General features: G+C 39.6%; 5 protein-coding genes across 9 annotated transcripts; all 5 read right to left on the bottom strand.

Moving 5' to 3' along the window:
• Positions 1 to 12118: 12118 nt before the first annotated feature.
• ceacam19lz.L (carcinoembryonic antigen-related cell adhesion molecule 19 like gene Z L homeolog) lies at positions 12119 to 28461 on the bottom strand. 2 transcript variants are annotated; one of them, XM_018226323.2, is made up of 4 exons: positions 28334 to 28461; positions 20616 to 20966; positions 17561 to 17682; positions 12119 to 13650 (listed from the first exon to the last, which is right to left on the bottom strand). In XM_018226323.2, the coding sequence occupies exons 1-4, from the start codon at positions 28401 to 28403 to the stop codon at positions 13642 to 13644; spliced, it is 552 nt and encodes a 183-aa protein (XP_018081812.1). In that variant the 5' UTR covers positions 28404 to 28461; the 3' UTR covers positions 12119 to 13641. The 2 variants fall into 2 exon arrangements, with proteins under 2 accessions (XP_018081812.1, XP_041425518.1); XM_041569584.1 differs by lacking the exon at positions 28334 to 28461 and adding an exon at positions 27544 to 27719.
• Positions 28462 to 33609: 5148 nt separating this feature from the next.
• ceacam19ly.L (carcinoembryonic antigen-related cell adhesion molecule 19 like gene Y L homeolog) lies at positions 33610 to 46135 on the bottom strand. The gene is made up of 7 exons (XM_018226708.2): positions 45920 to 46135; positions 42745 to 43098; positions 41700 to 41966; positions 40772 to 40912; positions 39755 to 39816; positions 36328 to 36360; positions 33610 to 34297 (listed from the first exon to the last, which is right to left on the bottom strand). The coding sequence occupies exons 1-7, from the start codon at positions 45939 to 45941 to the stop codon at positions 34247 to 34249; spliced, it is 930 nt and encodes a 309-aa protein (XP_018082197.1). The 5' UTR covers positions 45942 to 46135; the 3' UTR covers positions 33610 to 34246.
• Positions 46136 to 50975: 4840 nt separating this feature from the next.
• Positions 50976 to 65625, bottom strand: ceacam19lx.L (carcinoembryonic antigen-related cell adhesion molecule 19 like gene X L homeolog). 3 transcript variants are annotated; one of them, XM_041569582.1, is made up of 8 exons: positions 65225 to 65622; positions 63897 to 64241; positions 60396 to 60668; positions 57003 to 57128; positions 55009 to 55097; positions 53148 to 53180; positions 52611 to 52640; positions 50976 to 51199 (listed from the first exon to the last, which is right to left on the bottom strand). In XM_041569582.1, exons 1-8 carry the CDS (start codon positions 65283 to 65285, stop codon positions 51134 to 51136), a joined length of 1023 nt encoding a protein of 340 aa, XP_041425516.1. In that variant the 5' UTR covers positions 65286 to 65622; the 3' UTR covers positions 50976 to 51133. The 3 variants fall into 3 exon arrangements, with proteins under 3 accessions (XP_041425516.1, XP_018081809.1, XP_041425517.1); XM_018226320.2 differs by having other exon boundaries at positions 57033 to 57128; positions 65225 to 65619; XM_041569583.1 differs by lacking the exon at positions 63897 to 64241 and having other exon boundaries at positions 65225 to 65625.
• An 8050-nt stretch (positions 65626 to 73675) lies between these two features.
• ceacam19lw.L (carcinoembryonic antigen-related cell adhesion molecule 19 like gene W L homeolog) lies at positions 73676 to 79445 on the bottom strand. Of its 2 annotated transcripts, none has more exons than XM_018226318.2 (7): positions 79340 to 79445; positions 78470 to 78820; positions 77587 to 77865; positions 75899 to 75994; positions 75056 to 75144; positions 74353 to 74388; positions 73676 to 73953 (listed from the first exon to the last, which is right to left on the bottom strand). In XM_018226318.2, the coding sequence occupies exons 1-7, from the start codon at positions 79398 to 79400 to the stop codon at positions 73897 to 73899; spliced, it is 969 nt and encodes a 322-aa protein (XP_018081807.1). In that variant the 5' UTR covers positions 79401 to 79445; the 3' UTR covers positions 73676 to 73896. The 2 variants fall into 2 exon arrangements, with proteins under 2 accessions (XP_018081807.1, XP_018081808.1); XM_018226319.2 differs by having other exon boundaries at positions 74353 to 74385.
• A 12505-nt stretch (positions 79446 to 91950) lies between these two features.
• Positions 91951 to 106189, bottom strand: ceacam19lv.L (carcinoembryonic antigen-related cell adhesion molecule 19 like geneV L homeolog). The gene is made up of 6 exons (XM_041569581.1): positions 106026 to 106189; positions 103417 to 103764; positions 100311 to 100571; positions 97546 to 97692; positions 94035 to 94096; positions 91951 to 92127 (listed from the first exon to the last, which is right to left on the bottom strand). Exons 1-6 carry the CDS (start codon positions 106045 to 106047, stop codon positions 92068 to 92070), a joined length of 900 nt encoding a protein of 299 aa, XP_041425515.1. The 5' UTR covers positions 106048 to 106189; the 3' UTR covers positions 91951 to 92067.
• Positions 106190 to 121896: the final 15707 nt, after the last annotated feature.

Here is a 121896-nt window from a genome sequence, read left to right as displayed (position 1 = left end):
TATCTCTAGGTATAGGCTACTAGCAAACATGGGATTGTTACAGCTTTGTCTATATATGTGGATCTACCCAATAGACAGTTATCAGCCAGGCCATATAGTTCTTATGTTAGAATTCCAGGAATAGAACAGGTGAGGAAACAATAAACAGTCAATAGTTTAAACATAAGTAAGTAAATGCCATCAAAGTGAGTAATAGTAGATACCTGTAATACCTGTAGAAGATTTAGTGACCACTTAAGACAACTCAAATATAAATCAATAAAAACAATAAAATCTGACTATGGGGACAACTAAGATGAGGACCATATCAAAGGGCTGATGTGGTCCTTGCTAAATGGAATTTTTAAACCAACTCTCTGTGCCCCATACTAGGGATGTGTGTGGGTTGTTCCAAAACCAGCAAGACTCACACAGGATTTGTGGCTATAAAACCGGAAGCCAGACGTGCACATTGGGGGGTGGGGAGAGAAGGTAGGAGAGCTCGACCCATAAATGGGGGTGCAAGGTTGGCCTTACCTGTGGGTAAAGCCGCGGGTCCTGGGCCGGCCCGCACATCACTACTGCCTACAACTTTACTCTGCTTCTCTCTGACAGCCTCTATTTATAGGTGCATACCTCCTCTGTGATGTCAAAGATGGGGCCGGTCAGATGTGGGTCTATAAATATAGTTGCCTTGACACTTTGGCTTGGGAGCGTGTTGGCGACTGGGTCTGGAAGGGTTTTTATCAGGCTGTGTATGGCCAGCTTTAGACAGTGTCTGCTGTCAAGAGTGTAAAACCCCAATGTTTTTTGAAAAAGGTGTGAAACCACATAAGGTCTGATGATAATAATATTCCTCAAAAACTGAAAACACCTTAAGAAATACTGATAACACCTTAAAAAATACAAGAGTTATGACATTTCTAATTACAGAAACAATACTATTTATTGCATATAAGGAATATCACTTCATGTTGATACGGTCAAGAAATTAAACAGAAACATTAGCACAAGGGGCCACCTACTTGTCACAATCAGGTTAGCTGAAGTTCTTGCCTGTACTTGAACTGTGTAGGTATTACTGTATTTTTCCTTGCGGTTTGTGATCAGTACGGAGCCAATGTGGAAGTCCAATGGCATCAGAAAAGTTTTTGGGTCCAAGAGTTGTGGGAGGTTTAAGACCTGCTATATTGTTCATTATTTGGTTTGAAGCACTTGGACTATTTCCTAGATACCAGGAAAAGCTGTTTAAATTCCTGTCTATTCCTGTGACACTGAGAGTGACGTTCTTGGCGGTCAAGGCACATTGTGGGATCAACTCAAAGGTAAAGCTGCTGGCTGCAACCATGAACAGAGAGAGGACAGAAATATCTAGGGGCACATTTACAAAGCTCGAGTGAAGGATTCGAATTAAAAAAACTTCGAATTTCGAAGTGTTTTTTTGGCTACTTCGACCATCGAATGGGCTACTTCGACCTTCGACTACTACTTCGACTTCGAATCAAACGATTCGAACTAAAAATCGTTCGACTATTCGACCATTCGATAATCGAAGTACTGTCTCTTTAAGAAAAACTTTGACCCCCTACTTCGGCAGCTAAAAGCTACCGAAGTCAATGTTAGCCTATGGGGAAGGTCCCCATAGGCTTGCCAGCGTTTTTTTGATCGAAGGATATTCCTTCGATCGTTGTATTAAAATCCTTCGAATCGTTCGATTCGAAGGATTTAATCGTTCGATCGAAAGAATAAGCCTTCGATCGTTCGATCGTAGGATTAGCGCTAAATCGTTTGTTTCAGCCCATTCAATACACCTTAGCAACCAATCCGCAGTTAGCATTAGTCTAATACTCTAGTTCAGGGGTCCCCAACCTTTTTTACTTGTGAGCCACATTTAAATGTAAAAAAAAGTTGGGGAGCAACACAAGCATGAAAAAGTCCATGGGGATGTCAAATATGGGATGTGATTGGCTATTTGGTAGCCCCTATATGGACTGGTAGCCTACATGATTGGTAGTACATCTGGTTTTCCTGCAACCAAAATTTGCCTCCAAGCCTGGAATTCAAAAATAAGCTCCTGCTTTGAGGCCACTGGGAGCAACATCCAAGGGGTTGGTGAGCAACATGTTACTCATGAGCTACTGGTTGGGGATCACTGCTCTAGTTGAATAATGCAAGCAAACATCTTATTGGTTCCAATAGGTTACTGGACTGTATGGCTTTGTTTAGCATTTTTGGCACCCAAGTGTTTTTGCCCATATACATACACGAGGAGTAATATGATTTTTGTATGTTTTATAACTTTATGAATATCTGTTCTTTGTCACTGTCTCAGACTGGTCTGAAATGAGGCAGATCTAAGTTTCCTATTTTTTGGTAAATTTTTGAAAATAGTCATTACGTGATCATTATAGGCCCTCATCTTAATTGATTCCGCTTTGCCCCACTGGACATTAAATGGTTACGGGCAAATGTAATAAAAGTCGGTAACTTAAAAACTATTTGCAATGCGAAAAGTTATGCCTTTACGCAAACAAATTTTGCTTTGTATGAATTTAATAAAGCTTTAGCGAACCCAGGAAACTGTTTAGCAACCACTTCCGACAGTGGAAGACCATTTGCGAATTTTATCGTTTGCGCCAATGCGAAGTAAATGTAATAAAACTTCTTACTGAAAAAGTCGTAATGTTTGATCCAAAAGATTACGACACCTTCAAGCACTTCTTCAGAGTGCGCAATTAAAATTCGCAATGCATTTACACTTTAAGGAACATTAATTACATTGCGAGATGTGGATTTATACTTTTATTGGTGCAAATTGTTTTTCTCTTTGTGACTTTAATTACATCAGCCCCTTGGTCTTCATCACCACCTCCTAGGTCATTCAGCTCAATAGGGCAAGGGGGTCAATGTTGCCTTTAGTCTGCCCTATGGGTGAGGGGGGTAATGAAAGAAGTTTTTGTTGAGACTTTTATATTTATAATAGTGGCTTAAAGTAATACTTTGATAAAAGTTTTTGATAAAAGTTTTGTATAATGCCTTTTTGTAAGAAAGAACTGTTGAACTCTAAGGAGCAATTTTATCAAGGGTCGAAGTGAATTCGAGGGAATTTTCAAAGTAAAAAAATTTGAATTTTTTTTGGATACTTCGACCATCGAATAGGATACTACGACTTTGACTCGAAATAAAATAGTTTGAATATTCGACCATTCGATAATCGAAGTACTGTCTCTTTAAAAAAACTTCGATTTCAATAATTCGCCAAATTAAACCTGCCAAAGTGCTATGTTAGCCTATGGGGACCTTCTAGAGCATTTTTCTACGTTTTTTGAAGTTGAAGAAAAATCGTTCGATCAATGGATGAACGATTTTACTTCGACCGCAAATGGCCAAATTCGATGTGAAAAAACTTCGACTTCAATATTCGAAGTTGAAGTATTCCAATTCGATGGTCGAATTTCGAAGCTTTTTCTACTTCGAAATTCGACCCTTGATAAATCTGCCCCTAAAAATTCAATTATAGTTTGACATAGTGCCTTGAAGTCAATTACATAATGGGGCTCATTAATAAACTTCACACAGAGCAGAATAATTCACAGTTTTATTTACACTGCAAATGTCCATACAGGCTTTTTAAACATGGTTTAGTTGCAAATTGTGAATATTTATGCACAAACGTTTGAGTTATGCCAGAACTTTGGTGGTGGAGAAAATATTGGCAAAACAGTTTTTGCAAATTGCGAATTTAGATCACTGTCAATGCTATTTCCGCGCACAACGACCTCGCACAGTTGTAAACACCCATCTCATTTGCAAATATTTTTTTGCAATACAATTGCACAAAAAACGGAAGATGGACACAACAGTACAATATTTCAGTGTTCAAGAAAAAACGGACAATACAACCGTGCTGCTCGAACTTTATAAATGACCCTCAATGTGAAACTTCATAATGAGTTTATGACTTCTAAAAGTTCTTATAGAAACTTTCTTTATTATGAGAGTAGAGGCAGGATATGTACTTGAATACTAATAGCATTGATAAGAGAAGCTCTTGAGGTCCGCCTTCTGGTGTGTTCATTGGAAACCTGGCCAGTTCCTGACGAGTGCATCAAAAGAAAGTCATTTTGTTGTAGTGGGTTCCAAGCGGTTTTGATAATGATATAAGCTCATTGTTTATTAGACCATATAAAAATGGAGAGTCCCATTCTGTTGGCTGAGATCTCTTCTTTGGAGCAAACGTGTGTGCTGCCCAGGGTCCTTGTCCCGTTTGATTCCTCTCTGTTGACTGTATTGGGATATCCCAGTCGCTTGGTGCAGATGATGATGCTCATTTCATTGACTCAAGCAGTGATGTATTCTTAATTATCTTACTCACTTTATTTGTAGGGAAGTTTTGTACTAGGTGTGGTTTGTAAATAACTTCTGGTTAAAACAGAGGGCATAGCATCACCTTCTCAGGTAATAGTAGGCCCTAACATGGTCAAAGTCCAGCAAAGTGCTGTTGAATTGTAAGCTCTTGTAAACAGATGACATGATTGGTCATATGGATTACCAGCCCTTATGCTTATCACATGTCCCCAAAACCTTATAAATATGCCCCATGCTTTGATTGATTTTTTACTCTAATGTTTATACTGATAAATGAGTGCACTTATTTACACGTTGATACATTATATAAGAAAGATGGCTTTACTCCCATACACAGGATAATGGGCTTCTGGTTTTGATATCTACACTCTGTATTGGCATTTTAAGCTATAACATGCTTATACATACCAACATTTTTCTCTGCTTATTTAAAAATTAAATATAAACTAAAATTCCTGTTTATATGTGCTACCTATTCTTGTAGTTACTTAAACTATGATTAAGCAGTGCACATGAACTCTGGTTGCTTTTAACAGGCCCTCATTCCATGTTGGGTTCATACTAATTAGGGATGAACCGAATCAAGGATTCGGTTCGGGATTCGGCCAGGATTCGGCCTTTTTCAGCAGGATTCGGAATCCTTCTGCGCGGCCGAACCGAATCCTAATTTGCATATGCAAATTAGGGTCAGGAAGGAAATCGCGTGACTTTTTGTCACAAAACAAGGAAGTAAAAAATTTTTCCCCTTCCAACCCCTAATTTGCATATGCAAATTAGGATTTGGATTCAGTTCGGTATTCGGGCAAATCTTTCGCGAAGGATTCGGGGGTTTGGCCAAATCTGGATCCGGTGCATCCCTAATACTAATGCTATCAGACACAGATTTATTTATATAGTGAATAAAGTACCCCCTCTTGTAAAATATAAGGATGTTAAATGTTACCGAGGAGTTTCATGACCATATAAAAACACGAGGCCGAAGGCCGATTGTTTTTATACAGGTCATGGAACTCCGAGGTAACTTCTAATATCCTCATATTTTGCAACTGGGGGTACTTTATTTATTATAATACACAAGTTTCAGTGAGTCATGTGACCGAAATGACATCAGAACTCACCGTTTATAACTGATGACATCAGAACTCACTGTTTATAAGGATATCATTTACAAAATATTCATAGCTTTTGTGTATTATAAGAGGTTAAACACAGAGCTCATTCTAGTTCACCAGAAGGGGACTCCACAGCATTCAATGCCTTTATATAGAAATTTCAAGGGCATGTTTATCAAATGTTGAAAATAAAATTGACCCTTCTTTAAATTGTCACATATAAATCTTATACTGTAGCGTTCACCTCTGGCCACATAGACACAGTATTACGAGAAAAATGTATTTTACAGTATTTGACATTTACGCAATGAGATTGCGATTTTCTCAATGAATTGCATCCCAGTTCTATGAGCAAATCTCAAATTAAATTATAAGATAAGCTTTTCTCATTAAATTGAAACTGGCCCTAAGTTTGTACATCTTCTCATTTTTTATGGAAGGAAGGAAGGACTCGATTATAAAAGGGGGCTTATCTGTGCACTAGTAATTCAATTATTTATCTTGCAAGGACCAAATATGAGGAACTGCAATTTCCTCTGTTTGGCCTAAAGGGGTGGTTCACCTTTAAGTTAACTTTTAGAATTTTATTCAATTCAATTGATCTTTATTTTTTTTAATTTTGGAATTTGCCATTTTATTCTGACTCTTTTCAGCTTTTAAATGGGGGTCACTGACCTCATCTAAAAATAAGTGCTCTGTAAGGCTACACGTTTATTTATATTGTTACTTTTTATTACTCATCTTTCTGCAATGCAGACCCTCAGACATAAGTGACATATACAACCCCAGGTCCCGAGCATTCTGGATAACAGGTCCCAAACCTCTATTCTATTGCAAACCAACTGGGTATAGTCTCTGGACAAATGGGAATATATCTGCAACTTAAAACTGAACACATATAAGGGGTCACATAAGACCCTGGACACAAAATTGCACCTTTGTGCTCATTCTGTAAACACTCTCTGTATAGGCTATAGTCTGTACAGATAGAACATACATTTTTCTGACATAGCATGGTGTACAGAGCCCACAACAATATTAATTTCAGTGGGAACAGTGGCATTAATGCTCAATGTAAATGAGGCTTCATTTGCCCTCCTTATAATCTTCGTTGAAAAGTGTTTTAATCTCACATTGCAAAAACCATTACCTGATCCCATATGCACTATATTAATCATTCCTCTGTATCAATTCAAGATGTCTACATTTTTATAAGACACCTAGATGTAAATTGTTCCATGTATATTCATGAATTTATTCTCAGGCAGGAGGATTGATCCAGAACCTGTCGCTTTTCATACCTTAAAGGGGAACTATCGCAAAAATGAAAATTTAATATAAGCTTCATCAGACTAAAATAAGAAGCTTTCTAAATACAATCAATTAAAAATTCTGTACTGTTTCTGAAATAACCAAGTTTATCTACACTATCCCTCTTTCATCATCTGTTTCTCTTCATTCTGTTTATATGCAGCAGTTGGGTGTCTGATATTCATTGTCAGTTAGATCCAATATATCTTATAGGGGGGACCCTTCCTAGCAGATGAGTTAGAGCTCAATCAAATAACTGATCCCAGTACAAACAAAATCTAACAAAATAACTGCATTTTGCCCAAATTCTGCATGTAGAGAGACATGATGTCTGGTGATTTTAATAGAGTGAGCTCTAATACATCTTCTAGGCAAAATGAGTCCCCCTATAAAATGCATTGGATCTAACTGTCAATGATTATCTGACGCCCAACAGAAAAAACAGATGCTGAGAGAGGAATAAGAAAAACGTGATTATTTCAGAAACGGTACAGAATTCTTCATTGATTACATTTAGAAATTTTCTTATTTCAGTATGATGAAGCTTATATTAAACTTTAATTCTACCAGAAAATCATGTAAACATTAAATAAACCCAATAGGCTGGTTTTGCTTCCAATAAGGATTCATTTTATTATTACAGAGAAAAAGAAAATAATTTTTAGAAATTTAAATTATTTGGATAAAATGGAGTCTATGAGAGATAGCCATTCAGTAATGGGGAGCCTTCTGGGATTCTGTATAACTGAACCCATACCTGTCTATGTCAGTTAATACACTCATGGGTTCCAAAGAACCTGTTTATTAAAAATATGCTAACTCATAGGGGCAAATTTACTTATGGTCGAATATCGAGGGTCAATTAACCCTCGATATTCGACTGCCGAATTTAAATCCTTCGACTTTGAATATCGAAGTCGAAGGATTTACCGCCAATAGTTCGATCGAACAAAAAATCGTTCGACCGATCGATTAAATCCTTCGAATCGTTCGATTCGAAGGATTTTAATCCATCGATCAAACGATTTTTCATCTACCTAAAAATTGTTCCAAAGCCTATGGGGACCTTCCCCATAGGCTAACATTGACTTCGGTAGGTTTTAGGTGGCGAACTAGGGGGTCGAAGTTTCTTTTAAAGAGAAAGTACTTTGACTATCGAATGGTCGAATGATTTTTAGTGCGAATCATTCGATTCGAAGTCGAAGGTCGAAGTAGCCGATTCGATGGTCGAAGTAGCCAAAAAAACCATTTGAAATTCGAAGTTTTTTTTATTCTATTCCTTCACTCAAACTAAGTAAATGGGCCCCATAGACTCAACTAGCAGTTAGGCAGTTTATATACAGACTTAAAAGGTTAAACTTGATATACATGTATTTTTTTTTTTTCAACCTAACTTACTATGCTTCTTATATCCCCTTTTTAAAATCAGTTATTGCCTGGGACATATGGGCTGCTAAATAAATACCCAGGCATCCCCTGATGTTCCTTGTATCTGTTGTTTTAAGCCTATAACCCGTGTATAATTGTTATACCCCTGGCCCCTGTGTTGCTAAATTGATAATAATTGTGGAGAGATTACTTCCAGTGGTGGCCTCTAATATACATCACTATAGACCCTGCTTTTTGGTGAGGCCTCTACCAAGTACCTCTAAGATTGGTTCAAGATTCTTCAAATTGTATTGTTGAGATTGAGGCAGTTTAATCCAAGTTTATTCATTACTGAATCTAACATAGAGATTTACTTCCTAAAATAAATGAAAACACTGGATATAATCAAGCAGAAAAGTTCTACTATGGAAAATCATTTATCAAAGATTATTGTTCTACTATTGCACCAGTACACACATATGGATTAGTGACCTTGATGCCAGTTGCATGGAATTTGTACAAACAACAGGAACTGCATGAATAAATTCTTGGACTTCTGAACTTTGAAATTCAGGCCGGAGCCAACATTTGTACATCAACACACACATCAAAAGTCTTTTTGCTTAAGTGTACTTTGTACAGGGTGCTGAATCATGCACACGTGTGACTACTGAAACTATGAAAGCCAGGGGCTGCCACTACCCTAAATGTAGAGGTAATTCCAGGATTCTCCCCATTGAATTGGGTCAATTAAATACGCAAGGGACTGTACATGTCCAGTTTGGATTAGGAAATCTGGCCAATATAATCACACTGCCAGAGCTTTTGGACTTGAGCGAAGTATACCCCGTGCAAGTTAAAGGAGAAGGAAACCTAGTCGGCGCAAAAACCCTCCCCCCCCTCCCGTGTGTTGCCCACCCTCCCTCCTCCCCCCTGGCCTACCCGTCCCGCTGGGCAAATGCCCTTAACTTGTTACTTACCCTTCTGCGCAGGTCCAGTCTACGGAGTTCACCGACGCCATCTTCTTCCACGCAATCTTCTTCCTGCTTTGAACGGCGTTTTGGCGTATGCGCAGTAGGAGCATTTCGCCGGTACGGATCTACTGCGCTTGCGCCGGTCAAAGCAGGAAGAAGATCGCTTGGAAGAAGATGGCGTTGGTGAACTCCGTAGACTGGACCTGCGCAGAAGGGTAAGTAACAAGTTAAGGGCATTTGCCCAGCGGAGGGAGGGTGAGCAACACACGGGAGAGGCCGACTAGGTTTCCTTCTCCTTTGATGAACTCATGCTGGGTTTTGAGCCCAATAACCTCATTAATCTCCATTATTTTCCACTGGGCAGAATAGTTCAGCAGTGGGGGGGAAAAAAACCATGATTGACAAGGTTATGAGGACTGAAACCCATCTTGAGTTCATTAACTCACACGGGATTTCCTTAAAGATCGCTTGGACTCAGGCAGGAGCCCCGATGCCATCCCCCGCTTCTAACTTCTAGCGTTGAAGCGGGAGGAGGAGGGGCTGCATCGCTAGTGCAGTGAACGCTATTGTTTTAAAAAACTGAAATTCGGCTCTTAAAGTTACCAGAGGCGGCTTTTTGCCGCCCCTGTTAACTAGCCGCTTTGTGCCGCCTGAGGCTAGATTCTCTCCTTGCCTCAAGGCCGGAGCGGCCCTGCTTGGACCCAAAAGCTTGAGTGATCTTAAATAAGCCCAGTGTGCACAGAGATTTGTTTCTTATTTACCTGTTCTGATGTTGACCACTATGGAAGATAACACCTATATACCATATTGCAGAGCAAGACATATTTATGGTATAAGTTTTATCTTCCATAGTGGCAATGGGCCCTCTCACTATTCCTATTCTTGTGAAGCCCCAAGGCCTGACTCCTAAATAAAACAGCAAAAGAAGTTTAAGCAAAAAGGGTTCTGTATACCTGTAACCTTTTTATGAGCTAAGGGGATCCAGCTTGAAAGCCAGTTAGGTTGATATTTGGGGTGAGGGATTTGTGCCCTGGGTAGCCCTGGAACTATAGCAAAAGTGACTGGTATATCAATGTTTCTATATATTTGTAACCTTGTTATGAGCTACAGGGGCCCTGCCAAATGTTTCACCCGAATATACAGTATAATAATGAAAGCTCTACAGCAAATACACCACTGTTTGCTGAATTAAATTTAGCAAACACATGCACTAACGTGCTGATCCTGTCCTTGGTTTAATACCTTATCGCTTTAATTCATTTGATTGCCCTTTTCTAAACATTACAAAGCTTTGATTAAACATCAAAGAAGCCAGACATTCTGAAAGATGATTACTGGCAAGATAATAGGCAGATTCTAAAAGAACAATTCACTGTAGTAACAGGGTATATATTGCATAATGCACCCCTCCATGAACATATAAAAACATCAGCAGTGCTTTTATATTGGACATGGAACTACGAGAGCATTGTGCACTTGGAGTTTGCAAAGGCAGTTGCACAGTGGGTGCAATATTTTTGTCTTATTTTGGTGGAAAATTATAAATAAATATTAATCTTACACCATATTAGAGTATTATTTTAATATTCGCTTGTGCTTGGGCAGTTTTTAATCATGTGGATGCAGTTGCCTCTATAGGGATTTACAACTGAAAGTGGCGTGTGCAAGGTGCACCATTCATCAGAAGAATCAGGACGGACACAAGTTGCAGCCATGACTATGGGCATTCACATTCATCCAGGTCATGATATACAGTATCAAGTAGAGTGAAGTCTAAAGCAACTGGACTTAAAAGTGTTTCACTACTTATCTGAGTGGCTTCTTCAGTTCAGTGGTAGGGAGTTCCCCTGTATTTAAACCCTTAAAGGTAGTAAAGTAACAAATCACAATGGTTCCAACTTATTCAGTTTGTGTTGGCTGAAACTCACAGATGTGTGAAAGCGTATCTAGTCACAATGGTACCATGATCCTCATAGAGTCAGGTGTTCATTTCTCATTTTTCAATGTGCATGACTGGAAGTGCAGCCAAATGGAAGCACAGGTACATGGCTGGATGCAAGTACCTTGCCGAATTGTGTAAATATAGACTCTCTATTGTGTCTGGTTTGGAGCAACCACGGTTGTTGGTGCTATCATTAATGACCCCTTATGTCTTTAACTTATAAACTGTGTGTTCTGATGTCAGAAGATGGCATCTTTATAGGGAAAAATATACCCCAATTGTAGTTTGTAATAATATTACAATTCACTAAGCAGTTCCTCAGACCATGGAACTTCTGAAATCCTCAAATTTTACAACAGGGTGTACTTATTATCTGTTATAATACACAAGTTTCATGTGACTCAAATAATCACTACACACCGTTTATAACTGATATCACAAAGCACTATTTATAAGGAAATATTTTATAGGACTTATAGCTTTTGTGTATTATATGTTCTATACTGTAGATGGGGGGTCCCCAACCTTTTTTTTACCCGTGAGACACATTCAAATGTTAAAATAGTTGGCGAGCAACAAAAGCATGCAATAGTTCCAAGGGTGCCAAAATGGGCTGCCACTGGCTACAGTATATATGTGGACTGGCAGCCTACAGGAGGCTTTGTTTGGAAGTACCTCTGGTTTTTATTCAACAAGAACTTGCCTCCAAGCCAAAAATAAGCACCTGCTTGAGGTCACAGAGAGCAAAATCCAAGGTGTTGGTGAGCATCATGTTTGCCCAGGGGCCACTGCTGTAGATCATAATGTTATATACTGTTTAATGCAGTAGTCTTTCAAAACGTTGGGATTTACTTGGCCTTTATTACTGGTAGCTCCAATAGCACCCCCCATGGCACATCAGAGAACACCAAAGCAAACTGCTCTACAAGCAGGTCTTTCAGTGTGCATAGGAACTGGAAGGACCATTTTTGGATCAGTAAACATAAAAAATGGCAGCTTGCAAGCTGGAACAGCCATTTGTATATGGAAGGCTTAGGCATAGAAAAGACACAACATATCAAATATTTTCTGATAAAAAGGCTTTGTTCTGGAGAATTAACTCTTCATGCAACAATATAAACCTGCTTTATAAAACAAACATTCAAACATGGTTATAATAAAAATAAAGCTTTGAGATGAAAGCCACCCTTCTTCCACACAATCTCGTTGTCACAACTGTCAATTTAAGTGCAAATCCTATGTTTCAGCAGCTTTAAGGTTACATATAAAGTCTGATATTTACATTGTCATGACAGAAGGCTCCGAAGGCACAACATACCATAATTATAAGTTGGGTTAAAGGCAAGATGTAAATGCTTAGTAAATTATATAGGCAGGAGGCCTATTCATCCATGCATTTGTATTTATAGTTAACAGGAGCATAATAGGCACAATAAATAGCACCATCATTACTGGTCTTTACTATATCATAAATAACATTTTTTACAGAAATAAGAATTTTTGAAAGAAGACATGGTCAGAGATTAAATATCCTGGAGGTCTACTAACCATCCAGTCTGAGTTGGAATTCAACAAAGGTCAATAAAAATCAATATTTATCAGCTAGAGGAATTTGATATTCCATGCCCCCAAAAAAACAAGTGGTCTTAGAAGTTGAGTCCCATGCAAAGCAAAGGACAATGTGGTCTAATGCATTTAATAGATATCAGTCAACAAATGCACTAATTTCCCAGTTTGTCAATCAGAAAAAGATTGACTTATCTGAACTCATACTGATTTGAATCCATTTCAACTGGACTGGTTATATGGCATAATGAACTGGACTATTTTTTAAAATCTCTGGTCCAAAACAGATTTTATTCGCCTACCCAAATGTTAGTACAAGGATATTAATATTAGGGTGGAATGTAGGAAGAGGAAGTAGGAATTTTCCCAAAGTTCAATGGACAACCCTTAGTTTTAACTCTTTTCCTATTAACTGTAGTCCTCAAAAATATCCATGGTTTTTAAATTGGCCAATTTCATTTAAGTAAAAAGGGGAAGGGGACTAAAACCCAAACTGCCTTGAAATAAACATGACAATTGCACTTGTCATAAGTGGAAGGCATGGCACATCATCCTGCTTAGAATATCATCCTGTTTTCAAACACAAAACAAACCCAAGTGCCCCTGGAAATTATTTTTGGTTACAATGACTCTCTGTTCTAGGAAGTCATATCATAGACATGTTCTTGTTGACTGCAAACAATAAATAATAATAATTCTATAGGCTGCCTTTGGATATAGAGGTAGCTCGCCTAGTTCATGCAGGTCTTGAATGAATTGGCTGCTTATCTCACAAGACTTGCCTTTATATTCTATAGGTTGTTGTAGCATCTGTTTCTGTGAAAGCCATTCACGCCACTACTGACCACTACTGATTGTTATCCACAGTGAGATCTTTTCTCTCCCCAGCGGCTCTCATCAATTACAAGTTTTTTTTAAACCTCGAATTAACTGACAAAACTTTGGATCCATTAATAATATGGGTTAACACTGGTGTTCATTGAAAGGTGCAATTTTGGCTCTTCTAAGACTCATCTTCTTATTAAACGTTCTGCAAAACAGAAATACAAAATTAGTCAATAAATACTTATGCTATTTAACAGAAAAGTCTAATAACCCCCAAAATGGAGAATCTTTATGTACATATAAATGCACTATATGGCCAAAAGAATATGGACACTTGCCTGTTCAATATCTCATTCCAAAAACCAAGGGTTTTAACCTGAAGTTGGTCCTTTCTTCCAGGTCGGCGATAAAGTGCTTGACTAGTGATGGGCGAATTTATTTGGCAGGCGCAAATTCGCAGTGAATTCCTGCAATTCGCCGCCGGTGAATAAATTTGTGAAACGCCGTGAAAATTCGCAGGCGTCAAAAAAATGGATGCCGGCGTCCGGTTTTTTGGGACGCCAGCGTCAAAAATGGATCGCGAATTTCACAGGAAATTTGCAGAAGTTTCAGCGAAATGCCCCAAATTCGCCCATCACTATGCCTGACAATTCCTGCCCCTTCACAATAGTTGGAATCACCAGATACAACACATTACATACAGCGATCCTGGAAAATTGCTCAAAAGTGTGCAAAAAGGAAGAATTTAAGTGATAACCTGGAATAATTGCATGCAATATTTGTTTTATATGAGCAATTTCAACTAGCGTGAAAGGGCAGGTATTTTTGGAAATTCATCTCTCGCGAGAGAGATCTGCCATGAATCCCACCTGTGTTTCAGCGCTTAAATGTTGGATTATTGTTGCTACATCTTGCTTCCATTTATACATAAAAGGTTGACACCAATGTTGGGGATCAGGCCTGGCTCACATTGGCATTCCAAGCTATCCCAAGGGTGTTCAGTTGGGTTAGGCCTCAAGTTCTTCCACTGCTATCTCTGCAAACAACTTCTGTATAGAACTTGCATGGGGTTATTATCCTACTGAAATAGGATAGCTTTGCCCTCTTCAGCTGCTTCTTTTCTATAGGATTAAAGGGGACCAGTCACCCAAAAAAATATTCAAAATCCAATTTTATCACATTAGTCAAGCAAAATGAACTTTAATTACACTATATAAATTATTTGAATCTTGTTTCCTTCAGTCTGGGAATTCATAATTATAGCAAGCAGGCTGAAGCCATTTTGTGGACACTGTTATTAAGACAAGCCTTGTGTCATCTCAGAATCTTGTTTGTGCACTAGAATGGGGGCCTGATTTCCATCCCTATACCCTGGCTACACTGGGTAGAAAACAGGGGGAATGTGGAGAGTGCACATTCAGAAGTTCTGAATGTAAAGTAAAAGTAATTGTCTGTCCCACCTATATGCCCAAGGCATAGAGGAGGGGCAGACAATATTTGATTGACAGTTGATATTTTTAAAAGAGATTACATCAGCTATGAATGCTTTAATAAAAAATAGAAATTAGATTTCATATTTAATTTGAAAAGGACTTTTATTATACAGCTTTTTTTGTCTGGGTGACAGGTCCATTTTAAGGCCAGGAATTTGACTCATTGGCCATAACAAAACATTACATTTCTTCTGCTTTAGCCATTCTTTGGTAGATTAACTTGTGTGTGTAGGACTGTTGCCTTGCTGCATCATCCACTTTCCCTTTGGCTTTAGATACTGTGACACTTTCCGGAAGAATTTGCTGGTGCAATGCAGAATTAATAGTTTCCCTTTGCAGCCCTTCCATGCACACTATTGTTATTCAGTGGTCTGTGTTATTCAGACATTCGCCAATGCAAGAAAGGTCTAGTTCCATAGACACTGGCCTGGGATTCTTTGAGACATCTCCAAAAATGACACACCTTGCTCTTTGTAATAAAGGGATGAACCTTAATTAACATTAATAATTGTATTAAATAACATTAATAAAACATATTAATACATTTTCACGCCTGAGTTTGGAGGCAGAGCGAAAAGCTGCAGCACAAGTAGGTTGGTTGTGTTTTCTAGCAATCAAAAGAGAGACAATTGAGCTTGAACTGCAGGCAGTTAAAGATCAACATTTTTGTATTTATATGTTTTGTCTTGTCTTCAATGTAAAATAGACTTAAAAACAGGAGACTGTTGATTATTCTTGACAAAAATAATAGAAAGTTGATAGAGTTGATAAAACAAATCTTAAATGCTAAGAACTCTTGCTGTCTTGATCTTATTAACAGTTGACCAGCTGGTTGTCACCAAAAACTCGATTTTATTTATATGTTTAAGACCATTACACCTGATGCATTCTGTGCACAGCTGCACAATCAAAGGCATAATAGGGTAAAAAGGATACAAAGTTATAAAAAGAATATGACATTTACGACTTAAGTCCACACCCCCAAAATTTAACAGATTTACTCACCTCTACACAGTGTATAGCATATGGATACCTTTGTGATGTAAATGTAATCATCAAAATAATTGATACAGTTTATATAACGTAACAGATTTTTAGTATTGGATATGGTTGGGCCTACGAGTAGAGGGTGAAGACATTTTTAGCAGTAAAGCGAGGACCAACTTCATATTTAAGGGCATGGAAAGCCTGACCGTGCTCTTTTTAAAGAGGAGGAGGAGTGCTGTAGTTGAGGTAAGAGATTAGAGTCACTTGTGGGATGCCCAACACCCCCAGTGACTAGGCTTTCCTTGTCTTTTAACATCCCTGGTTTTGGAATGTTTGAACTAGTGAAAGAGTCAAAGAAACTGCAGGGATAATTCCTAAGCCCACAACCATTCCCAGTTGACACTGTTATTGGGTGTTAAGACTGCCTTATCGCCTTTAGTTCCTGCAGTAGTGGGATCTTTGTAAAAAAATTATCAATAGTGTATAGAACAGGAGTTTTGTGAGGTTCAGCCCTAAATCTAAGGGTTGGGAAGGGTTGAGCCAACAAGGTACTCCTAGGGGTATATTTATCAAAGAGTGAAGTTATTAGTGAAGTTCCTCCACTAGAGTGAAATTCCGCCACTTCCCATTCATTTCTATGGGGTTTTTAAAGGCGTATTTATCAAAGGGTGAAATTTCACTTTCACCCATTGATAATTACGCCTTTCAAAATCCCATAGAAATGAATGGAGAGCTGCGGATTTTCACTCTAGTGGCGGAACTTCACTCTTTGATAAATTTACCCCCTAGTGTTTACTGGGCTCACTTTAAAAGTGTTTTTTTACTGCTCTGCCCATTCTCCACCCCTCCTCTGACATCACCACCCATACTCCCTCAGCTGACTTTACTGCCCATATATTCAAGGTGATAGGTTGTGTACAGTTTCTAAAACTGCCCAAAAAGGATATCTAGTATAAGTAAAACTTGCTGAGTAGTCATTGAAGACGTTTCACTACTCATCCGGGCATCTTCTCAGTTCAACTGGTGTTGGAAGTCCTCAGCATATAAACTCTTCCACTAATCCAATCACAAAGGCAATTGTAACTCTTCAGAGAGGTGACATTTGAAATTCACAGAGGTGTGATTATGTGGGGTTATTGTGATACACAAGAAGGAGCCCCACTTAGGCCCTTTGTCAGCACCGTCAATTCAGAGACTTACAGCATCGCAAAATTCTTGGCTAACATCTTAGTCCGGTTGGTAAGCAATACAGTGCATCATATCCAGAATGCCAAAGAGTTTGTAACCAACTCTTTGGGTGAGATGCTCGGATGAGTAGTGAAACATCTTCAATGAGTACTCAGCAAGTCCAGTTGTTTTAGAATTACTTATACTAGATATACCATGACCTGGATGAATGAAGATCTTTATAGTCATATTACTTAAAAAGGATTGAGCCATGTTGAACAATAAAGGGGACTGTTATACAACTGGGATTGTTACACAGCTTTATCCTTCATTAGGCGTGTTTCCTTTTATCTGCTTCTACCAAATTATCAAGCAGAATTTCATATTTATTTAGTACTAAAACTCAAGTCATGATTTGTCCTTTAACTTTCTTGCCACGTTACAGATTGTAGCAATTACCATACTTACTTCTCTGTTGTTCAAATATTTGCATACAAAGTAAATCAGGCCAGCGATTAGTCCGACCCCAGAAACAGCTCCAATAACAATGCCGGCAATTTCACCAGGAGAAAGGCCAGATTCACATTTTGCTATCAAGAGAATGGAAATCACTGCAATTAATATATTACTTACACAGGAAGTTGGAATGTCCTGAAAAGGCTGAATGACACATATACTCTGAACAAATGATGGACCAGGGAGTGGCAAAAAAAAGTCAGTGGCACCGCTATGAATTGTAGGTTCTACACACTGATATAAGATAATGTGTTTTGCCAGATGCTGAGGTTAAATCTGTGGGTGATCAAATATTTTTTTTGTCTCTAAGGGACACACCCAGGGTGTGTTTTGGTTTATAGGTTAACAGCCTATCCAACTTAGTATTAAAGAAGCAATCTAGACCACAGCCCTGGGTGTCCTGGCTTCTGCCACTAGTGGTATCTCTAGGGTCTACTTAGTACGGTAATTCAGTTGAGATAGTAGAATTCTTTTGGTATACCTCCATCCTTTTATTTTTTCATTTCTTAAAGAATGTTTTAAATAATATTACGTTGTAATAACCAATCATGTTTTAGCACAAAAATGCCAAATCAAATGGGAACTGCAGGTAATAAAAAGGAGTTGCAGCTCCTCTTTACTCCCTCATCTACTGATGCATGATACTTTGGCTAAAATCATAGTCAGATTACATTTTTTAGTGTGGTCATACTGACTGCAATCCAACAAGATCTGATGGTTGAGAATCATGGACGATTCTGGACAAACTACCTGACCAAATCTGGGTATGGGAGGCTAGTTTTGACTTGAAGTTTTTAACCTTGACTAAGTGTAAGGTCACACGTGGCGTTTATAAAACGTACAGCCGAGCGGAAATACGCACAAAATAAAGCCCTATTGAAAATAATGGAGTTCGCACTATAGCAATTCCAATGCGGCACTTGCGAGCAAACATCCGCCAAAGGAAGATAGTATATACTTTTTTTTAGCAGAAACGCCATATTATTGAACTCTATGTGATACACTGCGTATTTTCAACATGGTGGCCAACTCTCAGGAGATGGATTTTGCATTTACGTATTTACGGCATCGCATGCAGGTGACGTATTGACAAGTAGTACGGATACAGTCTTCATGTAAATTGTTTTCCACTGGCTTTTTTCACAAAAGTTTAAAATTCTTCGGAGTGGAATTGTGGAGAACGAGAAAAAACACACATGTGTGGTTTCATTGGCGTATTTACGCTTGATCGCTCGTTTTTAAAGCCGCAGCGTAAAAACGCCACGTGTGACCTTGCCATAACCTGTAACTAACTGACAGACGAGGGTTGGACTGCCCTTGTTGTTAGAATCTAGGTATGCATCTGGTTTACCAATCCAGGGGCAAGGAATGATGTAATTGAGGGCATGATCAACCAAACAGTAATGGAACTTACCTTAAAGGATAAGTAAACCTTTAAAATATTTAAAATTGATGAGAGTGCTATTCTAAGCACTTTTGCAATGTACATTATTTTTTATTATTTCAAGATATTAAAAAGCTCCATGTACTGTTAACATCAGTGCATTTTGTTCCAACAGCGTCACCTGCTGGTCATTTTCCGACCAGTCTGACCACCAAGTAGTCAAGGAAATTGTCAGGAGAAAGAAAGAGTCTGGTCTGATGTTTTTCTGGTTAGAAAAGATTTCTTTCCTAACCAGAAAAACATCAGACCAGACTCTTTCTTTCTCCTGACAATTTCCTTGACTAATTGGTGGTCAGACTGGTAAGAAAATGGGCAGCAGGTGACGCTGTTGTAACAAAATTCATTCATGTTAACAGTACATGAATCTTTTAATATCATGGAATAAAAATAAATAAATATTGAATGTACACTGCAAAAGTGCTTAGAATAGCAGCCTCATCAATTTTACATTCATTCATTTTTAAGGTTTACCTATCCTTTAACCAGAATAACTCCCTAGGTTTTCTCATACTCAGTCCTACAACGTACCACAAAACTATAAAAGCAAGAATAAAAGTCAAGAAACCAATCAGCAGTTATCATTGGTTGCATTGGATGTTTGACATGGGCCACCTTTGTCCCTGTTGTTACATTTCCCATAATTGTTCTTACTTCTTCCCAGTGCGGGTTATTTCATTTCATTTGAGTCATACCATGGTAATGACATGAAAATGGTAAGTTCGATGAAGAGCATCAGAGATCAGGTCATGGCTCAGGACAAATTTATGCAGGCGTATAGTTATTTCAGATTTGAACGGCTTAACAAATTGTGTCTCACAGCTAAGTTGGAGTGACTTTGTGAAGATTCTCCTTCATCACAAACCCATGTGATATATTTACTCCAACGCTAGCCATACACATGGATAGCCTCTTGTTTGGCGAAGTTCTCATATGGCCTATTTAGCCACCTCAATGCTGACCTAAATCGAACAGATACTACAGGAGTACAGGGACTATACAACCTGCCAGACAGATACAGTAATGCCTACTGCATATATATATATATATATATATATATATATATATATATATATATATATATATATATATATATATATATATATATATATATAGATATATATATATATATAGATATATATAATGGTGTGAAGGATCAGCACTCTCCCATTAGTTTAGTGAATTAAGTGTTGTTTTATTGAATACACAACATTAGATCCGACGTTTCGGTCCCACTTGGGGACCTTTTTCAAGGATCCTTGAAAAAGGTCCCCAAGCGGGACCGACACGTCGGATCTAATGTTGTGTATTCAATAAAACAACACTTCATTCACTAAACTAATGGGAGAGTGCTGATCCTTCACACCATTATCTACAATATTGATCGTGCACCCCTGCTCTAACAAGAAAAGAGTGCGGACACCAGCAACCATTTTATATATATATATATATATATATATATATATATATATATATATATATATATATATATATATATATATATATATATATATATATATATATGTTTATACAATCAAGAAAATAATTAAGAAAGGGACTACTTACGTTTCACAGACAGATTTATGGAAGCTTGGTTCGCTGTATCTGACTGTACCTGGACTGTGTAATTATTACTGTATTGGTCCTTGAGGTTGGTAATCAGTAAGGAGCCGTTTGGAAGCCCAATGGCATCAGAAAAGTTTTTAGGTCCAAGAGTGGTGGGAGGTGTAAGACCTACAACATAGTTAATTATCTGGTCTGAAGCACTTGGATTATTTCCTAGATACCAGGAAAAGCTGTTTAATTTCCCGTTTATTCCTCTGACACTGAAAGTGACGTTCTTGCCGATCAAGGCACACTGTGGGACCAAGTCAATGGTAAGGCTGCTGGCTGTAACCATGAAAAGGGAGAGGAGAACTGGAAGAGAAAGAGAGAAATAATAAGTGGACTAGAGAGGACACTGTCCTCCTATATACTGGTATAACCGCTAGTCAGCCTAAAATTAAAGGGCATGTAAAGTCTAAAATAGAATAAGGCTAGAAATGCTGTATTTTATATACTAAATATAAACATGAACTTACTGCACCACAAGCCTAATCAAACAAATTATTTATGCTTTCAAAGTTAGCTACAGGGGGTCACCATCTTGTAACTTTGTTAAACATCTTTGCAAGACTAAGACTGTGCACATGCTCAGTGTGGTCTGGGCTGCTTAGGGATCGTCATAAACAAAGCTGCTTGAGTTCTGCATGGCTGGGAAGTAAGGCGGGGGCTCCCCCTGCTGTTCATAAGTATGATTGTTTACCTGCTCAGCAGTTAGGGACCATCTGACAATTCCTATACACAGCAGTAAATGAAGGGACAATTTCACTGCATACAGTCATTTTTCTTAAAAAAAAAAAGTACACGTTTTTTAATTAAAGTATATTGGAGATAGGTTTATTTTTCATTAAAGAAAGTAAAAATGGGATTTTATTTTTTTGGCTTTACATGCCCTTTAAGGTTGTCCTTGTTATGTAAGTAAATGTGTGAATATTTGCTTTAAGGAGAAGGAAAGGGTAAAACTAAGTAAGCCTTATCAGAAAGGTCCATAGAAATACACCAGTAAACCCTCAAAGTAATGCTGCTCTGAGTCCTCTGTCAAATTGTATACACATGGGCTTCTGTATCAGATTTCCTGTTTTTAGCTAAAACTTCCTTGCCCCGGGCGTGAGCATGCTCAGTTTAATCCTCTCTTCTCTGCTGTAATCTGAGCCCAGAGCTATAAGTGAGCAGGGAGAGACTCACGCAGGAAGTGATGTCACACCAAGCTAATACTGCAGCTGCCATCCTAAACAAAAAGAGAGCTTTTTACTCAGGTATGGTAAAACATTCTACAGAATAAATATAGCATTCTAGCTTACACTAATGCAGCTAATCTATTGGCAATAAAATGTCTCAGTGGCTTTCCTTTAAATATATAGCTTTGTTCAGAATTTTTTGCCATCCAATATAGATTATCAGAAGCAATATGAATATAGTAATTATTTGTCTCCAGTTATCTTTACAAATGAAGTGTAAATTCCAATTTTTTTTGCCAACTCAAGGTCTACGCATCACCACCTCCCAGGATTAAATGATCCCTAAGGACCCAAACAATTTTATTTTCTACAGAGTAGAGCAAGGGGGCAGGGTTGGGGTGTCTGTTGAAAGCCTTCTTCTTTCTTTATACAGGTATGGGACCTGTTATCCAGAATGCTTGGGACATGGGGTTTTAGGGGTTACGGATCTTTCTGTAATTTGGATCTTCATACCTTAAAGCAGAATTCAACCACCAATATAATAAAACCCACTACAGTACATAATCCCCCCTTCCTGCTCCATCCCGCATAGGTGGTAACTCCATTAATTGCGCCATATCTAGTAATTACCCCTCGTTGCAGAGTAAGCGCAGAGGAGCTCCCGGGCGCCATCTTCACCAATTCGTTGATCTTCGGGTCTTCGTCCAGATCTTCGGCTGTTTCCATCGCTATCAACGCATGCGCAGTTGTCCAGAACAGGAAGATTGCTTCAACTGTGCATGCGCCGATACGCTGCTTATTGTCCGAAGATCAACGAAGCGTTGAAGATGGAGCTCGTGAGCTCCGCTGCGCTTATTCTGCAACGAGGGGTATTTACTGGATAAGGGGCAATTCATGGAATTATCACGTGTGCTGGCAGAAGCAGGGAGGGGGGACTATGTAGGGTAGGGGGTAGTGGGTTTTATTATATGGGGGTTGAATTCTCCTTTAAGTCTACTTGAAAATCATATAAACATTAAATAAACCCAATAGGCTGGTTTTGCTTCAATAAGGATTAATTATATCTTATTTTGGTTCAAGTACAAGGTGCTGTTTTATTATTACAGAGAAAAAGGAATTATTTTTAAAAAATTTGGATTATTTGGATAAAATGGAGTTTATGGAGATGGCCATTCCTCAATTCGGAGCTTTCTGGATAACGGGTTTCCGGATAACGGATCCCATACCTGTACTCACCCAATGACAAGAAAAAGGGTGCCAAAGCCTCACCATCTTAGGTGCAGTAGGCCTAAAAGGCTCACACATGTTCAAAATGCAGCAAAATGCTGTTAGATATTAAGCTTTTAGGATCATCTTTATATTACACCCCTTATGATATATAATTGTAAAGCACTGCAGAGTTTTATGGCACTATATAAATACAACATGATGAAAAGTTATGTTGTATATTTGTTTACATATTTAGATATTTTTGCTTTTTAAACAGAAAGTAAATTCTACCTGCTGATTGTTCTTCTTATTACATGCCCCACAGCAATAACTGAGTATTCACTTTAATGGTTATCCTGATACCGGTATGGGATCTGTTGTCCGGAAACCTGTCATCCAGAAAGCTCCAAATTACGAGGTGACAATCTCCCATAGATTCCATTATAATCAAACAATTAAATTTTAAAAAGTAATTCCCCTTTTCTCTGTCATAATAAAACAGAACCTTGTACTTGATTCCAACTAAGATACTGTATTAATTATCATTGGAGGGAAAACACGTCTATTGGAGTTATTTAAAGTTTACATTTATTTAAGTAGACTTAAGGTATGGTGATCCAAATCACAGAAAACAAACCTTATCCGGAGAACCACAGGTCCCAAGCATTCTGCATAATATGTCTCATACCTGTACACAAATAGATTAATAGTGTTTACATTGAAACACAAGGAAATGCCAGTGACCCAGTAATACTACCTAATATGACCTTAGCAAGTTACATCTTGTTTTGGGAAAACCCATGTTGTAATATTTTTTATACAGTTGGTCTTCAAGAAGTAAGTAGGTTGTTAATGCCATGAATTTGCCAGAATGACTCAAAAACTGACTTGTGTACCTATCTAGATTGTGTATTATAGCTGTTTTATTCTTTGTTGACCCCCTTTTCAGAACTTCTGTACATATATTGTTTTTGTTGTTTTGAACTGACTTCAATTATGAGAGCACCAATATGGCGTCTAACCAGCCCATTAGGGGTTGGCTTATACTCAGTGAGGTCGTATTGAAAGCCACCAATAGTGGTGATTCATGTTGCCTCATATGTGAAACCTAAGTATCCACAATGCTAATTGGTTCTCTCTCTTTTAAATATGCTGTGGGAAATGGGATTACTTAGCCTATGATTAAGGGGCAGATTTACATATGGTCGAATATCGAGGGTTAATTAACCCTCGATATTCAACTGCCAAATGTAAATCCTTCGACTTCGAATATCGAAGTTGAAGGATTTACCGCAAATAGTAGGATCGAACGAAAAAGTATTTTAATCCATCGATCGAACGATTTTTCTTCGACCAAAAAATTGCTAGGAAGCCTATGGGGACCTTCCACATAGGCTAATATTGCACCTTGGTAGGTGTTAGGTGGCGGTAGGGGGTCGAAGTTTTTTTTAAAGAGACAGTACTTCGATTATCGAATGGTCGAATAGTCGAACGATTTTTAGTTTGAATCGTTCAATTCAAGTTGAAGTCGAAGGTCGAAGTAGCCAATTCGATGGTCGAAGCAGCAAAAAAAAAAACATTCGAAATTCTACGTTTTTTTATTCTATTCCTTCACTCGAACTAAGTAAATGGGCCCCCAAGTGTCTGAATAATACAAAATGGGCAAGGCTGTATCCGTGTGTACTGAAATAAACTACTTATCATTGGACAAGTCTGCCTGGAAGACTGGTCTTTTGGGTAGGACTACACGGTGCGATCCGACGTGCTGCGCAAAAACGCAGGCATCAAATCGCATCCGACGGAAATAAGGTAAGTGATGATGGTGTCACATCGTTTGATCTGACACGACTGTCGATTTGGCGCCTGCGTTATTGCGCAGAGCGTCGGATCGCACCGAAAACGCCTGTGTAATCCTACCCTTAGAAGTGCCTGCTCCTTTTTCTCTATACGGTTTCCGCTCCCTCAGCTGAAGGTTCAGGGCAGTGCACCGGACCTGTTCTCACAATTGGTGAGTTTTACTGTTTTGTGAGACCTGAGAACTATCAATATAACTGCTATCAACCAGTGTTTTATTATTTAATTTAATCTGCTAGATGCCCCCAAGTGAGCCTAAATGCTGCTGCAGTACCTGTACAGTAATTCAGTAAGTCTTTGTGTACTCAACGGGGCCTATTTATCATGCTGTGTAAAAAGAGTAGTGAAGCATTACCGGTGATGTGGCTCAGAGCAACCAGTCAGCAATTAGATTTCAACAGATAACAAACAGAAGCAAAGATCTGAATAAAGGGGATCTTATAAAACAGCGGCCATTTAGGTCCCCCCTAAAAGTACGGAGGAGTTGGGAATTAGTATAAAAAACTGTGTACAGCTTTAGGTTAAATTATTGACAGGAACTGCAGGCAAAGGCAGGCAAAGCCAAAGATTAACAGGTTGTACCAGATCTCATGGAAACTTAATTTAGTTCCAGTAGATACTGAATAAAGCCATAAACCAGGATGCTGAATGAATGTTTATGTTTGAACTTTAGTTTTCCCTGCTCCCTATTTCCCTATTGGCTCAGTGCCAGTTGTCAGGGTTTTTATTGTCTCTTTGTGATTTGTTGTTGTTTCTATGCCAGTTTGTTGCTAAATCACTTATCCAGTCAAAGTCTCCCATGCCAGCTGGTTGCTATGCCTACTGCCCAGCCACTCATTTTGTGCCAATACTTCAGTCGCATTTCATCTAAGTCACCCAAAGTGCAGAGCCCACGTAGTGACCCCCAGAGAAGCACACAGTATCGTCATAATCATCATGATAAACTGATTTATATACCTCCAGCATTTTATTTTATTCTTGTCCGTGTTTAAGGACTTCCATGCCACCCTTACAGAGCCAGATAGCCACCACTATGGGGGGGAGGACAGGATTGCTGTCAGGGGCCCAATCAACAAGGGTGACCAGGACAATCACAGAAGAGGAAAGGTAGATGGGGCTTGGGTAGGTTTGGGTGCAGCCACTATTTTTGGATTTGGACAAACCCCCGAACCCTTCACGAAAGATTTAGACGAATTGACCAAAATACCAAATAATAATTTGAATATGCAAATTAGGGGTCAGAAGGGGAACACATTTTTTACTTCCTTTTGTGAGAAAATGTCACACGATTTCCCTCCCTGCCCCTAATTTGCATATGCAAATTAGGATCCGGTTTGGCCATGCAGAAGGGTTTGGCCTAAACCTGCTGAAAAAGGCCGAATCTCGAACCAAATCATGGATTCTCTGCATCCCTAGTGTCTGCAAAAACTAGGGATGCACCGAATCCAGGATTCGGTTCAGGATTCGGCCTTTTTCAGCAGGATTCGGATTCGGCTAAATCCTTCTGCCCAGCCGAACAGAATCCGAATACTTATTTGCATATGCAAATTAGGGGCAGGTAGGGAAATCATGTGACTTTTTGTCACAAAACAAGGAAGTAAAACATTTTTCCCCTTCCCACTCCTAATTTTCATATGCAAAATCGGATACGGTTCGGTATTCGGCCGGATCTTTCGCGAAGGATTCGGGGGTTGGCTGAATCCAAAATAGTGGATTCGGTGCATCCCTAACAAATGCCATATTGAAGCTATAATTCAGTACAATATATACGTTTCAAGCTGAATATTTTCCACCTACATACCATTACACACCTTCACTTTTAGTATGATGTAGAAGCACTGCGTATCTTGACAGCGCTATATAAATAAATGATGATGAAATGATGATGATGTAGAGAGTTACTGTATATTTTGAGACAATTTGTAATTGGTTTTCATTTTTCACTATTTGTGGTTTTTGTGTTATTTAGCTTTTCATTCAGCAGCTCTTCAATTTGCATCTTAACCAATCTGGTAACTAGGGTCCAAATTCCCCTAGCAACCATGCATTGATTTGGATAAGAGACTGGAATATGAATAGGAGAGGGTCTGAATAGAAGGATGAGTAATAAAAAGTAACAATAACAATACATTTGTAGCCTTAAAGAGCATTTGTTTTTTAGAAGGGAGTCAGGGACGCCCATTTGAAAGCTGCAAAGAGTCAGAAGAAAAAAGGAAATAACTATGAAAAATAAATAATGAAAACCAACTGAAAAGTTGCTTAGAATTTTCCGTTCTATAACATAATAAAAGTTACCTTTAAGGTGATTGGCAACGTGATTGCCCTGTGTAAAGGAGCACAGGGCAATCATCGGGCCAATGAACAAGTCGCAACTACCAGTGTTTTGCCACTTTGAGTGTTTTCCAGTTCAGTGGCCTGCAAAATGCTCAGTACGTTAATGGAAAATCTCCCAGATACTGCCACTACACTTGCAGGACAGGGGGTTACTGCTCAGAAAAGCAAGAGGAAAAACGTTTGAAATCCCCATGTGTGCCATTGCCTTTGTGTAGTACTACTGGTATAATAATACATGTCAACCCACAAACAACAATTTCTGATCAAACAACTTCAGACTTAGCAAAGAAAATTCTAATTGGCTACTAAGGGTTCACCTGTTCTTGTAAATTCCCCTCTTAGTATGTGGCTGCAGGGATTACAATTTACAAGGGGTGTTCTTCCACCAACGCTTGAGTTATCAACCATAAGGCATAAATCAATGGAAAAGGAGGGCAATCCAAAAATGTGCATTTAAATCCATGGGAACTGGGCTCGGGCGGGTACCTTTTTATCTTATTTTTTGCACAAATTATAATACATTTTCACCCTGTGCAAAAAAAAAAAAAATTGTATTTTGGATGAACAAAACAGGAGCATTTAGGCACATGGCCCATCATTTCTACACAGACGGAATATCCCTATTAAATGGAACATATATTTATTCTTGGGAGAAAATTCAATTTATATTCAAATCAAAGCCGACAAAGGAAAAAAAATAATCTTCTGGCTTTTTGGTTCTATCTATAAAAATGTCTCCCACTAAGGGGGATCTGTCATGGGGTAGGGGGCTGCTACTACTCTGAGTAACTCTGGGGTCTTGCCTCCTGCTTCAGTCACATTGAATACTGCAGTCATTATCATTAGTGAAGATGAAGAAGAGGGGACAGGAGAAAGCAGGGAGTGTCCAGCTGTTGAGCTGCTGTGCGGCACGTCCCAAGGGAGTTGCTTGTAGGGTTACCACCTAGCCGGTGTTTTACCACCCTGACCGGTAAATTATGCTTGATGCCAATGTTATTAATAGGAAAAAAACTGCAAAAATGTGGGAAGGCAGGTATTTTTTTCCAGAAAAGGTGGCAACCATAGTTGCTCGGCCGAGCCAGTTGTAGGAACAAATGTCCCATTTACCTTTAAGCTGACAGACCCTCACAGAGAGTGTCCTCCTCCTCCTCCTGCTCCTGCTGCTGCTGCAGAACATGTTGCTGTGGATTCCGAGTCTGATCTGTTCTCACTGACAGTAACTTTCGCTTTGCTGCGCTGCTCCCCCTCTTGGAAACTGTGGGCGTGGCTGCAATTAACTGTTTTCTGCTCATCATGAAACTGCTGCACAGACTCTACAGTCAGGACAACACACAATGGTGCAGTAACATTACTGAGACTTCATAGCAGCAGGACCCAAACAGTATGGGGCAAAGCAAAAGAGCTGCAGTTAAAGTGGAAGTAAAGTCTAGAAATAGAATAAGGCTAGAAATGCTGTATTTTGTATACTAAACATAAATATGGAATTACTGCACCACAAGCTAGAGTCCTGCAGCAGGTCGGGTACCCGGTGGGTTACCCGCAAAACCTGCGGTACCCTGCGGGTTGCGGCTAGAAGTTCCGGGTGTGAGTATAGACGCGGGTTGGCGGTTCTGCGGGTCGGGCTGCGGGTCTTCTCAATAGCGATTTTTACTCCTTTTTTCACGACTAGTGATGTCACTTCTGGTAAGTGGTTTACAATCACAGCACTTCCTGATTCTTGATGGTCAGCGGGTAGGGTTGCCCCCTGGCCAGTATTTTACCGGCCTGGCCGGTAAAAATTATGCTTGATGCCAATGTTATTAATAGGAAAAAACAGCAAGAATATAGGAAGGCAGGTATTTTTTTCCAGAAAAGGTGGCAACCCTATCAGCGGGTCGTGGGTCCGGGTTGCAGCGGATACTTGCGGGTCGGGTAGCGGGTCCAAGCGGGTAAGAATGCGGGTCTGGGTTGCGGATTGCAGATGTCGGGTATGGGTTTCAAAAAATGGACCTGTGCAGGACTCTTCCACAAGCCTAATCAAACAAATGATTTATGCTTTCAAAGTTGGCCACAGGGGATCACTATCTTGTAACGTTGTTAAACTTCTTTGCAAGACCAAGATTGTGCACATGCTCAGTGTGGTCTGGGCTGCAGAGGGATCATCATAAATGATCAAAAAGCACAAGTCAAATAATATCTGCCAGAAGCCGATACAGCAAGACTGATTAATAATCAGAATATACAGACTGCACTGGGTCCTGTGTTGTCATGTAATCTAATGTGGATTTTATCGTTTTTGTATTGTTTAACACATACATTCTCCAACTCTGCAGAACCAGTGGCTGCAGCAAAAAAATCCTACAGATAGAATCCCAGTGTGTCTGTTTAAATCAGGCTCCATGATCTTTGTCCCTGCAGCTGGAGTTGGAATCAGTAAAGGGAATGTAAAGGCAAAAATAAAAACCAACACAAATCTCTACACTGTTGCCGACTGCTCTACAGGTAAACAAACAAAGCTGCTTGAGTTCTGCATGGCTGGGAAGTAAGGTGGGGGCTCCCCCTGCTGTTCATACGTATGATTGTTTCCCTGCAGATCAGTTAGGAACCATCTGACTATTCCTTTCCACAGCAGTGAGAATTTCACTGCATACAGTCAGGTTTCTTATAAAAAAAAAACGGTACACATTTTTTAATCAAAGTATATTGGAGATAGGTTTCTTATTCATTAAAGAAAGTAAAAATGGAATTTTATTTTTTTGCCTTTACATGCCCTTTAAAGGAGACATTTTGTGTAAAAAAACAAGAATGTACCAGTGCATTATACTTATTTAGATATAGAAGAATTGTGCTTAAAAAAATAGTGTTTCAGGCTGATTTATTGAATATTTCTGCAAAAAACCCTAAAATAAGGGAACAGAAGCCTGTCTGTGCTTGTGTGATTGTAGGGCTGTGATTGGCTGTCCCCCTCCTTCTGTGCTTCTGGCAGAGACCATTAGGACACGCCCACCCCTCATTTGAAACAGGGACCAGAGAACATCTATAGGGAGCTCCAATAAAGGTGCTATTTTTAAAGATAATATTAATTTTAGCACCATGTAAAAGCAACACCATATATTACTCATAATTGCCTACAAAATTAGGGTTTATTTTTTCATTTGTCCTATACTGTATGTCTCCTTTAAAGCTTCCTGCAAATACAGTACACCTGCCAATTATATGGGTGGTTACGTCAGTTTCAAGCAAGGGCACTAACTGGGAAACCACTGGTTCAGTGGAGGAAAGAATAGTCACTTAGTGAAAACACTTTTTGGGTTACTATGCATCTACTTGTCTCTCTGTATCCCCCACTATAAACTGGATGGCCTCGTGTTCAATCCTTCCTGGTACAATTGTAGCAACTTGGAATATATATAGTGTAGCCCACCCTGAGTGGCCTTTAGTTGTGTGCTTATTTCTTGAACAGTATTTATTACTTGTAGTGTGCCCTAGACCCATAGGTACCTGAACTACTCCCAGCAACTGCCAATACCTTGTAGGCGCCACTTGGCATTAAAGGATCCAAATTACAGAGAGGTTTCTTACTGCAATAACTGTTTTTTTAACAGCAAAACAGTACAATTATAAGATAGAGACAATGCCAAAGGATGTATAATTTATATAGACATAGTGAAAATAAGAAAGAGCTGATGGAATTGTCCTAGACAGGCCACTAGTGCTATTTGTAACTGGGAAATGACCGACCACTAGAGTCCTGCATCAGGTCAGATACCGCAGAATACCAATAAAGTGGTCGGGTTTCGGCAAAAAGTCTCTGACCAATTAACATTTTCATCACGCATAATTTGCACTGCCCATGCAGGTAAAAGACTGGCCAGGTGGCAATCCTGCAAACAAAACAGTCACAACAAATAGTAAAGGAAGTGGTCCAAGAAAAAACTTTTTGGTGATTAAAATAATAGGAAAAAGTATGTTCAGCACAAGCCATTCATTACACTCACCTTTAACAAGGGGGGTCTACTATCCCTGTAACTTTTATTAGAAAAGGCATTTCTAGAGGGATTACAATGTTCAGTGTATTCTAATTCTACCTAACCCTAGCAAAAGCCACCACACAGTAAAAAAACAAAAAAAATATTGGTGGCTATGGTTCCCACATGTTCCCACATGAGAAAAAAAAATTGGTGGCCAGGGCCCCCCCACATTATAAGAAAATTGGTGTCCGGGGGCCCTTAAACGTCCATGCCTTCCCAAAATCAGCAGCTAATCAAGTAAGTGTGGTATGGCCCCCCTTACCCTCTGGGCCCCCTACAACTTTCCCCCCTGTCCCCCCCCTGATGGCTGCCCTGCTGCCAACAAACCAAGCTGTCAGCTTATTGGACAGTGTGTAGGGCACTCAGACTGGCTTTCACAATGGATATCTGGCTAAAAGTCGGCCTGAATTGGCTACATTGTGATCCGATCGTTGGGCCCTAGGGCCCATGATCGGATCAGCCCGATATCGACCACCTCAATGTGGGCATATCGGGGAGAGATCCGCTCGTTTGGAGAAATCACCAAACGAGCAGATTTCTATGTGTACGGAGTCTTCAAATGCAGGAATATGACCCACCCTATTTATATACAGGTATGGAAACTATTATCCAGAATGCTCGGGACCTGTGGTTTTCTGGATAATGGGTCTTTCTGTAGTTTGGAATTTCATACCTTAAGTCTACTAGAAAATCATGTAAACATTAAACCCAATAAAATGGTTTTGCTTCCAATAAGGATTAATTTTATCTTAGCAGTGGTGGAACTACCGTTGTAGCAGGGGGTGCGCACCCTCAGGGCCCCCCGGCAGTCCGCTCGCCGCTGAAAATGTGGCGGTACGGAGGGGGGCAGGGCCCGGCTGCGCGTCACGCACCAGGGCCCGCCCCCTCAGCGAACGCTACTGTATCTTAGTTTGGATCAAGTACAAGGTACTGTTTTATTATTACAGAGAAAAAGGAAATCACTTTAAAAATTTGGATTATTTGATTACAATGGAGTCTATGGGAGATGGCCTTTCCGTAACCTTCTGGATAACGGGTTTCCGGATAACGGATCCCATACCTGTACCACATGATAAATGCATCACTAGTGGGGCTGTCACTGACAAGGTTCCGTAGCCCTTACTACACATAAATACCTAAATGAAGGTGTTTTGCTAATAACGGAATACTTTGGCCATTTGTTAAGTTTCAAAACGCATTTAGGAAATGTATTTCTCAATTACTTCTCAGTTTCTCAATTGTTCCCCAAATCATTGCTCCACCTCATTAGCAGTGAGAGATAAGAAAGCTCCGCAAACAAAGGTAACACCACAACAGCTTAAATATGTGTATACTTTATTGAAAGCGGCACTAGAATGCATAACAATGAAATAGAAATATTTAAGATGGGGTATTTAAGAGAATAATATGCCCTTTCACAAACAAATACACAGTATTCATTTTACTCCTATAATATTACATGGCACTGACACAATAAAGTTTAAAGGAGACATGTCACCCAGACAAAAAGCTGTATAATAAAAATCCTTTTAAAAAATCCTTTTAATTCAAACATCCATACCAGTTAAAGGCATTTCAAATCTCAGCTGTCACATCATACAGTATATTGCCTGCCTCAGATATAAAGGTGGGGCAAAAATGTACTTTCACTTTCCATTCTGCACTTCCTAGAGGTCACTGCTCTCCCCACATTCGCTCTCCCCCCTCATAGTCTAAAATTGTGTAGTCAGGGGCATGTGTATCAGGATCCATTCTAATGCACAAACAAGATTTTGGGATGATGCAAATGGCACCTCCCTGCTTGCTATGAATGTCGATTCCAAGACTGAAGGACACGTAGAGGCACATTTATCAAGGGTCGAATCTCAAATTCATGCAAGTTTTTTTTCTTTAATACTCCCATAAACTCGAAATTCGAGCAATTGATATTGATTATAAAAATCTAATTTTTTAAACTCGGGTGAATAGGATCGACCTGAAAAACTCGAATCAAATTCAAATCGAATTATAAAAACTCGATTGTCAGGAAGGCTTTAAACAACTCCAAATTGATCCCTGGACCTCTCTCATTGACTTAAACAGGTCTTTGGTGGCGAATAGTCAAGTTCGAATTCTCAAAGGGCCAGATTATGATAAATCTCGAAAATCAAATTCGATTGAGTAGCCAAAACAATAACTTTGTAGCCTTATAGAGCATTTGTTTTTTTTACATGTGGTCAGTGACTCCCATTTGAAAGTTGGAAAGAGTCAGCAGAAGAAGGCAAACAATTAAAAAAACTATAAAAAGGTAAAAATCAAGACCAATTAAAGCTTTGTTTAGAATTAGCCATTCTATAACATACTAAAAGGTGAACCACCTCTTTAGCCAATTTATATAGTGTAAGTAACGTTTATTTTGCTTGACAAACGCAGTAGAAAAAAAATGTGGAATTATTTCTCAGGCACAGGTCTTTAACATATGAAATGGTCATAACAGGGGAGCCCACAATGGGGTCTGATCATTTAGGATTTGGGGTAATTACCCACCCCTAAACCATTCCCAACCTAATTTTTAAAAGGTTTTTTTTAAAAGCCATGTCCTCCCCACCCTTCTGATGATGACATTACCAACCCTTTCCAAATGCTTCTGTTTTGGCCCAACCTGTGAGCAATCTACACACCAGTGGGGTCTTCTGTGAAGTTTTCCCACAGAGGGGGTACCACTATGAGTGCAGGAATATACCAATGATATGATCCAATCATAATAGGGGCCCACGAAGAATGACACCTTTTCAAACCTTCCTGATCAATATCTGCCTGAAATTAGACCAGATATAGAATGGGCCCTTTAATAGGCAGATTTGCTGACGACTGTGCTGTCTGGAGGGGCGGAGCTTTTCTTGGTCCATGTATGGCCAGCTGTAGAGTGAGTAGCAGACAGTGAAACCTTTATGACAGTTGAGAATATTTGCGCTATGAAGAAATTGTGCAGCTCAGGAAGGGTTTCTCCACACAAAGGCAATTTTGTATCCTATTGATGACTCAGCTCGCTGTATGTATCCTGTGTTGGGTATTCAAGTCCCTGAAAAAGATTCATATATTTTATTAAGAATCATTTAGAGCTCAAACGTTCCTCTTTGTAGTGTTTCATGGTAATATTGTTGACCTTTCCTTGGGAATGGCTCTGACCCAAGGGAGATGCAATTACTGCCTTAAATTGGCATCATTTAACACCTACACTTGTGCAGTGCCCAACATCAGGAGCTTCTTTTTGTACAAGCTAACCCTCTGCATAGACTCCTGCACAGGTCCAGACCGGACCTGTTAACCCAAAACCACTGACCTGCTAGCACCCTGTCTCCGCTGCTGGAACCTGTACTGCCTTAAAGGAACAGTAACACCAAAAACGGAAAGTGTGTATTGTTGCCCTGCACTGGTACAACTGGTGTACTTTCTTCAGAAAGACTACTATAGTTTATATAAACAAGCTGCCGTGTAGCCATGGGGGCAGCCATTCAAGCACAGGATACACAGTAGATAACAGAAGTTCTGAAGAATCCCATTATATACTACAGAGTTTATCTGCTGTGTATCCTGTGCCTTTTCTCCTTTTTTAGCTTTGAATGGCGGCCCCCAGAGCTACACAGCAGTTTCTTTATAAAATAAAAAAAACTATTGTAGAGTTTCTGAAGCAAACACACCAGTTTTACAAGTGCAGAACAACAGAACATTAGATCATTATTTTGAAAGACTCTCATTTTTTCATGTTACTGTTCCTTTAAACTTTAGCCTACCCGGAGCACACACCAACTGAAAGTGAGAGTGCCGTCACTATTTGTGTGATCTTATTTTTAGTGTGCAAGATCTGTATATGTTCTACCAGAGTGTCAAATCCTCTGCTCTTGCAATGGAAACAATTGAGATAAAGAGCAAGAAAGAAATTCTATTTTTTTTCCAATATATGAATATATGAAGCAGCTACACATTGTAGACATTACCATGTCTTTCCAATTTGTCCTCAACTGCACTCGGATGTATATCAGGATGTATATCAACTGCATGTTTATTGTAATCAACACACCCAGAGCTTGTGCAGTTCAGCCACAATACTCTGCAATGGAATATAATTGGCTTCATGGCTGAGAAGCCATAGGAATACAGAATGACTACAAAGGGCAGTAGCTACAATAAGGCACATTTATCAACACTGGGCAAATTTGCCCATGGGCAGTAACCCATGGCAACCAATCAGATTACTGCATTCATTATTCTACTTGCAGCTGGCTTTAAAACACTAATCACTGATTGGTTGCTATAGGTAACTGCCCATGGGCAAATTTGCCCAGTGTTGATAAATGAGCCCCAGTATTGAACTTCTTCAATGACCCATTCATTGCTCACTCACTAGGCTCTGTTGAAATTCCCCTCCAAATACAGCAGCAACTGCATTGCACCAGCACATACTGTAGACTCTAGGATTCTAGGACTGTCCACACTAATGACCCCTAAAATATTGTATATGAGGGTGGATGTGCTTCTGGCCACCTAGTGTTTAAACAAACCAAAAAAAAACAGTGCTAACAAGGAATATTGTGCTTCTAGGGACAGTCACAAATTGCTTTGTTCTGTGTAAGAATTCATTGCATTTTGGCCTGCTTCCACCTTTTTTTAACTTGTCTGAGCATTTGCCCTTTACCAAAATGGCCGCCAATATTTTTATTGTTGTGGCCATCTTTGATATCATGTTTACCCTTCTGAAGTATGGTGAATGGTGCATCATCTAGAGCAGGGATCCTCAACCTTTTGAACCCGTGAGCAACATTCAGAAGTAAAAGGAGTTGGGGAGCAACACAAGCATGAAAAATCTTCTTGGGGTGCCAAATAAGTGCTGCGATTGGCCATTTAGTAGCCCCTATGTGGATTGTCCACTTACATTAAGACTCTGTTTTGGCAGTACATCTGGTTTTGATACAACCATGTCAATCCGCCACTGAGCTTACCCTCTACATAGCAGGATCTTTCTATCTCAGGTACAAGGGTGTTACACCAGTGATTCGTTTTGGACTATTTTTAAAAATGGCTTACTAGGATAAAAGAATAAAGATAATTTACCATGTACGGGAGTTCCTCTTTTGCAGGCTGAGCCTAAGGAAATTAAAAAAAAAAAGAAAAAAATATTTGAGATGGAAATAAATTGCCTTTCAGGAAGCATGGCAGCAACTGAAGTCATCAATAGGAAGGGCTTTGGTTGACAGATACCATAAATACTGTGCATTATTTCAAGTATAGGAATAAAACAACGGAAACCCAGAAACCCACTGGGGAGCCTGTTGGGATGCGAGTTCTTCCTGCATTTATCAAGGATCAGGAGCCGGCAGTTGTTGAATGGTAAATGTATTTATTTATCAAAGAAATAAAAAAAATATAAAAAAAAAAAAACAGAAGAAAAAATATTTGTTAACTTTTCGTGGAAAACACTGTTCCAGCTCCATATAAAAAAAAAAACAAACAAAAAAACAGGATACTTTACAACTACCTCTTTTCAGGCAGCCACCCTACACTAGCTCTAGCTCTGAGATCAGGAGTTCTCCTGAACAGCATTTTGTATGTCACTTAAGTATGCGAGTCTGCCTTTCCCAGCAGCCCATGCTCTTAAAGGAGAACTAAACCCCCCACGGTGGCAAGTCCCCCTTACCTGCCTCCCCCCTTCTAACTGTTACCCCAGAATTGTGTCCCCTGTAGGATCACTGACCGTACATGCAGAGTGAGCGCAGCAGAGCTCACGGGCGCCATCGTTGACACTTTGGTAATCTTCCGGTTGGCAACAACTGCGCATGCGACGGAAATTGCCGAAGTGCTGGAAGACCTGAAGATTACCAAATCGCCGGAAGATGTCACCAGTGAGCTCCGCTGCCCTCACTATGCATGCATGTATGGTCAGTAATCCTACAGGGGACACAATTCTGGGGTAACACTTAACAGGGGGGAGGCAGGGAGGGAGGCAGTGGGGACATATGACTGTGGGGTTGGAATTCTCCTTTAAAGGCACATTCAGCTACAACAAAGTTAAAACTATTAACAAAAACATACATTTATTTAAATATACAGTTTGCTTTCTATCTCCCTATAAAAGGAGCTCAGAATCTTATGCTGCAGCTTTTACCAATTGCTAATTAAGATCAGTGGATGTTTCCTGCACACTCCCAGTGCTAAGGTTTTGCTCACATTATACCGAATGGGGAACGATACACTTGGGAAGTAATATTTTTGAAATGCTGGATAAAATGTGGAGAGCATAGTTTATTTTGACTGCAGAGGAAAAAAAAAATGGGCAGAAAAAGAGTTTGCTGGCTAGCAATAGAGAAAGGGTAAAAACATTTATATCACACACAGGCAGACAAAATAAATCACTGTGCATATCCAACAGAAGGAGTCTGTTGAAGAACAAGCTTTCACTGGGTAGTATGCGAGTATATGCACAGTGATTTATTCTTCCTGAGCATGTCATTGATAGAGGTGACACAAAACCTATTAGTAAGCAACCCTATAGGAAACCTGAAAAATACAAACAATTTATAAGGCAAGAAATAATGCAGATGTTATTGCCTTCTGTAAGTAACTGGTGTTCACCAGTAGTGTTTGTACCAAAAAAAAAATTATTCATTTTTTGTTGATTTCAGGAAAATAAATCTCATATCTAAATTTGACTCATAACCAATGCCAAAACTTTACTTGTATAAATAATATTGCAATTATGGTACAGAAGCCACTGCCTAAAGGGTGGGTAGTTTCTGTGAATGAATATTTAAATAGAGTAGATGCTGATCACCTGGTGACAGCATAGAAGCTATAAAAGTCTGCGGAGCTTCAGGTGTGTGCTTGCGGAGTTACTGCTGACCCCCTGCTGGTGAAAGTGTATACTGCATCTTTGCGCATACATTGTTTTCTACATTTTCTACAAAAAATAAAGCACAATTTTCCACTGATGATCTGCTTGGTTTCTGAACATACATACGCCAAAAAATAAAGAACATTTTCATACGACTACAGTGCTTGTGTTCCCACTCCTTTTATTTTGTTTATAACCCCTACACCCATTGAGAGGTGAAGAACCACATCTTTCCCATGACACACTGTTTACTGCACAGTAGATATAATTAGTATTAGTATAATAAGAATAAGGCATTTTTGAAAAGTTCAAAAGGTGCCAAATATCCATCATATGGTCTCATATTACAATAGTTCTTATTCTCTGCACTATATGCCATTATATACCAGCAAACGACAGCGTGAAATGCTGCAAGGGCCAGAAAGCTTTATAAAGCTAGAGGGTCAAGCAAGGGTGGGGTCAAGTAAAAAGAACAACTGAAAAGAACAAGTCCTTTCTTGAAGAGGAGAGACCTAATTTTGAACGTTGATTTAATCTGTACTCCTATTTTATCTGAGTGAGAATGAAAACCACTCATTTCAAGGGTTTTACTTGTGAAACAAACTTTAAACAAACATTTGGAAAGATTTTTGTACCAAATAATCAGATAATGATTTCATATAAACTTCAGCAAATATTTGTTTTTTATGGTTTTGTTACTTCTTAGGGTTGTGGCAGACAGGGAGATTAGTCGCCCACGAGGCAACTTCGGGCGACTTCGGAAATCCAAAGTGATCCCGCCGGCGATTCGTATTCTTGTTGGTGGAAAGGCAGTACGGGAAGATTAGTCGCTCGCAGTGGAGGAGATTTGTCGATGGGTGACTAATCTCCCCATCTACCACCACCCTTAGGGTGGGGGCACACGCTGCTATTCAGGGAGATTCGGGCAACTAATCTCCCCAAAATGCCTTCCTAGAATGTGAATCTCTGGCGGGGTGGCACTCGGATTGCTTTCTAAAGTCGTCTGAGGTTTCCTTGTAATGCAAATTTGGGCTTCGGAAAACTTAGCGATCCAAGTGCCATCCCACCGGCGATTCACATTCTATCCGGCGGGAAGGCATTTCAGGGAGATTAGTTGCCCGAAGAAGAGGAGATTTGTTGCTGGGCGACTAATCTCCCCGAATAGCAGTGTGTGCCACCACCTTTCGGGTTAGTTCACACGAGGAGATACGGGAAGATTTTGTCGCCTGGCGACTAATTGACTCGTCTTCTGAGCGACAATGTCCCTGAACTGCCTCAGCATGTTTTCCCATAGGCTATCATGAAAAGTCGCAAATGCACACGTGGCGATGCGTTTTTCATAGTCGCCTGAAGCGGCTCGTGTGAACTAACCCTTAAACTAAACAGGGCAAACAGGGAAAATGAAAACAGGGAAATGATCTACCTCAGAAGGAACAAACATGGAGTAGCTTAAATTCCAATGTTTGTCCTGTTTAGTTCAAGAAATAACAAAATTGCTTGATTAAAACCATAGGCAAAATGTATGTTCAACACAAACCCTTTTCATTGCACTCATGTTGAACAAGGGGGAATACTGCTCCTTTAAGAGCCAATAATAATGGGCAGCAACATTTCGGAAAGATGTTTTGTGAATGAATTTGCATTGCTTACCATTGTTGTAGCAAAAACATTGTAATATATTCTGTAGGAATCTTGTCTCTCAGTGGGTTGTTCTAAATGTTGGTAAAAATAGTAATTATGAAATACTCAGGGAGACAATATTATATATTTTCAGACATTAACATGGCTATTTTACATTGTCATAATGAAATGAGTAAAGTTACAGTTTTACAAGTGCAAAGTACAGGGACTTAAGGGAACCCTGTATTAAAGACTTGCCTTGTGCTGAAGGCAAATTCAAGGTTCCCTTAAAAGGAGAAGGAAAGGCATCTTATACTTGGGGATGCCAAATGTTAGGCACCCCCAAATGATTGTATTGACTTACTTCCTATAAGTAGAAAACTGCACCGGCCCGGGGTTGTACCAGTGAGCACCACGGAGTGATCCACTGTCTATTAGTAATGCTGTTAACACCATGCCTTTCGGTCAATATCATTCAGATACCAATGCAGTAAAAATGTGCATTGGAACTTGTGTGCAATTCATCATGGTGGATGAGTTTACCCCTGCATTGGTGTAGTGAAAGCAAATAGCTGTGCACACTATTAAGTTAGGAATTATGCAAACAAATAAATAATGCACTTTGTATGGAGAGTGGCTTTGGTAAATGAGCCCTCATCACTATCTTATAAGCACTTTTTGTTCTCTTTCTCATGGATTCAATTTGGGTAGAAACTCTCATGAAAACTTTTAAAGCTAAGGGCAGACAGGCAGATTCCTGGCGACTAATCTCCTCTTCTGCGGGGCGACAATCTCACCGAACTGCCTTCTTCCTGCCGTCCATCTGATTGAATGAGAAAACGCCAGTGCAATGCACTCGCGGCGCTTCGATTTCCGAAATCATCCGAAGTTGCCTCACAAGGAAACTTCGGGCAATTTCGGAAATCGCCAGGCGACTAAATCTCCCCGAATCTGCCCGTCTGCCCTTAGCCTAAAGCTCATGGAGAAATCAGGAATTTAAAAAACAGAAACGTTTTTCTCATGCTGGTTAGTGTTCTTATAGCTCACCTTGCTGTGCCTCTCTCATGGGAAGGATATATCTTTTGAACAGTAGAAATGTTGTACAGATGATGAGTACAATGCCTATAATGGTGCCACAGATGATTCCAGCCATAGAGGCAGCACAGTTGTCTGAAATAGGTTCATTATCTGGAAGATTAAAACACACAGTAAAGGGGTTGCATACTGAGTTTGCGAGACGCAAAGCCCCACGCAGGAATCCGTAACTGCTTTCAGAATTGGCATGTTCAATATATTTTTTGGCTTCACCACTTTAGATTTGGCTAAGCCTACAGAGACCAGTAGTACATTAAGTGCATTTTTCACGGTGTAAATTTGCCAAATGCCATCAATATGTCCAAGGTGAAGATTCCAAAATGCTAGCTGTTTGCCAGCTATTAACTACAAGACAATCTTGTTATTGGGACATGAGGTTTTCCAGATATGTTTTTTCCCATAATTTGGATCTCCATACCTTAAAGGGATTCTGTCATAGGAAAACATGTTTTTTTTACAAACTGCATCTGTTAATGTGCTCATCCAGCAGAATCCTGCATTAAAATTCACTTTTCAAAAGAGTAAACAGATATCACTCCAACTTGCAGTGCAGCAGTAAAGAGTGACTGAAGTTTCTCAGAGCACGTCGCATGACTAAGGTTGCCACCTGGCCTGTATTTTACCGGCCTGGCTGGTAAAAACTATGGTTGATCCTAATGTTATTATTATTTTTGTTTTTTTCCAGAAAAGGTGGCAACCCTACACATGACTGACGGCACTTGGGAAACCAACAACATGTCTAGCCCCATGTCAGATTTCAAAATTACATTTAAAAAAACATGAGCCAAAGCATCGCCTGGCAATGGGACATACAGTACATGCTTGCAGCCATTTCACCCTTTCCATTTATTACTGATAATAGGTTGTTAGCGTTACTCACAATTCACTATCAGTGTGAAGATGTCACTCACACTCCTGCTGACAGCATTTTTAGCTTCACATTGGTACTCTCCAGTATCTGATAAGATAATGTTGCGTAAGATTGCAGTCCTGTTGTCTGGAGACAAATCTACTCTGGAATGGAGACTGTTACTGTCTTTGCTCCATAAGATACTCTCTGAGTTGGCTGTTTCACATGTAAGGGAGACAGTCTCATTTACCTTGGGCCGGGGGGTGGAACACCTGATCACTGGTTTAGTAACAGACTCTATGGATTTAAAAACATGATTGGTTACTAAAATGACACACTAGATCAAGGGAACAGCATGTTATAAAAATGTAGCTTTAGTATGGAGAAGATCACAAATAACTATCCTAACACAATGCATTGAGGGCTACCATTAAACCACATCCCTTCTTTAACTATTGAAGAAATCTTGATAAGATGCAGTTTAGCCAAAGTCATACCATAGTTCTAATACTTTTCTCTGATAGAGACTAGGAAATTAGTTACTATTGAGAGTGTTGCATAAAGCAGTGCCCCCCTTAAAGGTCCAACCTTTGTTCAGGGCTCCTTCGCTACTGAAATTGGTCCAAATGTTGAAAAATATTGGTGTACCAGTCACAGTTCCAAGAATATCTAAGACCTAGCTGATCTTCAAGCTTGGGTTTCAGGTGTTTCTAGGTAAGTAAATGGCAATGCGCTAATCCACCCCAGATGGGACAGCCACACATTTTTGGGACCATTGTTTTTAGCAATCCTGGGGTCATAAAAATCCTTGGAGTGCTACATTCTTCTTGTCTACATACAGTTAGATAGCATTGTCCCAAAACATTTTAGAAGTGATAGGCCAATAGGCCTTAGTGTGGAATATTTATTAAATATGGCAACCAAGGTATGGGCTAACCACTTCCTGTGCAATTTAAAATTCTTATTCCATCTGGATTCATACAGAAAATTGAACGGGACTGGCTCTAAGTTATTCTGTTATGTTTTAAATCTTAAGTCTTAACCTTCAGGAGGCTTTGAAATAAAAATTACTCACCATAAATAGGCAGGTAAACTGTCACTCTTTCGATATCCCTTGCCAATATCATCACCATGTAATTCCCTTGGTCTGTACGAACAAGGTCTGAGATATGTAAGGAGCCATTTGCGAGCCCATGAGCCCTATGGAAATACTGATCACCTGGTGTTTGTGGAGGGTTAGAATTTGGATTATAGTGTAAGATTTGGTTGCTAGCATCTGGGTTTGACCCAAAATACCACCTGAAGGCTCGTACTGTACCAGTGATTCCTCTGACATTCAAGGTGACAGACTTATTGATCAGTGGATGGCTAGGGACTAGTTGAATATCAATTCCACAGCTTGACTCCATCCAAAGACTGATGATGAATGCTGAAAGGAAGAAAAGCCCACATCAGAACAGTCTTATGGGGTAATTTATTAAGGTCCGAGTTGTGTTTTCTTGAAAAATTCGAGTTTTTCGTTGGTAGATTTATTATGCCCCCAAAGCTGCTAAAAGCCCAAATTAAAAAATACTTCATCTAAAATCTGTAGATGTCATGTAGAAGTCAAAGACAGTGGTCCTTTTAACCATTCGAAGATGTTTTTTGCCTTCATGATTGGAATTTTTTAATGCTGGTTTGCCCTCGAAAGCTTGATAAATTCGAGGTATTGGAGTTTTTTCTCCGATTGCATTCAATCGAGTTTTTTTACAATCCGATTTTTTTCATAAATAAGCAACCATCTGAGTTGTGCTTTTGCTTTTATTTGAGGAAGAAAAAAACTTCACAAACTTGACCTTTTATACAAAAAAGAAAAACCCAGAAGTGTTAAGGATGCCCAGCCTGCAGCTAAGATATAATGTCAACTGATTGTATCTTCAATAATGTATCTAATGTGTCCAGTACAGAAGCACAGATCTTCAGTGCACCCCTGCCAATGCAATGGGGGTTTTGTACACTACTTTACACTAGGTCCAGTAACCTACAGCATACAATTAGAACAATTAGAACCGGAAGCCCTGACCTTTTTTTTACCCATAAACCACATTTAAATATAAAAAAGTTGGGGAGCAACACAAGCAGGAAAACATTTCCTAGGGGTGCCAATAATGGCTGTGAATGGATATTTGGTAGTCCCTATGTGGACTGGCAGACTACAGGTGGCTCTGTTTGGCAGTACTTATGGTCTTTTTGACTCCAAAACTTTCCATCAAGTCAGAAATATAAATATGAGTACCTGCTTTGAGCAATATCAAAGGACTTGGTGAGCAACATGTTGTTCTTGAGCCACTGGTTGGGCACTATGAATTAGAAACTTGTCTTCATACAGCAGACCAGCACATTTCACCTCCTGATTGGCTGCTATAAGTTATTGGAATAGGATAAAACATTGTATCTGTACCGCTCAAGTCTGCTCACCTTACTCTATATCTGTGTCTCTGCCAAGGCAACTCACTGCCCTCAGCATAAAATGCAATATTCTGCATGTTTCTCTCTTTCTCTCCCTGTAAGTAATGGGCGAATTTATTTGTCAGGCGCAAATTCATGGCGAATTCCCGTGATTCACCGCCGGCGAATAAATTTGCGAAACCGACACAAATTCGCTGATGTCCAAAAAAATGGAATGGATTTTTTGGAAATGAGACGACGGTGCCTAATTTTGAAATGCCCCAAATTTCCCATCACTACTCCCTGTATGTTTGTAAATATTTCACAAGAAGTCTCCCTGTTTCCACTTTTGAAATCCTACTTTCAGTGCTGCAAGAACCACATGACAAGAATCAGTTTATTTGAAGTGGCTTTTGTGGTTTCATCGCAGCTCAGCAGCCTTAATACTCTTTAGAGAACATCATTGTCATTCAATTTTTCTTCTGCTTTCATTTCTCTTTTAACCTAATATACTTTCTGATATTGTATTCCCAACCCTTACATATAAATCAAACATAAAGTCACTGTGCAGTTCTGACGGTGGTCTCTGTGATCTAGGCCATTTTTTTTCCATATAAATATAAACATGATTGGTAAATGACCTGATTGACTGCTCTGTGTTACTAGATTAGGGCAAAAATGAAATATCTCTATATCTAGGCATAGTAGATTGTAGACTCTGTTTTGCACTAAGTTTGGCTATGAGCAGTAATCCCTAAGAAACCCCCCTAAGGAATGGTATATTTACATGATAGGCATCCCCAAGTGATTATATATATATATATACTTACCTGACACCCTGGGCCGGTGCTCCTATTAGGAGAAAACTGCACCGGTCCAGGGGTTCTTCCAGCGAGCACCACAGAGGGATCGGATTCCTTTCTGTTTTTTCCAGCCGGGGTATATACAATAACATATACAATAACTTGTGGGTGCCTAACTATTGGCAACCCCAAGTAAATACGGACTTTTCTTCTCCTTTAAACAGGTGACCAGTAAATGCTACCTGCTGATTGGTTGCTATGGGTTACTGCCCCGGGGCAAACAGTGCATTTTTTTACATATCCTCATAAATGACAGAATGACAGAAGAATATGTATAATGCACAAGTACAAAAACAAATTCCAGTGCAATTTCTCAAGCATATATTCTAGTTCAAACCAGCACAACCAGGCAGATGGTTGGTGAAAGGACACCCCTCATGAATATAGCACTGCTAAATGCAGAATGCCAAGTGCAAGGAGGACCTACCCCCACAGCCACTGACGGCAGAAAAACATGGCTGCTTGCTCCTGGCTTTTCACTTGGCCCGTTGGAAACTATTTGAAAGCTCCCAAAAATGTCCTAATGTATCCAACCATGCTATACCTATCTCTGATAGAGTTCCCGTTAGTGTCCTAATACATGCAGCGTGAGCAGTCCTTAGTAAAGCAGCTGTCAACACCAACACTTCTCATAATAAAATAGGTTGTTGAATGGGCTAAATGCATTAATAAAGTGTGTTGCACCTCTTTGCTCGCTTTCATTTATGTAATCAGAAATGAAGCAGACCATTAAGAACTATAATAGGTGCAATATAATCTATTTTGTGCACAGATCGCACAACAATATTAATTTCAGTGGCAACTAGGGTATTAAGGATCAACTTATATAAAGGAACATGGTAGGGCATGGTCACCTTAGTCAAACGTCTAGATAAATCTTGTATAATCAGATTATGATCTGCACTAAGTGCTTAAATCATATCATTAAAAGATAAAATAAAAATGTAGAATCCCCATTACCTGTCAGTAGGTATCCCCTCATGCTAAGCGTCCAATTTGTTTGTAGAAGCCGGTGCTATGACAGTTGCAGTTACTGTGCTGTTATCTGTATGTTTGCACTGTCTCCGGTCAGGGCCCCTGTGGGAATGTTTAACATAAACAGAAACTGGACAGTATTTGCCCAATCGATACATAGGAAAATAACAAGAAAATTCTACCAGGTTTCAGCAGTATCCGTATCTTTTCTATGCCATTGCCCCAGTTAGCCGTATGCAATATTACTGGATCAATGCAGTAACTAATTGCTAATCACATTTTTACTAATTATAATATAATGTTTTCAGTTGTTACAATATCCAAAGTGATACTGAATTCTTGTTCAATTTTATTATACACAATATCATTTAGTCCAGGGGTCAGCAACCTTCACTATCAAAAGAGCCATGTTGCCCCCTCTTCCACTAAAGAAAACTAGTCTGGAGCCACAAAACATAACCAAGCTTAAAAACTTTTAAAAGTTTTAACCTTTTTTTAATTGTAACTGTTACAACAACAGAATACAACAAACAGAAGTGCAGTGTGTATGTCCTACTTTGAAATAAATTAAACACTGAATAATAATAATAATAATATAATGTGACTTCTGTTTCTGAAGCTCCTGTAACAACTGTACCTGGTGGTTAAGCGGGAGGGGTCTGCAGGGACGCCTGCCACGCTGCTCCTCTGGGCCGCAAAAAGGGGAATGGTTAGGGGGCGCGCGGTGTGTTCCTTACTGATTTATTTGCGCATGCGTGCTGCCGTGTGACCTCAGCGCGCAGTGGAGTGAAATTTAAAAGTATTTAAAGGCACAGTTTGGATTGTCACATTGCCCATTATAGGAGTTTGTTCCTGGTGCTATCTGAGCTTTTGCTATTCTGTTTTGAACCTGTTTGTTTCCTGTTGTGACCCCCTACTCCCTTTGGCCTAAAACCTCCAGCTAACAGTCGTGCCCCTCTGCCTATCCAGAACCTCTAGCCTTGCACCTCTCCTTTAAAGGAACAGTAACACCAAAAAATGTAATTGTTTGAAAGGAATGAAAATATCATGTACTATTGCCCTGCACTGGTAAAACTGATCTGTTTGCTTCAGAAACACTACTATAGTTTATTTAAACAAGCTGCTGGGGAGCAATGGCGGAAATTGAAAAACGGCTAAATGGCACAGGATAACTAATGGATAACAGATAACACCATTAGACAGACAAAGCGTATCTGTTATCTGCAGTGTAACCTGAGCCTTTTCTCCTTTGAATGGCTGCCCCCATTGCTACACAGCATCTTATTTATATAAACAATAGTAGTTTTTCTTAAGCAAACACAGCAGTTTTACCAGTGCAGGGCAACACTGCATTATATTTTCATTACTTTAAAACACTTTTATTTTTTGTATGTTACTGTTCCTTTAAGTCCTGGTGGCATCCAAGTAGCTGAGGGCTCCTCCCGAGGCCAAAGGCGGTCACACTACAGGTGAAGCACGAGTCGAGACCAGGGTGCTTGGCATTTGTTCTGGTGTTGGGTGCCGACCGTGACAGCTCCATGCTGATCTTCCCTCTCTTGTCTTGAGTGTGTGACCGCGGTAAGGACCATGTCACTCCTGGGACATCTTGTTGCAGCTCGGTCTTGCCTGTCACTCCTGGGACATCTATACAGCCCTCACACCTGCTGGGGGCTTCCTGAGTGTGCGACCGCAGTAAAATAACCGTTAGCTTACCACGGTCGCAAACTCAAGAAGCCGCCAGCAGGTGTGAGGGCTGTATAGACAATGTGACAGGCAAAGCCGCAAGACTGAGACGCAGCAAGCATTATAAAGAGCCGCATGAGGCTCCAGAGCCGCTCTTTTGATAGTAAAGGTTGCTGACCCCTGGTTTAACCAAAGTTTACTGACTACTGAGTATAATTGACTGAATATAAAATACTGAATATTATACTGCCATTACAATTAAGGATGCACTAAATCCAGGATTTAGTCTGGGATTCAGCCAGGATTCAGCCTTTTTCAACAGGATTCGGATGCAGCCAAATCCTTGTGCCTGGCCAAACCGAATCCTAATCCTAATTTGCATATGTAAATTAGGATAGGAAGGGAAATCACGTGATTTTTCGTAACAAAACAAGGAAGTAAATCATTTTTTCCCACTTTTTCCTTATTTGCATATGCAAACTAGGATTCATATTCGGATTGGTCTTTCACGAATTCCAAATAGTGGATTTGGTGCAATACGGCATAGCTTCCAAAATTAACTCAAAGCACTATACAAAAAACCAGCAAGCATCAGTATTGGCAGAAAGTTTATTCATACTGTAGAAATCATGTCTAAAAACGCTAACCAGGTCCTGTCTTCTCTTAGTTGGGTTCACACTCATCTCATGTGTTTTCCCTTTTGATGAACAGATCCTATGGCGTCTGTAGAGTTATCAATTGTTATTGTTACATATTTTTTTTTCTCCAGAGGACTGATGGGTGAAAATGGGGGGGGGGTGTCCAAATTGGAATAACTTCTCACCCCTATATATTCTGCTGTTGCAGAACATGATAATTGTTCATACTTCACTTCTGATAAAATGTTTGCGGATACATGACCTGGCAGCTTTTAAGAAGTAAAAGTGAAAAATGATCTCTTCTACGGGTATAAATATTTTGCAAGTTTCAATTATGAAATGACATTAGTTGCTCTCATGCTTAGATAAATAACCCTACGGGGAATGGGAAAAATCCAAGGTCTTCATACAAATGAAAGGACACCGGCAAAACTCAAGGTAAAGAACCAGTGGTTAAAATGCATCAGTTGTCACTTGAAGTGTTCTTTCCAAAGTGCAGTTGTGCTAAAATGGATGCACATATTGTTTTTTTAAGGGTTAAGTCCCAATGCAGTACACCACTGGCAACACTTTGTTTAGTTTCAAAGGCAGACATATTTTCATCAAACATATCCAGCTTCCCGGTCGACATCTCAGCAGTGCCTCCAAATATAACCCTAATTTGCTTACTGTCTCTTTAATTAGCAATTAACCCTTGGCAATTTAGGGCCCTCTGGTGAACCACGCAAGTGCAGGTGTTGACGTGGGGTACTTAGATTTGATATATCTAGGGTTGCCTTTAATCCCACTGTTGGTTGAGCCAATAGGCACAGCAAACATGGGGCAAAAGAATCCCATGCTGATGCTGTTTTAGAACCAAGTGCCGGGGATTGACATAAACCTGACTGATGCAATCCGCCTGTTACAGATATATAAAACATCTGCAGGATATTTCCTAATGCTATTACAAACATAATATTGTTTTGTGAAATTCTCATTGTTTTGATCGTATGGGAATCAGAAAACCTTCCTCTTCTAACTGCAGTTTTACATTGGCACTCCCAGGTTTGACTGCCTTTTCATTCAGTCAGAAATCAGCTAATGGACATTATCATTAGGCTACCAGTAAGTCATTTTTCAATGCAACAAACAGAAATAATCTGAAGGGCACCTAAAGCATTTATCGCTCAGTTCAGTTTGATGAGCAAAGTCTCCAGATCCAAAGTCTATGAGAAAACCTAAGTCTGGAGTATTCTTCTGAAGTTGAATTTGGCTGATCACATATTTAATTTAATACTGAATGTTATTTGTGCAGGTTTGGATATTTTACACTAAACGGGTTTCCTTGGTCATGGAACCAAGCAATGTCACATGCTCTTAGATAGAGAGATGGAGATGACAAGTATGGTATAAACATTCCCATTCTGTTGTTCTCTGGTGCTAAAATGATGTGGTATATTTAATGTAAAAATGGAGTGCAAAGAGGTATTCTTACCTATAGTTCTGAATACAGCCCATAGCTACCATTCTGCAGCGACTAAGAATGGAATAAATGATAGTGAGGCTAGTTATCAAGGACAGCCTGTTGTCCCGACGAGGAGTGAGTAGATTGGGGTAAATCCCCTTAGACAATTGTATGCCAGTTAGGACTTGAGAGCATTCAGGTGTAGCTTAGAGGGAAACTATGGGGCTGTAGTGAGACAGCCAGGTGAAGATTGTGTGTTGTATGTATACACAACAGACTTGGGACACCCAGAGAAAGTGTGGCAAGGAGAAGGCTTCTTGCCACAGTTTTCATTCAGTCAGAAATCAGCTAATGGACATTATCATTAGGCTACCAGTAAGTCATTTTTCAATGCAACAAACAGAATAATCTGAAGGGTACCTAAAGCATTTATCGCTCAGTTCAGTTTGATGAGCAAGGTCTCCAGATCCAAAGTCTATGAGAAAACCTAAGTCTGGAGTATTCTTCTGAAGTTGAATTTGGCTGATCAAATATTTAATTTAATCCTGAATGTTATTTGTGCAAGTTTGGATAAGCTACAGGTATATCTTAGAGAGAAACTATGGGGCTGTAGTGAGACAGCCAGGTGAAGCTTGTGTGTTGTATGTGTACACAACAGACTTGGTTGGGACACCCAGAGAAAGTATGGCAAGGAGAAGGCTCCCTATACTGGCTAATGGCACTCTGCTAGTGCATTTCTGCATGACATTGAAACTAGAGGCTTTGGGAGAGGAACGCTGAGTGAGAGAGTGAGATTAGTGGAGAACCTTTGGGGAAGTGTTCATTGTGTAACTATTATGCTTAAATTGACAACCAGTGCCCCAGTCTGTTACTAGCCTCCCTGAAAGAAGTTGCTTTCAATAAAAATGTTCCTTGGCTCATCACATCATTGTAAATATACCTACTTCTTACAGTAAAGGCCCTGCATATGCATTTGTCTGTAATGGGTGCCCATCAGCGACGGGTGGCCCTTTTACATGTGGAGCAGCAGCTTTTCAGTAAGCACATTTGTTTCCACCTTTTGACATCAATTAGATGATGACTCATTAACTATGGGAAAGTAACAAGTGCTGGAGCCCCAGGAAATGCCAAATATTACCTATGCTAACCTGCCCTTAACTAATGCAAGGATGTGGTAGGCAACACCTACATACCAACTATGTTGCACTCTGTCAGTATAAATTACTCCTATAATTGGCAAGGGAAGATAAACCACATATAACATAAAAAACATTACTGTCACATAACCGTGCCTTTATTAAAGAGAAAAAAGTACAATGCAGTATAAATGGAATACTATTTCAAACGGAATTTTTTTATCTCTGAAAAGTAAATTGGTAGCAAGGTGAAATGAATGCTGATGGTGCCATGATACGACGGCTTCATGAATCTGAATTATCCATGTCTTGCTCCCTTCATGTCAAGGTCATTGTAGATATGATATGATCGATCTTGTAGCCCCTGCAAAAGAGAACTTGTTTAATAAATCATTTCCAATAGTTTATCAGTGTCTAAAGTATATTATCTTACAGTATGTGTAGGCCGTAAAAGGATATGTTGGTTTAAGCTCACTCAGTGCTAATTGTTTGGTATAAGCACACGCAATGGCCAGAACATATCAACTGGGGGCTTGTTTTGGATTATAGGTGTATTATGGGGGAATGTAATTTGTTTTGTTAGTGCAAAAAAGTTTCTCAAAGATGCTAGCGAACTTTAGCGAGCATGTTTGTGCCATTTTTGACTTTTGTTACATTCCGCTTAACACTTGTAATGAGGAGATACATAGAATGCTATTAAATACACTGACATACACAGTTCCTAGGATCTTTCATGCAGCTCAGAAATAGACCAGGGTGTATAAGGCATACATGGAAGCAGACCTGTTGTTGGCTAGGGTTTTAGGATAGGTTTAATAGCCAGGGAGGGGGCTTATTTCAACATTGTGTGAAAAACATGGCTAGAGCCTTTCCTGCTATCATACTGGATTCTGATCTCCTCTAACTACAGTTTGTGTAACCAAAGCCTCAGATCCCTGTTTCCCAGAGCCAGCAAGCAACTAGTGCCTCATGTCAGGGCCTAACACTTCTAGTTGATTTGAGTCGGGCCCAAAGCTGTATGCAAAAAAGTCTGATTCGCAGTATCTGAAGGGTTGAGAAAGTTCGTAGTCGTATCCAGGCAAAAAGATCAGGGCAGGCAGCGGGTTCAGAGTCAAGGCCGGAGGTCAAGGATCAAGGCAGAATAGCAATTTAGGAGCATCCAGGAACTTTAGCAAGAAAGACCTATATTGGCCATTGAACCTGAGTCTCTGGAGTCCTTTTATTTAGAATTTTCACTCTGAAACGTGGAGCGATGACGTTATGTGCTGCAGAGGGTACGGCCATCTTGGCCTTGAAGAGGAGAGAACACCTCAATGTTTGGAAGCATTTGTTTTGTGTTTGAATTGGTCCTGCTACTTGGATTTGAATGGGATATTTCTACAATTGCCACCCTTTAGCCCAGCGGAGACCGGGCAGGGGGCGTTGCCGTGACACAGAGGGGGCAGGTCCGTGACATGGAGGGGACGGGCATTGATGTTGGGGGGGGGCATTCGGCGATTGGCTGATCGCCGTGTCAATCATAGGGAATCCTGCTCGGTTTTCCTAATATGGAAAACCCGGCAGGCAGTTTTGACCCAGACAGCCCTTCAAAAAACTGGGCTGTCCGGGTCAAAACCAGACAGGTGACAACCCTAGATATTTCAGTGTTTTTCCCAGAACTGAAGAAGGTTGTCTTTTCATCTGCTGAAAGCCCCAACACACCTATCTGGATATCTACCTATGAGAACATGGTTAGGCTGCGTTTAATCTGAGATATCTGGAAGGAAAGAGCTTACCATGTATCCAGAGTCCACCGTGCTATATTCCTTAAAAAAAATAATAAATGGATGCATGAGTAAAGTTAGTGTTGTAAATTTAATTCGTCAAGCATAGCAGGGCATCAAAACACTTTCTAATTTCTAAACAAAAGTTCATGTTTTGTTTGTATTTACAGCAATGTTACCCCCAGTGGTGTAACTAGATGTTACTGGGCCCTACAGCAAATTCAATTTAGGGCCCCAAAATATTGGCAAGTGAGCCTGTTCTACCACAATATATTAAGATTGCTCATTAATTAGGGCCTCACTGGGACCCCTACACTCCTGGCCTCCCCTGCAACCGCAGGAGCTGCTTCTTCTCTAGTTACAGCCCTGTTGTTTCAAATGTAAAATATCATAAAAACAAGCCAGGGGAGTATCACATTTCCATTGGCATCTTGCTTTCTTTGCAAACAGTCCCATCATGCCAAACTGGATGTCTAACTACTTTTTTTGCTTTTTGAATTAATGGTGAAATTGAATTTGCTCTGAGATATCTGGAGGGAAACAACTTACTGGGTATGAAGGTTCCTCTACGGTGTTTTGTCCCTATAAGGTAAGAGATAAACAACAAAATCAAAATAAGCCATAAAAAAATATTGCACACGGAAATCAGTGGTCAACAATCCACATTTAGTAGTCTCTGTCCACATATAAAATGCATTAAGGCTCTTACTGATGAGCGGTTGAAGCTGCGCTCCCCTGCGTTCCGTTTTTCTGCGTTCAGCCGCAGGGGAGAGCAGGAATAGACGCATTAAGCTTTTTTCAATGGGGCTGTACTCACACAGGCGCGTGCAGGCGCCGAACGCAGGAAAAATGCAGCATATTGCGTCTCAACCTGCATTCGGCACCTACACGCGCCAGTGTGAGTACAGCCCCATTGAAAAAAGCTTAATGCGTCTATTCCTGCGCTCCCCTGCGGCTGAACGCAGAAAAACGGAACGCAGGGGAGCGTAGCTTAAACCGCTCATCAGTAATAGCCCTTAAGGAGTGGCACACTGCTGGGTCGATCATAAATTGGTGATTACTGCAGGAGTATCACCTGGCAATGTCCAGTAATAATCAGAAAAAAACGTATGTAGCAGCACACTCATTTTGAGAAACAAAAAGTATTCCGTTTGGGATTCGGCCAGGATTCGGCCTTTGTCAGCAGGATTCGGATTTGGCCAACCGAATCTAAATCCTAATTTGCATATGGAAATTAGGGATGGGGAGGAAAATCGCGTGACTTTTTGTCACAAACAAGGAAGTAAAAAGTTTCCCCCCTTCCCACCCCTAATTTGCATATGCAAATTAGAATTGAGATTCGGTTCAGAATTCAGCCGAATCTTTCATGAAGGATTTGGGGGTTCTGCCAGTCATTACTGTGCCTGGGTGCAAGATCATCAAATAAATATCTATGCCTCCAACAGAATCTGCACTCACAGGGCTTAAAATTAGAAAACAAATTTATTAAAGAGCTACAGGCCTTTCTCAGAAAGGCCTTTGATGGGGCCGAAACGTCAGCTTTTGCAAACTCGCATTGCACATACCAAAAGAAAATAAATAAATATGTACATTTATTTGTATTTTTTTTTTTTTGGTATGTGCAATGCCAGTTTGCAAAAGCCTCTTTAAAAAAGTAAATATATGTAAAGAAGATGTATGTGTAGAAAACGTTTATGATGATTATGATGATGATTGTTTGGGTTTTTTGAGTACCAGCTTGGCTAGCCACATGAGTTTGCTTCTGGAAGGGATGGGCGAATTTGACCCGTTTCGTTTCGCCAAAAATTTGCAGACGCCCATTAAAGTCTATGGGCGAAATTTTTTTGACGCGCGTCTTTTTTTTTCCGCACGCCGCCATACAAGTCTATAGCCATAATTTTTTCGGCGAAACGAGGCGAAAAAATTCCCCGTCCCTACTTCTGGTCAAATATTTTTTTATCATTGTGTTATGTCTAGTGTACTATTGATGTGCAGGTTCACCTAGCCTGTCCACTCCCAATCTACACCTGACCCAAAACTGCCTGGTTCTTCTATTTATAGGCCCACTCATGACCCACCCATCTCTGATGTCATGAAAGGGGATGAGGCAGGCGACATCTATAAATAAATACTGGAAGAAGAAGCCTGGAACAGGACAAACTGTGTGCGGAAGTCAGCCCGCAGGTAAACCCAAAGGTTCTGCAATAAGCCCACAGGTTCTGCAGGTCCGCACATCACTACAGTGTAGCACATTTTAATGATTTATACTCTGCTAAAACTGAGCCCCCCACACAATTATTGAAGCTGTGGGTGATTCATGGGCTTTGCCATTACTTGGCCTCGATGCAACTGATATTTGACTATTGTCTGTTGCTGAACGGTAAAAAAAAAAACACAGACAAACACTTACCGTTGTTCCATCAATAACATTGGGATTCTGCGTGGGTTGATCGTGTTTGCTATTAACTTTTACAGTTTTTAGAACTGAAAGATATTTATCTATAATCATGAAATTAAGGAAGATAGGAATTAAGAATTGCAAGTTTAAGTCAAAATTATTCTGAGACTGCAATAGGCATGTCATAGAAAGGCCATCACATGGGGTGCTTAAAGGTCACCAGCGTCATATTATCATTTAATGCAGTTCTCACAGCAAGCAATAAGAAATGAGATGTTTTTTTACTTAGGGTCAGATTTACAAACCATCTGTAATTCTTTTTTACAAGTGTTAATGATGATCAGTTCAGATGTAACAAGCTCCTGCAGTAAAATTCTCATTGATTTTCAGGGATTACTGATTGGGATGAGCGTTAGATTTTAGTGCTGCTGCTAAGCTCTAACACTCCATATCAGAGAACAAATTACTAATGCTTGAAGACTTCATCTGTAGTGATGGGCGAATTTGCACCGTTTCGCTTCGCCGTAAAATACAATTCGCGAAACTACGAAAAATTTGCGAAATCGCGCCCGTTTTTGGCGCTGGCGTCCGTTTTTTCGGAAAAATTTTTTTGACGCCGGCGAATTCACGCCTGGCGAATAAATTCGCCCATCACTATTCATCTGCTTTGACTAATGTGCCAGTTTGTTAAATGAAAACTATAGCCCCTGAACAATGTAGGTCTCTATAAAAAGATATTGCATAAAACAGCTCATATGTAAAACCCTGCTTCATGTAAATAAACCATTTTCATAATAATATACTTTTTTAGTAGTATGTGCCATTGGGCAATCCTAAATAGAAAACTGCTATTTTAAAATGGGATCGTGGGATTCACGGTGCACACAAACAAACCGTACATGTTTGGTCATGTGAGCCAATTAACAGACAGACTTCTGTCTTTATGCTTCCACACTTCTTCCTGTTACAGTTAGGGGCAAATTTACTTAAGGTCGAATATCGAGGGTTAATTAACCCTCGATATTCGGCTGTCGAAGTTAAATCCTTCAACTTCGAATATCGAAGTCGAAGGATTTAACGATATCCGTTCGATTGATTTTAATCCATCGATCAAATGATTTTTGTTCGACCAAAAAAAAGCTAACATTGGCTTTGGTAGCTTTTAGGTGGCGAACTAGGGGGTCGAAGTTTTTTCTTAAAGAGACAGTACTTCGACTATCGAATGGTCGAATAGTCGAACGATTTTTAGTTCGAATCATTCAATTCAAAGACGAAGGTCGAAGTCGAAGGTCGAAGTAACCCATTCTATGGTCGAAGTAGCCAAAAAAAACATTCGAAATTCGACATTTTTTTCCTCTATACCTTCACTCGAGCTAAGTAAATGGGCCCCTAAGATTTGTAGTATTTCTGGTCAGTGTCGGACTGGCCCACTGGGATAGCAGGAAAACTCCCGGTGGGCCCAGGTGTCAGGGGGCCCTTGTGCTGCTAAATATTTGGCCTATTTCATGGCCATTTCCTATTTCTTTGAGAACAAAGAGGATAAATAGATGGAATAATAGATTATAGTATGTAAAGAAAAGAGACTAGGAGAATAGAGGTTGATTGGGAAGAGAAATAATAATTGTACTGAGAGTGGGCCCCTGGTCTATGGTTCTTTGGTGGGCCCCTGGTCTAAGGTTTTTGAGTGGGTCCTGGTGTCCCAGTCCGACACTGTTTCTGGTCAGGTGATCTCTGAGGCAGCACACAGACCATCACGAAATGGTGGTTCAAGGCAAGAGATGTAAAAGGGAAATATTTACTTAAATATATATACCAGTTTGGTAAGATTCTTTAATATGCCACTTAATATGATATGAACTATCTGTTGCTTAGATATTCAATTTGGGGGTAAAGTTTTCCTTTAAATACTTTTATGACAGTCATAAATATTTACTATAGGTGAATACGAGGTGTGGCCCTAGGCAATCGCCACATGTGCATCTGCCACGCCTAGGGTGGCTGCTTACCTGTCTGCCATTGTCTCACTGAAAGGATACTTCTCATGTACAGTAGAATTGCTGCAAAGGTGATCAGTAAACTTCCCACTATGCCGACACAAATGCCTGTACAATTACTGGGCTCCACACAGACACCTGTAAGATAGAAAAATGGGTGCACTCCACCATGATTTTGCACTTTGCATCCTGCCACCCAAGCAGTGCAGAGACCTGTGTTCCTCAGATGAGCACAGTGCTGCCTGTGTCCTGCAATACTGTATTCACAAGAGGCGGGACTGTGAGGGCATGTAGGTATCCCACCTCCCACCCTCTACCCATCCCCTAACTTGTTTTTTCATTTAGAAGCAAATTAGGAAGCACTGGCACACGCAGGTAGATTGCAGGTGCTAAGTACAGAGCTGTCTTGCTATCTGCACCACCGGTTTTTATTTGGAGTGAGGTGCCAGATCCCAGTGACAGAAAAAAATGCTCTCCAGGGTTGGACTGGGGGGGTTGCGGCCCCCTGGGACTGCTGTCCAGGGCCTCCCAGATGCGCTGTGCGGCGTTGATAAAAAAATGTTATTAAAATTTCACCCCAAATAATGGGAGAGGGGGTCTGGCCCATGTGGGTCGGGTGCCCACTGGGTTTTTTCCCAGTGTCCTGCCGGGCCAGTCCGACCCTGGTGCTCTCTGAATGATCACTTAAACTGGCCATACACAGGCCGATAAAAGCAGCAGACAGACCGAGACGGCAGATTATTGGCCCTCCGACGGGCTTTCTCGATCGTTATCTGGCCGCAAATCAGGCAGATGACGATTGTCAGGATTAAAAATCCTGTCGGATCACGGCCACATCTATTCGTTGATGCAGTTCCGTGATCCGACTGCCCCTGTTGGTTACATTATGAGCCAATCGTTGGGCCCCAGGGCCCACGATCGGATCAACCCAATATCGCCCACCTCAATGTGGGCATATCGCCAAATGAGTGGATCTCTACGTGTGTGGCCACTTTAAGGGGTGTGCTCATTTCTACTTTTGTACGTCTTTCCAAGGTCATATTAACTGACCGCCCTCATATCTTTTGCCTCACTTTCTATTAAAAACATTGACTTTGTTTCTCCCCTCATTTCATAAATTCTTCCTATTCAATTTTTTTTGAGGCTTAGGCAACTAATTAAACATAGAAGAAGGGGTGCGCTCCCATGGTGTAAAATTGTATCAGCACCTTTAATCAAAGAAAGATATATTGCACTTAGGATTTAAGCAGAAAATGATTGTTCATCAATAAAGTCTGTTGAATCTGTTTCCCTATACTAATTAACCAGTATTAACATTTACTATGATGTAGAGAATGATAAGTTGCTATTGGTTTTAATGTTTTATTATTTGTGTTATTTGCTTTTTATTCAGCAGCTCTTCAGTTTCAGCAATCTGGTTGTTAGGGTCCAAATTACCCTAGCAGCCATGCATTGATTTGAATTAGAAGACTGGGATATGAATGGGGAGGGCAATAACAATACATTTATATCATAATTGAGCACTTGTTTTTTAGATGGGGTCAGTGAAACCCATTTGAAAGCTGGAAGGAGTCAAAAGAAGAATACAAATAAATAAAAAACTATAAAAAAGAAGGCCAATAGAAATGTTGCTTAGAATTAGCCAGTCTATAACATACTAAGGGGGTTATTTATCAAATAATTTATCTCAATATTTTCTGCTACAAACTCCGATCACATCCGCTCGGGTTTTTTATGCTTATTTATTATTACATTTTCCCGAAAATTTGGTTTGCGGGAAAAAAAATTCGTGATTTTTTTTTGGATTTTTTATCTGATTTTCATGACTTTTTTGGATTTTTCATCTGATTTTCATGATTTTCACAATTTTTCTGGAATTTGCCCCTGAAATTTTTGGGGTATTGCACGAAACCCAGCTCACATCAAAAAATCAATGGGACCTCTCCCATTGACTTATATGCAACCTCGACAGGTCTGAGATGCCGGATTTTCAGATTTGGACTTTTCCATCCTCAGGGTTTAATAAATTCCAAAAAATTTTGATTTTTTTAAAAGTCCGATTTTATTAAAAAAAATCACGCCGTTGCGCCGTGGCTGAAGTCCACGGCGCAACGTCTTCAGATCCGATGCTCTTAGAGGAAGTGCATGTGACTAGATGGATACGCCGAATATAATCTAAGTAATAGAAATATCGCACCTACAAACTGCATGCATCTGACACGACACAACTGTCGGATGCAAACGCCGCACATTGCGTCTTCATCCGACAGTCGTGTCTGAAGACATTGCGCCATGGAGTTCAGCCCTTAGACTCCACACTCAGCACATAGTTCATTGTTATCAATGTGACTGGGAATAAAAAAAAATTACCATTGATCTTACCTATAAAGAAACCACTTTTATTACTAGTGATTGGCGAATTTCTAATGTTTCACTGAAAAATTCGCAAATTTCCCGCAAAGTTCTCAAAATTCAGGAAACGGCTAAAAAATGGCGTGAAAATCGGAAAGTTCTCCAAAAAATTGTGAAATTCGAACATTTTCACAAAAAAATAGTTAAATTCAACCATTTTCATGGAAAAATTTTGAAATTTGAACGTTTTCACAAAAAAACTGAAATTCGCAGTTTTCACTAAAAAAATCGTGACATTCGAACATTTTCATGAAAAACTTGTGAAAATCAGAAATTGACGCTGAAATTCGCCGCAAATTCTTGCCAGGTGAATTTATTCGCCCATCACTATTTATGACTCTAAAGAGCACATTTACTAAGCTCGAGTGAAGGATTCGAAGTAAAAAAACTTTGAATTTCGAAGTTTTTTTTGGGTACTTTGACCATCGAATAGGCTACTTCGACCTTCGACTACGACTTCGACTTCGAGCGATTCAAACTAAAAATCGTTCGACTATTCGACCATTCGATAGTCGAAGTACTGTCTCTTTAAAAAAAACTTTGACTACATACTTTGCCACTTTAAACCTACCAAGCTACAATGTTAGCCTATGGGGACCTTCCCCATTACTTTTTAAAGGTTTTTTGATCGAAGGAAAATCGTTAGATCAATTTATTAAAATCCTTTGAATTGTTTGATTCGTAGGATTTAATCATTCGATTTTTCCTTCGATCGATCAAAGTATTTGCGGTAAATCCTTCGACTTCGATATTTCGAAGGATTTTACTTTGAGGGTCGAATATCGAGGGTTAATTAACCCTCGATATTCGACCCTTAGTAAATGTGCCCCTTAATCAAGATAAGAAAATTTCAAATTGAACTCTTTCCAGCTTGAATGCAAAGGGGAAGTATTATGTCCCAATTCCTAAATAGACATTCTCAATAAACTGTATGGATACATAAACTGGAAACAGTTACTGTAGGTATAAACACCACAATGAAATGTTACTTACAATATAGGGACAGTGTATAGGGGTCACTAATATTCTTGCTGACTTGATTCTCCACTTCACACCGGTACTGTCCAACATCTGATCGTATTATCCTGGGAATAGTCATACTGCTATTATCGTGGGAAAATTTGACTCCAGAAGGAAAGCGTCCGTCAATTCTGCTCCATGTGTATTTCTGTACCTCTCTTTTGCCTGAATCACAATAAAGAGTGACTTCTTCATGTGTCTTTGGCCGCGAGTTGTGTAGGCTGATTGTTGGTTTGTCCAATGGCACTGCAGACAAAACAACACAGGGATGGTTATGATTTGCTATGAATTAGCTTTAGAGGAGACATGAGAAACAATACTATAAATACTAATAGGATTTAAACTATACAGCGGCCAGATTGTCATGTAATACACAAGATCTATGAATTAGTGATTTCATATATTTATAGAACTTATAGGTCACTATTAATATCCTTATAATACACAAAAGCCATGAATATCCTGTAAATTATATCCTTATAAACGGTGAGTAGTGATGTCATCAGTTATAAACGGTGAGTAGTGATGTCATTTCTGTCACATGACTCACTAAAATTTGTGTATTATAATAAATAAAGTACCCCCAGTTGTAAAATATGAGGATATTAGAAGTTACCTCGGAGTTCCATGACCTGTATAAAAACACTCGGCCTTCGGCCTCGTGTTTTTATATGGTCATGAAACTCCTCGGTAACTAATAATATCCTTATATTTTACAAGAGGGGGTACTTTATTCACTATATATTTTTACAAAGGACTACTAGGCCAGAGCTAAGGGGATGAAATATCCAGCTCCTCATTTACTTAGCTCGAGTGCAGGAATAGAATAAAAAAAACCTTCGAATTTCGAATGATTTTTTTGGCTTCTTCGACCATCGAATGGGCTACTTCGACCTTCGACTACGACTTCGACTTCGAATCGAACGTTTCGAACTAAAAATCGTTCGACTATTCGAACCATTCAATAGTCGAAGTACTGTACTTCGACCCCCTAGTTCGCCACCTAAAACCTACCGAAGTCAATGTTGGAAGGTCCCCATAGGCTTTCTAAGTATTTTTTGGTTGAAGAAAAATCGGTCGATCGATGAATTAAAATCCTTCGAATCAAACTATTCGAAGGATTTAATCGTTCGATCAAATGATTTTTCGTTCGATCGTTCGATCGAACTATTTGCGCTAAATCCTTCGACTTCGATATTCGAATTTGAAGGATTTCAATTCGGCAGTCGAATATCGAGGGTTCATTAATTATTAATTAATTAGTTACCATAAGTAAATTTGCCCCTTACTTTTAGTATGACTTATTCTAAGCAACTTTTCAATTGGTCTACATTTTTTTTTATCATTTTTGAATTATCTGCTGCCTTCTTCAGACTCTTTCCAGCTAAGAAACAAATGCTCTGTAAGGCTACACATGTCTTGTTAATGCTACTTTTTATTACTCATATTTCTATTCAGTCCTTTCCTAAACATATTCCAGTCTCTTATTAAAATCAATGCATGGTTGCTGGGGTAATTTGGACCCTAGCAACCGGATTTCTGAACTTGCAAACTGGAGAGCTGCTGAATAAAAAGCTAAATAACTCAAAAACCACAAATCATAAAAAAATTAAAACCAATTGCAATGTCTATCTCTTTAAAAATTCGACTTCAACTATTCACCATCTAAAACCTGCTGAATTGCTGTTTTAGCCAATAGGGGACCTCCTAGAACCTCCTAGAACCTATTCGGAGTCAATTGGTGGACTTTAAAATATCGAAAAAATTTTTGGGAAAAAAAATCGAATGCTCTATTAATTAGTTACTTACGAAGAATTTGGCCAAATATGGACCTATTTGATCGAAAATGTACCTATTTGATCGAAAACTGACCTATTCGGCCAAAAATAAAATACGTCTTAATTTCAATTGGTCTTTTTGAATTCGAATTTTGAAGTTTTTCAAATTCAAAATTCGACCCTTGATAAATATGCACCTTAAAGTTAATTTAAAGGTGAATATCCAGATTTGGACAGCCTATTAGCTACAAGATGCATGCATTCCATTAGGGCCCCCATTTAGTCTTAAAGAGATACTGACACCAGAAAATAAACTTTTTTATTATCTATCATAACATTATCTTTGAATGCTATTTCTAATTTTGCCAAAAAAAAGTATTTTCCTGATGCTTTTACATGACCTTTTTTTTACTACTCTGTTCCTCTATGAGGGGGCTGCCATATTTTTTCAGAAGTAATCTATTAGTAATCCATTAGCATTAGAAGCTCTAACTGACACGCTAAGAAGTGACAGTCGGGTTGACAAAACAGTCAGGTTTTGGAACTTCAAGTAACAATTGCAAAAGCCGAACTATCAGTGAAAAACGATCGAATGACCTATAGGTAACTTTTCATGTAGATTAATATTTTGAAATAAATTTTTTAGTGTCAGTATCACTTTAAATAGAGGTTCTTGGAAAGGTGGGTCACTGAGGGAGTTGTTTTTTAGGTATAGCATGTAGCAGCACAGCTTCCCAGTCATGGACTAAATGAAACATACGTGTATTGTATAAGATAATGCATAAGTTATGTTGAGGTAGTTTTTATCTTCTATTTGGAAGGGTAGCTGCTTCAGACAAGTGATAGGGCGAATGAATTCGCCTGGCACGAATTTGTGGCAAATTTCCGCGTTTCGCGGCTGGTTGAATACATTTGCAAATCTCCTGCGAAATTTCACCAGTGAAAATTCGCTGGCGTCAATTTTCAATTTTTTCATGAAAACTTCGGATTTCACGATTTTTTTGTGAACACGTTCGAATTGCACGTTTTTTTCATGAAAACATTCAAATTTCACGATTTTTTTGTGAAAACGTTCGCATTTCATGATTTTTTTCATGAACTTTCAGATTTCACGATTTTTCCACGAATTTTTCCCCGTTTCAAAAATTTTGCGGGAAATTCGCAAATTTTTCTGGGAAGCGAAAAGGGAGACATTTGCCCATCACTACTGATAGTGGTAATTACAGGATTGTGTGTCACACTGGGGGGGAGAACTTCCAGTCCCAGAACAATCCAACAAAGCACGCACCCCATAACTAAACAGGGCATTTGATCTTAAAGATACAGTCCCTCCTAGCTCTGTCACTTGTACACTGATCGTTGTTTTCCACCCGGGGGCAGAAACACAAGCCAATACTGAAACATTGGAATGAAACCTGAAAACACCTTTTTTATGTTTTTAACATCGTTATTGATTGGCGAATTTCTCCCGTTTTTCTTCGCCGGAAAAATTCACGAAATTTTGCAGCTGGCGTTAAAGTCAACGGCCGTCTGAATACTGTTGATGCACACCGGCAAATTTTCGCTGGGGTTTCACAAATTCGCTCCTGGCGAATTTATTCGCCCATCACTAATCACTAGGGAATTATTTATAATGTTTTGTACATAAGACAAGCTCCCTGCAAGTCACTGGAGCTGCAGAGAACCAAGTACTCACCATATACAGGCAGGTTAATACTTGCTTGGGTTAAACTGTCTGCCTGTATCTGCACTGTGTAAATTTTTCTGTTTGCAATTTTTGAGATCCTTAATGAGCCATTTGGGAGGCCACTGGCCTGAGGGAAGTGCTGTGGCCCTGGTGTCTCAACAGGGTTAGAAGACAAAATATATGTTAAGATTAGGGTCGAATTGTCAGTTGATAAACCTTTATACCAGGAGAAAGAAATAATTGTCCCACTGATATCACTGACACTGAGAGTGACAGGCTGATTGACTACTGGATATTCAGGAATTGGCTGGATTTTAATTCCATGGATGAGATTTATCCAGACACTGAAGAGAGCTGAAAGGGAGAAAGGCTTGAGATTAATTCAGGAGACTCCAGCACAAGTTGGGACAAACATATCAATCACCAACTCACTAACAGAGAGATATGAGCACTACTTGCATTTTTACCATACTGTAAATATATTGGAAATAATGTATCCTCTAAATTAATACAGATAAGAGAATATTAGAAGAACACAGAAGAGTTCCATGAAAATATATAAGTTGAAGACCGAGTAATTTTATGCAGGTCACAGAGGTCCGAGGTGGCTTCTAAGATTTATCAAGGGTCGAAGTGAATTCGAGGGACTTTTCGAAGTAAAAAAATTCGAAGTAATTTTTTTGGATACTTCGACCATTGAATAGGATACTACGAATTCGATTCGAAGTAAAACCGTTCGAATATTCGACCATTCGATAATCGTAGTACTGTCTCTTTAAAAAAACATAGACTTCAATACTTCGCCAAATTAAACCTGCCGAAGTGCTATGTTAGCCTATGGGGACCTTCTAGAGCATTTTTATACGTTTTTTGAAGTCGAAGAAAAATCGTTCGATGGATGGATGAAATACTTCGAATCGTTCGATTCGAAGGATTTCATCGTTCGATCGGATGATTTTACTTCGACCGCAAATGGCCAAATTCGATGTAAAAAAACTTCGATATTCGAATTCGAAGTATTCCAATTTGATCAAATTTCGAAGCTTTTTCTACTTCGAAATTCGACCCTTGATAAATCTCCCCCTAATATCCTTATATTGTTTCTTAGGATATACAAGTTCAATTGAGTAATCACTCAATTGAGTATTGGTTATAATTCATCACAAGCCATTTATAAGGATATATTTTATAGGACACGCATGACTCTTTTGTATTGTAGCCTTTTATGGCACATCACAATGCACAGAACTCCTTGGTGTATTCTAATAGACTTAGGGGGATCCATTTCTCCCTATATATTGTACAAATAAAACAGAGATGAATTTAATATGACTTACCTGTGAGCAGATATCCCCTCATGCAAAGGGCCTGGGCTGCTGTTGCTTTCTCTCTGGCCATGGTGCCTGTGTCTAACAGTAAGGGGAAGTTGTCTATTTAATGTATTCTGCATTTTAGTCATATTCTTCTTTTTCTGTCACAACCAGTGGGAGGGTTTTTAAGGCACTCTGCAAAACTTCTCCAGAATCTAGCTAATGTGTAATGCTACTGTGGATACAGTACAACCCCCATTTTAGGTTTGTCAGGGAACCAGGAAAAATGTAAAATCAGGGAAATGTGTTAAAGTAACTATTTCTTCAAGTACTGAAAGGATATAAGCACAGGATCAATATTTACTGGGCAGTTGACTGCAGTGTATCCGTTATCCAGAAACCCGTTATCCAGAAAGCGCCAAATTATGGAAAGGCCCATAGACTCCATTTTATCCAAATAATTTTTTTAAAAAAATTTAAAAATAATTTCCTTTTTCCTTATAACAATAAAACAGTATCTTGTAGTTTATCCAAACTAAGATATAATTCATCCTTATTGGAAGCAAAACCAGCCTCTTGGGTTTATTCAATGTTTACATGATTTTCTAGTAGACTTAAGGAATGAAGATCCAAATTAAGGAAACATCCATTGTCTGGAAAGCCCTAGATCCAGGGCATTCTGGATAACAGGTCCTATACCTGTAGGGGAATTAAATTGCTGGTGGGAGGTAGTGGGGGGAAAAAGTGCAGAGACTGATTAACAGTCTCAGTATATTTCTGTGCAAAACTTCATCTTACTAAACTTTCATATAAAATGATGCAAGGGCAGGAAATTCTAGTTACGCTACTAGTGTCAGTATCATTGGACAAAGTGCATCGATTTTAAGAAGACCTACTCTTTTCCTTGGTTATTCTGTAAGAAAACAAATACATTCGGATAGTGAAGTATTATTAGGAAAATGACCACCCCAAAATGTTAGAAGCTACACACAAAAGAAGTTCAATAAAGTGCATCTCAGTAAGTAAAGAAGCATCTACTACTGAACGAATTAATAAAGCAAGACATAAGTCAGATAGACTATATAGGAAGAATCTATTAGAGAATAAGGGGGTTATTTAATAAAATCTGAATTTAGCTCATATTTTATTTAGGGAAGCACCAAATCCACTATTCGGCCGATCCCCGAATCCTTCGCAAATGATTCGGCCGAACCCCCGAATGCTTCGCGAAAGATTCGGACGAATACCGAACTGAATCCGAACCCTAATTTGCATATGCAAATTAAGGTTGGGAAGGGGAAAACATTTACTTGTTTTGTGACTAGTGATGGGTGAATTTATTCTCCAGGAGCGAATTCGCTGGAAAATTCGCCGGGGTCCGTTCGGGAATTTTTCGCCATTTTCACGAATTATGTGGGAAAATGAATTTCGACGCAGTTGTCGATTTTGACGTCAAAATCGTTGTTTTGCGGGAAATTCGCAGCATTAGCAGTGAAGCGAAAACGGGATAAATTCATCCGTCACTATTTGTGACAAAAAGTCATGCAATTTTCCTTCCTGTCCCTAATTTGCATATGCTACTTAGGATTCGGTTCGGTCAGGCAGAAAGATTTGGCCGAATCCAAATCCTGGCCTAATCCCGAACTGAATCCTGGTGCATCCCTAATTTTATTTAAAAAAAACATGACCAAACTCCTATGCCTGATTTTAGCGTATTTATTAATAAAAAAAACTTGATTCAATCGGATTGCGGAAAAACTCTGCTCTAATTTTTGGACTTTTTTTCCCAAATAGCTCAAAGTCTTCTCAATGGATTTTGCCCGTTTCCCAGACGAGCCTGAACAACGTCCACAGTGAGGAAGAACAAAACAGGTCCCCCCCCCCCTAATGCCTTTGTTGTGAAATTTCAGACAGGAAATCCATTTCTCAATTATTTCCGAAAAAAAAAAACATTACACCACTCAGCTGGCAAAACTCATTACATTTAAAGGTTTCCCTTGTGTTGTTGTTAAGCCTAAGTATATATGCATATATATAATATTGCAGTAAGTTCTAGACGTGCAGCAGTTACTTTTCAGGCATACATGATAGTTATAGACAATATTTGGAGATGAAGAAACATCTGTAAATTTTATTAAAATGCACAGTATATTTGTTGCTGGATAGACATTATTAAGGATGCTGGGAGTTACTTAAGTTGCTTAAAGGAATAGTACAGGTATGGGATCCGTTATCTGGAAACCCGTTATTCAGAAAGCTAAATTACAGAAAGACCGTCTCCCATAGACTCTATTTTATCCAAATAATGCAAACTTTTAAAGATGATTTAAACATGCTCAGTGTGGTCTGGTCTGCTTAGGGATCATCATAAACAAAGCTGCTTGAGTTCTGCATGGCTGGGAAGTAAGGCGGGAGCTCCCCCTGCTGTTCATAAGTATGATTGTTTCCTGCTCAGCAGTTAGGGACCATCTGACAATTCCTATCCACAGCAGTAAATGAAGGGAGAATTTCACTGCATATAGTCAGGTTTCTTATAAAAACAATACACATTTTTTAATTAAAGTATATTGGAGATAGGTTACTTTTTCATTAAAGAAAGTAAAAATGGGATTTTATTTTTTTGCCTTTACATGTCCTTTAAGGTTTGAAGATCCAAATTATGGAAAGATTCATTATCCAGAAAACCCCAGGTTCTGAGCATTCTGGATAACAGATCCCATACCTGTATCGTCAAATAATGAAAGTGTTTTAAGGTACTGCTGCTGGTTTGCCATCCTCTCCTTTTACTTCTCAGAACTCAAGAGAATCGGAGGCATTGGAAGTCTTTTCTCGTGGAGCTTAAAGTGATCAGTCTGTTTGTCAAAAAACAGTCAAAAAACTCAAGGACGCCCACGAGAAACAACCAATGGACTGTACGACCATCAATAAAGATACTAGAAGAAAGGGCATCAGGAGAGGAGGCAGACAGAGATTTAGACACACAAAAATACCAATTATGCTGAGCAAGGAACAAACAGTACTGAAACTATTTTCTGTTTGAACTGGGACTTTTGGAAAAAGGACTTTCTTTTTGCCCTTATTAGAAGTTTGGGTTCTCAGCCCATGACTGAGTACCTTGGAGGTATGAAACGTGTAGGGCCTATGGAGCTGCATTTATACTTTTAAATATGCACAATAAAGACGTATTTTTTTAACTTGCATTATTGTCCCTGTGGATTCCTCTGAGTGCCGGATAGCCATTCCTCTTTGCTGTATATATCGGTTTGCCGCTCCTTGAAGCTGGGGGTCTGTGGCTGGTGCACCTGGACCACACAATCTACTTGGAGAGCTATTTACTTTATTATTGATCTCTCGGTTTTGCAATTTGGATTTGGTTTGGCCGGGCATTTGGATTCGGCCGAATCTGAATCCTGCTGAAAACCGAATCCTTGATTCAGTGCATCCCTAATTTTGAATGTGACAGCTTTAAAAAGTTGGGGAGAAGGGCTTGTTTCTCAATGTGTGGCATCACCTCTTCTTTTAAAGGGGATGGAAGGTTAAAACTACTGTATGTAAGCTTTATCAGTAAGGTCTATGTAAATACCCCCAGTTACACTATCAGTGCTGCTCTTCTGCATCCTCTGCAAAAAAAAAAAAAACTACATTCCTTTGCTTCTATTGTTTACACATGGGCTTCAGCATCAGATTTACTTATCTCAGCCCAAACCTCCCAGCACCAAACAGGAGCATGCACAGCATCTTCTTCTTTTTCTCATCTTCCTCATCCCCTCCCCTCTCTCTGCTGTATTCTGAGCAAAGAACTGCAGAGAGCAGAGAACTGTGCCAAATGTTTTTAATGGATGACAGGTTGGGACTGCCAGACTCATTTACTACGGAGTGATGCTGTTGTAATACATGCAGCATGCAGTTTGAAATAAGCATGACCTTCAGTGACAAACGTTGTCTGAATAGCAGCATATGTTGCTCCAAAACCTTTATATATTGTTATGCATTAATCCTGCCTTCCCAAATGTGCCATGGGCACTAATGCACCGAGATACCATCACAGATGCTGTTGGTTTTTGACCTGTGCTCGGATTACATGGCATTACAAACAGAATTTTACATTTTGATTTGTCAGACCACACAACCATTACATTTCCATCTTAAATGAGTTTGGCCCCTGAGAAAGCAGTAGATTTTCTGGATCATGATTATGTATAGTTTCTTCTTTGCATGGGAGAATTTAAATTGCACTTGCCAATGCAGCAATTAATTGTGTTCAAAGATATTGGTTTTATGAAGTATTTCTGATCACATGCAAATGATATTACATACCATAGATCCCTTATTCTTTGCAATTTTACTTTGAGTAACATTATTCTTAAAGTGTTGCAATATATGCCCCCATGCAGATGTGTCACAGAGTGGTGTACGTCTCCCCGTCTTTGCTTCGGAGAGACCCCGTCTATCTGGGATCTTTGTTTAGCATTACACAACTCATTTAGTGCCCCAGTCTCACCTCTTTTGAAAAATGTTGCAAGCGTCAAATTCAAAATGAGCCTACATTTTTGAGAATACATTAACATTTCACAGTATCAACATTTGGGGGCAGATTTACTAAGGGTCGAAGTGAATTTGTGAAGAAAAAACTTTCGAATTTCGAAGTAATTTTTTGGATACTTCGACCATCGAATAGGACACTACGACTTCGACTTTGAATTCGATTCGAAGTAAAATCGTTTTAAAATTCGACCATTCGATAATCGAAGTACTCTCTCTTTAAAAATACTTCTTCTTCAATACTTCGCCAAATTAAACCTGCCGAAGTGCTATGTTAGCCTATGGGGACCTTCTAGAGCAGTTTTCTACGTTTTTTGAAGTCGAAGAAAAATCGTTCGATCAATGGATGAAGTCCTTCGAATCGTTCGATTCTAAGGATTTCATCGTTCGATTCTAAGGATTTCATTGTTCGATTTGAAGGATTTCATAGTTCGATCGAACGATTTTACTTCAACCGCAAAATGGTCAAATTTGGTGCAAAAAACTTTGACTTCGATATTCGAAGTCGAAGTAAAACCATTCGATGGTCGAATTTCGAAGAATTTATCACTTTGAAATTTGACCCTTGATAAATCTTTCCCTTGATATGTTGTCTTGCCTTTGTACTATTTGCAATTAAATACAGGATTATATGATATGAAAATCATCCCATTCTATTTTATTTATATTTTACACAGCCGACTTTTTTGAAAAGGTAGTTCTAAGTAATTGAATTTAATGTTCTTTTGCCCTGTACTGTTTAAAATAGGGACATGGAGGAGCCATTCAAGCTCAAATAGGGTAAAATGGCACAGGTTAAACAGCAGATAGTGGATAAGCCTTATAGAATATAATGTTGTTCTACAGAGTTTATCTGTTATCTGCTATTTAACCTGTGCCATTTGGCCCTATTTCAATTGCCTCCAGGGTCAGACTGGGCCGACAGGACAATCTCAAACTATGGGTGCTGCCCCTGGCCCCAATAGTGGATGCAAAAAGAACAAGGTACATGTAGGGAAGGGAATTGGGGGTGTTGCAGCTGGGTCTCGGTTGGCCCAAACCCTCAATTGCTACAGACAAGAGTAGAAGAGTGTCTGAAGCAAACATGCCAGTTTAACCAGTGCTAGGCAACAGTTCTACAGTATTTTCATTACATTAAAACACTATCATTTTTTGGACCAGAATTTCTATAGTATGTAGCAGTATACAGTAGGTCTTTAAAATCAAACTCACAATCTTCTTCTTGTAACATTTGATTCCGTTATTTCAGAACTCATTAAGTGGACTTTAATTTATAATCTTTCCTCATAATTCTCTTTTGTGACTATTGTTTATTTATTCACTCGCTCTGGTGTTGGACTTATCCCCTTGTTTGTATTGCAAGAATGTTCAGCACTGCCCACCCAAGTATTTCTATGATACATGTCAATAAAAAAACACACAGTATAAATACGGGCACTGCCTCACATAACTTTGAGCAAGTCTTTATATAGATAAGGAACACCATTAAGCATTTTTGGTATTGCTTCTGTGTTATGCATGAGGTTGTTTCTTTCTTTAGAACCAAAAAACAGGAACTTTTATGAAGCAATTCACCCAGTAGAGCTTGAGTCATCCGACCCCTATTTTGCAATTTGTATTCTAAATTATTTTTGACTTCTACCTGAACGCGTCTTGGTAAACTTATGAGGAATAGTTCCTCTTTCCTTGTACCCTCAGATATGCAGCTTAGAAAATATGTCCACGGGTAAACAGATTTGTTTTGTACAGAAGTTCACTGGGTCCATAACAAAAAAATCTGAGCATTAATGACTTCTAAGTAGATTTAGATTTTTTAATCTCATAATTACATTTTTTAAAACCAAATGTAACTGTAACTTAAAAACATTGAAATCTTTTGATTTTTTCAGAGAGTTTTGCCTAAAAACTCAATCAATTCATTCGATTAGAGATTTTTTTGCAGAAAACTCAATTAATTTGAGTTTCCGGGTTTTGCAAGTCGAGTTTTTCCCATTCAACTTTTTTCTTAAATAAGAAGTTCATTCCAGCTATAAAAAAACTCTAACATTAGACCTCTGCTAAATAACCCCCTTATTGTCATAATTATGACTTTAAAATTAAGAGAGTAAAAATCAAAATTTTCAGTTTAAAAAATGTATGCTTTCAAAATCAATCATGATTTACAGTGGTAAAATTTCAACTTTTTAAAGTCATAATTATAACAATAAATCAGAATTTTGAGATTAAGGGGGTTTATTTAATAAAGTCCGAATGTTTAAAGGTGAGAGTTTGTTTACTATAAAATCCGAAATTTTTAGTGAGAAAAAAACTTTTTGAGATTTATTATACCCCGATGCTACAAAAAGTCAAAATCCAGATCTGCTGAGGTCGTATATAAATCAATGGCAGAGGTCCCTATCCTAATTTTGAAGTTGCTGTCTGCGCTGGAATTAGCTCAGCTTTTCAGGGCAAAAATCAAAAAAAATTCAGTCTTTTTCTCAAAAAAAAAAATCATACGATTCGGGGTTCCGCACGATTTTATTGAATTTCCCCCAATCCGATTAAACTGTGCGTTAAAAATAACAAATAAGGTCAAATTGTGGATTCTAGTTTCGGTGGACTTTTATTTTGAAAAATCAGAAAAATTCAGATTTTGATAAATAATCCGCAATCAGTCAAAATTTTGACTTTTTAAAGTCATAATTTATGAGATTCCTTAGAAATATTCGGAAAAGGTTTTTTCAGTGAGAACTGTGAAGTTGTGGAATTCTCTCCATGAATCAGCTGTACTGGAAGAAAATTCCCCCTCTGAGGCAAACTGGAGAAGCTTCAAACAGGGTTTTTTGCCTTCCTCTAGATCAACTAGCAGTTTGATATACAGACTTAAAAGTTTGAACTTTTTTTTTCAGCTTAATTTACTATGTTACTATTTAGAATAAAAGTAAAAATCTTTGAGTAAAAATTATCATTATGAGGATAAAAATACATTTTAGATTTAGAGTTATAAAGTCCATGTTTTAGCTTTATGTTCATTATTCGGCAACCATACTACAGGTATGGGATCCGTTATCTGGAAACCCGTTATCCAGAAAATTCCAAATTATGGAAAGGCTGTCTCCCATAGACTCCATTATAATAAATTAATCCAAATTTTTAAAAATTTCCTTTTTCTCAGTAATAATAAAGCAGTACCTTGTACTTGATCCAAACTAAGATATAATTAATTCTTATTGGAAGCAAAACCAGAGTGTACTTAATATTTGCATGATTTTCTAGTAGATTTAAGGTATATAGTTCCAAATTATAGAAAGATCCATTATCCGGAAAACCCAAGGTCCCAAGCATTCAGGCCCCATACCTGTCCAAGATAACAGGCCCCATACCTGTACAAATTACCAATGAAAGGAATAAACACCTAAAAGAATACCAAGATAAGAACTTAAATAAACATGTATTTACACAACTTTTTCATACACTCTATCTATTACAGTGACAAAACAATGGTTCACTGTATTTATTCATTGTTTTATACTAATGGCCTGCCGGAGGAAGTGTGTTATATGGGAATTATAAGGGAATCCCTTATCCCTTTTTGTTTATTACATACATAAGGGTTAGTTTCCAAAGGGCAGTGCAAAATAACCTATGTTGCTCTATACAGGTATGGGATCCGTTATTCGGAAACCTGTTATCCAGAAAGCTCCGAATTACGGAATGACCATCTCCCATAAACTCCATTATAATGAAATAATCCAAAAAATTTTTTAAAAAATTTAATTTTTTTTTAAAAAATTCAAATCTAAAAAAAAAAAATTCCTTTTTCTTTGCAGTAATAAAACTGCACCTTTTACTTGATCCAAATGTATATATAATTAATACTTATTGGAAGCAAAACCAGTTTTTTGGTGTTTTTTAATGTTTACATTATTTTCTAGTAGACAAGGTATGAAGATCCAAATTATGGAAAGATCTATTATCCAGAAAATCCCAGGTCCCGAGCATTCTGGATAACAGGTCCCATACCTGTACTAAGCTTATGCCTTGTGCCTATCCCTTGTACAGTGCAACTTTACGCAATGAATTTTCCATTTAGGCACAACCCTTTTTTCTCCATGCCAGAGGTGGGACCATAGAAAGGTGTGGGGAAATGGAGGGATCACTAATCTGAATTATCCGTTTCATTTGCCCCCCATTTTAAGATCAAAGTAGATATTTTCTGGCCGATGCTGTAGCCCCTGCAAAAGAGAAATAGACTTTTACTAACAATGTTTTCTTTCCTTTAGTTTATCAGTGTCTGTTGCATTTAAAGCTATCGGGGACCCCCTAGCCTTGCAGAAAACGAGGTCTGAAGACCCTCCTGTGGCTTATTGGCCAGGGATAGAGGGGTCTGCCTTAGTTTTCAAACTGTTTGGATGTCACATAAATTAGAATGGGATTTTACAAAAGTGTACAGACTTGGCTTTTCTTCCGGCAAAAGTCCCATTGCACCAAATGCGATATCTGAGTACATGGTTCCAACTAAAGTGTACAGAATTGGGTTTTCTTCTTGAAAAAGTTCCATTGCACCAAATGAGATGTCTGAGTACATGGTTAAATGGTGTTGGCTTTGAGAGATCTGGAATGAAACGGCTTACCTGGTATTGGGAGGATTCCACTTGGGGGTTTTGCTGCTAAAAGAAAAGAAGGGATACCGTAAGTGGATCTTGTGTCGGACTGGGATACAATCAATGATTGACAACCCTTTAAAACATTGTCCTCTTTCTGAGTATTATGTCTATGATTATTCATTGTCAAATATTTACTGCTTAATATAGCCAAGTACAGTTGATACCATATAGGAACTATATAGGACAGGGATATATAGGATAGCTCTCTGTTATGTCTGCACCCGGAGCCACAAGCGAATTACCAGCAGCGAACTAAAGGTGGCCATACATGGAGAGATCCGCTCGTTTGTCGATGTCGCCAAACGAGCGGATCTCCCTGCGATATGCCCACCTTGAGGTGGGCAATATCGGGCTGATCCGATCATGGGCCCTAGGGCCCAACGATCGGATCCTAGTGGATCTAGTGTCGGACTGGGATACAAGGGGCCCATAGTCCACTTGTTGGACTATAAATATATATTTATTATAATATATATAATACAGATATAGAGGAACACTGGGAAAACTGTATAAAAACACTCAACCTTCAACCTCATGTTTTATATGGAACTCCTCGGTAACTTATAATATCCTTATATTTTACAAGAGGAGGTACATTATTCACTATATATATCCATAAAAGGGGTGTATTAGACAGGTATCAGAAAATCTGTATGACAGGAACACTTACCGTTGGTCCATTGATAACATTTTGATATGGTGGGGTTTGATCATGTCCGCTATTAACCAATCCTGTTGTTTGAATTGAAACATATTTTTCTTGCAATGATGAAATTAAGGAAGATAGGAAGAAAGAATTGAAGGTTTAAGTAAAAAGTAGGCAGAGACTGATATAGGTGCCATACAGGAAGCTCCAACACAGGGGTTTCAGTATCACATATTTATTGAACAGTGGTTTGATTTATGTTAGTGCAGTTACTTGTAGGATCCAATCAGCAATTAGCTATTTTTTTCAATGACAATTCCCCAAACAAAAACTTCTTTATTCAGGGATTACTGATTTGACAGGGTGTTAGAGCTCAGTGTTGGTGTTAAGATCTAACACCCCATATCAGTTCTACTGCTTAAAACAATTAAACATATTCTGAAAAGCTGGCACACATTAACTAATGACTTTTCTGTTTGTCAAGAAAAAGAGAGGAATATAAGGTGGGTTACTAGTGATGGGCGAATTTGCGAAACGGTGCCGGCGTCTCGTTTTTGACGCCGGCGCCTGTTTTTGACGCTGGCGCCTGTTTTTGACGCTGGTGCCAGTTTTTGATGCCGGCGCCCATTTTTGACGCCGGCGTCCGTTTTTTGAAAAAAAAATTTGACGCTGGCGAATTTTTGCCGCGAATTTTCGCGGGCGTTTCGCGAATTCGCGCCTGGCGAATAAATTCGCCCATCACTATGGGTTACCCCTCTCCTAGACAATCGGCACAAGCGCAAAGATTTCCCTGTGCACGTGCTGATCTGGAAAGACGACCAGATCCATGGCAAGGGCAGTGGCTTCTCAGTCTTACTGAAAGGATACTTTTCATGTAGATTAGAATTGTTGCACAAATGATCAGTACAATTGCCACAATGGCAATATAAATGCCTGTATAATTAATGGACTCCACGCCAGCACCTGTAAGATAGAAACTACACAGTATATCTAGGAACATTCACATTTATAGAAGTATAAACTGGATAGGAGAACAATAGACAGTGGACAGCTGATATCTGTTAGAAAACACTGAATGTTGTATTAGCTTGTAGTATTGACACCTTTCATTAAAGTTACATGCACCAACACACTCCTTGCACTTCTGTATAGTTACACAAAGCATCATTGCGTCTGTTCAGATTGCTGCGCCGCATTTCATAGAAATTACATACTTTATGTGATTGCACCTAAGGTTTCTTCATTTTGGTGCCATTAACCCAGTTACATAGTTACATAGTTAAATCGGGTTGAAAAAAGACAAAGTCCATGAAGTTCAACCCCTCCAAATGAAAACCCAGCATCCATACACACACCCCTCCCTACTTTCACATAAATTCTATATACCCATACCTATACTAACTATAGAGCTTAGTATCAGAATAGCCTTTGATATTATGTCTGTCCAAAAAATCCTCCAAGCCATTCTTAAAGGCATTAACTGAATCAGCATCACAACATCACCCGGAAGTGCATTCCACAACCTCACTGTCCTCAAACTGCCTTATGTAGAGATGTAGAGTTACAAACTATCTCTAGACTGCTAAGGCCAAAGGACATTACTCTATTCTCATTCTCCTGGACTTATCTTCTGCTTTTGATACTGTTGACCATTCTGTTCTAATGCAAATTCTCCATTCAATTGGTATCTGGGATCGAGCTGCATCCTGGTCCTCTTCCTACTTTTCTGACCACACCTTCTCTGTTACTCTTGTTAACACATCCATTCTTAGTGTGGGGGTGCCTCAGGGTTCTGTACTTGTTCCTTGCTGTTCTCCTTGTACACTCTATCTTTAGGAGACCTTATGTCTTTATTTGGCCTTAAATATCACTTGTATGCCAATGACATCCAAATATATTTAGACACTTTCCCTAACCACTTACATTTAGACCCAGATAGCGAACTGCCTACTAGCTATCTCCATCTAAATAAACCAAAGTCACCTCAAACTCAACTTGGCCAAAACGAAGCTCCTGGAACTGAGCTCATGGTCTTCCCACCCAAACCTATCCCATCTCTTCTTTTCACCATTCCTATTGATGGCAAGCCATTCATTTTCTGTTATTGACAGCACCAATCAAAAGTTTATTTTCTTAAAATGTCTTTATTGATACATGGGCTCTGACCCAAAACACTTGGCAACCTTTCAGATCGTCCTGGGTCTTTTATCAAGCCACCATGGCATGGCCATTAACCCTGTTAATTCAGAATACTCATTCAGCAGCTAATTATTATTCAGTCCCTCTCCTTCTCCAATCATATTAATATTAAATGCAATATAGACGCTACAAAAATTTACTTATTTTTAATGTGGCTGAGAGTAAAGACATTACACTTCCAATCTGATCCATTAATAAACTACTTTTATGACTCTTGATACAAATCAGGAAATCTCAGTTTAAACTCTTTCCATCTTGATTGCAAAGGGTAAGCCAAACTGTCCCAATTCGTTAATGGACATCCTTAACGTACAGTTAAGGTATGTGTATAGGCATCACAATGGAATATTACTTACTGTAAAGGGACAGTGTGTAGGGGTCACTAATTTTCTTGCTGATTTGATTCTCCACTTCACATTGGTACTGTCCAGCATCTGATTGTGTGAAGCTGGGAATAGTCATAATTCTGTTATTTTCACTGAATTTGACTCCAGAAGGAAATCTGCCATCGCTTCTCTTCCATAAGAAATTTACTGATTCTAATTCAGTTGCTAATAGTCTACAGGTAAGGGTGACTTCATCATATTTCTCTGGCTGCTGCTTAGTGATGTCAATCATTGGTTTAGTCAATATCTCTGTAGATAAAGCAACAACACAGCGTCAGTTACAAGTTACTACACATGAACATTAGATAGAGGAAACATACTATAAATTACATTTAAAGGATTCGTGCCAGTGTGGGGGGTCCCTGTGACTGGGGTGGTGGGCTTTCGAGGGCCCCAGACATCCCAGTCCAACACTGACAACAGACAAAAATTCTTGCAAATAATATTTGTGAAAGGGTATTAAAGAGTTATTCTGTGGCTTCAGGCATGTTTTAGAGGTAGTTAAAGGAATTAACTATCAGAAGGAGCAAGCAAGTCAGAGACTGACCACACTGTTAGATGTGAAGGAAGCATGGCAGTTAGAACAGGCAGCTTAACAGTCCTTACCAATGCAAAATATTTATAATTTCTGCATAATTAAAGAGGACACTTGATCTCAAAGCTACAGTTCCTCTGTTCTCTATGGCTTGCATTACCTGTACTTCAGTGTAAAATCAGTGACATTTGTTTTCCATGGGGGGGGGCAGTACTGTACCAAAAGCCAATATTGTAGCCCTGAGAGTTGTAGTTAAGGAACATCAGCTTCAGGCTGCTTATTCATGTAAATGGGAGCTGCAGAGAAACAAGTACTCACCATATACAGGCAGGTTAATGGTTTCTTGGGTCAAACTGTCCGCCTGTATTTGAACTGTGTAATATCTTCTGACTGCTTTATAAAGCTTTGAGATCTGTAGCGACCCATCTGGAAGGCCACTGGCTCGAGGGAAGAACTCTGGCCCTCGTGTCTTTACAGTGTTAGAACGTGCATCATATGTTAAGATTAGGGAGAAATCATCAACGAATCGACCTTTATACCAGGAGAAAGAGCGAATTACCCCCCTGACGCCACTGACTTTGAGGGTGACAGGCTGATTGATCACTGGATGTTCAGGAATCGGCTGAATTTTGATTCCGGAGATCAGATTTATCCAGACACTAAAGAGAGCTGAAAGGGAGAAAGGAGTGAGATTAATTGAGGAGCAAAGTGAGACACATTTTTTAGTAACTGTGTGACAGTGACTCACTAAACCTTCAATTACAAAGAGGCAAAATACCATACTGTAATTTATCTAGGAAATAATGTATCCCCTATTTTAACATATAAAGATATTAGAAGTCACAGAGCATTTCCATGACCATATATTATCGGAAGGCTGAGTGCTTTTATACAGGTCATGGAAGTCTAAGATGACTTCTAATATCCTTACACTGCATAACAACATGGCACATGATTTCTTATCACGCACATACCTTTCATTGAGTCAGCTGAGCGCTGATTATATCTAATACCATCCCCATTTATATTTTATAGGACATCTCTTGTGTATCATAACCTTTTAGGTCACATTGGAATGCACAGAACTACTCTGTAGTTTCTAATAGCCTTATAGATGACAGTTTGGGATGCATTACCCCCTATATATTGTACAGAGAACGTAGAGAAGTATTCAGTAAGTGACTGTACCTGTGAGCAGATATCCCCTCATGCAAAGGGTCTGGGCTGCTATTGCTTTCTCTCTGGCCATCGTGTCTGTCTCGTAAGGGGAAGTTGGCAATCTTTATATTCTGCATTTTAACTGCTCATAGTCTTTATTTTAATTCCACAACTAGTGGGAGGGATTTTAAGGCATTGTGCCAAATAGTTCTCCAAAATCTTGCTAATAATTGAGAATATGCAATGTTGCAAAAAAATATAGAAGTTTCTAGGGAAGGCTGACATGTCAGCAGTGTAACAAAAGGGGAATTAGACTGCTGGTGAGATGAAGTAGGGTCAGACATTTAGTTACTCATGAACAGTTTCAATATATTTGGGTGGCAAATGTCATCTCTCCAAGGTTTGTGACTGCAAAATTATATGGGGGTTGTGCGGAAAATTCTAGTAATGGCACTAATTTAAGATCCCCTGGCTCCGTCACTAGATTAACTGTGATATCAGCCAACAGATTTTTATTAGCATTTCCTTTTTTTCAATATATATGCACCCATCGCCTGGCAACCTAAAGCTGTCACCATAGTCATGGGCCCTATGAATATATATAAATATATGTGTTTGAGTAAGTAGCGTCAGTAACGTACCTACAGTATCTCTGGTGGGAAATTCACACAAGGTGCTTGCAAGCTGAAATCTGCCACAGTACGCTAGTATTGGCATTTTTTAGCAGAAACGCCAATATGTCAAGAAACTACCAAATCAAAAGACCCTATGGGATCTGCACGTTTGAAACCACACTTTACGTAAATACGCAGCAAAAACGTCATGTCTGGCCTTCCCCTAAGAGAATTCCTCTTGAGTAAAGATACTTGAGTTTAAAGGAACAGTTCAGTGTGAAAATAAAAACTGGGTAAATAGATAGTCTGTGCAAAATAAAAAATGTTTCTAATATAGTTAGTTAGCCAAAAATTTAATGTATAAAGGCTGGAGTGACTGGATGTGTAACATAATAGCCAGAACACTACTTCCTGCTTTTCAGCTCTATAACTCTGAGTTAGTCAGCGACTTGAAGGGGGGCCACATGGGACATAACTGTTCAGTGAATTTGCAATTGATCCTCAGCATTCAGCTCAGATTCAAAAGCAACAGATATGATCCATGTGCCCCCCCTCAAGTCTCTGATTTGTTACTGCCTGGTAACCAGGGTAACCAATCAGTGGAAACTAAGGGAGCTGTAAAGCAGGAAGTAGTGTTCTCGCTATTATGTTAGACATCCAGTCACTCCAGCCTTTATACATTACATTTTTGGCTAACTAACTATATTAGAAACATTTTTTATTTTGCACAGTCTATTTATTTAGCCAGTTTTTATTTTTATACGGAACAATTCCTTTAAGCATGTTAAAGGGGAACTCCACACAAGCATGACTTAAGCTTTTTTGAAAAGTAAACATAATTTCAAGCAACTTTGCAATATACATCAATTAAAAAATATGCAGACTTATTATGAATTTTAATGGATTTTTAATGGTTTGGAACAGTTCCCCCTGACCCTATGCTCATTAGATCCTAGTGACAGAAAGGCAGTGCTTGCTTATCCAAAATGTTTTTCCTTGTGAATTTAGTTCCCTGGTTCTACATATTCTAATCTGTAATACGCTACTCTGTACTGATGATCCCTAACAAGAGTGAACCTGGTCTGTAGTAGGAAATCTGATCAATATACTTCCCCAGTTGTGCTTTAAAGGAGGACTAAAGCTTAACTAAGGAAGTAGCTAGAAATGCTGTACATTATGTTTTGGAATTCTGTACCAGCCCAAGGCAACCACAGCCCTTTAGCAGTAAAGATCTGTGTCTCCAAAGATGCCCCAGTAGCTCCCCATCTTCTTTTCTGCTGATTCACTGCACATGCTCTGTGCTGCTGTCACTTACTGAGCTTAGGGACCCACTCACAATATACAGTACACATAGAATAGAAATGTCACAATATAAGAATGATTAGTAATTAATACAGATAATTACTACATGGCAGCACAGAAACCAGTGCAACTAGCATCAGAATTTAATAATCAGCTCTGTAGCATCACCTTATATTACACACAAACCTAATTTTCTGCTTCATAATTAGTGATGACCCCTAAGCTTAGCTTCTCAACAGCTGCTCAGAGCCCATTGAGCATGTGAGTCTCACAGACACTTTCCAAGATGGTGACCCCCTGTGACAAGTTTGAAGTCCTGGATCATTGCTGCTATTGAGAAGCTGAAGCTTTAGGCTGGTGCAATAAGCTCAGTATATAAAATATGGCATTTTTAGCCATATTCATTTGTAGGGTTTAGTTCTCCTTTAAAAACCCAATGGGTGAGCTTCAGTCTGTAGGCTATTCTTCACTACGCTGCACAGAACTCCCCCTGCTTTGCATGGAAACAAGAAGAGAGGTCTCGCCGCCTGAAACGTTTTTTTTGTGAAAATGTAACCAGGAAATCGATTTCTCAATTACCGGTACTTCTGAAAAATATATTATGCCACATCTCAGCTGGCAAATTCCATGACATTTATTAGTGACCTTTAAGCTGTAGTTTAATTTTAGAACCCTACAGATTAAACAGCTCCCTTTTAAAACATGTTTTATTTTATAAGAAGGGGACATTTTGGTACCAGTATGGGGAGTGCTGTTCCTGGTAGGGATGTACCGAAGCCAGGATTCGGTTCAGGATTCAGCCTGGATTCGACCATTTTTAGCAGGATTCTGATTCGGCCAAATCCATGTGCCTGGCCGAACCAAATCCAAATCCTAATTTGCATATGTAAATTAGGAGTGGGTATGGAAATCACGTGACTTTTCATCACACTTTTTTGTTTCCTGCCCCTAATTTGCATACGGTTCGGTATTCGGCCGAATCTTTCAGAAGGCTTTGGAGATTCGGACGAATCCCAAACAGTGGATTCGGTGCATCCCTAGTTCCTGCAGCTGCTGCTGGTATACCTGGATATACCTGGGCATATGATCTATAATTAGGAATGCTTTTGACTTTATGTTTTCCAGATAAGGGGGTCTTTCCATATGGAGTGCCATTTCTTAAGGTTACTAAAATACTAAAAACATTACTCTTGGTGGATACGTTTTTATGAAGAACATATTATTCTAAAATAAGGAAGTTTATGGCATCCTGAGACTTGTATTTCAACAACAGTTGGAGGGTTTCATGGTAGAGTTTCCTGAACTACATTCATTTTTCCCATTATTTAGAGACAATACTCTTTCTAAAATGTCTGAGTCCCCATATCTGTAATACCTGTCCTGGGCTAAAGCCTTCACTGAGAAATAAACCTCTGTGTATTTTTTTAGAAACCTTCCTAACTCCCCTAGATGTTAGTGTTTCTCTGCTTAAATAGACTCCACAGTAGAGATACAGATGAAGCCACTTGGATTTGTGAGTTAAATGCGTCATGACTCAGAGTTAATTGAAGAAACTGTGTTATCTAAAGTTATCTTAACTCATTTAATGCATTTAACCTTTTCATTAGCATACCAAAGCACCATTGTTCACAATGGTGAATGCTTTAATTAGATGGGATGTTGTGTCACAGTTTTCTGTGTTAAATGAGATAAATGGGATATCTGTGTTTAGTTATTCTGTGTCAAACAGACAAACCAAAGTGGCTGCATCTGTATAAGCCAGGCCAGCAGACCATCTCCAAAGCTTTTTTTGCTCACTATGGCAAGTCTTTTTCAGAAGCATTGGAAGAAGAAGGCTGATTCATGTCAGAAAATGTGGGGCCAAAATGGATTGGAATCTCCCGGCATGTTCTCTACCAGAGGTGAGTGTCCACTTGAATGCTGAGAGAAGTTTAGTCTTTAACTAGTTTCAGCTTGTCTAGCAGACCTTGCCAGTAGGCCATCACATCAGTATCCAATAAGTATCAGAGCCCAGAGTATTGAACTCAAACTCTTAATGGGTGGTACAGCAGTTTCTCTGGCAGATCTTCTTTAGACATGAAGAAACTTGGACACTTGGACAGTAGCACAAAAGACTGTCTGAAAAGTTTTAAAGAAGACCCTAGCATCATTGGCAAAGTTGGTAATCCTTTCCAAAACCAGAGGATCACCACTGGAGGGAGCATAATTCTGGTCTATTTTTTCTGTAGAACATCAATAACAGAATTAATTACGGTGCTGGAGTGGTAGATGGCAGACAAGCAACTAATGCCTCCAAATCTTACCCAATGTGTTTCTGCTGCATTTCATAGGCTTCTATGGATGTAGGCATCCCACAAAAAGTTTTCTACAGGTCTTCCCTTTAAAGAGTGCATGGCCCAACTGTACTGTAAATGGCACTAAGAACCTGAGAAGGAGCTTGACACTATAGAATAGGTCAAAGTCTAATAATAGAGTATCTAGTCAGTTAATCAAACTAGTAGAAGGTAAAACAGGCAATGGGCAAGGCAGGCAGCAACCAAAATAGTCAGGAATAGGCAGAGTCAAGAACCAAAATTAGCACAATTTACATTGAACCAATTATTTTTTCAAGAAAGACCTACAATAGAGCAACAAACCTGAGTGTTTGGGTTTTATTTTGAATTTAGTGTGGTTCCATGGCAAAGTAATGACCTGCACTGGCCAGTAATTGCATTGGAGTCCTGGATGGATGGGTTACAAGATGATGACTTTGAGGCCATATTTGATTCTGTCACCCAGACAAATGAAGTGCCAGTAAGCAATCCCTAAATGCATACATTTAAATCACTCCATACCTTCTTGTATTTCATTCTAGTAACTTCTTGGGAGAGAATTCATATATATTGAAAATGTCGTATTTGCACCGACTTATTCACCATCCAATTTCCAGTCATTTATTCTGCTTTATTACTAATTTTCAAAAATGTTAAAAGTGGGTGAGATTTTTTTGTGTTGTATGTGTAACCTTTCTGAGAATTATTCATGCCCACGACATTTATACTGACATCTTTTTTCTGTTGGGTCAAAATGCCAATAGCTTCATTTGGCTAAAGTCTAGTGTATATAGAGAAACAACATTTTCACAGTGCAATAATGATGTTTTTTTACCATGTATACTACACTTATGGCAAATCCATGAAGTGACTTACTGACACTTGTGTGAATTTTCCCCTTCAATCCTCATGCCTGTGCTTGTAAGGACTATGTCAGCACCAAAAATGCTTTACTTCTTTGTCAAATGTATTAGCCTTATATTGTATTTTATATGTTGCTTCTCCTTATAGCAAATATGGAGTTGGAAGAATCCCTGTTAGGTTCACAGTTGCTGATTTACCAAATGATTGGTGATTCCAAAAATAAAGAACAACACTGGAAGCTTAACTGCAGTTTACTGGTTTTACAAAGAAAATAATTACCTTTTTACTTATGTAGCCAACAGACATAACCTCCACTGTTAACATTCACAGCAGTGTCTGAACAGTGTGCATATAATATTACTTGATATAGTCATATACTATATAGACACAATACATAACATGCTTAATAACTCACGGAATAGCAGTTAGCTTCTATTTCTTATTTCACTTAGGAAGAATTATAGATAACCCCTTTCCTTTCATTAACATTTAACAATGTTCAACACAACAATAATACAAAGTAATCCTAAAATATCTTAACAGAACCTGTGCCTACAACTTTAATATGAGAGGACAAACTGCATTAAATACGGGATTATATATTTGCATCATCACTCAGGAGCCCACTTAGTACAGTCACTTGGGTTGCGGGACCTGAATCGAATGGTTGTAAGAGGTTCCGGTTATGAGATGAGAACAGCAGGGGTTTGTGGCAGTCTTTGTGACGGAAGGAGGCACTTAATAAGTGTGGTGTCCACAATGAGTTCTTTAAACCTAGTGCCTAGGAAACTTTAGTGTCCATTGAAGACTTTGGCAAAAGAATTGCTAAACTTGTCTCTAGGTAATTGGCACATTAACTGGTTCCAAGATGGGGCCATCTGAGAAGAAAAGGAAAGGATGCTGCTGGGAGGGCAGTTCAAAGTTCTGGCCAGAACTGACTAAAATGCATGCATGCAAAAGAGACTAGAAGAAACCTTTATCTCATTGGACAGCAAGGGTTAATGATTTCTTGATAATGTGAAGACTTGGGGTACAAGTTGGTACAATTGCTCACCTATTATCTGGATCCATCAGGATTAGTATTCCACAACTGCCTGAAATAATCCTCTGTCCATTGCCTGCTTCTGGTGCTGGAGGCCTCTCAGCTCTTTTACCAATACAGTTCAATTCTGCTGCTCAGCTGTTCCGGCTCTGCTCCTTTCCCTGCACAGAAACTTGTTTGCTTGTCTTTTCACTGCTGCAGTCCTGCTACCTGGTCCAGACAGTCACTCTCCCAGGTACCTGTAACTCCTTTTATACCCTCTCAGGTCTCCAGTCACTGCTGTAATACTTCCTTTGCATGTGCTGGTCCTCAGTCTGTCCATGTGCCTCTCATCTGCTGATCACATGCAGCCTCCACAGCACTAATACTGCTCTTCCCAATGTTCAGTTTGCATTTTATAGGATGGCATGTTATATAGAGATGTCGCGAACTGTTCGCCGGCGAACTTGTTCGCGCGAACATCGGGTGTTCGCGCTCGCCGGAAGTTCGCGAACGTCGCGCGACGTTCGCCATTTTGGGTTCGCCATTGTTGGCGCTTTTTTTTGCCCTCTCACCCCAGACCAGCAGGTACATGGCAGCCAATCAGGAAGCTCTCCCCTGGACCACTCCCCTTCCCTATAAAAACCGAAGCCCTGCAGCGTTTTTTCACTCTGCCTGTGTGTGCTGAAGAGATAGTGTAGGGAGAGAGCTGCTGCCTGTTAGTGATTTCAGGGACAGTTGAAAGTTTGCTGGCTAGTAATCGTTTTGATACTGCTCTGTTATTGGAGGGACAGAAGTCTGCAGGGGTTTGAGGGACATTTTAGCTTAGGTAGCTTTGCTGGCTAGTAATCTACCTTCTACTGCAGTGCTCTGTATGTAGCTGCAGTGGGCAGCTGTCCTGCTTCTGATCTCATCTGCTGACTGCTGCAATAACAGTAGTCCTTGTAAGGACTGCTTTTATTTATTTTTTTGTTGTTTTACTACTACTACTACTACTACTACTATAAGAGCCCAGTGCTATTAGTCTAGCAGTGTTGGGGAGTGGGACTGGTGTGCTAATCTGCTGCTCCTAGTAGTTCAGCAGCACCAACTTTAATTTTTTTTTTTAATATTCATTTTTTTTTATTTTACTTTTTTTTATTTTACTACCGCTGTAGTAGTGTATAAGTTGACCTTTTAGGCATTATTTGCCCTGTAGGCATTATTTGCACACTGTTTTCTTCAACCCGCCATCGAGCTGTGTGACCTTGTTCACATTCTGTCTAAATATCCATAATATTACCGTCTCCAGAAAAAACACCGGAGTCACTTTTTTCAAGCAGCCATAATATATTTTACGTAATCCGTATCCACCGCTGTAGTAGTGTATACGTTGGCCTTGTAGGCATTATTTGCACACTGTTTTCTTCAACCCGCCATCGAGCTGTGTGACCTTGTTCCCATTCTGTCTAAATATCCATAATATTACCGTCTCCAGAAAAAACACCGGAGTCACTTTTTTCAAGCAGCATTCATATATTTTACGTAATCCGTATCCACCGCTGTAGTAGTGTATACGTTGGCCTTGTAGGCATTATTTGCACACTGTTTTCTTCAACCCGCCATCGAGCTGTGTGACCTTGTTCCCATTCTGTCTAAATATCCATAATATTACCGTCTCCAGAAAAAACACCGGAGTCACTTTTTTCAAGCAGCATTCATATATTTTACGTAATCCGTATCCACCGCTGTAGTAGTGTATACGTTGGCCTTGTAGGCATTATTTGCACACTGTTTTCTTCAACCCGCCATCGAGCTGTGTGACCTTGTTCACATTCTGTCTAAATATCCATAATATTACCGTCTCCAGAAAAAACACCAAACAATGCCTACAAGGTCAACGTATGGCAGTTGTTTAAAGAGAACAGTAGATTACTAGCCAGCAAAGCTACCTAAGCTAAAATGTCCCTCAAATCCCTGCAGACTTCTGTCCCTCCAATACAGAGCAGTATCAAGCAGATTACTAGCCAGCAAACTTACTATCATCTGTCCCTGAAATCACTAACAGCTCTCCCCCTACACTATCTCTTCCAAGCACACACAGGCAGATTTTTCAGATACATTTTTGCCCTTGATCCCCCTCTGGCATGCCACTGTCCAGGTCGTTGCACCCTTTAAACAACTTTAAAATCATTTTTCTGGCCAGAAATGTCTTTTCTAGATGTTAAAGTTCGCCTTCCCATTGAAGTCTATGGGGTTCGCGAACCGTTCGCGAACCGCTCGCATTTTTGCGCAAGTTCGCGAATATGTTCGCGAACTTTTTTTCCGACGTTCGCTACATCCCTAATGTTATACAGTACATTATTCAGTACATTTCCTGGATTAAGGCTCTGAAATATATCTGCCATTACCCCACTGCTGTTCTTTACTAGGCATTAGAACATGAAAATATGTCACAAATAACTTATAATGTCTGCTTAATATTGCATGTTAAAATATACACCATTTCTGACTACAATACTGACATTTTCCTTATGTACAGTAGCTTTATCAAACAGATTTAAAAGGTAAATACACAGTGGTTACATACAGATACAGTACATACTATTTGCTTTATGTTTGGCATGAGTAGCACACCTACCCCTTACATGCTTATCCTAACCTTGTTAGATAATCCTTGCCTCTAAAATTTAATTGAAATTGTGCTTCAATGATCATTTTGCAAAGAACATTAGCTCGTTATTTTATATCAAGTGACAAATAATATTATATTTCTACTGCCAAAGTCTTTCAACCTTTTACACATCTATTTCTTCTGTGCCTTTCTCGCTATTCCTTGTAAAGTCAATGAATTCCCACAAAATATACCCACACTGCTATGCTTTTTTGTCTCGCCAACATTTTTGTCATGGCGACTTTTTTGAATTTTTGTCACAGTTTTGTGAAAAAATTCACAGATGGAGAAATGCGGAACAATTCGCTCATTAATAGTGGCAGAAAAAATATTCACTAAAATGATTTATTTCAATTTGCACACAATGAACACACACAGTGTGCAAATATTTGTGCTCAATGTGAATTTCACAAAAAAGGAAAGACAGGCACTGCAGTGCAAAATTGAAGGGAATCCACATAACTTTTTCTTTTGGGCAATAAGTTTAAATAGATAACACTTCTTCCGCATTATGCATAAGGTCAGATTTTTTTTTTGGAAAAACAAAAGAGGAACAGTTGTGAGGCAATCTGCCCACTGGTGCTTGAATCACCCCCCTCCTATTTTGCAATGTATATTCTGAATGACGTCTGACTTCTACCTCAATGTTTCTTTGTGAAACCCACGTGGAAGAGTTCCTTTTACCTTCAACCTTCACAATCAATGAATTTGATTTTGAGTTTGATTTTGGAGAACACTTTTGGAGGTACAGATGCATAGAATTCATTTGGTATTTTTCAGCTAAAGGCAAAGGTTTAGGGAAAAACAATGGCAATTAAAATGAACTTATAGCTGTAGCTTAGTTTAGGGATGCACCGAATCCACTATATTGGATTCGGCCGAAGCCCCGAATCCTTCGCGAAAGATTCGGCCGAATACCAAACCAAATCCGAATACTAATTTGCATATGCAAATTATGGGTGGGAAGGGGAGAAAATTTACTTCATTGTTTTGTGACAAATATTCATGAGATTTCCTTCCCTGACCTGATTTGCATATGCAAATTAGGATTCAGATCCGGTCCAGCTGGGCAGAAACGAATCCTGGACTCGGTGCATCCCTATTTCATTTAAACACGTGGTTGCTTGCAGTTATTTGCTTCTGAGGATGAGGTGTGTAAAAGAGGAGTTAGAGTAAGCTGTGTCAGAATATCCAAGTAACTACTACTTACAGATGCATCCCAGAATACTTGCACTGAAGCTGGACCGATGAAGAATATTATAAGGGGTTTATTACTAGTGCGTTAATGACTGTATCTTTGTGCAAACTGCTGCTGGTTGCCATTGGTTCTCAAGGCACTATTAGTTATTTATCAGATTTTATATTATGTGTTATGGTAAAACGCAATCAGTTTGCATATTAAGCAAAACTTCTCAAATATCTCAGGATTCTCAAAGTATATTGCCAGTGCTACTCCTGCATCTCTGTCAGTACTACTCAGTTCAGATTTCCTCAAGGAGACTATAGGAGCCATACACGTTAAGATCCAGAATAATTTTCCCTGCACTGGCTAGTATTTCAATAATCTTAACTGTGGCCTAAAGGTGGCCATAGACCGAGAAATTCGATCATTTGCGATGTCGCCAAATGAGCGGATCTCTCCCCGATATGCCCACCGTGAGGGCCCAACGATCGAAATACAATAAAGGGTAAATGGGCAGTCGGATCACAGGACCGCATCAACGTACAGATGTAGCCGCAATCTGACGGGATTTTTAAACCTGTCCGATCGACATCTGGCAGACTTCAACCAGATATCGATCGGGGAAGCCTGTCGGAGGTCCCCATACACAGGCCAATAAGCTGCTGACTTGGTCTGTCAGCAGCTTTTATCGGCCCGTGTCACCTTAACCGCAGGCTCTGGACAACCATCTTCTGTCCAGCTAGAGTCACCGTGGGGCTCATTTATCAACACTATAGAATTGTCAGTAACTCATAGCAACCAATCAGTGACTGCCTTTTTTCAGACAGCGAAAAATTAATGCAAAAATTTGATTGGTTGCTGTGGCAAAATTTGCCCAGAGTATATAAATGACCCCCCACTGACTCTAGCTTCATATTAGCAATTTGTAGTATTAGAAGAGCCACTGGATCCTGTTTAAACATTCCCACACATTGGCATCACTAGAAGGGTTACTCCAAGCTCTCCCGCTAACTATAGCCAGGAAAAGAGCAATCTCACAGTGAATTTCATCCCTATTCATACAGGGGGAATAAAACATGGGGCATTAAGCAGCATCATTATTTTGACATATCGCTACAGGCATAAAATAATTGACTTCAGTAGTAAAAATAACACAGAATCATTCGTTTTTTTTTATTATTAATAATAATGGAAAAAGCTGCAGTATACAGCTGTCCCAAACTGAAATTGTGTTTACTGATGGAAATCTCACTTCTGAATGCACTTTCTTTTAATTCCAATTTTATATTCACTTAGATGAAATGGATCTGACCAAGTACAAAAAACTCGTTATCATTGAGTACCTGTTTAATATAACACTCAGTGTCAGACTGGAGCACTGGGGGCCAACCAGGGCTGCAAAATGAAGGGCCCTCCAGGCAGTCACCAGGGGCCCCCTCCCGACTTCTAAACTCCTGCCCCCATTGTGTGCATGCGCAAACATGGTTGCACCGTGAGCATGTAAGAATGCCGACTTACCCCGGCACAAGTGTTTTTTTAGGGGTTCAGGTCTAGGCCGGCAAGGGGACATGATGGCCGGGTCCGACCCTGATAACCCTCCAAACTCGAAGAACTGTTGGAAAGGTAACATATAGCAACACATTTAAAGAGCAAAGCCTCTAGATTCAGGCTCCATGGAAAACCTATAAGTTAAGCTGGCCATTCTCTAAAACTGTGCTGTCTGCGGTACCAAGGGTTGACATTTTCTGGTCTATGTGGTGAAAGGCCGATAATGGAAGCCAGTGTTGACAACTCACAGTTTTTAAACCACACCCATTGTTAACCACACCCATTTTATTACTAGAACTTTTAAGAGTATCCATTAATAGTGGCAGCACACTTAACCCCCCCCCCCAATAATTGGTGCTCACTGTACAACAAGGGACCTTTTTACCCATAAAGTGGATCACCGTACCAGAGGCCACCCCTTCAGATTACAAGAAAAGAACTTTCATTTGAAGCAACGTAGGTGGTTCTTCACAGTCAGGACAGTGAGGTTGTGGAATGCACTGCCGGGTGATGTTGTGATGGCTGATTCAGCCTTTAAGAATGGCTTGGATGATTTTTTTGGACAGACATAATATCAAAGGCTATTGTGATACTAAGCTCTATAGTTAGTATAGGTATGGGTATATAGAATTTAATTAAAAGTAGGGAGGGATGTGTGTATGGATGCTGGGTTTTCATTTGGAGGGGTTGAACTTGATGGACTTTGTCTTTTTTCTAGGGATGCACCAAATCCACTTTTTTGGATTCGGCCGAAACCCCCGAATCCTTCACGAAGGATTCGGCCGAATACCGAACCGAATCCGAACCCTAATTTGCATATGCAAATTAGGAGTGGGAAGGGGAAAACATTTTTTACTTCCTTGTTTTCTGACAAAAAGTCACGCAATTTCCCTCCCTGCCCCTAATTTGCATATGCAAATTCGGATTCGGTTTGGCCGGGCAGAAGGATTCTGCCGAATCCGAATCCTGCTGAAAAAGGCCGAATCCTGGCCGAATCCCGAACCGAATCCTGAACCGAATCCTGGATTCGGTGCATCCCTACGTTTTTCAACCCAATTTAACTATGTAACTATGTAACTGCACATGCTATGCCCCCAACCAAATTCATTCAAGAAAAAAGGAAAGTTATACAGAAGGAATACGATTTTTAAAAATGTTTATCAGGTATTTAAAAGATAAATTGGTACTGAGAGGTAAAATAGGCACTGAAAGTGTGGCGAAATTAAGAATTCACTAAGTTGCATTATCCATTTTGCTGCCACTATATTTTAAGGTCACAGTAGGTGTGATCCTGCTGATGCTGTTGCCGATGCTGCATCCCCTGCAAAAAAGAAATATGCTTTATATCAACATTTTCTCACTCCTTTAATTTATCAGTGCATGTAGCATTTAATCTTAGCTGTAGGTCAATGGAACCATGAAAGCATTTCTTTTAATATATTAAAACTTGGTGTGCACGCACAGTAGCAGCAGCTGAAAGAATGGTGATGTGCATCCTTAATAACTGGATGCAATGTGCAGAACGATTGTGCATGAGGTACGATAAACTTTATACAGTCGAGTTGGAAGCCTCCTCCTGTAGGCCACAGAGTGAAAGAGATTTGTACATGTGCCACTTGAAGAGGACTTCAGGCCAAGCACTGTAGGCAAGTAGGGCTGGTTACCTGAAGGTAAATTAATAGGGAAGCGAGGAATATGCACCATTTAATGTTATATACAATGTTTGTACACTCTTTTCTGAGCAAGTATATTGTCCAGAGAAGATATGACTCTGCATGGAAAGTTACTGTACATGTCTCCTTTATCCACCCTTTACAGTTTCTATACATCCTAACCCTCCATACACAATTATATGTATAGTGTATATGGAGGGGTGTAGGTGTCTGTGGTTGGATACAGGTTATGGATCGATGGAGAATGTAGATGGAGACTGGCAGCCTACAGGAGGCTCTGTTTGGCAGTTCAAAATCTCGAATAGAAGCAGGCACTCAAGGGCAAAAACTTCCAAACACTTAACTTCCAAACACTTAATCATAGGCCTTTTAGCCTATGATTAAGTGTTTGGAACACGAAACGCGTCAGGCTGTTCTGACATAATAAACGTTTTCACTTTTGGAACATCTGCCTGGTGGAAGTTTTTGCCCTTGAGTGCCTGCTTCTATTCGAGATTTCGGTTTATCCACCCCTTATGCTGAGGGCCCAGGGTGGTGCACCTGGGCCACTTCCCTGATGTGGTGAGTAACCATTGTACTACTAAGAGACCCTACTATATAGAAGATTCTGTTTGGCAGTTCACCTACTTTTTATGCTACTAAAACTTGCCTGGAATTTAAAAACAAGCACCTGCTTTGAGGCCAGCCAAGAGGTTGGTGAGCACATGTTGCTCTTGAGCTACTGGTTGGGGAACACTGATCTAAAGACTCCTGATCTGTGACTACATGGCTATATTGTGCATGCTCTTAGATACCTGGAGGGAAAGAGCTTACCATGTATTCTGATTCCAATATGATGTTTTTTCCCTGAAGGAAAGAAGGGATACATAGATCTAGATGTTCTACTGTTATGGATATCATTCACCAAACATAGCAAGGCTTTGATTCCAGGGGGATAACAACTGACGAAGCAGATCCTGAGGTTGCATGGGGGCCAGGAGTGTAGAAAGTAAACCCCTAATTAATGAGCAATTTCAATATACAAATGTTTTGGGGCCCTAAATTTAATTTGTTGTGGAGCCTAGCAACACCTAGTTATTCTACTGTTTGGTAATATATCCTTCATCCTTTTTAAGAAAGTTTGATGTATTTGTAAAATGTGAGCAATGCAACTCTTCACTCTCTGAATGCACAACCCTACATAGTTTTATATTCAGACTGAGGCTTGATGAAGGACTATACCAATCCAATAAACTAACTGTATGAGGTCAGAGTTTGTAATACATGAGTTTACTTTGCTATGTACAGTAGTGTCTCATATAATTGTTCTCTCTTAATTTCAGTCTCTTTGTATTATCTTAACAAAATCGTAATAATCTTATATCATATTAACAAAAACATGTAGATGACATTTTGCTTTAGGTCTCTAGAAAAATATATTCAAAAATATATTCAAAAAATATATAAAAATATATTCAAACATACGGTGAATCTTTGGAACCATAAAAGAGATGTATAGTGAGTGACAGATAAACCTGACTATATACAGACTATACACACACACATAAACACTTACCTCTCCTCTACCAGTAATAGTGTCGTATGTTGCAGATGGATCTTGTTTGTCATTAAATTGCCCTATTGTTTAAATAAAAATATGTTTATCTTTGCAGCCATGAAATAAAGGTAGATAGTAAGAGAAGCAACAAATACTGTATGTCTACACGTGCAATATAATACAGACTACATTTCCAGGATTTTACATTTTCTCAGATTTTACACCATTTTTTTCTGATCCCCTTAAAACATAAAATAGGGGTTCTAATATTTATATAAATAAATATATATATATATATATATATATATATATATATATATATATATATATATATATATATATATAGTATATATATATATATATATATATATATATATATATATATATATATATATATATATATATAATGCCATGAACTGCATGTGACATAATAAAGGGAGGTCTGAAAGTCCTTGGTATCACAATATAACCAATATACATTGGCATTACATCGCACCTGTGCAGCAGCAAAAATCATTAATTAGTGTTACAGATTAATAAAATTTAAATGTATCACCATGGCTAAATTAAAGCGACCCTCCACCAAAAACAAATTTTCTTTTACATAATATTATTGCTTTCCATCGTAATATTTAGTGATGGGCGAATTTATTCGACAGGTGTGAATTTGCGGCGAATTCCTGCGATTCGCCATTGGTGAATACATTTGCGAAACCACAGCGAAAATTCGCAGGCGTCCAAAAAAAAAATGGACGCCGGGTAAAAAACAAGATGCCAGTGCCGTTTCTAGAATCTTTCGCCGTATTGCGAATTTCACAGGAAATTCGCGAATTTTTCGGCGGAGCAAAACGCCCCAAAAAATTGCCCATCACTAATAATATTAACTAAAGCTGATTGATCTTTTTATGCTCTGACACTTTTTTGGCCCCTAAATTATCAGGAGTGAAATGAAAGGTTGTTCTGATTTGATTTTGTCCAAATATTTTTTTTTTACCTAATTCTTCGCCTCAGCGGAATTCCCTTTAAAACCAATGATATTTAATTATTTATAATGGAAAGTTGTTTGTAATTGCATTTTCTTTCAGTCTGCAAGATCCCCCTTAACTCACAAATACTAATTGCCTATTGATGAATATTAAGATATTTTAAACAATATCATTTTATTTTATTTATATCAGCTATAAAAAGAAAATGCAATAATGCAACTAAATTATTATATCAATTCAAATACATTTTGTATTACTTTATCTTTATAGGTGAAACAGCTATTTTTCACATATCGTTTCTCATACTGTACCCTTTTTTAATTTATTTTTTTCAGTATGTGTTGGACTGGGGAGCTCTTATTTTAACCAAAGTACAAAGATTGAAATTTTTCAGATAAAACCTGGAACCAGGCAAAATCAGATGAACTTGGTGGTGACATTTTTACATTGATAATAGACCTCTAAATGTGGTCAGGACTGAGTTTTAGTTATGAAGAAAGACTGGCCAAGTTGGGGTTGTTGAAGCCGGTGAAGAGGCGCTTAAGGGGTGATATGATAACTATGTATAAATATATAAGGGGATCATATAATAATCTCTCTAATGCTTTATTTACCAGTAGGTCTTTCCAGCTGACACCCATTCCAATGAGAAGAATCTGATGTTCTGTCTAAATATCTGAAATATCTAAAATACAGTGAGAGCTGTGAAGATGTGACATTCTCTCCTTGAATCAGTTGTACTGGCTGATACATTAGATAGCTTTAAGAAGGGGTTGGATGTTTTTTTAGCAAGTGATGAAATACAGGGTTATGGAAGATAGCTTGTCCAATTGCCACCTTGGAGTCATGAAGGAATTGTTTACACCTCTGAGACAAATTCTAGAGGCTACAGAAGTGTTTTTGGTTTCCTCTGGATCAACTTGCAGGTCATATACAGTATACTGTTGTGTTTGATGGACATGTGTCTTTTTTCAACCTAACTTACTATGTTATTATGTTACTAAGGACATGCTTTACTAATACTTGAGCTGAATTGTAGCAGTTCAGATTCTCATATCAACCAATCAGATCTTTTTTTATTTGATGTCTTGTATATTATTAGACTAATCAAAACTATTTGCTGATTGATTGCTGTGTTTAACGGCATTGTGTAAGTAGACTGAGTTGGCAGCTTATTGACAAGTCTAGAGGGCTAAATATATATTGGACATGTTAGAAAATCCGATTGGGTCAGGACAACATAAGGGCAGTGATGTAGTCTTCTGTCAATAAATATGCATAAGCTTCTATTATTTTACAAACTTTGGCGTGGTGGTGAAATGATGGCATACCTAAACTGATCCACAACCTAACAACTAGACATTGATTTTTGGAACCTTGCTAAATGAGGGGGTTATTTATTAAAGTCTGAATGGCAAAAACTCGCAAAATTAGTTTTTATTTATAAAAGTCTGAATGCCAAAAACTCTCAAAATTAGTTTTTATTTATTAAAGTCTGAATGCCAAAAACTCGCAAAATTAGTTTTTATTACTATTAAATCAGAATTTTTAGTGCAAAAAAACCTCAAATTTTTCATGATTAATTATACCCAGAGGATGGAAAAAGGCTGAATCCAAAAATCCAGCATCTCAGACCTACTGAGGTTTTATATAAGTCAATGGGAGATGTCCCGAAGATATCCTGATCTTCGCTGGGTTTCGTGCAATAATCTAAAGATTTCGTGGATTTCAACAAAAATCTGAAAAAATCCAAAAAATGTGTACTATTCAAATTTTTTACATTTTTTCAAAAAAAACTTCCAGCACAGGAAATTTTCGGGAAAATATATTATTAAATAAGGCGATATTTGGATATGGTTGGAATATGTGTTTCCTGGGTGCTCTGGTTTCCACCCACATGGAAACTACACAACCCACCACAAAACCAGCTTATAATAAAAATGAGAACCTTTGTGTGTGTGAGATCAGGAGCTTTGATTATAAACTCCACTGGGACAGAAACTTATATGAATAATGAACAATCTCTGTACAGCAATAAAAAAAACATTGGCAATGATGGAACAGTGGAAGTTATATTGTAGGTGGTTGAGGAGAAAATCAGATGCTGGGTTCTGGTTCATGGATGGTCCCATTATAAAGCTATTAGAAAAAAAAAACTTGAATTTTTCAAGATTTATTATACCCCGAGGATGGAAAAAGTCTGAATCCAAAAATCCAGCATCTCAGACCTACCAAGGTTTTATATAAGTCAATGGGAGATGTCCCAAAGATATCCTGATCTTCGCTGGGGTTCGTGCAATAATACGAAGATTTCGTGGTTTTCGGGCAGAAAATCAGAAAAATTAATATGATTCAAATTTTTTTAATTTTTTTCTAGTTTTCTTCCAGCACTGGAAATTCTCGGAAAAATATATTAATAAATAAGGGGAAATAACCTGTGTGGATATGGTCAGAGTATATTTCAGAAAATAATGAGATATTTTCGGATTTTGATAAATAACCCCAATAATGTATGATTAGCTTTACTCAATAGGATTTCTTACCTGTATTTGCTTGTTTCACTGGATGGATATATTTTGTGTACAGTAGAAATGTAACACTAGCGATCAATGCAATTCCCGCAATGGTGCCACAAATGATTCCAGCCAAAATGCCTACAGTGTTATCGGCTGGAGGATCTGTACAAACACCTGCGGGATGTAAACTCTACATTATAACTTGGAATCTTCAACCCGACATATGTGAAAACTGTATGGTGATAGGTAAAAGAAAAATGAAAATAATAATAGATGATAGATAGATAGATAGATAGATAGATAGATAGATAGATGATAGATAGATAGTATCTTGGAGCAGATATTGCAGGGTGGATTCACTTGTGAGAAATGCAGTTGGTTTTCCATTTTAGAAGCTGAAGGAAAACCTTACAGAATTTAGGGAGAATAGACTGCTCACAGAGGGCAGTTGAGGGGCCCAGCTTGATGACCAGGTCTGGCTACACTTGGGGATGATAATGACTTGCCCTTCTGAACAGGCATGGAAGTCCATGTTCAAGTTAGGATAAGACTTGAAAAGAATGAACTTTTGCTTTCCCAGATGCTCCTTAAAGCCCATCCTTGAGGTCAGCTATGACAAGATTTAGGTGAACGCTCTTTTTTGTCCTAGATATCATTTGATATAAAGAAGAATTACTAATCAGTAACCTTATTATGAAAAGGTCACTATAAACAGGGTTTTGTTCTCATGTTTGCATGTGTTTCCTCTGGGTGCTTTGGTTTCCACCCACACAGAAACTACACAACCCACCACAAAACCAGCTTATAATAAAAATGATGACCTCTGTGTGTGTGAGATCAGGAGCTTTGATTATAAGCTCCACTGGGACAGAAACTGATATGATTAATGAACAATCTCTGTAGAGCAATAAGAACATTGGCAATGATGGAACAGTGGAAGGTATACTGAAGGTGGTTGAGGAGAAAATCAGATGCTGGGATCTGGTTCATGGATGGTCAAATTATAAAGCTAACATAACCAGACAGATGATAATTTCCCTACCCTAAATGCAGGCAGAGAATGAAATAACACAGATCCACAATATATGACAGTTGCACTCTTCACTTAGCAGGCCTGGCAGATGGTTTACACAATTCACCAGGAACATGAGGGCCTAATTTACTAATTACCGCTGCTGCCCTGGAGAAATGGGTGTAAATAACAAATACATCTTTCCTGACTTTAACTTTCCTTTAATTCCTCTTATTTCAGTTTACAAGATTCTCTGTGGAACACAACAATCAGCATTAGACTGGTTCTAGAAGTCATCAAAATATATAACATTTTCCTCTGTTACACGAATCACCATATTGGTAAGTCTTCCTCAGGAGGGAATCATTTCCCATTGGATCTGGGATACTATGGGATGTCCTCTTTCCTAGGTGATAAGTAGCAGTTGCTAAGAGTCCAGAAGCTGAAGAAGGCATCACTGCAGGATTAAGACCTTGTAAATGAGGATTTAGAAGGTGATAAATCCTGGGGTGTCATATACACCCCAGGGATGTAACACAGATCAGTGTCACAGAGTAACTGAACCCCAATTAGGAGAAGTAGTGTGATTATTACTGAGCTCCATGCATATGTTACTTATTTATTATTAAATGAATCAGATAAAATCTGGATATTCCATTCACTACCTGCACGTGGTTAAAAATCACCATTGCCCAATCATTGGCATTACTACTGCCACTATTTATACTTTAAGTAAAGGAGTCACATGTAAGGCATGCTCTATTGCTGGGAGATTTCTTCTAATCAGCAATAAATTACATATTTTTTTGTGGTTTAGATAATCGGTATAATCCACATTTTTTAGCATTACAAATTACAATTTAGGGAAAAGAACCCTTAGGGTCAGGGCTCACAGGCAGATTTGGGGAGATAAGTCCTCGTGAGGCAACTTCGGGCGGCTTTGGAAAACAAAGTGCTTTGAGTGCCACCCCGCTGGCGATTTACATTTTAGCCAGTGGGAAGGCAGGGGAGGCAATTTGGGGAAATTAGTCGCCTAGGCGCTGGCCGCTGCCTGTGTTCCCTGACCCTAAGTCACAATTCCTTTTCATAAAGCCAGATATGGAGTTTCTCCAAACTGTGTAAATTAATAATTTAATGTTACCCCTTTCCCACTGAGCATTGAGAAAAGCCCTAAAATTATTACTAGGAATCTAAAACTGCCCCACTCAATATCCAACATAGGCACCAATTTAACACCAGTGTTACAAAATTCTTCTCACTAACAATAAATACACACAGTACAGACACTATCTCAAGGGGCCTAATTTACAGACAGAAGATCCGCTCTAATTCGCTGTTAGCTCATTTGGGTGCAGAACCTGTGCTTTGTACATGAATACAGTGCTGCCTATATTTAGCATTACCTGTATTCATGAGGGGCATTTATGCGTTTTGCCTCCACCCCCAACCCCTAACTTGGATGTCATTAATTAAAGACAGGACAACCTGTGTTCTGCACCTGCTATGGATTTTAGATCCCATGTAAGGTGCACAACATGGCAAGACCACGACCACTGACTTTAATCCAGGCATCAAAATTTACGCGAATTCATGCAGGCATCAAAATTCGTGTTTTGCTAATTTTTCGCCGTTTCTCAAATTTCGCTGGAAATTCTCAAATTTTTTGGCGAAGCCAAATGGGACAGATTTGCCCATCACTGCTAAAGTCATGATTTAGCATTTGAGGTCTTCATGAGTTGCCCCTTTTATTTATACTTATATTTATTATTATTATACTTACAGTATTGGGACAGCATGTAGAGGTCACTAATGTTTTTGCTGATTGTATTCTCCACTTCACATTGATACTGTCCAGCATCTGACTTTATAAACTTGGGAATAGTCATAGTTCTATTATTGTTGCTAAATATAACTCCAGAAGGAAATCGCCCATCAATTCTGTTCCATAAGATCTTCTCTGCATTGTTTTCTCTACATGTAAGGTTATATTCCAGTTCCTCAGGCCACAGGCTGGCTGTGATCTCTGGTTTAGTCACTGGAACTTTAGATAGAATAGACGAATATTTAACAGTTATTACACATCAACATTAGTGATTTGCAATGCACAAGAGCTATCAATAGTCTGAAAATATATCATTAAAATACACAATGCCATGACAATCTGGTAAATGATATCCTAATAAATGGTGCTTAGTGATGTCAACAGTTATAATCGCTGCTAACTGATGTCATTTCTGTCACATGACTCACTGAAACTTGTGTAATATATAAATAAAGGAACCCCTGTTGTAAATATGAGGATATTGTCAAAAAAAAATTTTTTCCAAAAAACGGACGCCGGCGCCAAAAACGGGCGCCGGCGTCAAAAAAACGGGCGCCGGCGTCAAAAAAACGGGCGCCGGCGTCAAAAATGAGACGCTGGCGCCGTTTCGCGAATTTTTCGCCGTTTCGCGAATTTTGCGTGAAATTTGCGAATTTTTCGGCGAAGCGAAACGGCGCAAATTCGCCCATCACTAGTTATGGTTCTAGGAACATTTTATTAGTGAATATTCACCAGTTAGACATCAATTCATTCTTGCTTTGCAAACAAGTGCACCATAGAATCACATACAGTATAGGACTTAGCATTGCCTGAGGTTACGTCCTTAGAGCTATTGCAATGATAACAAAATGTCGAGGACTGCATCAACAAGTCAGTGGTCCTTGCCCCGAAAAGATTTTTAGGTCTGCTTGGGAGCCCCATATACAGGCCAATAAACTTCAGACTAGTTCACATTGTATTTGTTGGTATGTGAGATAAAGTGCTGCTGATTATACAGAGGGCTTCTGCTTTTTTAAATGCAGAATGTTATGCAGAATGCACTTAAATGGACCCTGTCATGATTTTTATGATGTAGTTTTTATTTCTAAATTACACTGTTTACATTGCAAATAATTCACTCTACATATAAAATTTTATTTCTGAACCAGCAAGTGTATTTTTTTTTAGTTGTAATATTGGTGTGTAGGCTGCCATCTCAGGTCACGTTGCTTGGTCATGTGCTTTCAGAAAGAGCCAGCACCACCACCAAAAAATGTGAAAAAAAAAAAAGTGTTTTAAAGTAATGAAAATATGATATATATAGTTAACATGCACTGGTAAAAGCTGCATGCTTGCTTCAGAAATATTACTATAGTTTATACAAACAAGCTGCTGTGTAGCTATGGGGGCAGCCATTCAAGCACAGTAGAAACAGATAAGTTCAAGCTGAAAAAAATGGAGAAAAGGCGCAGGTTACATAGCATATAACAGATAAGCCCTGTCCAATACAATGGTGTTTTTTTCTGTTATCTAACCTGTGCCTTTTCTCCTTTTTTCCTGATTGAATGGCTGCACCAATGGCTACACAGCAGCTTGTTTATATAAATTATAGTAGTCTTCCTGAAGCAAACATGGCAGTTTTAGGGTAAGTGCACACGCTAAGATTCGGGGAGATTTAGTAGTCCAGCGACAAATCGTCTCTTCTTCGGGCGACCAATCTCCCTGAAAAGCGTTCCTACAGGCCAGAATCGAAATCGGCGGCGGGATGGCACTCAGATCGATTCATTTTCCGGAGTCGCCCAAAGTTGCCTCACGAAGAAGGCTTTTCGGGGAGATTAATCGCCTGAATAAAAGGCAATTTGTCGCCAGGCGACTAAATATCCCCAATTTCCCCCCGATTCTTGTGTGTGTGCCCTTACCCTTACCAGTGCAGAGCAACAGTATATTATATTTTAACTACTTTGATACACTTTCACTTTTGGTGTTACTGTTCCTTTAAGATATTGTTTCTCCTACTCAATGTAGAAGTCACAGTGGGACTTCCATTTTTACTATTTAGTGGTATACTCATATGTACCAAGGAGCTGTTATCTTGTGTATCTGATTACCTTTCCATTGTTCTGCTGATGGGCTGCTGGGGAAAATGGGGAGTGATATCACTCTAACTTGTAGTGCAGTAGTATTTATTCTGTTGGAGCAGCACTGTTAACTGACTATTATCTGAAACATGTTGTCCCATGACTGAATCCATTTAAGTATTTTGTACAAATTAGGGATGCACCAAATCCACTATTTTAGAATTTGGCCAAATCCTTTGTGAAAGATTAGGCTGAATATTAAACTGGATCTGAACCCTAATTTGCATATGTAAATTAGGGGAAAGAGAACCGTAAACCAAGCAAGTGGTTAAAATTTTTCTTACTTCCTTGTTTGTGTGACGTAAAGTCACGTAATTTTTTTGGATTTGGATCCGGTTCCGTCAGGCACTTGGGCTCAGTCGAATCTGAATCTGAAAAAGGCAGAATCTTGGCCGAATCCCAAACCAAATCCTGGACTTGGTGCATCCTTAGTAAATATAACATGCATTAATATTTTTCTTCATTGAGGGGCACTACAGCACCACAAAACAATGCTGAACTCCTGAAATTGAAACCTTAAATTACTACTTTAGTGTTCTAATGCCTCTGATTTTAACATAGAGAATACTGGTATGGGACCTGTTATCCAGAATAATCGGGACCTGGGGTTTTCCGGTTAATGGATCTTTCCATAATTTGGATCTCCATATCTTAAAACTACTAGAAAATCATGTAAATGCTAAATAAACCCAATAAGCTGATTCTGCTTCCATTAAGGATTAGTTATATCTTAGTTTGGATAAAGTACAAGGTAATCTTATTATTACAGAGAAAAAGGAAATCATTTTTAAAAAATTTGGATTATTTGATTATAATGGAGTCTATGGGAGGCAGCTTTTGCGTAATTAGGAGCTTTCTGGATAATGGATCCCATACTTGTTATTAGTAATGATTTTAACAAGTGCGAGTGATATTTCTGTATGTCACTAGAGCTGCAGATTACTCACCATAAACACGCAGGTAAATAGTGTCTACTGTTAAACTGTCTGCCTCTACCTGCACGGTGTAATACGTCTGGTCTGTAGTATAAATGGTTGAGATGCTTAATGATCCATCTGGGAGGCCACTGGCTCGGGAGAAATACTGTGGCCCTTGTGTCTCCGTGTAAGAAGATGAATTGTAAGTTAATATTAATGAGGAATTCACAACAGTTGAACTTTTATACCAGGAGAAAGATTCAATGATACCAATGACCCCACTGACACTGAGAGTGACAGGCTGATTGTCCACTGGATATTCAGGCATCAGCTGAATACTAATTCCATTAATCAGATTAATCCAGACACTGAAGAGAGCTGAAAGGGAAAAAGAAGCGAGATCAATTTAGGAGACTCCACAAGGTGGGACACATTACTAACTAAAGCCGGCCATACACTATAAACTCGGCTTGTTTGGTCTCCAAATGAACAAATATTTCATTTTCTATGGCACCCCTTACCACCAATGGTATTTTAACTTCTAAGGGGGGGGGGCTGGGCACCAATGTTTTTTTAAATTTTCTATGTGGCCCCTAACTACCATTAGTATTTTTAACTTGTAAGAGGAACCTGGCCACCAATGTATTTCATTACCTTGTGGGGGGGACAATGTTTTTTTTTAACTTGTAGGGGGGACTGGCCCCCATTCAAGTTTTTTACATTTTATGGTGGGCCCCTGACCACCAATAGTTTTTTTTTAACTTGTGGGGGGGGGGGATGGTTCCCAATGGGGTTTTTAACTTGTAGGGAAACCATGGCCACCAGTAAAGTTTTTTCTTTACCTTGCAGGGGGGACCAATGGGGTTTTTTTAACTTGTAGGAAGTAGTTAGCCACCATCAGGCCCAGATTTGTGGAGAGGCCACAAAGGCCCGGGCCTAGGGTCGCAAAATATTAGGGGCGGCATGCTGCCCAGCCGCTTTATGAGGAGCTGCATGTCACCAGCCCTCTGCCGCTTACATGCAGGAAAAATAGCCCTGGCCACCATTGAAGTTTTTTTTTACTTTTATGGGGGCCCATGACCACCAATTGTTCTTTTTTAACTTGTAAGCGGATTGATGGCCACCAATGTGTTTTTAGCATTCATGTTTTGGAGCGCCCATGTTTGTGTGGCTTTTCTACTAAGGTATGGGGGTCTGGGTCGGGCTTGTGGTGGTGGATGGGCCCCAGAAAATGTTGTTGTACGGGGCCCCCGTGATTTCTGATGGCAGAACCTGATAATGTCCTTAGATTTTATAAAAGGGGGGTACATTTTTCCCTATATAAATATTGCTTAGTGATGTCAGCAGTCAGTGCTCAGTGAAATCACTCTTTAAAATGTATGGACAGATTCTGTTCCATAGATATGACTCTGTGCCAGCCTAATGGGATCATCAACATAGCTTATTGCACGCACCTTGAAACTAATCCATTGTAAACATAAAAAACATTCTTATCAGAGGACGTGGGAGGATATGGCAAGTGGATGAAATAACTTTTAGTTAGCCAGTTTATCTAATAAATGCACCTTTGATGTATTCAAAGGACAAGGAAAGCCTAATTCACTATCAATATGTTAGACACCCCCAGTCAATACAACTCAATTTCCTTTGGTTCACCAAAGAAAATTTGCTGAAAAATGTTGGTAGGTTTTCCCAGTGGGTTTGTGCCTTTTATAGACCAAGGGAAAGAGCAGCTATTGCTGGAGGGAACCTGAGATTCCACATCTGGGGACATTTATCTGTGCACACACACACCAACACTTTCTCCTGAAGAAGAGGATGTTTATGAAGGGCCTTCAAATACATTCCCCCCTGTTTATCAGCACTTATAAATAGTGATGGGCGAATTTGCGCCGTTCCGCTTCGCCGAAAAATTTGCGAATTTCCCGTGAAATTCACAAACAGCGAAACATTTTTTTCGCCCATTTCGCGAATGTATTCGCCGGCTGCGAATCGCGCAAATTCGCCGTGAATTTGCGCCTGGCGAATAAATTCGCCCATCACTACTTATAAAAGAACATAAGATAAAATCATTGGGAAATGGCAATTGGCAAGGCCACCCTTAGTAACCTGGTGCCTGTGGGATCTCTGCATGGCGTGTGCTGCTCACTTTTTTCTGTGCTTCCAGGTATCCCCTGTGCCTGTTTAAGGTTGGCAACTGAGCAGTACATGAATCTCACAGAAAGGTTTGTATGGCAGGAGAATATAACCCTACTTTACCAATAACTGCAGATTTTTAAAACAGACAATTCAAACTGCTTCTCCTTTAACAATACATGTATTCATTTATTGTAACTAGATACTCCTCCCCTCCCCCCGTTCAGCTGTAATATATAATATATAATATATACTATAACATTCAAAAAGACCAGCAACACTGCCTGCTGTATATGCTCCTTTGAATACAAACTTTTGACTTGTTTCACCAAAATTCCCACTGATGCTGGTCTTTTTATGAATATTGCATACATGGTTTTTCTGTGCACCTGGGTACTCATTAGCTAAAGCGGGGTGCCACCCTGCGCAAAAATAATATATAATATATATATATGCATATCTCTGCAATTACTAATGTATAGAGAGGAAAAATATCTCATTACCTGAAAGCAGATATGTCTTCATGTTAAGGTCCTGGCTGGTGCCTGTCTCATTCACAGTCACCTGTAGTCTTGTGACTCAATAATCTGTTATAGTATCAATTTCTGTGTTATACAGTATCTTTTATCCAAATTCCTGAGAGATATCATCTGTGCAAGTTGACTCCCTGGAAAAAAAGGAACTGCAGGCTGTAAAAACTGCAAACATGACAATAATAGACAATATATTGCCTTTTCCCAGATCTTGTTATTATGACTTTTTATTTCCTTGTCATTCGTATTAATCAGGTGCATCACAAGGGAAGGTGTGTGGAAGTATTTTTGGTTGACATACATTTGTCTTATCTTATTCTCTAAAGGACATGGGAATTATGCAGAACTTTATAAAGTACTACAATTTAATTTTTACAGCACTGTGATGTGTAGCAATTTAAGGCATTTTACTACTTGGGCAATTTGTAACTCCATAACCCTATTATAGTGCCACTGTACCCTTATATCCAAATGCACACTTGATTGCCAGTCAGATTAAAAGGTGGTTCACCTTTACGCAGTGCTTGAATTGGGAACAAAAAGGTGAAGGGATGAGGTGTGGCATATATGGCCCCGCCTGCAGACAAAAGCCACACCCACAGCAAGTTGGAGGCGCATGGAAAAAATTTCTAGAGGCCACGCACCCTTTTGTGGCCTTGCCCCCAACTAAACAGGATGGCATAGTGGAAATTTCATGTATAAATACCCCCGGAAACCCATAGCAGGATGAGACAGAGGCAATTTCATTAATAAATACCCCAGAACCCATAGCAGGGTGGGACACAGGCAATTTGCATAGTCACAGTTAATGCTGTCTCCATATGAAGCTGCTGTAGCAGTTGATATAACCAGTTACGTCTTTGCTGATGTCATCTAGGTGTTGTCGCAGTGACAGTTAAAAGAACCCAACATAGGTTTTAAGCAGGTTCATGGTCTCATTTGGAAACCAGTGGCAAAACATTACATTTTGTTTCATGACTCTAAACCATGGATCCCCAACCTTTTGAACCTGTGAGCAACATTCAGAAGTAAAAGGAGTTGAGGAGCAACACAAGCATGAAAAATGTTCTTGGGGTGCCAAATAAATTCTGTGATTGGCCATTTGGTAGCCCCTATGTGGATTCAACCTACATTGAGTCTCTGTTTAACAGTACACCTGTTTTTTTATACAACCAAAACTTGCCTCCTAGCCAGGAATTCAAAAATAAGCACCTGCTTTGAGACCACTGGGAGAAACGTCCAAGGGTTTGGAGAGCAACATTTTGCTCATGAGCTACTGGTTGGGGATCACTGCTTTGAACTATCAGTATTCATGGAATTTTTGCCTCTTGCCCAATGTTATGTCTCCTCCTGTGTCAGTGCCTTACCAGTGTCAGTGGAACATACAGGGAAAGGCAGAGTTATCTGACCCCTGCCACAAGTGATAGGAGTTGTAGTTCAGCAACCACTGACAGGGGCCACAGTAGACTTACCAACACCCTTTTACAACCAGGAACTGGTGGGCATCTAGCATGCTTCAGAGCGCTAGACTTGTGAGGATGTTGGGAAATGTAGTTTAATCACAGTTCAGTGCCCTGAGGCTTGACAATTCTTTCTCTTGCACATAGGCTAAAGCCAAAATGGCAGCGAATGTAAATATAAGGGGTCACTTATACCCTTGTATAGGGCACTGGGTTTGTGCTCATACACAAAGTGATTTCCCCGGTGCCAGCACTGAAGTGTTTAAGAGTAGGGATGTAGCGAACGTCGGAAAAAAAGTTCGCGAACATATTCGCGAACTTGCGCAAAAATGCGAGCGGTTCGCGAACGGTTCGCGAACCCCATAGACTTCAATGGGAAGGCGAACTTTAACATCTAGAAAAGACATTTCTGGCCAGAAAAATGATTTTAAAGTTGTTTAAAGGGTGCAACGACCTGGACAGTGGCATGCCAGAGGGGGATCAAGGGCAAAAATGTATCTGAAAAATCTGCCTGTGTGTGCTTGGAAGAGATGGTGTAGGGGGAGAGCTGTTAGTGATTTCAGGGACAGATGATAGTAAGTTTGCTGGCTAGTAATCTGCTTGATACTGCTCTGTATTGGAGGGACAGAAGTCTGCAGGGATTTGAGGGACATTTTAGCTTAGGTAGCTTTGCTGGCTAGTAATCTACTGTTCTCTTTAAACAACTGCCATACGTTGACCTTGTAGGCATTGTTTGCCCAGTTTTTTTGGACGCAGCCACTGAAGCACAGTTGCCAGAAAAAATATGCCATATAAATGCTGAAAATAGTCATTTTTCGCCATACGTTGACCTTGTAGACATTGTTTGCCCAGTTTTTTTGGACGCAGCCACTGAAGCACAGTTGCCAGAAAAAATATGCCATATAAATGCTGAAAATAGTAATTTTTCGCCATACGTTGACCTTGTAGACATTGTTTGCCCAGTTTTTTTGGTTGCAGCCACTGAAGCACAGTTGCCAGAAAAAATATGCCACATAAATGCTGAAAATAGTCATTTTTTGCCATATACGTTGAGTCAACGTATGGCAAAAAATGACTATTTTCAGCATTTATATGGCATATTTTTTCTGGCCTCTGTGCTTCAGTGGCTGTGGCCAAAAAAACTGGGCAAACAATGCCTACAAGGTCAACGTCGTTGACCTTGTAGGCATTGTTTGCCCAGTTTTTTTGGCCACAGCCACTGAAGCACAGAGGCCAGAAAAAATATGCCATATAAATGCTGAAAATAGTCATTTTTTTGGTCGCAGCCACTGAAGCACAGTTGCCAGAAAAATTATGCCATATAAATGCTGAAAATATAAATTTTTTTGGTTGCAGCCACTGAAGCACAGAGGCCAGAAAAATTATGCCATATAAATGCAGAAAATATGCATTTTTTTGGTCGCAGCCACTGAAGCACAGTTGACAGAAAAATTATGCCATATAAATGCTGAAAATATAAATTTTTTTGGTTGCAGCCACTGAAGCACAGAGGCCAGAAAAATTATGCCATATAAATGCAGAAAATATGCATTTTTTTGGTCGCAGCCACTGAAGCACAGTTGCCAGAAAAATTATGCCATATAAATGCTGAAAATAGTAATTTTTTTGGTTGCAGCCACTGAAGCACAGAGGCCAGAAAAATTATGCCATATAAATGCAGAAAATATGCATTTTTTTGGTCGCAGCCACTGAAGCACAGTTGACAGAAAAATTATGCCATATAAATGCTGAAAATATAAATTTTTTTGGTTGCAGCCACTGAAGCACAGAGGCCAGAAAAATTATGTCATATAAATGCAGAAAATAGGCATTTTTTTGGTCGCAGCCACTGAAGCACAGAGGCCAGAAAAAATTAAACCAGTAGGGTTTGCACCCTAGTTTGTAACGGTGGCGGAGGGAGGAGGAGGACGCTAAAGGACAGCTGTGTGTGGAGTCATGAGGCTTGAAGAGAAGGACAGCTGCATAGAAGTCAGAACAAGTCTTCCGGCGTGCAGTAACCCTCCGAGATCCACCCCTCATTCATTTTAATAAAGGTCAGGTAATCGACACTTTTGTGACCTAGGCGAGTTCTCTTCTCAGTTACAATCCCTCCTGCTGCACTGAAGGTCCTTTCTGAGAGCACACTTGAGGCTGGGCAAGACAAGAGGTTCATGGCAAATTGTGACAGCTCTGGCCACAGATCAAGCCTGCGCACCCAGTAGTCCAGGGGTTCATCGCTCCTCAGAGTGTCGATATCTGCAGTTAATGCCAGGTAGTCCGCTACCTGCCGGTCGAGGCGTTCTTTGAGGGTGGATCCAGAAGGGTTGTGGCGCTGCCTTGGACAGAAAAACATTTGCATGTCTGACGTTACAGACTGGCCAAAGGGCTTTGTCCTTGCAGGTGTGCTCGTGGCAGGATTACTGGCACCTCTGCCCCTGGAATGTTGATGAGTTCCTGAAGTGACATCACCCTTAAAAGCATTGTACAACATGTTTTGCAGGCTGGTTTGTAAATGCCGCATCTTTTCGGACTTGTGGTATGTTGGTAACATTTCTGACACTTTATGCTTGTACCGAGGGTCTAGTAGCGTTGCGACCCAGTACAGGTCCTTCTCCTTAAGCCTCTTGATACGGGGGTCCTTCAACAGGCATGACAGCATGAAAGACCCCATTCTCACAAGGTTGGATGCAGAGCTATCCATCTCCGCTTCCTCATTATCAAGGACTGCATCATCCACGGTCTCCTCCCCCCAGCCACGTACAAGACCAGGGGTCCCCAAAAGGTCACCACTAGCCCCCTGGGAAGCCTGCTCCTGTTGGTCCTCCTCCTCCTCCTCCACAAAGCCACCTTCCTCCTCTGACTCCACTTCTGGCACCTCTCCCTGCGTTGCAGCATGTGCCTGGGTTCGTTCTGGTGATTCCGACCAGAAATCGTGCGCTTCCAGCTCCTCGTCACGCTGGTCTACAGCCTCATCTGTCACTCGTCGCACGGCACGCTCCAGGAATAAAGCGAAGGGTATTAGGTCGCTGATGGTGCCTTCGGTGCGACTGACCATATTTGTCACCTCTTCAAAAGGTCGCATGAGCCTGCAGGCATCGCGCATAAGCACCCAGTAACGGGGGAAAAAAATCCCCAGCTGTGCAGATCCAGTCCTACCACCCAGTTCAAAAAGGTACTCGTTGACGGCCCTTTGTTGTTGCAGCAGACGTTCCAACATAAGGAGCGTTGAATTCCAGCGAGTCTGGCTGTCAGAAATCAAACGCCTGACTGGCATGTTGTAGCGCTGCTGAATGTCAGCAAGGCGTGCCATGGCTGTGTAGGAACGTCTGAAATGGGCCGACACCTTTCTGGACTGGGTGAGAACGTCCTGGAATCCTGGGTACTTGGAGACAAAACGTTGGACTATTAAATTTAACACATGTGCCATGCAGGGCACATGTGTTAAATTGCCTAGTCTCAACGCTGCCAACAGATTGCTTCCATTGTCACACACCACTTTTCCGATCTGCAGTTGGTGTGGGGTCAGCCACCGATCGGCCTGTGACTGCAGAGATGACAGGAGTACAGATCCGGTATGGTTTTTGCTTTCCAGGCACGTCATCCCCAAGACAGCGTGACAACGGCGTACCTGGCACGTCGAATAGCCTAGGGGGAGCTGGGGGTGCACAGGTGTGGAGGAGGAGAAGGAGGACCCAGCAGCAGAGTAAGAAGAAGAAGAAGACGAGGTAGAGAGCGATGGAGGAGTAGAGGTGGTGGCAGAACCGCGTGCAATCCGTGGCGGTGACACCAACTCCACTGTTGTTGTTGAGCTACCCATTCCCTGCTTCCCAGCCATTACCAAGTTCACCCAGTGGGCAGTGTAGGTGACATACCTGCCCTGACCATGCTTGGAGGACCATGCGTCAGTAGTCATATGGACCTTTGGCCCAACACTAAGTGACAGAGATGCGGTAACTTGGCTCTGCACATGTTGGTACAGGTGTGGTATTCCCTTTTTAGAAAAAAAATTGCGGCTGGGTACCTTCCACTGCGGTGTCCCAATTGCTACAAATTTGCGGAAGGCCTCAGAGTCCACCAGCTGGTATGGTAAAAGCTGGCGGGCTAAGAGTGCAGACAAGCCAGCTGTCAGACGCCGGGCAAGGGGGTGACAGTCAGACATTGGCTTCTTACGCTCAAACATGGCCTTCACAGAAACTTGGCTGGTGGCAGATGACTGGGAATGGGAACAGGTGGTCAAGGTGGAAGGCGGAGTGGAGGGTGGTTCAGACGGGTCAAGGAGAGCAGAGGTAGAGCAGTAAGATGCTGGACCAGAAGGAGTGTGGCTTTTAGTTTGCCTGTTGCCTTTGAGGTGTTGCTCCCAAAGTGCTTTGTGCTTGCCGCTCATGTGCCTTCGCATAGAAGTTGTACCTATGTGGCTGTTGGGCTTACCAAGGCTCAGTTTCTGACTGCACTCATTGCAAATTACAATGCTTTTGTCAGAGGCACACACATTAAAAAAATCCCACACTGCTGACTTTTTGGAAGTGTGCGATCTGGCGGTAACAGTAGAAGTTGGCGGAGTTGGCGGTATTGGCGGCAATGGCGGGTGCGTTGGCCGGCTGAACACAGGTGCCGATACATGTTGTTGCCCTACTGATCCCTGCGGGCTGTCCTCCCTGCTTCTTCTAAGTCTTATTCTCCTACTGCCTCTCTGACTCTCCGTCTCTCCATCTGAACTACCCTCCTCTTGCTCTCTTCTACTAGGCACCCACAAAACATCAATCTCCTCATCATCATTCTCCTCAGATGCATCAATTTCTTCTGACACATCACAGAAGGAAGCAGCAGCGGGGACCTCCTCCTCATCACTCATTATGTCCATCTCTATCGTGTTCTCTGCCAGAATTAAATCTGGTGTAAGGTCCTCATCTCCTTCATCTTCTTCTGGCAATAATGGTTGCGCATTACTCAGTTCAAGAAAATCATGGGAAAATAACTCCTCTGACCCCAGTGAAGAAGGGGCACCGGTGGTGGAGGAAGTGTTACGTGGGGTGGCCATAGCAGTGGAGGATGAGGAGGATGTTGTGGTAAAGTTAGAAACGGTAGAGGATGGGGTGTGCTGTGTAAGCCAGTCAACTACCTCTTCAGGGTCATTGGCTTTTTAAAACTGGGCAATTTGCTAGGGCCACAGGATTGCATAGCAGCACGGCCCCTAGCACGGCCTCTGCGTGGCGGCCTGCCTTTGCCTGGCATTATTTTTAAAAAAACAACAACAACAACAAAAACTCAGTTGGTTTTTCTGGAAACGATAATACACACAGCTAGATGGCGGGTTGAAGAAAACACTGTGCAAATAATGCCTACAAAGTCAACGTATACACTACTACAGCGGTGGATACGGATTACGTAAAATATATGAATGCTGCTTGAAAAAAAGTAACTCAAGTGGTTTTTCTAGAGACGATAATATTATCAATATTTAGACAAAATGTGAACAAGGTCACACAGCTCGATGGCGGGTTGAAGAAAACAGTGTGCAAATAATGCCTACAAGGTCAACGTATACACTACTACAGCGGTGGATACGGATTACGTAAAATATATGAATGCTGCTTGAAAAAAAGTAACTCAAGTGGTTTTTCTAGAGACGATAATATTATCAATATTTAGACAAAATGTGAACAAGGTCACACAGCTCGATGGCGGGTTGAAGAAAACAGTGTGCAAATAATGCCTACAAGGTCAACGTATACACTACTACAGCGGTGGATACGGATTACGTAAAATATATGAATGCTGCTTGAAAAAAAGTAACTCAAGTGGTTTTTCTAGAGACGATAATATTATCAATATTTAGACAAAATGTGAACAAGCTCACACAGCTCGATGGCGGGTTGAAGAAAACACTGTGCAAATAATGCCTACAAGGTCAACGTATACACTACTACAGCGGTGGATACGGATTACGTAAAATATATGAATGCTGCTTGAAAAAAAGTAACTCAAGTGGTTTTTCTAGAGACGATAATATTATCAATATTTAGACAAAATGTGAACAAGCTCACACAGCTCGATGGCGGGTTGAAGAAAACACTGTGCAAATAATGCCTACAAGGTCAACGTATACACTACTACAGCGGTGGATACGGATTACGTAAAATATATGAATGCTGCTTGAAAAAAAGTAACTCAAGTGGTTTTTCTAGAGACGATAATATTATCAATATTTAGACAAAATGTGAACAAGGTCACACAGCTCGATGGCGGGTTGAAGAAAACAGTGTGCAAATAATGCCTACAAGGTCAACGTATACACTACTACAGCGGTGGATACGGATTACGTAAAATATATTATGGCTGCTTGAAAAAAGTGACTCCGGTGTTTTTTCTGGAGACGGTAATATTATGGATATTTAGACAGAATGTGAACAAGGTCACACAGCTCGATGGCGGGTTGAAGAAAACAGTGTGCAAATAATGCCTACAAGGCCAACGTATACACTACTACAGCGGTGGATACGGATTACGTAAAATATATGAATGCTGCTTGAAAAAAGTGACTCCGGTGTTTTTTCTGGAGACGGTAATATTATGGATATTTAGACAGAATGGGAACAAGGTCACACAGCTCGATGGCGGGTTGAAGAAAACAGTGTGCAAATAATGCCTACAAGGCCAACGTATACACTACTACAGCGGTGGATACGGATTACGTAAAATATATTATGGCTGCTTGAAAAAAGTGACTCCGGTGTTTTTTCTGGAGACGGTAATATTATGGATATTTAGACAGAATGTGAACAAGGTCACACAGCTCGATGGCGGGTTGAAGAAAACAGTGTGCAAATAATGCCTACAAGGCCAACGTATACACTACTACAGCGGTGGATACGGATTACGTAAAATATATGAATGCTGCTTGAAAAAAGTGACTCCGGTGTTTTTTCTGGAGACGGTAATATTATGGATATTTAGACAGAATGGGAACAAGGTCACACAGCTCGATGGCGGGTTGAAGAAAACAGTGTGCAAATAATGCCTACAAGGCCAACGTATACACTACTACAGCGGTGGATACGGATTACGTAAAATATATTATGGCTGCTTGAAAAAAGTGACTCCGGTGTTTTTTCTGGAGACGGTAATATTATGGATATTTAGACAGAATGTGAACAAGGTCACACAGCTCGATGGCGGGTTGAAGAAAACAGTGTGCAAATAATGCCTACAAGGCCAACGTATACACTACTACAGCGGTGGATACGGATTACGTAAAATATATTATGGCTGCTTGAAAAAAGTGACTCCGGTGTTTTTTCTGGAGACGGTAATATTATGGATATTTAGACAGAATGTGAACAAGGTCACACAGCTCGATGGCGGGTTGAAGAAAACAGTGTGCAAATAATGCCTACAGGGCAAATAATGCCTAAAAGGTCAACTTATACACTACTACAGCGGTAGTAAAATAAAAAAAAGTAAAATAAAAAAAAAATGAATATTAAAAAAAAAAAATTAAAGTTGGTGCTGCTGAACTACTAGGAGCAGCAGATTAGCACACCAGTCCCACTCCCCAACACTGCTAGACTAATAGCACTGGGCTCTTATAGTAGTAGTAGTAGTAGTAGTAGTAAAACAACAAAAAAATAAATAAAAGCAGTCCTTACAAGGACTACTGTTATTGCAGCAGTCAGCAGATGAGATCAGAAGCAGGACAGCTGCCCACTGCAGCTACATACAGAGCACTGCAGTAGAAGGTAGATTACTAGCCAGCAAAGCTACCTAATCTTAAATGTCCCTCAAACCCCTGCAGACTTCTGTCCCTCCAATAACAGAGCAGTATCAAAACGATTACTAGCCAGCAAACTTTCAACTGTCCCTGAAATCACTAACAGGCAGCAGCTCTCTCCCTACACTATCTCTTCAGCACACACAGGCAGAGTGAAAAAACGCTGCAGGGCTTCGGTTTTTATAGGGAAGGGGAGTGGTCCAGGGGAGAGCTTCCTGATTGGCTGCCATGTACCTGCTGGTCTGGGGTGAGAGGGCAAAAAAAAGCGCCAACAATGGCGAACCCAAAATGGCGAACGTCGCGCGACGTTCGCGAACTTCCGGCGAGCGCGAACACCCGATGTTCGCGCGAACAAGTTCGCCGGCGAACAGTTCGCGACATCTCTATTTAAGAGTCACTTAACAAAAGCCTTTGTGTTGAATGTGGCATTATTCTCCTCCATTACACTCTCTGGCCCCCACTATTGGACATAAATTTCAAAGGAAACAAGGGTGTCCTAACAGCTTCACTCACTGTGATACAAATGTGACATGGCAGACCATGTATGAATGTGAGTGTGATCAAGTGCATTCAATATGGCTCCTTAGTTGTAAAATGGATGTACTGATATTAGCAGGAGACCAGGGAACAACCGGAGTTGAGTTATTCAATCATTAGCAGGAGAACAGGGAATAGTAGGAGTTAAGGTAATAGACTCATAAATATATAAATATGTTTATTAAGAAGGAAGCTCATATCTTATTCACATAGTTATAATCAAAATACACAGCAATTATACACAGCAATTATTTTCATTCGCATGGTTATTTCTATTTTCATGGTCATTCTCATGGCCATGTCCTGGGCATGTAGCCATTATTATTATTATATATGTCTATGTGTAATGATCTATTACTTTGTTATTGTACCAAAATAAAAAGGAGCTCAGCTGAGGGGGCTTCGGGACTTCATCTACAAGCAGACGTGTTGTGTAGAACAGTTGGTCTTGTAAGGACCATTGGTCGATTGATGTGCTCTGGGAGTCGCTGTATTTTATTTGGGCCTGGGGTCCGCCAGCTGATGTTCCTCTCAGAAGTCTGCCAAGGGAAGCTCGGCTAGACGTTGTGTTGTCTTCAATCGGTATTGTATTACTTTTCTTACAATATATTAATCATCATCATCTAATGATGATCAATGTGTGTGTGTTTTATTTCCACCCCTATATTTGATAAGTCTGCTGGGGGAAGTGCTCAGTTAGACATTTAGTTTGTGATAAGTCTGCCAAGGGAACTTGTAGCAAGACACTCACCCCAACCATTCCCCACATTTTTCTGTCAATTCCCAGTTATTCCCACATAGGGTTGCCACCTTTTCTGGAAAAAAATACTGGCCTTCCTATATTTTTATCTTTTCTTCGTGTTGATTCTCTTGGATTTCTTTACCTTCTCATTTAGGCAGCAGACCATTATTGAATCATCCCTTCCTCTGGCATCGTGGCCCACACCGGGGGCCTCTCCCACCCGGGGGGGGGGGAGACACTCACTTTCTACTCCAGCCTTCCAGCCCCTTCACAGATCATATAGCATCCGTATATGATTAAGGAAGGGGGGTGGATGCACAAATCTCCCCTTCCTGTTTAGCTGTGTCCGGGGATTCCATTACTTCAGCCCCTCTTTCGGCAGAATGCAATTTGTTGAAAAAAAGTGGCAGGATGGCACCCGCTGCATCCCGCCCCAATTCTAAGCAACTATTCTATTGATTGTTATTTATTTTTTATCGTTTTTAAATTATTTTTCATTCTTCTTCTGGTTCTTTCTAGCTTTCAGATAGGCTTCACTGCTGACCCTATCTAAAAAACAAATGTTCTGTAAGGCCTGCATGGCTACACAGCAGCTTGTTTATATAAACTATAGTTGTTTTTCTGAAGCAAACACAACAGTTTTACCAGTGCAGGGCAGCAATACATTATATTGTCATTCCTTTAATATACTTTTGATTTTTGATATTACTGTTCCTTTAACGAGCAAAAGGTCAATAATAGTAGGATCAAAGTAGTAACTAGGGATTGAGCAGGATCAGGTAACCAGCCAACTTCTGGTTAGAGGAAGGGAACATGCTGAACCTACGGCTGTTTATTTCAGTGGTTTTATTGTATTTTTAGTGATTTAATTGCACTTTCACTTCCTCATTGTTGATGATGACTTGATTATTCCTGTAACAACTTTACTCCATGGTGAGACTATAAAACTGGGATTCTGACCGCTGAGCGATTTCATTCTGCAATGTTCTTCAGTCATGTGCAATATTCTAAGTTTGCACTCTCTGCATGCCACAGCCCTACACATATTGAGGAATAAATTGTTCAAAGTATCCCTCGCATTCATATTCCTGTCATGTTATCTTTACACCTACAGAGATAAGTTGCAGGAAATTTCAAGTTTTAAAAATTGTTTTCAGAAATGTTATAAAATATTTTAACTTTAGCACAGCTTTGGATTAGAAAGATTCATTCACATGTTCTGAATTCTTTAGGAAGTATACTGTCCAAAAACATAGGTGGAGGAGACATTTTTTTGAGGCTAAAGGTGGTGCATGTGGAATTAACAAATATAAATGCTTAAAGGTGGCATTGTAAGTGCTAAATTTCAACTTTTCCAATGATAAAATCCAATTTTTTTCCATTAAATTTGCAGCTAGGGTTGCTTGTCATCATTTCTGGGCAGCTTGGCAAAACATGGGGAGTGTCCATGGTGTCCCACCTGACAGGCTGCCCATCCAGTGCTGCAGAAGGAGACTAGCTGTGACTATGGTGAGGCAGGTGCAGCTCATGTACGTTAATACATCTTAACTGGCAGAAACAAAGTGGTATACTACATAGAACACACTGAGATCATATTTCTTTTAAATGGGTGGAGGTTGACCCAGTTTTATTGATAGCCTGCCTTTGTCCTGCCATAACACAATTTTCCCATATCCCAATGCCAGCCACTTGAGCTGTGGTGGGCATGTAAAGTGAACCTTGGTAACCTGTACCTATTGACAAGGACATATACATAACTGCCAACTGCTATGACATACCATTAACAAAAATTGAAAATTTACAAGCACATATGCTGAAATTTGAAATTGTGTGTTATAATCTAAAGTGGGGTCCCCAACCCTTTTTACCTGTGAGCCACATTCAAATGTAAAAGGAGTTGGTGAACAACCCAAACATGAGAAAAGTTCCTGTGGGTGCAAAATATGGACTGTGATTGGTTATTTAGTAGCCCCTATCTGGACTGCCAGACTACAGGAGGCTCTATTTGGCAGTACATCTGGATTGGATTTTATCCAACCAAAAATTGCCTGGAATCCAAAAATAAGCACCTGCTTTGAGGCCAAGGGGTTGGTGAGCAAGATGTTGCTCATGAGCCACTGGTAGGGGATCATTTGTCTAACGTAACACACAAGGCATGGTAAGTGCATAAACAGCATACAAAAAAAAAACCCCAAGGGGTGTGTAGGTGGTCAGGAGATCAGGCCAGCGTTAGAGTCCCATTTCACATACATACTTCATACAGTCCTGGCAGCTTTGTTAACTACTTCATCCAGAAGGCATATGTCAAGAGGAATATATTCCATATTCTGGTCTTTGGCATCCCACAGGACTCTTGGGTCTGGCCTGTACAGTTACCCTGGCAGCTACTCCTCTACTTACAGTCAAACATATCTAGTGAGCAGGACTCTTAATTATTCAAAGAGCTTCCCATGTTTTTTTCAGTTTATATTTCTATTATTATTGTCAGGAAGGTTTGGGAGTGGGCTTAGCCATTATAAAAATAAGCCCATGTCCTTAAATGTATATTGTCTTGGGTCTATTTACTTTTAAAACATAAAAACAAGAAGTGTGTCAATTTTGTGGTAGTTGAAATGATAGCTATGGCAATGTATATGTGCTATTTTCATTGGGGTGACTCCATATTATTTGCTACATGCTGTTAAAGGAGAAGGAAAGCTACGGAGGCATTTTATTGCCAATAGATTAGCTGCAATAGTGCAAGATAGAATGCTATATTTATTCTGTAGAATGTTTTACCATACCTGAGTAAAAAGCTCTAGAACTCTCTGTTTGTTTAGAATAGGAGCTGCAGTATTAATGTGGTGTGACATCACTTCCTGCCTGAGTCTCTCCCTGCTCTGGGCTCAGATTACAGTAGAGAAGGGAGGGGTGGGGGAAGAGGAGCAAACTGAGCATGCTCTTGCCCAGGAGGTTTAAGCTGAAGGCAGGAAGTCTGATACAGAAGCCCGTGTGTACACAATAGAAGGAAAGAAATGCTGTGTTTATTTTGACAGGTGACTCAGAGCAACATTACTTTGTGGGTTTACTGGTATATTTAGATGGACCTTTCTGATAAGACTTACTTAGTTTTAACCTTTCCTTCTCCTTTAAGAATAACTTTGCCATTCATATTGTTATTGTTTTCTCTCAGTACCTAAGTCATGAAATGTCTGAAATAGAAAGCCATAGTTGCCTAGTTTGAATTCATCAGAATGTGTACTTTTATGGAGCTTATGAGCATTATTGGCCAAGTTTCTTCATTTTTGATACAATTTAGTCTCTCCATAAAACTATGTGTGAGTTGGTGCATTCTGGAGACATGGGGGGGGGCACATTTACTAAGCTCGAGTGAAGGATTAGAATGAAAAAAACTTTGAATTTCGAAGGTTTTTTTTGGCTACTTCGGCCATCGAATTGGCTACTTCGTCCTTCGACTACGACTTCGAATCGAACGATTCGAACTAAAAATCGTTCAGCTATTCGACCATCTGTCTCTTTAAAAAAAACTTTGACTACCTACTTCACCACCTAAAACCTACCGAGCACCAATGTTAGCCTATGGGGACCTTCCCCATAAGCTTTCTTTGCAATTTCTGATCGAAGGAACATTGTTCGATCGATGGATTAAAATCCTTCGAATCGAAGGATTTAATCGTTCGATCGAACGATTTTTCCTTCAATCGTTCGATCAAAGTAAATGCGGTAAATCCTTCGACTTCGATATTCGAAGTCGAAGGATATACTTCGATGGTCGAATATCGAGGTTTAAGTAACCCTCGATATTCGACCCATAGTAAATGTGCCCCGGGGGGGCCTAAATTAGTTGAGTTTTTCTTTAGATAAAAAATATGCTTCTGGTTTCTATTTTATGAAAAATATGTATTTTTTTTTTTTATTTTAAGGTAAAAGGAAGGCAAATGGGGACTTATTATCTTCAGACATGCTAGGGTACATTATTTCTCTAATACTATGTTTAATAACATGATTTCCTGTATTACATCTGTAATATTGTAGTACTGGATATCTAATGCAGATTTGGTTGAGCCCATTGGCATAAGTAGACCTCCAGTGGAACCTGGCAATGGTGTAGACAATTCTCCATCTCCTTCCTGGATAACACATTGGCTTTGCCATCACCTCTTTCTGTGAGTACAATTGGGACCCTGCTGAATGTTTGATTACATGCTTACTATATGCTGAGATGGTTCCTCAGTCTGTACATGGGAAACTAAGGTGAGCAGTTACGTCCACCATGGCACAATATACATTGTGAATCAATTAATAACACCAGGTTTATACTGAACTCCTGTTCTTGATAACCAGTGGTACGATAATATACAGAAGAAGCTCAAATTCAAGTTCATAAAGGGACTAAAACTCACAAAATTGCTCTACTGTATGTTTTTATCATTCATATTACTATGACAATCTGCATATTTGCCATTATTTTCAAAGGGGTGGTTTTAGGGGTCTCTGAGGAATGCCACATTTTTCCTCAATAAAAATTGATTATTTAATGTAATGAGTTTGATGCCGTTATATTTTTTTAATTTTTGTTTATCTTGTTATTTAATGCCCAAATTAGCAGATCTAAATAGAAATAAGAATAAGGTGCCCTTTAACTTTCCCGATTTGATGGTACCATATATACTCGTTAAAGACGTTTTCTAGGCTGGCTGCATTCTCATAACATATTTATCCTGTTTATTTTTCCAATTCATAGGGAACATGCCAGTTTCCAACTGTATATTTAAAAACACAAAACTGAATCATGACTAGTAATACCCAGAATGCATCTTTATTCCTTGTGACATTGTGTACAGGACTGACATACACCTGGCAAAACATTTGAAATTGTCATTGGGATGGGTTAGAGAAAATTGTAGACCATGTCTATAAGAAGAAGGAAAATTACTACAAAAATGGGATCAGCTATCTGGAAACCTGTTCATCTCCCATAGACATTTAATCTGAATAACCCACATTTTTAAAAAAGATTTTATTTTTTTCCTTGTACTTGATCCCAACTAAGATATCCTTAATACTTAAAAAAAAACAGCCTAATGGGTTTATTTAGGGGCACATTTACTTAGCTCGAGTGAAGGAAATAAATTAAAAAAATGTAGAATTTCGAATGTTTTTTTTGGCTACTTCAACCATCGAATTGGCTACTTTGACCTTCGACTTCAAATCGAATGATTCAAACTAGTTTGACTATTCGACCATTCCATAGTCGAAGTAATGTCTCTTTAAAAAAAACTTTGACCCCCTACTTCGCCACCTAAAACCTACCGAACCTCAAAGGTCCCCATA

Source organism: Xenopus laevis, chromosome 7L (assembly GCF_017654675.1).
Source record: "Xenopus laevis strain J_2021 chromosome 7L, Xenopus_laevis_v10.1, whole genome shotgun sequence".
In the NCBI taxonomy this organism is placed as follows: domain Eukaryota; kingdom Metazoa; phylum Chordata; class Amphibia; order Anura; family Pipidae; genus Xenopus; species Xenopus laevis.
The sequence above is the reverse complement of the archived record's forward strand: the minus strand, read 5'-3'. Positions and strand labels throughout refer to the sequence as shown.

What these genes read in the sequence shown, in the direction of transcription:
- ceacam19lz.L (XM_041569584.1), bottom strand. Translation starts at nt 27,679, where the DNA reads ATGCACATTTTTGGATTGCCCTCCTTTTCCATTGATTTATGCCTTATG. An exon ending in AGGGGAATTTACAAGAACAG is followed by an intron (nt 20,967 to 27,543) that starts GTGAACCCTTAG and finishes TTTCTCTTCCAG; the next exon opens with TTCTCCTCTCCCTTTTCATG. An exon ending in CATAAATCTGTCTGTGAAAC is followed by an intron (nt 17,683 to 20,615) that starts GTAAGTAGTCCC and finishes TTCTCTTGATAG; the next exon opens with CAAAATGTGAATCTGGCCTT.
- ceacam19ly.L (XM_018226708.2), bottom strand. Translation starts at nt 45,941, where the DNA reads ATGAGGGGATACCTACTGACAG. An exon ending in GAGGGGATACCTACTGACAG is followed by an intron (nt 43,099 to 45,919) that starts GTAATGGGGATT and finishes TCTTCCTTTCAG; the next exon opens with CATTCATCATCAGTCTTTGG. An exon ending in AGTTTACCTGCCTATTTATG is followed by an intron (nt 41,967 to 42,744) that starts GTGAGTAATTTT and finishes TTAAATCCATAG; the next exon opens with AGTCTGTTACTAAACCAGTG.
- ceacam19lx.L (XM_041569582.1), bottom strand. Translation starts at nt 65,285, where the DNA reads ATGGCCAGAGAGAAAGCAACAGCAGCCCAGGCCCTTTGCATGAGGGGA. An exon ending in TATTAACCTGCCTGTATATG is followed by an intron (nt 60,669 to 63,896) that starts GTGAGTACTTGG and finishes TTTTGTCTGCAG; the next exon opens with TGCCATTGGACAAACCAACA. An exon ending in AGTGAGACAATGGCAGACAG is followed by an intron (nt 55,098 to 57,002) that starts GTAAGCAGCCAC and finishes TCATGATTATAG; the next exon opens with ATAAATATCTTTCAGTTCTA.
- ceacam19lw.L (XM_018226318.2), bottom strand. Translation starts at nt 79,400, where the DNA reads ATGGCCAGAGAGAAAGCAATAGCAGCCCAGACCCTTTGCATGAGGGGA. An exon ending in GAGGGGATATCTGCTCACAG is followed by an intron (nt 78,821 to 79,339) that starts GTACAGTCACTT and finishes TCTCCCTTTCAG; the next exon opens with CTCTCTTTAGTGTCTGGATA. An exon ending in CTACACACTGTCCCTTTACA is followed by an intron (nt 75,995 to 77,586) that starts GTAAGTAATATT and finishes TCTATCTTACAG; the next exon opens with GTGCTGGCGTGGAGTCCATT.
- ceacam19lv.L (XM_041569581.1), bottom strand. Translation starts at nt 106,047, where the DNA reads ATGAAGACATATCTGCTTTCAG. An exon ending in CTACATGCTGTCCCAATACT is followed by an intron (nt 97,693 to 100,310) that starts GTAAGTATAATA and finishes TACATCCCGCAG; the next exon opens with GTGTTTGTACAGATCCTCCA. An exon ending in AGTGAAACAAGCAAATACAG is followed by an intron (nt 94,097 to 97,545) that starts GTAAGAAATCCT and finishes TTTAAACAATAG; the next exon opens with GGCAATTTAATGACAAACAA.